The sequence below is a fragment of the Melampsora larici-populina genome, assembly GCF_000204055.1.
Source record: "Melampsora larici-populina 98AG31 unplaced genomic scaffold MELLAscaffold_41, whole genome shotgun sequence".
Lineage (NCBI taxonomy): Eukaryota > Fungi > Basidiomycota > Pucciniomycetes > Pucciniales > Melampsoraceae > Melampsora > Melampsora laricis-populina.
The window spans coordinates 177,610-315,310 of NW_006768805.1; the positions used below are offsets into that span (position 1 = coordinate 177,610).

The 137,701-nt window shown below is 40.6% G+C and overlaps 16 protein-coding genes across 16 annotated transcripts; 8 read left to right on the forward strand and 8 right to left on the reverse strand.

Annotated features, from left to right (window-relative positions):
* Positions 1–14,561: 14,561 nt before the first annotated feature.
* Positions 14,562–14,977, reverse strand: MELLADRAFT_91279 (uncharacterized protein; the record flags this gene model as incomplete). The annotated part of the gene is made up of 3 exons (XM_007414207.1): positions 14,562–14,671; positions 14,725–14,895; positions 14,941–14,977. 3 exons carry the CDS (start codon positions 14,975–14,977, stop codon positions 14,562–14,564), a joined length of 318 nt encoding a protein of 105 aa, XP_007414269.1.
* A 67-nt stretch (positions 14,978–15,044) lies between these two features.
* MELLADRAFT_91280 (uncharacterized protein) lies at positions 15,045–15,792 on the reverse strand (the record flags this gene model as incomplete). Its single annotated transcript, XM_007414206.1, has 3 exons — positions 15,045–15,231; positions 15,274–15,635; positions 15,718–15,792. 3 exons carry the CDS (start codon positions 15,790–15,792, stop codon positions 15,045–15,047), a joined length of 624 nt encoding a protein of 207 aa, XP_007414268.1.
* A 4,876-nt stretch (positions 15,793–20,668) lies between these two features.
* MELLADRAFT_110044 (uncharacterized protein) lies at positions 20,669–21,130 on the forward strand (the record flags this gene model as incomplete). Its single annotated transcript, XM_007414095.1, is given in 3 exon segments — positions 20,669–20,838; positions 20,858–20,913; positions 21,030–21,130. 3 exon segments carry the CDS (start codon positions 20,669–20,671, stop codon positions 21,128–21,130), a joined length of 327 nt encoding a protein of 108 aa, XP_007414157.1.
* A 4,575-nt stretch (positions 21,131–25,705) lies between these two features.
* Positions 25,706–28,053, reverse strand: MELLADRAFT_110045 (uncharacterized protein; the record flags this gene model as incomplete). Its single annotated transcript, XM_007414205.1, has 5 exons — positions 25,706–25,885; positions 26,236–26,274; positions 27,301–27,447; positions 27,509–27,916; positions 27,994–28,053. The coding sequence occupies 5 exons, from the start codon at positions 28,051–28,053 to the stop codon at positions 25,706–25,708; spliced, it is 834 nt and encodes a 277-aa protein (XP_007414267.1).
* Positions 28,054–35,345: 7,292 nt separating this feature from the next.
* Positions 35,346–36,616, forward strand: MELLADRAFT_110046 (uncharacterized protein; the record flags this gene model as incomplete). The annotated part of the gene is made up of 2 exons (XM_007414096.1): positions 35,346–35,739; positions 36,285–36,616. 2 exons carry the CDS (start codon positions 35,346–35,348, stop codon positions 36,614–36,616), a joined length of 726 nt encoding a protein of 241 aa, XP_007414158.1.
* Positions 36,617–36,625: 9 nt separating this feature from the next.
* MELLADRAFT_91283 (uncharacterized protein) lies at positions 36,626–37,561 on the forward strand (the record flags this gene model as incomplete). The annotated part of the gene is made up of 1 exon (XM_007414097.1): positions 36,626–37,561. One exon carries the CDS (start codon positions 36,626–36,628, stop codon positions 37,559–37,561), a length of 936 nt encoding a protein of 311 aa, XP_007414159.1.
* Positions 37,562–52,047: 14,486 nt separating this feature from the next.
* MELLADRAFT_66261 (uncharacterized protein) lies at positions 52,048–52,588 on the reverse strand (the record flags this gene model as incomplete). Its single annotated transcript, XM_007414204.1, has 3 exons — positions 52,048–52,056; positions 52,088–52,234; positions 52,298–52,588. The coding sequence occupies 3 exons, from the start codon at positions 52,586–52,588 to the stop codon at positions 52,048–52,050; spliced, it is 447 nt and encodes a 148-aa protein (XP_007414266.1).
* A 1,170-nt stretch (positions 52,589–53,758) lies between these two features.
* MELLADRAFT_66262 (uncharacterized protein) lies at positions 53,759–54,226 on the forward strand (the record flags this gene model as incomplete). Its single annotated transcript, XM_007414098.1, has 1 exon — positions 53,759–54,226. The coding sequence occupies one exon, from the start codon at positions 53,759–53,761 to the stop codon at positions 54,224–54,226; it is 468 nt and encodes a 155-aa protein (XP_007414160.1).
* Positions 54,227–69,864: 15,638 nt separating this feature from the next.
* On the reverse strand, positions 69,865–70,927 carry MELLADRAFT_91284 (uncharacterized protein; the record flags this gene model as incomplete). The annotated part of the gene is made up of 3 exons (XM_007414203.1): positions 69,865–70,002; positions 70,067–70,556; positions 70,671–70,927. 3 exons carry the CDS (start codon positions 70,925–70,927, stop codon positions 69,865–69,867), a joined length of 885 nt encoding a protein of 294 aa, XP_007414265.1.
* A 2,068-nt stretch (positions 70,928–72,995) lies between these two features.
* MELLADRAFT_117542 (uncharacterized protein) lies at positions 72,996–76,072 on the forward strand (the record flags this gene model as incomplete). The annotated part of the gene is made up of 10 exons (XM_007414099.1): positions 72,996–73,390; positions 73,495–73,672; positions 73,756–73,868; positions 73,994–74,042; positions 74,285–74,332; positions 74,424–74,769; positions 74,835–75,015; positions 75,089–75,185; positions 75,272–75,350; positions 75,416–76,072. 7 exons carry the CDS (start codon positions 74,038–74,040, stop codon positions 75,719–75,721), a joined length of 1,062 nt encoding a protein of 353 aa, XP_007414161.1.
* A 26,893-nt stretch (positions 76,073–102,965) lies between these two features.
* On the reverse strand, positions 102,966–104,071 carry MELLADRAFT_91286 (Hypothetical protein; the record flags this gene model as incomplete). The annotated part of the gene is made up of 4 exons (XM_007414202.1): positions 102,966–102,978; positions 103,030–103,372; positions 103,426–103,640; positions 103,719–104,071. 4 exons carry the CDS (start codon positions 104,069–104,071, stop codon positions 102,966–102,968), a joined length of 924 nt encoding a protein of 307 aa, XP_007414264.1.
* A 1,952-nt stretch (positions 104,072–106,023) lies between these two features.
* On the forward strand, positions 106,024–109,153 carry MELLADRAFT_24356 (uncharacterized protein; the record flags this gene model as incomplete). The annotated part of the gene is made up of 15 exons (XM_007414100.1): positions 106,024–106,108; positions 106,216–106,290; positions 106,360–106,454; positions 106,999–107,035; positions 107,537–107,560; positions 107,628–107,712; positions 107,811–107,884; positions 107,989–108,045; positions 108,126–108,235; positions 108,323–108,434; positions 108,523–108,581; positions 108,672–108,695; positions 108,787–108,888; positions 108,966–109,030; positions 109,105–109,153. Coding segments are annotated over 15 exons (1,053 nt in total), but the record flags the coding sequence as incomplete, so codon positions are not given.
* A 6,081-nt stretch (positions 109,154–115,234) lies between these two features.
* Positions 115,235–117,368, forward strand: MELLADRAFT_110052 (uncharacterized protein; the record flags this gene model as incomplete). Its single annotated transcript, XM_007414101.1, has 7 exons — positions 115,235–115,435; positions 115,492–115,588; positions 115,691–115,834; positions 115,912–115,977; positions 116,078–116,125; positions 116,234–116,725; positions 116,818–117,368. The coding sequence occupies 7 exons, from the start codon at positions 115,235–115,237 to the stop codon at positions 117,366–117,368; spliced, it is 1,599 nt and encodes a 532-aa protein (XP_007414163.1).
* Positions 117,369–118,205: 837 nt separating this feature from the next.
* On the reverse strand, positions 118,206–121,037 carry MELLADRAFT_110053 (family 90 glycosyltransferase; the record flags this gene model as incomplete). Its single annotated transcript, XM_007414201.1, has 8 exons — positions 118,206–118,279; positions 118,366–118,657; positions 118,773–119,290; positions 119,362–119,528; positions 119,626–119,668; positions 119,770–119,894; positions 120,010–120,136; positions 120,236–121,037. The coding sequence occupies 8 exons, from the start codon at positions 121,035–121,037 to the stop codon at positions 118,206–118,208; spliced, it is 2,148 nt and encodes a 715-aa protein (XP_007414263.1).
* Positions 121,038–123,697: 2,660 nt separating this feature from the next.
* Positions 123,698–125,651, reverse strand: MELLADRAFT_110054 (uncharacterized protein; the record flags this gene model as incomplete). The annotated part of the gene is made up of 10 exons (XM_007414200.1): positions 123,698–123,706; positions 123,794–123,883; positions 123,963–124,055; positions 124,126–124,249; positions 124,357–124,442; positions 124,521–124,642; positions 124,845–124,859; positions 125,069–125,199; positions 125,308–125,367; positions 125,446–125,651. The coding sequence occupies 10 exons, from the start codon at positions 125,649–125,651 to the stop codon at positions 123,698–123,700; spliced, it is 936 nt and encodes a 311-aa protein (XP_007414262.1).
* Positions 125,652–127,361: 1,710 nt separating this feature from the next.
* MELLADRAFT_110055 (uncharacterized protein) lies at positions 127,362–128,921 on the forward strand (the record flags this gene model as incomplete). Its single annotated transcript, XM_007414102.1, has 4 exons — positions 127,362–127,398; positions 127,464–128,008; positions 128,422–128,659; positions 128,740–128,921. 4 exons carry the CDS (start codon positions 127,362–127,364, stop codon positions 128,919–128,921), a joined length of 1,002 nt encoding a protein of 333 aa, XP_007414164.1.
* Between the last annotated feature and the right edge of the window lie 8,780 nt (positions 128,922–137,701).

Sequence of the window (137,701 nt, forward strand, 5' to 3'; positions counted from 1 at the left end):
TAGACGCCAAGAAGCTGAAAGAGAGTTGGACCAGATGAAACAAGCTCAGCACAGTACCCCTGCTCCGACCAATCCTGTGTTTCAACAACCACAAATACAGGCAACTCCGAAAACTCCCAAGGTTGCGACCCCTGACAAATACGACGGGTCGAAGGGGTCCAAGTCAGGATGAGCCCCGAGACCCGCCAAATCGGGGATACCCGCGGGACAGCCCGTCGGGTCGGGGGGTCGTTCTGGCCTTCGAAGGGTCGCAGAACCGCGGGGATTATCGGGCCCGGGAGTCGTTCTGAGAGTCAAAAGAAAGTGACTCTCCTCGGGGAACCCGAGGAAAAATCAAGCTGTAAAAAGCGGATAAATACACGCTTGGGAGAGGTTGTGCTCAGCGGTTTCTGCCGGAAATAGCCGGGGACTCGGGGATCCCCGTAATTTCCCGGGGATTTGGTAGTTCGTCGGGGGTCAGGGTACGGGAGCCGGGCTTGACCTATGAGCCAGAAAAAGCTCGGGGAATACCGGGGTCGGTCCTCGTTCTGACTTTTGAAAAAAAGTCGGTGGGCCGGGCAGCCCAGTCCCCGGCATTCGGGGGTCGGGGCTCATCCTGAGGTCCAAGGCTGAAATTTTTCTTAATCAATTGAGCCTGTACATCCAACTGAATTCGCACTTATTCGGCAATAATCAAGCTCGAGTGGCGTTTGCCTTGTCTTACACAACTAGCAAAGCGAACATCTGGGGTGACCGCTTCACTGACCAGTTACTAGATGACGATCGAAGCTCGGAGGTGACTTGGAAAAACTTTATTGATGAATTTAAGGCCACCTTCTTTGACACTGAACGTGTTTCCAATGCGCAAAAGGAGATCAGAGCTCTGAGACAAGTGAAATCGGTGTCGGATTACTGGATTAGATTCTCCGAGTTGTTGTTAGTAGTTAGATGGAATGAGGATATCTTAATGTCATTATTTGAACAGGGCCTGAAGCCTGAGATTTCTCTTTACATGATTATGGAAAAGTTTGAGAAGGTAGAAGAGATGGCTAGGGTAGCGATCAAAATTGACAATCGATTGCACAAAAGAGTCAGTGAGAATCAATCCATGCATCAGTTTTCGTCAACCTCGAATCAAATGGCAACTCCGGATCCTGATGCGATGGATTGCTCGGCGAACAGGATGAACATATCTAATGAGGAGTATAACAGAAGAGGCAATACTGGAGCATGCTATAGTTGTGGTAAGCTTGATCACTTAATAGCTGAATGCCCAATGAAGAGTAGAAGTTCGAGGGGAAGAGGAGGCTTTGGAAGAGGATTCGGTGGTGGCAGAGGATTTTATCGGGGTAATCAACGTTATTCAGGAGGATCATCGTATAGCAAGATTCATGAATTAGAAGCTCGTTTAAGATCAAAGTTAGATGAATTAGACACTCAAACTGGGAAGGTGGATAAAGGAAAACGGGTAGAGGAGGAGAGTAGAGCTGAGAGTTCAAAAAATGGCGGTGCTCGGGCGTGAAGGCTGTGCCTCACCCGAGCGTAATTAACTTAGAATCAAATGAAAGTGAAATGAGCGATATTATTGATAGTCTTGAATTAAATGACACCCGTATAATTGCAACTATTTCTTTATTTGATCCTAAGACCGCCACAACTGAACTAGCGAGAGCATTGATCAATAGCGGTGCTACACACGAGGCAGTAGGGGTTGGGCGAAAAACTGACCAACCAGTTTTGCGCCCTTGAGAAAAGAATCGAAAACGGCCGAAGATGGCCGAAATCAACTGGGTGGAGGTTTCACAGACCCGTCGCTGTGCCGGGTTAGCCAAAGAGACCCAAAGTCAGTCTTTGGGTCTGATTTTTCTCCTCCAGCCCCACCGATAGCTCAGCTTAAAGAACTCGGGCAAGTTTTTGCACCTTTCACGGATCTGTAAAAGGTGCAAAGAGGGCGTTTGCAAGGCTTGTGGCGCCGCAAATTGCTTTCCCTGTAGGAGCTTTTGAACGGTTAAAGCATGGGCGTGATCACGCAACCAAGCATACCGGTCAACAATTTTGCAAAGCAAAAAGTTTGATAAAAATCATTGTTGGTTTTGTGTGGCTTTGATATCGATTTCGAGCCATCTCGCAAACGTTCCCAAAAATTTGAACGGCGATTGAACGGGGTTTGGAAACCTGTTGGTCGGTTTTTCGCCCAACCCCTAGTGAGTAACAAGTTTGTGAATCGATCATGTTTTACGACGAGCCCCTTGCCTGAGAGACGTAGTGTTACCGGCTTCAGCGGACACGAATCCTTAATCACGCACACTGGTGATTCCCATGTTAACAATCAAGAAGAAGAGACGACCTTCATAGTTACTGAGCTGAGAGACAAGTACGATGTGATACTTGGCATGCCCTGGATTAGGCGTAACCACAAGAGCATTGATTGGTCGAATGGCACCCTTTTCGATACGATTAATACTGAAATTGCAACTGCTGAAGCAGTTTCGTCACTGCGGGACCAATCCTCGAAGGACCACGAATTGAGGCCTAAGGGGAAAGCTACGAACAGTGACGAGGGGGTGCAAGTCTTAGACTTATTCACACCCCCGCAATGTGAGTGTGATCATGTTTCTAAACCTTCAAATCTTGAATCAGCTGGCGAGTATTTTCCTCTCCTAGAACAAGAATCGAAAATGAACAAACTCAAAGACAACAGCGAAGAGCAAGAAAAAGACTGCAAGTCTCAACGACCGACAACAGCCTCGATGGACCATGGAAAAAGGCCTGACAGGCAAGCTAGGATCGTTGAGATGGGGGTTGAGTTTGGAAACTCGTCAAAACCCCCGCAGAGTGAGTTTGCTACATCTCCTAGATCTAAATTGCTTGGAAACGTTGGCAAGCTTTATTCTCCCTGTGCAAGATATAGACCCATTGGGACGACATTCAAGAGAACCTTTGGCCAAACCTTAACTCCGATACCGAAGAAGACTATGCTTGAGGCTTGGAATGTTTCCACCAGACTAGCGGTCGAGGCTGCGAAAGGGAAAGTTGAGAAGACGGCCGCGGAGCTAGTACCAGAGGAATACCACGATTACCTGGAGATGTTCGAAAAGTCCAAGTCGAATGTCCTCCCTCCACGCAGGCCTTATGATTTTAGGGTAGACCTGGTACCTGGTGCGACCCCTCAAGCTGGACGGATCATCCCTCTGTCGCCTAAAGAGACTGAAGTGTTGCACGAAATGCTCGAGAAAGGATTAAGCAATGGCACTATACGACGAAATACCTCACCCTGGGCGGCACCTGTTCTTTTCACGGGAAAGAAAGATGGCAATCTGCGCCCTTGTTTTGATTACCGGAAACTGAATTCTCTCACAGTTAAGAACAAATACCCATTACCATTAACTATGGAACTTGTAGACAGTTTACTAGATGCTGATCAATATACAAGTTTGGATATGAGGAATGGTTACAACAACCTGAGAATTAGAGAGGGGGATGAGGCAAAGCTTGCTTTCATCTGTAAGGAAGGGCAATTCGAGCCTCTTACTATGCCCTTTGGACCCACTGGCGCCCCAGGTTTTTTCCAATTTTTTGTTCAGGACATACTCAGATCTCGAATCGGAAAGGATGTGGCTGCCTATCAGGACGATATTTTGATTTATACAAAACCAGGAGTAGACCACAAGAAGGTTGTCAAGGAAGTTCTAGATATCTTAAGAGCTCAAAACGTGTGGCTTAAACCTGAGAAGTGCAAGTTCTCACAACAAGAAATTTCATATCTTGGATTAGTTATCTCTCGTAATCAAATCAAGATGGATGTTACTAAAGTCAACGCGGTAAGGGACTGGCCAGCTCCGAAAAACCTGTCGGAAGTGCAAACGTTTCTCGGTTTCGCCAACTTTTACCGGCGTTTCATAAGTCATTTTTTGAAAATAGCACGACCACTGCATGAGTTGTCACAGGATGATGTTAAGTTTGAATGGACTGATGAACGAAACTTGGCTTTTGAAAGTCTGAAGATGGCTTTCACGACGGCTCCGGTGTTGACGATTGCAGACCCTTACAGGCCTTTTGTTCTGGAGTGTGACTGCAGCGACTTTGCGCTTGGTGCGGTCCTATCTCAAGTCTCAATGAATGATAATCAACTACACCCCGTTGCATTTCTTTCGCGGTCACTAATTAAAGCTGAAAGAAACTATGAGGTGTTTGATAAGGAATTGTTGGCCGTAATATCAGCTTTCAAGGAGTGGAGACAGTATTTGGAGGGTAATCCGAATCGTCTCAGTGTCACTGTTTATACCGATCATAAAAATTTACAGTCGTTAATGACAACCAAAGAACTTACCAGGAGGCAAGCAAGGTGGGCCGAAATCTTAGGCAGCTTCAATTTTGAAATCCGATTTCGTCCAGGAAAACAATCGACAAAGCCAGATGCGTTGTCGAGAAGACCAGATCTCAAACCTAAAGAGGGTGACAAGTTAACGTTCGGAAGATTGCTCAAGCCTGAAAACTTACCTACCGATGCTTTCATTGATTCTCTTGATTGTATGAGTTCATGGGTGGAGGAGGAAGCACAAGTTCAAATCAAATTCAGTGATCTCAATGTCGAGTTAGAAGCCTTGAGTGTGAATGAAGAAATGTGGACAGATGAACATATCCTAAACGAAATACGTAAAGCTTCAAGACATGACCATCGAGTACAACAGCTGATAAACCTATGCCTAGAGATGCCAAACTCAAAACTCATATCCGACTACACGGTTGAAGACGATATACTATACATTAGAGAGAAAGCAGTAGTTCCTGACGATGATAATTTAAAATTACAAATTCTGAAGTCCAGACACAGTAGTATGTTAGCTGGTCATCCGGGACGAATGCGGACTCTAATGCTAGTAAAACGTAACTTCCACTGGCCGTCAATGAAAATGTATATCAACAAATATGTAGATGGATGTCAATCCTGTCAGCGTGTGAAAACTAGAAATTCGAAGCCCTTTGGAGCTCTTCAACCGCTGCCAGTTCCAGGTGGTCCTTGGGTGGATGTGTGTTATGACTTGATTACAGATTTACCAGAGTAAGAAGGATATGATTGTATTTTGACAGTAGTGGATCGGTTCACGAAGATGGCCCATTTCATGGCTTGTAACAAGACAATGAATTCAGAGGATTTAGCAAAGTTAATGATTCATAACGTATGGAAGATTCACGGAACACCTAAGTCAATCACGTCTGATAGAGGAAATATATTTATATCAAAACTTACTCAAGAAATCAATTCAGCATTAGGAATCAAGACACAAGCATCGACAGCTTATCACCCGCAAACAGATGGCCAGTCCGAAATCACGAATAAGGCAGTAGAACATTTTATACGACATTTCACTTCATACAAACAAGATGATTGGAGAAGGTTGTTACCAATAGCTGAATTCTCTTATAACAACAATTTACATATTTCTATAGGCATGTCACCGTTTAGAGCAAACTATGGTCATGATGTTAGCTTTACAGGAACTCAGAATAGTGAACAGAAATTACCGGCTGTGAGTGAATTGATTGATCAAATTAATGATGTTCAAAATGAATTACGTGAAGCTATGAAAATTGCTCAAGACGAAATGAAAATACAATTTGACAAGAAGGTATTGAAAGCGCCAGATTGGGAGGAGGGTGAATTGGTGTGGTTGAATAGCAAACATATTTCAACTACAAGACCCACTGCTAAGTTTTCTCATCGATGGATTGGTCCGTATAAAATAGAGAAACAAGTTAACACTAATGCCTATAAATTGATTCTGCCGAAAGAGATGCAGGACATACATCCAGTTTTTCATGTCAATCTTCTTCGAGAATTCAAGGAAAGCGAAATAGAAGGGCAGCAAGAAAAACCACCTGCACCGATCAAAATTCAAGAAGAAGATGAATATGAAGTGAATGAAATATTAAATAAAAGAAGAATCAGAGGAAGAGTTGAATATTTAGTGAGTTGGAAAGGGTACCCTTCAAATCATGATTCCTGGGAACCTCAAGATAATTTAATGAATGCTCAAGATTTAGTTAAAGAATTTAATGACAAATATCCTGATGCGGAAAAGAAACATTTTAGGACAAGGAGAAGATGAGAGAGGGTGAAGCTTTTTTCCCACTGGTTTTTTAATGCTAACCCGTGGAAAGATAGCTAGCCTGTCAAGAGGGGGCTGAGTTATAAAAGGGGGAGTGGTGTAATGACCTAAAGATCCCAATACTGGGATTATGCTTATACTGTAGTATCTACTTTGTACTATAGTTAGTAGGGAGAGGAGGGACACTTTGTCCTCTCTTCCCTCACGTTGCAATCTCGTTATTAAGGCTATAGTACCCTGTTGCTCCTATCCCTCGAGAGCTAGTCAGACCATTACATGGTTCAGCAAGGTCTCACCAACCAGCAGATCCAATACAAACTGTCAATTTCATAATGTTCACTGTTCCAAGAGTCCCATTACTTGTGCATGCTCTGGGTGTGACTTACAAATAGGACCCAATACTGAGACTCAACAACTTGATAATCATATCATCAAATTCTATAACAGACAAGGTTGTCTTGTGGAGACTTCAATTGCAATCCTTGAAGAGCAGCATGGTTTCAGTATCTCACCAAGCACCCTGGATCAACACTCACCGTGTCCGGGTAGCGTTCGCTCGTCGACGAGCGCGCACGACTTCCCTTTCTGCCTCAAAGGGAGTTGGTGTGCGCTCGTCGACAAGCAAACCCTACATGGACACGGTGACTGCAAGCTTCCTGGCCTACATCACAGAAAATATGATGTGGATCAAGGGAAAGTTACTTTAGAAGATATGGCTAACTCGATTTGACATTCAAAGCAGCATGGGGATGGTAAGTGGGCTGGATATCAATGTGTTCATCATATTCTCCTGAACCTGTACCATGTTTCTGTTAATTGGTCAGGATACTTCATCAGTACTCCAATCAATTCTTATAGGAACATGTGTAATCTGTACTCATAACATACCTTTCCTACCTTTTTGGGCAGAAGAAAATTGTTGGTAGCATGGTCAAAAAGAGAGATGCTGATGGTGTTGAAGCCCATTTGCATGCATCAATCAAATGTCACGCCAATGTCGCGGGTCTGTACCACTTGTGGTCTGAAGATGGACATGATAGAATTTGTATCAGAATCTCTGGCAAACACTCCAACCACCAAACCTTTTCAAACCTTATGCACTTTGAAATGAGATGTTAGAATGTCCCTCAAACTTGTGTGGAGATATCTGCATAAAAAATGTAAAGTTTGGAGTTTTGTTCCTACTAAGGTGGTATTTACAGGACAGTTAACTACACTGTTGAACTTGAAAGCCAAGGTCCAAAAGTTTGCACACAATACTTTAAAAAAGGCATAATTCAGACTCAAGAACTCACAAGCATTGCCATATTCAATGTTGTTTTATGCATATCAGGCCAGTCAAAATTGATCCAAGTGAATATCAGATCAGGGGAAAACATGATGTATCCCACATTTTAAATTTGGACCTGGAATCACAATAAAGATACTAGCATTCTCAGCGGCGGGCGCCGCCTTGGTGAATCCGTGTTCACTATCTCCTTCAACAAACTCTGCACCTGGACTTAATACCATGTCACATTGCTTTTAGAGGCAACCCCACCGGGCGCTGCTCCGGGGTTGTATTTTTGAAATCACCATGTTGACACTGACCCTATAGCCTACTTCTGTTCCATTGTCCTTTGAACTCTCACAAAACCACACTCAATGCAATAATTCAGGCCGTCAAGCCTCTAAAGCCAAACGGCAAACTTTCACTCATAAGCTTGAAACATGATTACTGTGCCAATTACATGAACCACTTCTTCCATGTGAGAACTTGTGCAAGACAAAGCATAAGACCTTTCAAAGTCACAAAAGACAAACCCAAGTGTGACAAGAAAAAGATTACATCCCCAAGACATTACCTATAAGTTACTCGGATAACAGCAGATGTGAGATGAAGCTGCAGACATCGGAAAGGTTTACAGGTATGTGTAATATCAGAGGATATCCAAAAATGTTGACCAACAATTCCATGATGATTAGAGACCATGGTCCAACATTGAACCTAAACTGATTGTATTGATACACCTCAAGGTTGTGATAGTAATGTAAGGCTCAGAAATAATTCCTTTTGATAAACATCTATGGTTCAACGGAGCAGGAACACATCATGTATCAGCCATTGATATTTTGTTTGTGTCTCATTTCCACCACAATAACTACATTGAGATCTGTTTTGAACTTGATCAAACCAAATGCCATCCTCTTTCCACAAGTTATGTCATCACATATGTTTCTAAGTCAGAAATTCCAGGTCCCTTTCTTTTTGAAATCTGAGATCACATGCCATTAACCCAGTATAATCCAAGTGATCCTTGAACTGGCAATGCACGTGATTTTGATGAACAACTGTTGCTAATTCTTTATCCTCTTCCATGTTGGGTTCATCACTCATGGTAAACACAATATGGTCCAATCCAACAGGTTTTTTGAGTAATTCTTCCGTGAGTGCCTTCAACCCTTTGTGCAAATACTTGTTTGAACACCAATGGTTGGTTACATAAATCTGCATGGCCCTTAAAATGCCCAGCTGCAGCCAAGCGAGACTCAGATTCTGAACAGGAAAGCTGATACTCTGTACAACTTTCAATTTAGGAAAATTCAAACCACTTCTCTCCGCTGGGAGGAGGTTTGGGACAGATTCTACAAATGAAATCTCAAGGGAATCTTGCAATGCCAAAATCACTTTGGAAGCTTGGTTGCACCCGGGATGTAGAGGATATTCCAAGCATTTGATATTTTGGCCATGGCTTTTGCAAGACTTTGTAAGAGTGTTGAGATTGTTTGTATTGCATGCAGCTGATAAGTGCTCAAAGTTGGGCAGTGCTTCACAATTCAAGGGTTGTACAGATTTAATGTCAAGCAGCAGTGATTGCAGTCTGGCTCTAATGTTGAGTGAATTTTGTATTGAATCTCAGTGGTTTCTTTTGAGTCCATAGGGAATTGCTACAATAACAACACCTTCAAATCCTTATTTTTTTGATTGAATCAACAATCTTGGGTGTCAATCCAGCAGCTGTTTTAAACCACAGTTTCAAGCTGGTCAAGCCATGACCACAAAACCTGATCACCTCTTCTATGTCCTCCAACAAAGCGGATTGATAATTCAAGCTGAATAGTCAAATTGCATTAGCTTTCTGAGAAGCTTCCTATTTTAGGCAAAACTAACTGACATCTTTGCAGCTGAAGGTGTGCACAAACCCACAATATCTTTGGTAGCAAGTGCGTGCAAATACCTTCAGCAACTAATTCAGGAGAAAATTCATATGATAGTATAAAGTGTATCTAGTTTTCTTTGAAACTGCCAGAATGACTGTACATGATCAGTATAACACATTGTAGCTTCAACTACTCCCCAGCATTTTTAGCAGCATCAGTTTCAAGTTTTGATTTTCTGGATAATTTAATAAATCAAATACTCACAAACAATCTGATCTATCCTCAACTGTTTCTTAGACAACTCATAACACTACACCAAATGTCATCTTTACCGGGCGGTAAAGAAAACTACTGACATAGAAAAGTCCTGAGGCAACAGGAAGAGAGCTAAAAATCTGAAAAAATATGCACCTTGTTCCTAGATGTTGGGGCGTCATGATGAGTATTTTTTTGTATTTTACACGCAGATATTGGTTTATGTACTAACAATAAACGCTGAAAATCATCAAAAACTCACATGTAACAATACCTGAAATTTGGGTCATGAGTATGAAGACAATATTTTGTGGTCTAAAAACTTCAATAACTTTTGCAATTCTGCTCCAAATAACTCGATTTTTGGTTCATTCAAAAGCTGAACTATTCTCCTTCACACTTCATAATATTAGTAAGGTGCTATCTAGTCATTTAAACACTCTACATATGTTCAAACAGTTCTGCATGAATAGCTCTGTAGGATCTTTTTTAGACCAGCTACAGATGTGATGTCTCAATGAAAAATGTAGAGGAAAGGCTCACCTTTTTAATGCACTTCAAATCGAGTGATTTGATTCAGAACTGCAAAAGTTATTGATGTTTGAAGATTCCAAAATCCTGTCTTCAAAGTCAAGGGCCAAATTTCAGGTATTGTTACACGTGAATTTTTGATGATTTTCAGTGTTTATTGTTAGTACATTAACCAGTATCTGTGTGTAAAATACAAAAAAATACTCGTCATGACGCCCCAACATCTAGGAACAAGGTGCATATTTTTTCAGATTTTTAGCTCTCTTCCTGTTGCCTCAGGACTTTTCTATGTCAGTAGTTTTCTTTACCGCCCGGTAAAGATGACATTTTGTGTAGTGTAAATTGTATTATCAGGGTGAGAAGTATAGCCTACTACATAGGCTCTGCCAATTGATTCTTGCAGTGGAATGTTTGGTACTGATTTACAAATCTCTCAGACTCTTTCCCGTTGATCTTTGTGTAGGAATCTCATTGCTACATCCAAGAAGAATTGTTAGCTAAAGTGTGACTGGATTCATAAACAGTGGTGAGAATATTCAATCAAAACATGAGAAGAAAATATGATATTCAAAAACTCAACTGCCGTTTTAATATAATCACAAGCAATACAATCAGGATTAACAGCAATTTTTTTCATTAAATTTAAAAACCAATCCCTAAACCCTAAAACCTTTTCAGCCAATTCTTTTACTTCAACTTCTCTTCTTCTCGATTTCTTCTTCAATTCTTGAAACTTCATTTATAATTTTACTTGAATTTGCACAACTCCACATTAAACCTGACCGTAAAATTAATTGCTACTTCTACCACCTAATTTGCAAGGAAAGAAATAAGCCTTTTGATGATAGTAAAAGAAGACAGAGACTTAGATTAAAGTGACAGCTTTACCTTTGTTTCTTCTGGTTAATTTAATTGAGCACAATTAGCCATTCCAAAAATAATATCAACAGCAACTTGTCTCTTAAAAGACCCATCTACCAGAATTCTATCACCATCTTCATCTTCATCATTATTGATACCAAGTAAGAAATCATAAAGATCTCTAGTTCTAAAAAAGTAAAAAACTTGACACAATTCGAAACTAAATCAATCAATTTCATCCATTTCAAAACCAAAAGTTTCTAAATCAACCATTTAATCTTCTTAATTAAAAGTTAAATTTATGTGATTTGTAAATATTGATATATTCAAAGTTTGATTTTTATTATGTGATAATGATTTAGAGAGATTATTTGTATATGATATTATACTTATTGTTCTTTGATATGCTTGTTTGAGATATTTATTAATTGAACAAAAACCAAAAGATGTCCATCAATAAAAAGAAGAAAATTGGAAGAGAATATCAAAGTCAAAAAAAGTTTCACCATTTACAGATACTATACATAGTTCAAGATAAAGACTCAAAGATAAGAGTTTATGTCTTCTTAAAATTTCAAATAATTCAATTGAATCATGGGAATATTTAGCAAAAAATTGAGGTAACACTTCAATCATCACTCTAATAATTTCAATCTTATCAGAATTTTCAATCAATTCAATTAAATTCAATTCAATTGTTCATCCTCTCCTTCTTCATCTTCTTTGGTCATCATTCCTTCTTTTTGTTTTGCCTTTTGTGTCAATTTTTGTTTTGGCTTCTTCAATTTTTCTTTTTTGATTGAAAGTTCTTCTTCTGTAAGTATTTCACTTGATTCATTGCAGTTGGAACAGGGGTTTTGGGGAATCAGAGCCAGCCTAGGGTAGATCTATAAGCAGAAGTTCAAGAGAGTTTTTCAGCAGTGGTCTTCTTCTAAAACAATCCATTGATCTCAATGGTAAACAGCTAGTTGATGATTTTTGAAGAAATCATTCCCCCTGATCTATGTTCTTTACCTCGTCTAGGTTTTTACCTTTTGTACATGTATTTTGTGATGGTCCAAAATCATTATCAACAAATTAGTTTATACAATTCTTATTGCTCCTGGTTCTTTATACAATTTTTTTGTTTGATTTTTCTCAAAAATGTTTGTACAAGTGGTTGCATTATTGTAGTGTGCCACCCCTTGGATCTCCCCTTTTCCACATGCTGTGATTGCACAAGTCAGACCCTCCAGGGCCGTCTTACGTTAGCTTTGGAAAACAAACCTCTTGCACCCTAGCACAGATCTTCTCAACAGGCTGAACCTACTCCCTTAAAGTAACTAAAGAGATCTCAAGTAGAACATTTTCTTCATTTTCAGTTAATTTACATCCTTCTTCAACTGATTTAAATTCTTCATTTCCTTCCTCTTCTTTGTCAGGTCTCATCAATGATCAATGTCAATTTTTATTTGGAATTAAGGTTTGAACATTGTTTGTTGTATTTGTGATAACAGTAGAACGGTCCAATAACAAGTAATCCAACATCAATTGCCATCCACATATCACATCAATTTCATCCCATGGACTTTCAATTGCTAAAGCAGACCTACTCTTCTCAGGGAATTTCAACAGGGACTCAATACCTATTATCTATTTGTTCCTACCTTCATCATCCGTAGCTTCTTTATCTTCCTCTTTATCTTTGGGTTTGGTTTGTAGACTTGGAACTCAAATAATCTTCTTGATCTTTATGTCCTGTAATTGGAATATCTCTATCCTTTCCAAACTTAATCAACAGAGTGGTCAATGTCAAACTGTTTTCAACCTGTTCATTTTCCGTACTACTATCAACATTTTGGCTTCCTTAGTTTTCTTATTATATTTCAAAGTATTAGTTCCAATTTTAAAACTTATAGAATCATAAACCTCATTTAATTTTTTTTTGAAAAGTTTACTAATTGATTGCCTTACTCAACTTTCCTCATCAAGATCAATTTCATTAATTGGTTTCTTTGTAAACTTTTTAAAATTCCTCTATGCAAATCTAAAATTGTTAAGATTTCTATTGCTGAACATCTTGTATTGATTTCAGGTTCTCCTATTGCAATTTATTAAAATGTTGATTTAAATTGGGTAGTAAAATGTTGCATTGGTCCTAGATTATCTTCTGTTGAGTATAAATTCTTCAGAGCTTTCATGACTTCAAATCTAGCTTCTTTGTTCTGATCCAAACACAAAAACCAGGTTTTAGACTCAAAGAAGATGAAATGATGTGGTAGAGGGATGAGAAAGAATCTTACAGTATCACTCAAGACCAAACCCAAATACCTCAAATAATGATCACTTAAAAGTGATCAGGAATTTGGTTCATCCATTGACCTAAAGCTTGAACGCATTTGATTCAGATCTTGGGATCTGAATCTCGATATTGATGAACAAGAACCCTGTGCAATAAAGTCAACTTTGTCAATCTCATTCTTCTTAAGAGCAAAGAAAATTGACTAACTCAGCAAAGAGATCATGTATACGATTCTCAAGACTCTCTTTCTGATCACTAACTAAACTATTCCTTTTTGCCCATTCATTTAATCTTTCATCACTTCCAGATCAATTATTATGATGATTTTTACTTTCAAAATCTGATACCTTTTTATTCAATTGAATGAATTCCACAACAACTTGAATCAAAATATCAATAAATGAGCTCATCAAACCAAACAAACAAAGAAACGTGGAAGTATGTCTAATAGATCTTAAAGAAGAAGTTGTCATACTAACTAAATATGTTTGTAATAAATTCATCAAATTGGTTTGATATAAAATTAGATTTTGATGTGATAAATTGGTCAATGTTTTAAAGATTGAATAAATTATTTTCAAAGCTTTCCTTCGTGGTGAGTTTCAGTTTGAATGATTTATTATTTTTGAATTAATGAGAGGATATGCATGATTAGGTATCTAGTTTGATCGGATGAGGCGTGTTGTGATTTCTAATGAAAAGAAAAGTTTTAAATCAGGAGAAAAAGAATGACAGACTTCCAAAGTTCAATAGATTGAGCTTTATTTGACATCTGCGCTTCTGTATTTTTTTTCAAAAAAAAGTAATCAATCATTAGTTTACACCAAAACAAGCAAGAGAGAAAATCAACATAAACAAAAAGAAAAGCTCGCGTTTTTTAGATTTGATTTTTTCTTTTACAATCTTATTTATATGTTTTTCAAAAACTTCAATATATGGGTGACACTTATCATGCAAGGTGATCAGATCTGCTCGCATGAACTTCTCTCGGTCACCAAATCGCACCAATGGGCATGCTTGATAGTTAGGAAATCACCACAGGACTCTCAAAGTCCCTGGATCATGATCGCTGTCGGCTATATTCTTCATGGAATTCAATTTGATGAGTGGCTTAGTTGTGTCACAGAACGTTGGCGTTTTGTAAGTGATTATATACGGAATTTCCATTGATATTGAGGAAAAGTCTCAGCATGAAATTGATGACGACAATTTTTGGGCCAACAAACCTATCAAATAGATAGAACGACGTATGTTCAATAAATCACCACTTAAGAGTTCTGCGATGATTGCGCAACAGTCAAACAAAAGTTACATACAAGTTAGGCATGATTGTCGAAGAAGTACACATATAACTGTACCTCGCCCTCTGACATTTCATGGGAGGTCAAGATGAATGAAGGCGTTTAGAAGCTTGCGACTGCTTTCTTCTTAGCCTCGGCACTTGACGCATGATGTGTGCCCGAAATCGCCAGCATGTTCACGGTGAGTGATAAGTATGTAGCTGGCATAAAGGCTAGAAACCCACGGAACAGATCAAGACCAGATGTGTCAAGGACACTTTCAAACCATGTCTTGAGCCCCCACCCCTTAAGATATCAAGAAAGTTAACGATCCCTTTCCTCTGTTCATCGGTTAATTTCAAAGCTTCTCCATCTGATACCCAACAATGAATACCTCTTCTACCAGAACAAACCCATGAGAGATGTTGAAATCCGAAATCTTCTCGTAATGATAAATCTAGAACTTGTACAGTGATGGTAATGAATTTCTAACACTTTAAACAAATTCTTGCTCGAAAAACAGCTTCGAATGTCATCATAATTGGTTATATCGATATCAAAGACTAATTCTCTTAAGATCGGTTTAAAAGCTGCTTTAGAGACCAGTTATCGATCTTTGGGCTGAGCCGTATAAGCAGGTCCAATTTCGAATCTCGTAGGGTTTGATCTGATGACATCCTTCTGTAATTTGACATGACTTGCATAAGAGTTATATCTTCGGTAAGCTTCATTTTGAAGGGTGACAGCAAACTCTTGATGTGTAAAGGCGTAGTTTGGTACTATTGAAGATTGACTCATCTTTTCATGAGTTCATGTTTTTTTGGTCAAAGATCACACTTGTTTTTCATTGAATACATCGTTGAGATACCATGATCTTGATTCAACCATAAGAAGAGTTGCTTCCAAGGAAAAAGTCATCGATAGTTTGACATCACTTGAGGTTTGTAAATTGTTAGATTGGTGATTTGTGTTGTACTGATTAGATCCATAATAAATTGGGGCGGGGTTATGGGTTTGGGGGTAACTGGTGAAGTTTTGGTTCCACGGGACAAAAGGTCTAGAGTGGTAAGTATCACTTCGTGTACCATTAGAGTGACCTCGATTATTGACGTGGACATCAATTGCTATGTCCTCCTCGGTAACGATTTCCACCTCCCCTTCAACCTCTACCGCCTCGTTGGTTTCTCGAAGGCCCGGCTTGTGAAGTTACGTTTTCAAAAGTAGATTGAGAAGAAAAGGAAGGAGTTGCAGCTATCAAGTGAGTGGATGTGCTTTTTACTTGAACCCCATTTGGTATATTAAGACCGTCCCATGAGTTGTTTTCTGGGTGGATCTGACCGTCAACCGGGCTCATGTTTTGGCGTGCTTTGCCTATCGCATATGGATTAGATTAGCCCAAGGATCATTGTAAGCCGTAAGAACACGATGCCTGTGACAAAGAAATCTCATGAATCGAATCGAATGTTTATGTTAGAATAAACAAGTTGGTTTTCGTCTGATGAGTACTTTGAAGGCCAGACAAAGTTTGCGATCGCGTTTCCGGATCCAATGGAGCATTCTCCACATCAATGTCGTCATCGAATAAATGATCCAATGCCGGTCCTTCATCTAATTTTGATTGACTTTCTTCTTTCTTTTCCATCTTTTCATGAAGCCCAACACCACGATCTTTGTGATAATGTTTCGTTATGAATCAAAGCAAATTTTTATGTTAGAATAAACAAGTTTGTTTTTGTCAAATGAGTAGTTGAAGACAAAACAGAAAATGCAATCACGTTTCCGGATCCAATGGAGCATTCTTCATATCAATGTCATCATCAAATAAATGATCCAATGGAGGTCCTTCAGCTACCTTCAATTGACTATCTTCTTTCTTTTCTATCTTTTCATCCAAGCCTGAGTTTCCTATCGGTGGGGCAATTACATCTTCCTTGATTGGCTGTTTGAGAGGATCAGACAAAGAATCTGTTTCGGTTTGTTCCATTTTGTTTGAATGATTGTTGAGTAAGTTATGATGAATGTGAGACATCTTGATCCAATCTTCTAGAGTAGGTTCAATAGCTGCGCTACCATTATGGATGAAATCTAATCAAATGGTTAGATCATCTAGAGCTCACAGTGGTTTGACAGGCCATGAAGAGAGGTGGCGTTGGGACCAGCTGAGCCTAAGGGGGTCGGAGTCTTAGTGTACAGCTTGTCTTAGGGGTTTAATCCAGTTTCGCCGAGAAACTGGGTTGTGCCTTTAGTGTTATGATTTACATTTTTCTGGAGACATACAAGGTATACTACCTTTGCTAAAAAGGTTGACCGGGTCGACCGCGAAGGAGAAGAGAAGAGATGCCAAATTTGGCCGCAGCCTGCTGCGCAGCGCATCCAAATTCAAATTTCGCTCGATCCAAAAAATGATCGAGTTGTCAAAACACTCATTGTGACCGTCTTACGGCAACTAATGAGATTAGTTACAATCAGTATTTAGCTGAATACATTGAGATCGTTCAAACAGCCGACCTGCGACTCATCTTTGATGATCGTAAACTCATCGTTGGACTCCTTATCTAAGCTTTCTTGGTGCAACGGTAAGGTGTGAGAACCTTGTCATCGCGGTGCACAGCTCGGCGCGTGTTCGAGTCGCCTTGATATTTTTGAACTTGTGTGGGTTGACCTCATGATACAAAGAAAGCAGAAGTCTTTAAAAACTTTTTTTTTCCTTACCCACCAAAAGCTCAAAGAGGGTCATTATGGAACAATGATGGCACTGACACATCTCTGAGATGTACTTCTCAATTTTGTTCCAAATTTCAGCAAAAATGCTACACCCTGGGGATTGAACCCACAAGCAACTACAACCATTGTTGATATTGAGCAATGCGCCACCTACTACTGTATACTGCTAGTCCACAGCGCTTTTCATTTCCTCGAATCAGCAAGATATAGATGAAATCGGAACAAGTCGCATAAGCCAGCTGTTGGCGCGACTTTGTCATAATCTAAATCAACTGAATATCGGTCGTGACCAATCTTGGTATCTATCATAACCACCAGGTCACGTTGAGTGTTCTGACAACCCGATTGTTTTTTGGATCGAGCGAAATTTGAATTTGGATGCGCTGCGCAGCAGGCGCTGCGGCCAAATTTGGCATCTCTTCTCTTCTCCTTCGCGGTCGACCCGGTCAACCTTTTTAGCAAAGGTAGTATTCAAAAATTGTTATATAGAGGTAACTTGGAAAATGAAAGATCATTACATTTAACCACAAAGGCACTTCAAATACAAAACTCTGGCAAAAATACACAAGCGAAGTTTTGCAATCAGCCTAATACATACCCATCCGCAGACATCTTATGTTGCCGTGATTCTCAATTAGCGTGCAAATTGTCCTCTCATAGTGAGTTCACCCGTCGGTGATGCCAATCAACTACTACCACAATCACACTTTTGTTTGCAAATCTCATGATCTCCTTCACACAGGTTAACAAGTAGGCAATATGATATCCCATCAACGACTGAATAATGTTTTTCAAGGCAACACCCACCACAGCCCATCATCAACTGCCTATCGTTTCATTCTTGGTTATCAAATCTCCAAACATGTATAATCAACAATCAATCCACCGGACTTATAATTTATTCATAACACCTCACATAAGTCTCCTACCCAGGCGGGCACACCTAATCATGATGAATTTCACCGTGTCCTATGCCACTGAACAAACATCATTCAATGTCCGTAGGAATCATATCATATCATACAATCATACAGGTTGAGAGCAAACTTGGTTTGCCCAAAACCTGATTAAACTCCCTGCTTCTCACGCAAAAGTGGCTTATCAACCAAAACAAATCAATCCAAATGGGATCACACATTAATCCAATCCAACCACTTCATCATCATCATCAACTCCAAACCATCGATCACTCAGAGAACTTTCATTAACATTTCAAACATAAACATCAACTTCAATATGGATAACTCTTCTAGATCTTCTTAAGTGATTTAGATATAGAATTTGATTCAAATAAATATACAAAGGATTTATCACAAAAACTTATAAGTTCATTTGATTCTGGGTTTATGGGATTTTAATGGATACTCAAAGATGATCTATCGGAGAAAAATTTAATAAAAAAGAAGCATGATAATTTAGATGAACCATTTGATGATGATTTGGATTCAGCAGAAGACAATGACGTTGATGATGAAACTGCTCAGTGAGTGATTTCCCAACAAATAATTTTTAATCGGTTTTTTGGTTCGTTTTTTACATATTGTCTTGGCTCATTTTTTCATTTTACTGGGACTTGTATGGCTCCAAGAATCTCATTAGCTTCATCAAATTGCCAATCAATACCCAGTGACAAATTCATCAAAACAACCAAAACCACGACTATTTGATCCAGAAGAAAGATTAAAACCAGAATACATTTCATCTAGATCAGTTTAATAAGGAGTTACCCGTATGCTTAAATAACTCTTTAGATGGTGTGCTGAAGATTTTCTTGCAATTATGGAAAGGACAATCAACTACATTTATAACCGGAACGATGGTCTTTTTTTACAGCCTTCAATTCTTTCAGGTCTTTGTTTATTTCTTTTTTTCATTTGTTATCTATTCCCAATATCCATATCCAAACAAAAACTGATTTTTTCGTTTTCTTTTCTTTTCTTTTGAAAAGATGCTTTAATTCTTGCTTCTGAATCTCAAACAAATTCAATCAATTCCATACTTGAATATAGGAAATCTTCAACTCCTCAAAGCTTATCGGTTTCTACTAATTCTAATACTTCTCATCTTCGAATCAGATTAGAATGTAATAAGTGATAGACAATTAGAAAGAACTGGTAGTTTACGTCGGGCAGTTTCAAATGTATTGATTAGAGTAAGTTTTCTTTCTAACAGAAAGTTGAATCGAACGACTGATGTAAATATTGATGCCAGTTTGGTTTTCTTTTTAGACAGCTTTTGTGATTGTACCTCGCGATTTAGATTTCCAGTCTAATTCAAATGAAACCAAATCGATTTCCATCATTGTGATTCTCAATTTAGTTTAAAATCTATCGATCAAGACGTCACGTTTCAATACTACTCACATCCGATTAGCATTGAAGCACTCTTACACAAGTTCAGTCCTTATTTGACTCATAATACAAGGTTGAACACCAAACGTTATAGTCATTTGACCGGTACATGGCACCCTTCAACCAACCGGAATCTATCTGTTACATGGCCAAGGGCTTTCCATAACGTTCTAACTTTTGTTTTCTCAATTTACTTCGTTTCTAGGCTGTTCGACAGCATTTTTGGGTATTAGCTTTCCGGCAGTCGTTACACACCTCGAGAAAGTCAATACAGCAGTATCAAAGCAATCGATCCAATACATATCTTCGTCCTCAGTGCTCGCGCCGAATCCTGAAATGGTTGAATGAGATGATTGTATTTAATGTGATGTTTACACCTTTTTCATAAAGATTGGATTGTCAACCAGTTGCGATAGATACAAACTTGCAATTGGTGAGGTCTTTAAGGTGTTTGAGTTAAGATTGTGAGATTAAACTGATAAACAGTTCTCTCAAAAAACACCCATCCTTCTTTCTCATCTGTTCAACTTCAAGCACTTGGTCTCAACAAACTCATCAACTCCTTTGGATCACTAATCCTCAAATAGAATGTCTTATGTTACATCACCATCAATCTTGATTATGAAAAAATCATCAAATCATTCAATCATCATCAACACCAGGACCAAAAACTTCCACATGAGTTTTGATCATCACAGCTTCCATCAAGTGAAAACTCACCAAATCAATCAAATTTCAACAATGGAAAACTAAAAATAGACTTAACCACTTCAAACTTAACGGGAACATCTTAATCACATTGAGCAAGACTGTATCATGAAAAACCGGAGTTCAATCTCGAGTATAAAATTCAACTCCAAGAAATCAAATAAACCATTAAAACATCAAAAAGTGAAAAAGAGCTTTTCGAAAGATTAAAACCAAATTTAGAATTAAAAACCGTAGATCACTGTTTGTGTATTGCATTATTTGAATTACTTGATGGACATGGGGGTCTGAATTGTCTGAATATTTGCAATCTGATGTATATGATATGATTCAAAGTTTTAATCCAATAAAAATTCTTTTTTACAAGTAGATCAGCACTTAATCACTTCAACACCAAAAGCAAGATCAGTAGGAACAATAGCTTTACTCAACACATTACCAACCACAATGATTTCAAAAATTCATCTATTTGATCCATCACCATTAATGTTACTTGCAATAGCGCATGTAGGTGATACATTAGCATTACTTTGTCAGACTTTAACAGGAAAAGTCTTACCAATTACTGAAACTCACCATCCTGAATCTAGAGTTGAATTTGCAAGATTAAGAAAGATGTGGTTTAAATGATTCTAGATTTGAAAAACTAGGCGTAACTGGTGAACCTGATATTGTTGAAAAAGTATTAAAAGGTAAAAAACCCTTCAAAATCCAATCTTTTTCATTTGTGTCAAAATCTTGAACCTGATGAATTTTTTTTGGATGACAATGTCTTTTTGATTAAATTTTCAATTTAGGTGATGAATAGGCATTTATAGTAATAGTATCAGATGGTGTTTCAGAATTCATGTCAAATCAAGAAAGTATGATTGGTGTTGTACTGAAATCAACACAAAAGCACAGAATTAATTATATATTTTGCTGAAAAACAGAGGGTAAATATAACAATCCAATCCTCTCATATAGCAAAGGCTGATCCTTTCTCTTTTTTGGTGGGTTTCTTTTATAGTTGTGTTAATATGTCAGCCATTGTTGTTCCATTTGCTGAATGGGGTAAAGTTGGAGGAATTGATTTGGTGGCTAATAGATGTAAGTTTAGATCAAAAAAAACAAATCACAGTGAACATCAGCAAAGGATGTGATTACAAATAGATCAAGATGACATATACTTCAGCTTCAGCATATCAGAATTATGTTGAAAGACCAACAGCTAACTTATAGGAATCATTGAAGTTCACATAATTACATCAATTGCTTCAAGTCAACTGCACAGCATTTTTCAATGAATCAACCAGTTTATTTTCATTTGCATCAAGTATGATGGATCATAAATAACAATTGCATATTAAACTTTTCAATCAAATCTTTATATGTTACTCTTCAACTTGGTTGTTTCACTTTATCTCCATTAGCAGCTTCTAGAAGCAATAATGAACTCACTGATTGTCATTTAAAAATAATACAATGAAACAATCACAGAAGCACATGAGTTTGCAATTCAAATTTGAAGAGAATCTATTATGTCATGACTTGGATTTTGGCCAAGTGACTCTTTGATTGACTTTTGGTTTTTAAGTTGTTCATCAAGAGATTCAAAAAGCCTTTCTAGAAACTCCATAAGTTTCAAAACATCTAAAACAGGTACCAATAAGTTTGAGTCTTCTTCTGACTTGATTTTAGGCTACTCTGCATGGCGTTATCTTTCTTTGCAACTTTTTTCATCTCTTTTGTTCACCTTTGTGATTGCAAACTGATTGATTTATTGATTTGTACATAGGGACATTGGCCTGTAATCAGATGACCAGTGCGGCGCCTGCCGCCCCAAATGGCTAGTGATTTTATAATCCAATGATTTGTGATCAAATCCCAAATTTATGTGATGTCTTGTCCTCATATCTCACCTAAGAGAAGTAGATCAATTGTGTGAGCAGTATGAATATACATACTGTGTTCCTCCATTTTTGACCCCGGAAAAATTTGGCTGGAGTGGTGGCTGGAGTGGTGGCTGGAGTGGATGGTAGATAATTTGAAGTCAGCTGGCACAGACAAAAGTCAGATAAGTGTAAGTTTGCTGACTGGCCACTACCAAAGTGTAAGATTTGGGCCATTTCAGTTTTATTTCTTTCTGAACCATTTTCAACCTTGATTCATTATTCAGGAAACCAGGAGGTTCAAATGTATCTGGGTTCTCAGAGTTCAGGAGCTTACTGTTATGACCTGTCACGTGTGTTACATGTAGTTGTAGAGTCCGCTATTAGTTTTGCTACGAGTGCAGACTTTGCCTTTCCTCACTTAGCAATCTATTATACTTACAAGATCACCTGTGACTCATCTCTTGCATCTCTCTTAGAGCTACAACACTTACTTGATGGCTGCAGGAACAGTTAACAGAGTTTGGCCTGTCTTGATAGTTTGTTAATCTTGCAAAGTATAATCCTGAGAGGTAACACACATATCTGAGGGAGAAATTTCAGTGAGAATCAAGAGCTAACTTAATACTGTTAGATAATTTCTTACTGAAAGAAAAGATAAGATAATATCTCATAGCCATGTCAATAAGGCCCATGTGAGATAAAAATCTTTGTGTTCTTTATCAGATACAAAGCCTGCAAGTCCATTAATTGACATGAGCAGGTCTTGTATCTTATTAAGACAATCAACTTTGGCATGCGGCTTGGCTTGCCACTCTGGATAACTACAACCAAGAAGGAAATGAACCATAGCAGACATGGTTGGAGATGCCACAGATGTTGTGCTTCCACACTAAGAGCATCCACAATCGTCGGGTTAGCTTGCCGGAATAGCTAACTATTTAGCTCACCAATTTTGAAAATTCCACAATGGTCAAATTTTTACCGATTGTTAGTTGGCTTTGCAACAAAAAAACAGTAGGCTGGGACAAAGTTATCCCAGCCTACCGACACTGTAGCTAACTCCATGCCCTTGAAAACACCACACCACACTCGTCCACATCCTTCTACACCACCAACTGCATACTGAAATCTGCTTTGATTCTTCACTCAACACTTGATTGCACCTTATTTTCGTTTCATCTTCAAGTACAATCACCCCTACACAACTTTAACAATGTACCTCAATCCCAACTTGAGTTTTACTAACACCTTGTCAGCCACTCCCACCTTCACCTTCACCTCAATTTCTTTTCTCTTTTTGCATTGATCTCAATCACTTAGTTGCATACTATCTTAGACAATGATGGAGCTGTTCAAAGAAAGAAGAATACACGCTTATGATGGAATTGATCAAGCAATAAATTGAAAGAGAGTAGATCGATCAAAGGTGAAAGATTGAGATCACCTTGATAGATGATACCCAAACAAAGGAGCAACTGTAGATGATGATTATGTGCTAAAAAGTGATCAAAAAGGGCCACTGATGAAAGTGAAACAATTCATTTTATGTTAAAAAATTGTTGAGAATGAATTAAAAACAACAAATCGGGTTGTTGCTTGAAAACTGAGGACAGCTTAGCTCCAGCTAGAGCTGACGACTGTAGGCCCAGTCTTTAACTTGGAGTTTAGACTTCTTTAACTCCAAGTTGAAGACAACAACTGTGGGATTCTGTGGTAGATTACTTAACTCCGGCTAAAAATCTTTAACTTTAGGTTAACTAACTCCAAATTTGACGCAAAAAATTGCGGATGATCTGATATCCACATATGTATCATCTTAGCAGCTCCAAAGTTCCAGTAGATGATTCAAACTGACTGACAAGGACTAAGTTGTTTAGAAACAACAAAAAAGCAAGGTACTTTGGTTTGCACATTTCTGGTCACCAATCTGCACAATATTTAAATCACTATGCTTACTGCTTTGCCTATAGACAGGAACATCAGCATGATCATTTGATAATAAAATCTGCACCACTGAATCATCCAAGGATTCCACACCTTTATTACAAAATTTCTCCACGGTCAATTCAAGGAGCACTTGGTAGCTCTCCAATAGATTTGTCCAAAACCCTGCGGGCTTTGCAGCTGGGGAGTTTGGTACACAGTGCTTAAGGGATTTTGGCTTTTGTCAGTTTCAGCAAAAGTTTCAGTCAAGTACCAAACCTCCAAAGATTGCACAAGTCCTGTACAGGGACTCTTACTCTGTTACATGCAGCAGGACATAACATCCCACTCTCATCATGTCTGCAGAAAGCATCACAGGGCTGATTTTGCATTGAAAGTGGTACCATGTTATGTACAATCCGACAAAGAATAACATAATTGAAGGGCTGATAAATTTAAGAGAATGGGAAGAGCAGAGACCAGAAAAACAAAATAAGGGTACTCAATTTCTGGAGTCACACAGCCAAAAAAACTGTTTGAGTCATAAGACTCCTTCAAGGGTGCAGATGCGGCCCCGCAAGGGGCTTAGTCAAGCTGAGTAAACAGCCTGTATGGTTTACACCCCGTCTACAAAATCCTGAATGGGACAGTAGGGGTTGGGCAAAAAACCAACCAACCAGTTTTGCGCCTTTGAGAAGGGAGTCAAAGCAAGTCAAAGATGGTCGCAAACAACTGTGTGCAGGTTTCACAGACCTGTCGCTCTGCCAGGTCACTCAAAGTCAGTGTTTGGGTGTGAAGACAGGCCTTTTCAACTGAGCTGAGCTCCAAAAGAGCCTAGGTGGTAGGTGGCTCTGCTTTGTGAAAGGTGGAAAGACAATGTTTGGGTGGCTTGAGTGGCGCAAATTGCTCTTGTTTTTTGAATTGTTTGGGCTTTGGAATGATCAAGAACACAGCTCACCAGTTTACTTTTGGTGATTCTTTTGCAAAGCAAAGCAAACAACAAGTTTTTTTGTCGGCTTTGATATTGTTTTAGTGATTTTTCCTGAACAATCCTAAAAAATTGAATCACAACTCAATGGCACTCAGAAACTGTTTGGTCGGTTTTTTGCCCAACGGAATACACCACGGGGGTGTCCTGGCGGCCTTGGGGCTGTCAAGAAGACGAGTCTGAGGGCGGTCTATTTGTCTGCATTGATTGGCGGTCTACAGCTGGCCTGCTGAGCTTTTGCCTGCTGGGCGACTTAGCGCCTGGGCCGCAGGCGGCCAGGCAGGCGCATGCTGGCCGCTGTTAAACCGCCTCGCGACGGTCTAGGTCTAAAAAGTTCCAGAGCCTTCCGGGAATTGTCCAGGCCTGGGATGGGCGAGATCCCCTCGGGTCGCTCATGCGCCCGGTGAGATCCACTTGAGTCGCACTCAGCTGGGTCAATACGGATAGCTAGTCCACGCCAAAACATGGCAATGAATGCAATGGTAATAGGCTCAAGATGGGATTCTTGATGCGGCTCAATGCAGTTCAAGTAGTTATATAATTTCACTAATCAAGAGAAGAGATTTAAGAAGGAAACAACATGATTTTCAGTAAATTTGCGTAGCCATTCCATGGCTTTGTATCATGTGATTTTTTGTCATGACTCGCTATTCGTCAAGCGGTGCAAAGCTTCTTTGGAAAGCTTGTGCGCATCCGTGCCTACACCTGGCCGGTGGGGTTCAATGCGTTTTGAGCCTGAGCTGCGGCTTGAGCGGCGACTAGAGCCACGCAAGCCAATACGGCCTCCTCCAAAGGTAGATTGAAATTGACCTTCCTTGCCTTGAGGGCCGGAAAATAGTTTTTGCCATTAAAATGCTGGCAATCTTCATCAAAGATAATCTGATAGAAACCATCAGACCAAGACAGTCAGTCATGCGAGAGAGTACCTTATTAACAAGGAGTGAATTCACTTACGCAGTAGAGTAGCTTTCATCCTTCCTTGCACGCAAACTGGCTAATTGCTTATTGACGCAGCGCCAAATCAATTTGCTCCCTCTTCCCCCTTTCATTATGATTCGCTCAGCTTCACGGCGCTGCCAATCCACACCCAGAACATGACATAGATTGGGGTCAGCCGGGCATTAAATGTGAAGAACTTTGCTACCACATGAGAGGAAATTGTCATCACTTACAAGATAGGCAATTCATGCGCGCGTTGGTTGAGTGGTTGCCGCCCAGACAGCATCAACGTGACAGTTTGTACCCACAGTACCACATTGGGTAGCCACCTACGACCAAATATTGATCAGAATGGTTACCAAAATGGAAGAACAATGCAAAGAAGACAAACACTGACTATTTGGACCAGCACCTGAAAGATGGTACCGCCTGGTCAACGGCTTCACCAAACTTACACTACACCAAATGTAATCTTTACCGGGCGGTAAAGAAAACTACTGACGTAGAAAAGTCTTGAGGCAACAGGAAGCAAGCTAAAATTCTGAACAAATATGCACCTTGTTCCTAGATGTTGGGGTGTCATAATGAGTATTTTTTTGTATTTTACACGTAGATATTGGTTTATGTACTAACAATAAACGCTGAAAATCATCAAAAACTCACATGTAACAATACCTGAAATTTGGGTCATGAGTATGAAGAAAATATTTTGTGGTCTAAAAACTTCAATAACTTTTGCAATTCTGCTCCAAATATCTTGATTTTTGGTTCATTCAAAAGCTGAACTATTCTCCTTCACACTTCATAATGTTAGTAAGGTGCTATCTAGTCATTTAAACACTCTACATATGTTCAAACAGTTCTGCATGAATAGCTCTGTAGGATCTTTTTTAGACCAGCTACAGATGTGATGTCTCAATGAAAAATGTAGAGGAAAGGCTCACCTTTTTAATGCACTTCAAATCGAGTGATTTGATTCAGAACTGCAAAAGTTATTGATGTTTGAAGATTCCAAAATCCTGTCTTCAAAGTCAAGGGCCAAATTTCAGGTATTGTTACAGGTGGGTTTTTGATGATTCTCAGCCTTTATTGTTAGTACATGAACCAATATCTGCGTGTAAAATACAAAAAAATACTCGTCATGACGCCCCAACATCTAGGAACAAGGTGCATATTTTTTCAGATTTTTAGCTCTCTTCCTGTTGCCTCAGGACTTTTCTATGTCAGTAGTTTTCTTTACCGCCCAGTAAAGATGACATTTTGTGTAGTGTTAGGATTGTGAATACCTGTCAAAAGCGGCAGTAATACATCAGTTTCATCACGTTGGTCAACAAGCACACAACACTAGTACGCACCATGATGTGTAATTTCTCCCTAGCGTGCTTGCCGCAATATTTGATGGCAGAATAGTACTTCCTGGTTGCAAACACGTCATTGACTCCTTCATGCTGGGCAGGAAGATGTTTCGAAGTGAACCCCACACCTCTCTGGGCTACCTTCAACTACAAATTTAGCAAGTTTCAGACACATAATGTTACTTCACCTGACTTGTTGTGAGCTTACCTTAATCCCGTTGAACAACAAATTGGGAAGAACCCCTTCAACTTTGTTCTGGATTGCAGTGTACGCACTCAACGCAGGAGACATAACAACCTCAAGGGCAATGGTATTCATGACGGGCTGAAAGGTATAAAAGGTTTCAGACTTCCACTTAACTGTGACTGAAAGAAACTGGCAACACACCACAAGAGCAGGACTAGCACTCCAACCTGTTTTGTCATTGGAGCTTGGGCTACCAAATCGTTCATTCCTGGCGGATTGTGGGGCATTGGCCAGAGCCTGCACCATTCCAGTCAAGGTAGCAGCAGACTCTGTCAGAGTGGCGATTTGCGACCGTAAGTTGGTGACCTCCTTCTGCATTCGGCCTTGCATGATTGTATGAGCCAAGTAACGGTTAGTTTTGCCAAAAACCTTGACGATGAGGAGGCAAACAAAGATGCTTCAGCACATTTTCACAGTGAGTAGAGTGCGTATGAGAAAGAACTCACCTCAACGTGCATCATTGCAAAACCAAGAGCCACCGCATCCAGCCCAGCGTGCTTAGCCATATCTTCAAAGGTCTTGAGGGTTGGGGCCGATAGGGGATTGTGGTACAAAGCTTTATTGGGATGAACTTGAAAAGGGTCATTGGATCCATTGAAATTGTTGAGTTGTCATGAGGGACCCATCCAACCAGCTTGCGATTCGCCAGAGCCGCGCTGCTCAAAAAGTCCCGGGTCACCATGAGGTGATACCCCTTGTGGGGAAGTGAATTGGTTGCCTTGGCACCTGGTTACATTCGACGCGCGTTGTGGTGATCAATTTATGGGATCAATTAAAAAATTCACAATTACCAGTTTACCAGTTTATTAGCAGGATTCAGCAGGAAAGAAAATTCAAAATGAGGGTTTTTTTAGATCAATTGAAGCTCTTGTAGGCTTATGTATTGGTCATTAGGTTAAAATTACATCATTTTATTTCAAATTATTCATTAAGATCATTATAGTTTACTTACAAACTCATTACAAAAAGAAAGAAAGAAAAACATAAGAAAAATTTGAAATTATAGGTACATAGGTTGGAAAATGGTTTTTAGGTTAATAAAAATAAAGTTATGGGTATTATGAGGTTAGAATATGAAAGAACAGCATTATATTATACTATGACAATATTAATCCTGAAGGTTGATAAGGAGAAACAGCAGTTATTAGGGAAAAGGCACTTTTTCGAAGTTGGTAAACAAGAGGTACACGTGTAGTTTGGTTATGTAATAGTGGTAGTGATGGAATTTAAGGTTGCCAAGAAGATTTTCCGGGGTTTTTAAGGTTATAGAGGATGATGTCATATTACATGAGCAAGAAAAAGAGAGTAGCAGCTGTGAAAAGTGGAGGAAATGGGTGAATTTCGTGGAAAATGGAGGTTTTCAGCTAATTGCATATGTCAAATGACGTCAGAATAGGTTGGTAGATGGCCCATTCAACGCAGAAGAGTGGATTACATAATGTACAAACTTTAAGTCAATAGTAGCGGAGGTGTATGAAAAAAGTTATAAGGCAAATAAAGAATTGGTGTGAATCTCGAATTTACAGTCACAAGTCAACATGTAATGCTCAAAACCTTAACTTCACAACTCAATATCTTACTCATCACTCATCAGAAGTAGGTCATGTAGGTGTCAGAAATGATCAGTAACACGTGGGCTACAAGATGCACTTTAGTAATCAAAAATTGGAGCACATCTGAAAAAATTCGTAATCTCAAAAATTGGTTTTCAGCTAGTTTACAAGGAAAAAATCACCTGTATTCATCATAAGAAGTGCTGTACATCATATCATTGCGTCATTGATCACTTTTAGCTGTGAAAATTACATCATTTATTAGTAACAAAATCATTACATTGCGTCATCATAGGGATTTTAGGGAATTTTGGGCGGATTTGATTGGTTTTGAGGTTGTTGACCATTGTAAAAGTTCTAGTACATTGTTATATATACTTTGAGAGGGTTTTTGGACTGTTGTTACCCTTTTTTCTTTATCATTTACGCTGCCATTATTCTGTTTATCATCATAAACTTATTCTAATAGTACCTGGTCACTTAAATACGCCCTTTATTACAGCTATAAAGAGAAATTTACTTTAGTATTATAGTCATAAAGACTTATTGGGAATAATATCAATCAGATATTGCTTATTTCTTTAGTTATCAATTGGGAATAACACTATAGCAGTGTTGATAGTAATACAAAGTGTGCTTTTGAAGTTAAAATACGTGTGAAGATACATTTCTCTGGTGCCTTATCAGTACTCAATACAACAGAGTCTTTCCTGATTGTGTTGTTTTAGAAGAGCAGTCCTTAGACAACTTCTACTAGTCATTATATTAGTAGATTATCCTCTTCCAGCTCTGTATAACCCTTGTTGGGTTATAAGTTCTACAGTGTTGATCATTACCTGAGTACGCTGTGGTGAGCAAGATCTCTACTTAAGCAAAAAAATTAAAAATTATTGGAAAATTTGTATTTTTAGTCAAAGGCAAAGTTATTGTTGGAGTTATTAGTCATCAAGGGTCTCAAAGTTGATTTGTAATCTTCATTTCATTATCTTTCTAATCATATATTTACATATTCATTTGATAAGAACATTTAAGAGAAAAGAAAAATTCGAAAAGATCAATAAAAATAGTATAAGAGTGAAAATTGAATTAAAAGAATTAGTAAGGAGGGATTGGCAGAAGGAGAACATTTAGTTTGGATCTTAACGGATGGAAACTGTTATGAAAAGAATGAAAGAAGAAGGATAACATTAGAAAAGTTGAAGGAAATTTCAAAAATATGGGTATGGAAGGTTGGAAAATAATTTTTAGGTTATTATTATAAGAGTTATTGGTTCAGGAAGGTTGTATTATAAAAGAGAGGTACAACATTAGTCATCAGCAACTTTAATCACGAGGATTGGTAAGGGAGGTGTGAAATTATTCAAGAAAGGGGTATTTTGAAAAAGGGTACTATGGTATTAATTCCTGTGTAGTGATTTCATTGAAGGATTGATTGCGCCAAGGGTTTTTCAGAAGGATTTTATGGTTGTGTGGTTGATTGGAATGCTGTGGGATGATCTTTTGATAGAAGAAAAATCATTATTAGACGTGAAAATGATCAAAATTCATCAAAAATGGAGATATTTAGTTTATTACATATGTCAAAACTTGTCAGAATTGGGTGTGTAATAGTTCATTCGAAGCAAATTCATTGGTTTAATATTGTACAACCTTTAAATCATTAGTAACGGAGGAGTAGTGAAAAAGTTATAAGGCAACAAAGAAACTGGAGTGAATTTCGAATTTGGTGGTTACATATAACACTAGAGTATAGGCGGGCAAGCCCGCCACAAAGTGTGTAAAAATTCAACATCACAGTTCATGTTCCTGTAAGCAAAAACTTGACAAAGTCCCTTGCCAAAGTATAATGCCCCTGTTGCACAGTCTGCTATATTGGTTACATATATTGCAATGTCAATTACGTTAAAATATCCCACCAAACAAGGTATTACTGCACCTCAAGCGGAACATATGTGCTCAGTCTAGATTACAAGGAATATCAACACACATGATTTGTCAAGAACATGAAGTAAATTTTGAAAAACAGGGGTGTATATGAAATTGATTACCTGTGCCAGTCATCAAACTGATCACCTTCCATTGGTAGTTCCTAACATCCCAGTTTAGTTTTAACTCCAAGTTCTAAATCCTTTTACAAGCACAATTATTTCAAGTCTTATATGGACTCATGGCAGAACTTCAAATGTCACCTCCACTTTGAGTATTTGCAAAATATGTAAATAGAATTTGATTGTATTCTGATCTTTGGTACTTGCACTTGGAATTATACCTGTGCTCTTAGGTCTGGAATGAATCAAAACTATATCAATGATATCAAATTGTCATAGTTCAAAACATTCAGATTCGATAAATTCATCAAATTCCACACAAAACCAACAAAAATCTTCTGTTGAGACAGAGGAAAGTACATTTCAAGACCAATGGGGGAATAATCATCAATTGCTACAAGAGGATAAATGGAGGTCATACTCACGAAGACACTTGTCTATAAATATGGCCATGTTCAGGATCTTGTATATAGATTTATTCTCCATCTCATTATTGTTATGGATACACAGTGAACCTCATCGCTCTAACAGCAATGGCAGACAGATAGAGAGTCAAAAAAGAAAAGAACAAGAATTGTCTATGAAATCTCATGGTCTAGAAGAGAAAATCAAAAAGTCGTAATCAAGATATGTTGCCAAAAATGATACTAATTTGATACATTCAGATGAAAGTGAACTGAGTGTAAAGGCGGCACAGGCGGTGTGATCCCTTGGTGGAAAGCATGCTGACCAGAGAAATTGTATTCCATTCAGCTGATAAATTAAATAATGATCTTGATCGAACTGCAGTGTCTCGATTTTAAGTTTTTCTCTATTGACCCTTTTAAATCAAGTTTCAATCTGTTACGGTTTTTGATATTATTGGAGATGAATAAACTGATGACTCTAATACATGAAACCTTTCTTAAATCAAGCTTGGCTTTGGGAGAGTGATATGAACAATTGCGGTTGACCTTGGGCCTGATCCTTGTTTCTTTTGGATTGAGTGCATTGTTTGACAGTTGGATCAGTTTTAGGTGTAGTTCAAGATGAGCTGGATGCGTAAAATCTAGAAATCAAGAAGCAAGCACAGGTCAAAATATCGACAAATCATCATTTTGTCTGACTGTTGACTTTTGACTGATACAAAGAGATAAATCACTAACCTTCACCAAGGCTCATTGGTGTGTCTTTAGACAACTCAATGAGCCTGAGTACCCATGATAGTCCAATACAGTCCAAAATGTGATACAAAGTTTTCTAAGCCTTCATAGAAGTTCAGAAAAGATGACCAGATCCCTCATCACAAATATATATGGAGAGTTAATTGAAACTTTTCTGAAAGATGCTGATAAAGATGCACCTTCTGATGCTCAAAATTCAAGGGTGCGACGTGGACAAGCTGAAGGGTTACAATGGGTGATAGGATGGAAGCCAATTTCAGATGTGTCATTCACTATAATATAACAAACGTGTTCGTGCTCAGAAGGAGTGTTGTAGGAAGTAGAGGCCCTACAAGCACTCCGCATCGACTTCGTACTCCTACTTTTCTCACAGAAGTCTGATGTCTGAGAGAGCGGCTGAGTGGCTGGCGAGATCTTCGGTAATTCATAGGAAGTTTGGTTTCTCCATGTTGGAGGACCTATATTCACGGTGGTGACCATTGTGAATGTTTTCAAGTGGGGGACCCGTAGGTTCTATTGTCATCGTTTGATAAGAGCATTCATTAGAAGAGATAGATGGGAAAGATAATGAATGGGGAGGAACTCAATGTTGAAATGGAAGTGGTAGGAGGAAAACAAAAAGCATGCTTTTGGAGGCTTTTAGATGATTGATCGAATTATAGATAGTTGTTAGAGAAGAGATGGAAAAGTAAAGATGATTCTTTGTAAGCAGCATTGCTTTTTGGCAAGGTTGCTTTTCCAAAATATGAAGGAGTGTGTGGCGAAATCGGAACAACATATGAATAGAAGATAGCAATAAATTGTGCGTAAATGTTCTGTTGGAACAGCACTACTTTTGAAGGTAGAGCTTTAGAAATTAGGGTGCATTTTGAAGGACAATAGAATGCAAGGAACATTTGAATGAACAGCTTAATTGAAGGGAGCAATCCGATGACGGTAGAAAGCTTAATTGCAGGGAGCAATCCGACGACGGTAGAACTTCTTTTGAAGAAAGAGTGCATTTCAAGAGAGTTGCTTTCAAGTAATACAATCAGGGTATTTCAAAAGCAGAGTCAGTGTTGTTTAAATCGAGGCTTTTAAAAAGCAACAATAATTTTCGCAATCGATCTGTGTAAAAGAGCGGACGGACAAAAATATGCTTTTATTGTTTGCTTTTAGTGATATCCGTTGGGGTTGTGTTTAAAAACAACAGAGAGGCGTATGGAAAGAAGTAGATCACGTTGTGTGTATATGCTTTTAAAAAGCCATAGTGCTTTTATGCTTTCGCAGATATAGTAATTATTTTTGAGATTGCTTTCAAAAATAACGGTTGGGCGTAGGCAAAGTCTGTAGGGAAGGAGAAAGGTATAAATATCTCATGGACTTCAGCACTGAGATTGTCCCTCAACGCATTCTGCGGGTCCCTTTGGTCAAATGACCCTTGGATCACCCTTAAAGCAGATGTGTAACACCCTCATAGCCTCGCGCCCTAAGCCGAATTCATAGCATAAATGCTGGCTGAATTTGTTTAAGGGGGGTGCTTAGGGATTTAAGTTTATGTAATTTAGATGACAAAAGCTTATTTTCTCAATCTTTACAACTCAATAAATTATTCATCACACATCGGAAATAGGTCATATGGGGGTGATAAATGATCAGTATCACGAGGGCTATCAAATGAGCTATAGTAATCCAAAATTGAACAACTTTACAAAAGATTTGTAATTCCAAAACGGATTTCAGCTATGAATATTAGGAAAAGATCACCTGTATTCATCATAAGAAGATCTGTTCATCATTTATTAACATCAATTGATCAAATTCACGCCTTAGCTCATTAAAAACAATAATATTCATGACATCATATGGTCACATTGGAGGAGTTCTGTTGATTTTTGACGGTTTTTGAAGGTTTTTTGGAGGTTGTTGACCATTATTGAGGATTGTTGGAGTGTTATATACTATTGTTAGGGAATTTACGTGGCTTTGTTCCCCTTTTTACTCATCTTATACTTTTGTCAGAGTGTTTTTAATCATCATTAAATTACTTTATCAGTACTAAGTTCACTAAATTGCCCCTTTATATCAAAGGAGAGATTTCGTTACGTGTGATAAGACTACAAGTCTTCTTTGGAATAACAATCTAATTGATTTTTGCTTTGCTAGTAATTAAAAGAGTGTTTTGTTGTGCTCAGATTGGAATAACACTATAGCAGTGTTGAGGTTTCTTTATTTCTAAAAACTCACGGGAATAATACTTGACTTAAGTATTGAAAACAATTTCTCTGGTGCCTTATCCCAAAGAATTCAGCAAAACCCCGTGTTGATTCTTTCAAAGAGGCAGTCTTAGGCAACTTCTACTAGTTGGTTATATTAGTAGATTATCCCTCTTTAAGCTCTGTAAAGCTCTTGTTGAGCTTTAAGTTCTACAACGCTCCAGCCCCCGCCATACTGAAGGATTGACGGGCACCCAGCATGTCAGGACGGCCTCCAGATGGACCTTCAAATCCCAAACCTGTGAAATCAGACATGAGAATGGGTTCTCAGGTGAGTAGGATAAGACAACTTGCACCCATTCCATTTCTGAGGGCTCCGTGGTTTTTCAACCCAAAAAGAGAAAGGCCGCATGGGGTAGAACCGTCACCTTGGCTTTGAGACGTTGGAAATGGGGTCTTGAAGAGATTGCCTGAAAATTGGTAATCATTCAATGGATTGAACAGTGAATAACCCTAAACGAAAGAGAGACGGCAGGTATAAACACTCACTGAAGGATTGACACCGGTGGCCAAAGGCACGACGTCACCGGTGAGTTCCATCAAGACATATGACGCGGTGTATGACCACTACACAGGGCCGGGAAATACCCAGCCACACCACAAAGGAGAGGTGGTACAAACTGTGAAAATTTTCATCTTCACAGTTTCTGTACGCCTCAGAGCTCTCATACACCTCAGACTCGAATTCACAAATCTAAAGATTTCCGACTTCTATAAAAGAGATAACATCATTTCATTTTCAAAATATATCAATATTTAAAAGAGACAACAGAGAAATCATGTCAAAAGAACAAAGCTCAACAGAAATTTTCAATAAAGACGTAGAAATGATTTTATCAAAACATGAAAAAGAAAAAGAAAATCAAGAAGTAGGAAGTTCGACCAGAGGAAGAGGAAGAGGTAAATCAAACAGAAGTAGAGGAAGAGGTGGGAAAAGAGGAAAAGGCGGAGCAACAACGACACGACAAACGAGAAGCACGGTGAAAGGAAAAATCAGGGAACCTATAGAAGAACCTGAGGAAGAAGAAAATGAAGAAGATAGTGCGTTAACGGACATAGACAAAGAAGAGACGAATAAAGAAGAGGTCAACGAAGGAGAAGAAGAGAGAAAGAAGGGAAAGGGTGAGAAGCTTACTGAGGATGAGGATGAAGAAGAGGACATCATCTCGTTAGGTAAGCCCAACAAGAATTCACTTGTCAAATTCAATTTTTCTTCTAGCTTGGTGGATGGTGGAATAACAACCACAGTTGAGTTCAGAAAAATGTAGCCACACGGGTGGAACATAATCGTGTGTTAAAAAGTGTCGTGTAAAGATCAAAAGAAGTCCTGAAGTCCTGAAGTCTTAAAGTCCTGTAAAATTATAAAAGAGTCGTATCTCAAAGCTTCACTGCCAGCATAGATGCCTCGGGTTGAAAAATCCGAGGCGTCATCGTAGGCAAATCCTCGGACAGACCTTGTCCGAGGTTTTTGCCCGAGGGATGTTTTTGCACTGAGAATCACCTCGGATCAAGACCTCGGGAAGCTTCTGTCCGAGGTTTTGCATCCGAGGATACCTCGGATTACAAAATCCGAGGTAAATATGTTGGCGGTGCTTGTGTAGGAAATGTCCAGAAGAAGTCCAGAAAAGTCCAGAAGTCCAGAAGTCCAGAGATTGTGGAAAGAAAAGGCATAGATAGAATGACTGACTGAAATTGTGATCTGGTGTGGTTGTGTTTAGTGGATGAAGCAAAATTCGTAGCAGAAGATGCGCATATCGACAGAGAACATGAAAGATATGTTGCAGAATTGACGAGACACTTCAGGAAAGGAAACACCGGTTGCTTTGAAATGCTAGAAAAGACTTATTGGAGATGGTGTGAGAGGATTGGTACCGAACCACGAGGAGTCCAAATGTTAGACTGTTCAAGCGAAAAAGAAGAAGAGTTAGAAATAAGCACCTCTAAAAGAAAAGCAAAAACTCAAGTGACGGAGAAAGCAACTAAGGTTGGAAAGAAGATGAATCATGGTCAAGTGTTGACTCACAGATTGATAGACCTATCGTCCTATTGAAATAATAGAATGTCGGCTTGCTTCGGTTATGTTCCTCTCACTATATTCGTACCGGCTTGGCTATTGGCAGATAAAAATCATATGTCAAATAGAAGGAAACAAAGCTCTTCCTGTTTGGATGTGGTGGCTTACGTAGGATTAAGAGTCCCGAGCGAATGGAGACAGAGTTTTTTGATGTGGTCGACCTCGTTCCATCTATGCATACAATACTGGAGGTTGAAATACGAAAGAGAAGACATTGCAACACGGCTTGAAGAACATTATAAGATAGTCCTGGAAATCAAGGCAAAGTATCATGATGCTTTTGCCCCAGCGTTGAGGTACGACATAATTCATAGAACAAATGTATTCAGTCACACGTTAGCAGATGGATTACTATCAGATGTAGGAATGAGAAACGAAGAGTTAGTAGAGCAAGCAATTACGGACTCGAAAGCCAATAAGGACCATTGGTATTTCGACAACCCGTACATCATAGGTGGAGCAATGGAGAATGTCAACCCAATGACGGGAAGGTACCAAGTGGGATGGGACATGATCTCAAATGCCTACGAGCAGATCACGGCTGTAACAGGAGGTCAAATGTTATCGCACCTAGCTCAACAAGGTCGAAATTATACGCAACCACCCAACGGCCAATTCTTTCTCGAGAATAACACAGGTCATAGTCACGGGAATCATGGCCAGAGTGATTATGTCAAAGCAAGTGGAAGTGGATTCTATAATCAAAATCAAGGAGTGAGAGGAAAAGGTAGAAGAGGGAGAGGTGTTAGTAGGGGAGTAGGAGGAAGAGGAGGAAGTGCGAGAGGAAGCTTCAATTCAGGACCTACTTCTACGGTGAATGGAGTCGTAGTTCCGAAGTTTGGACCCGGAGCCTTTGAGGCGATGAAGGCAGCGAAGCAGGCAGGTGGAAGTGGAAGTGGGAACGGAGCAGGGACTCAGTGAGTAGAACATGTTGTACTTTCCTTCTTGAGAAGTCGATTAGGTGTGGTGAGGAAAGAAGTAATGAGACACCTAATGTCATAAATGACAGGAATTCCAGAGAAACATGAAACCACACCAAAAAGACAAAGATTGATGTGACACTGTGAGAAAAGAGAGATACTGAGAACTGTGAATTTGCCATTTCGTTACCCCAGATTCATAAGCCTGAGTGAGAGAAATGAACAAGAGCCTCAGACGCCAATCCGAGAGACTGAGTCACCGAGAGACGATCCGTTGAGACCACCAAGGCTCCATACGAAGTGGCCTCTGAGACCGAAATGTGATATGAATATCCAAAAATGGAAAGAGCAAGCAAGGAAATGCGGAGTCGAAGCAGAGGTGAAAGACGTTATTGCGGGACTAGTGGATGGATCTACCCAAGGAATTCCAGAACACTATCTAGGAAGTAAAAAATGGTGGACACCAGATAATCATAGTTCGGCGTTAGCGGTGAAGGATAAGATTATGAGAAACTTACAAAAGGAAAAAGGAGCAGGAAGAGTTTTCGGCCCGTTCACACACAAAGAAGTTTATGCGAAGTGGGGATTCTTCCGGACAAACCCAATGGGGAGCGTCGTAAATAACGACGGATCTTTACGAATGATCAACAATCTTTCATATCCAGTGGCAGACGAGAACATACCATCAGTGAATTCAATGGTGGATAAACACGAGTTCGACACATCGTGGGACGACTTTCATGTAGTGGCGAGATATTTCAGAGAACACTTCGAAGAGGTAATTTTACTTGCGATATACGATTGGGAGAAACCCTATCGTCAAGCTTGCACGAAAGAGGAAGAGTGGAGGTATTTGATGATCAAGGATTTCTACAATAGGATCTGGATGGATATCGCGGTCCCCTTTGGAGGAGTAGCGGGGTGCGGTACGTTTGGAAAGGTGGCGGATGCCTGGAGGCTGATAATCCAAAGATGTTTGGGAATCAAGAGAGTTTTTAGATGGGTTGATGATAATATGATAGTGAAGATGGAAGGAGAAGACTTACAGATTGAAGATGTGGTACAGCTGAGCACGGAAATGGGTGTGAAGACCAATCGTGATAAACTTAGAGCATTTGCAGACAAGCAGAAATATTTAGGGTTCATCTTCAATGGAAGGGACAAGACGGTAAGATTGCCGGAGGAAAAATTGGAAGAAAGATTGGCAGCGGTGATCCATATGGTAGAAGAAGACGGCCCGTGGAGTTTGAAAGAAGCGGATTCGACAATTGGAAAGATAGCGCACTTAATGTACATCTTGCCTCACATGAAACCGTATATGAGGGGTTTGTACGCATGGCTCCATCCTTGGTTGAAAACAAATGCAAAGAGGTTTTTATCGAGAGCAGCTAGGAAGGACTTGGAAAGTTGGCGTGAAGCGCTGGCGAATTTCGAACCAAGGAGGATCATACCAGCAGTGGAACCAGAACGAGTCGGCTGGGTAGGTGACGCCAGCGGTTTTGGGATGGGCGTCATAACCGTATATGGTTGGGTGAGATTCAGGCTGAAGGAAGGGTGGCAGACAATCGGCCTATTAGAGGATGAAACACGTCGCGACATAGCATGGGCCGAAACGGCGGCGATAAGGTTGGGAGTCTTAATGCTGGAAGTTTCGACAAAGGTTGGCGGCAGGAACTTTTGGGTCAAGACGGACAACACGACTACCGAATCGACTATAAACAAAAGGCAATCAAAAAGTGAGCCTGTGAACGAAGAGTGGAAAAAGATACAGGACTTACTTCTAAGACTCCAGTGCGACATAACAGAAGAGAGAGTGGAATCAGGTGACAACAACGCAGACGGTTTATCGAGAGGAATAGACGAAGGAGAAGAGCTAGGAAATCGGATACATATAAATTTACCAGAAGACCTGCAACTATTACTAGAGGAAGCATGATATCACCGAAAGTCGAGCATAAGATCAGATTGTTCTTGCAGAACGTGGTAGGAGAATCGAATTGGAGAAGTAGTAGTGTGCAAACTCATATGTTATCAGGAGGCTGGGCAGAGACAACTTTGGTGAACTACAATAGTGGAGTGGCGAAGTTGCTGAAGTTTTTGGAGGAGAAAGGTTACAAAAGGGAGATGTTATTGCCTTTGTCATTAAACACGTTATACAAATTCGTGGTATGGGCAGGAAAGAAATTGGAAGAAGATGGGAAAACAGAGAAAATCAATCAGAAAACGGCAACAATCGAAGTAGAGACCCTGAAGAAATATCTTACTGGTATAAAAAGTTGGCATTTATTCCATGACGAGGAGTATCCCAAATACGATCCCATAAAGCTATCAGTCTTGCTCAAGTCTTCGAAGATCGCGGAGACGGTGATAAGACAGTCAGAAAAGGAGCAAAAGAAACCGGTAATGATAAAACACCTAGTACAGTTGTTGAAGAAGTTGGCGAATGGGAGCAAGAGAGATCAGGTGGCATTGACGATAGCCTTGGTAGCATTCTGGGGAATGGCGAGGCTCGGAGAGTTGGTATCGGATGATAAGAAGAAGAAGCTGATTCGGTTAAAAGATTTACAAGTGATGGGTAATGGTGAAAGAGTGACAATAGCTTTATTCAACGCGAAGACGGCAAAACCAGGCCAAATACAATATATCAAATTGAAAGCACAGCGGTCGTATCTTGATGCAACTGAGGCACTCGAAAGAATGGTCAGAGACAATCAAACGGGCCCGAAGGACCCGTTATTCTCATACCTAGAAAAGAATGGAGAACGAAGCACGATTTCGAAATCGAAGTTGATGGGTATCTTTAAACAAGTCTGGAGATCTAATGATGAGACAACACAACTGTCTGGTCACTCCTTCAGAGTGGGAGGAGCCACCTTCAGGTGGAATGAAAAACGGCCAATAGAGGAAATAACGACAATCGGGAGATGGCACTCGAAGGCATACCAATTATACCTTCGGAAGTATAGTGCAGACGAAAAGAGGGAAACCAAAGAATTGTGGGATCTTCTCACGTTCAAAGATTGGCAGGCTTCAGACAGAGTGAGTGAAAGGCAGTAACGGAGATAGACGAGAATGCAGCTGACAAAATCTTCGGACATGTGTAGACCGTATTGACCGAGAAGAGAGAGGGCAAAGAAGTTAAAAGGGGGAAGTGAAGAAGGGGGATAAGGGGAGATGGAAAGAACGTACAACTGTAAAGGAGTCACGAGAAATCGAATTACCTGATAGATTTTAGAATTTGAGTTAGCCCAATTGAGTTGCAGAAATTTGAGTTTACCCCAATTGAATTGCAGATCCCGTTTGTACAGATCAACTGAATTTAGCGAACAGTCTGGACTGCTGTCGTAGACAGGTTTCCGATGAGCTCAGGACGCCATCCGTCCAGAGATAGGGTGGTAGAAAACCCTTTCTTGGAAAGGCCGTCCCCGGGCCTATGGCCCCCCCCCACACCAGGTAAGAACCTGTATAAGGTGAAGACCTACATAAAGATTGCCCGAATTAGAAAGGAATAGAAAGTAGAAAAATCAGAATGAAATAAAACAGATAGAAAGAAACTAAGAGTTAGATGAGAGCATATGAGTGAACAAGTCTAACCTTTTAGAAAATATAATGAGAGCTGAGCAAGGCACAGTCAAAAGATGGATTGACACCGGTGGCCAAAGGCACGACGTCACCGGTGAGTTCCATCAAGACGTATGACACAGTGTATGAGCCACTACACAGGGCCGGGAAATACCCAGCCACACCACAAAGGAGAGGTGGTACAAACTGTGAAAATTTTCATCTTCACAGTTTCTGTACGCCTCAGAGCTCTCATACACCTCAGACTTGAATTCACAAATCTAAAGATTTCCGACTTCTATAAAAGAGATAACATCATTTCATTTTCAAAAACCATCCCACCCACCCTACAGCCAACGCGGCCACTGTACTATCCTATACCAGTATCAGCCGATACTAGTATAGTACTGTAGGCACCGGTACTTTTTTTACCCTGGGTATAGTATAGTATCGACCTCTGGAATTCTATACTTCCGGTACTTATCTTGCTCTCTGTGTTTGACTCCATGGCAACATCAGGGATGCACAAATGAGATGCTCTCTATTGATATTCATTGAATGCAACTTGAAATTGAAAGAAAATACCATAAAAACCTCGCTTCACTCTGTTGATTTCTTTTTATCTTTGGCTTTGGATCGCACATCAATTATTGTTTGATCTATCGCATGGCTTGCCTTATCATTTCAACACAATTACTATCAATTTTTCACTTGTTATACACCATTCATTAAATACATTTTGTGAAGAGAAAAGTCCATAAGCTTGAAATGAGAACAATGAACAGAGCAATGAACAGAACGAACTCAATCGCCAGCAAAATGTGGAGGCTGGTTCATAGTCTTGTGTAAAACCTGAGCAGCTTTATCATCCTCGATGCACTCCTCCATAATCCGGTAGGCCTCCTCAAATCCTGAATTTAGTGGGACTCCATTTGAAATCCATAGCCGACTACTCACACAACGTTCAATTGTCCTTGGAACTAATGTTCCACGGTCTGTGGTGCAGACATCCGCAGCTGATGAAAACGTTTGCTCAACAGCGGCCGAGCTCCCACTGACAGCAAGATATTGGCGAGCTAGACTTGAAAGAATAGGGTACTTTCCTTCGTGGCTCTGTCAATGAAAGAATTCAATTTCAGACTCTTGACCTAATTTACAAGAAAAAAAGAAGATGAAGAGAACTCACCTGCCACCACTTCAATGCCAGGTTAGGGTCCATTGCAACATCCTGTGAAGGCGCATCACGTGCAAGCTGATATTCAGTTAGTTCATCAATTGTAGAGTTCCCCTTTTGTGCATCATGGAGATGTAACATTGGGTCGTATGCATCGTTGTTGCATTCGGCACTTGTGAGTGTTGCTTCTGGTTGAGATGCTGGAGCTTGTGATGAAGGGTTTTGTTCAAGTTGATGCTTGCGAGAATAGTATGCATCGGCCAACAGTTTGTTGGCTTTTGCAGTTACAGGAGATCAAGGTCCAAATCCTGCATTGAAAAAGCTGGCTCTCCAGCTTGGATGACGGATCGTGGCCATCAAGAGAGCATGTGAGGATGTTGCTTTGGCAAGGTACCTCTTCACTCGCGTGAGCATAGCATAATGCATCGGATACATCGGCGAGGTGGTTAATTCTTGGAGAAGTTTGGACTCCAAGCGAGTCTTGAGCTTGAGGTATTCTTGGATTACCATTGAGCCAGTTGGGCCATCGCCTTCCATTCGTTTGGTAAGCTGTGCAAAATGCTAAAGAACATAGATTGATCAGCACAAAGCCATGTTTAATGAAAAAATGTAGTAACCTCGAGCTCAAGGTTAACTGTCTTGATCAGCTTCCAATCATCCGGGGTGAAGCTGATCTTGAGGAAGCATCCTTTAGTGTAGTTGATGGTGGGGTGTAAGGTGTTACATAGGGACGTACAGCAGTCATGGCTGAAGACAGGTTCTGATCAATAGTTGTCAACGGCCCTAGCTCCACGAAGATCTCTTTCTTCACCGAAATCTTCGGCTGGAGCTAGGTGAGCTATCATTTCTCTTTTCATCTCTTTTCTCTCTAGTTTGTTTCTCTTCCATTTGTTATCAGTAGAGCGTAGGAACTGACTTCACCGAAATCTTCGGCTGGAGCTAGAATTGTGCTAGGAATTTATAGAAGGGTTTTAGTTTAGATTTAGAGCCTTGCTCTCGTGCCTCGTCATCAGTGAAGACTCCGCTTTGGAGTCTTACACTTTTTTAAACTATCACCGAAACTAAAAATTCAAACTTTAAATCGACCTCTGAGCACTCTGAAAACTTAATTCATCTGACATCCGTGAGATAATCGAATCCTTGACAAGTCATCAAGTCTTTTTGATGGGATTCGCATTACCTACAAATTTCACCAACGACCCAGAATCTTTCCTACGCCGACAAAGACAGCTCCGACAACGCCAACAAGACACTGACACCTCGCCAGCAGCGCCACCTCCTCCTAGATTTAACTGGAAACCGGAAGCCCCTCTCGATACACCTGACAGCAACTTTACCTTACAAGCCAGCATTACTCCAAGACCAATAACCACATCCACACCTGCCGGATTTCCTGATCCTTTCGAACCATTGATTACGCCCGATAGTAGAATTGTAAGAGAGTTTTTTAACTCGAGACTTTCCGATCCGACCCCCAGACCCCCCGGTAGTTTCATTTTTACCCCTTACAACGCGATGGAGAGCTCATCGGGTTCGAAAGGCAAGACGGTTGAAGTTCAAGATGACTCAGACAAAGATGCTCTCATAGAACGCCTCCAAGCAGAGATCTCGTCACTCAAATCCGATCGAGACCGAATTCATGCCTTGGAGGCTTCAATGTCTCGTATGATGTCAATGCAACAGCCTACAATCACAACGGGAGGCGGCAGCACCGGCTCAAACACAACAACCCAGCCTACCAACTGGTTCTCACGATTTCGAAGCCCTGGTACTCCGACTCCTGCAGGACCTAAAACACCACCCACCACCGCGGGAACACCTGCTCAAGCCATGAGAACTGAAGCCGTCCCATTAACTTCAATTGTCGAGGAGCATGTCGATCGCAACGAGGAACGTACCAGAGAAGACGCAGCCGAGTACTCCCTGCCGCGAGCATCTTACGCAGCAGCCCCATGGAGTCACCTAGGAGCTGAAGCCGTCGACGACACACCTCGACGGGTTTCTTTTGCTCAGGCTTCCACCGTACCAACCGCCTATCGTCATAATGCAGCACACGATGAACCAGACAACCGCGTGGTCCGAGCTTGTGACATTAAGTTATCAGATGCACCTAAATTCACAGGCCCAGTCGAAGATCCTGCAGCACTCTTCAACTGGCGACGACTTATCGAACAATTCTTCAAATTGAAACGATTAGATAGCACTGAAGAACGTCTGATAATCCTAGGTACCATCGTAGTGGAACCTCGAGCAGGGAACTGGCTAAGGCGAATGGAGAGTGAACTCGTACACTTACCATGGACTGAGATTATGCACGCACTGGCAACAGAAACGCTACCCACCGGATGGCTTTACGACACCGAAAAGGCAATTCGACAGATCAAAATGAGACCAAACGAAGACTTTAAAGTTTATGCCAATCGAGGACGAGATTTGTATGCCTTAGTCGAAGTCGAAAGCTCAATCTCGATCAAGAACTTAGCCGAGTACGTTGTTTGGGGGGCACCAGAAGTGTTTCAGCGTTGGGTGGCGGATCGAGCATTACTGAAGGTGGCAAACTTCAAATGGTTCGAATTCATCGCAGCGGCTTCGGACATCTGGTTACTTCTTCAATCTAGTAATTTGTTACCTCGTGGAGGATTCAACACCAACACTGCGCCTCGTCAAACCGGTTTTCAACCGAGACCGACTCAATATGCTCAAGCTGCGACGATGAATGACCGACGAACTCCTGATCAAAGGGCTGATTACGCGTGGCACTACCATGAATACCTTCGACACAAGGGTATTTGTTCAGCCTGTCGAACCGAGTGTGGGAACCCGAATTGCCAGGGACCAATCAAGGGACCTTATATCCAATTGCCACCTTTAAGTGTATTCGACCCTGGTCCAAGACCGATACGTCGAGCAACAACTCTCGCAGCACCAGCACCCAGTCGACAAAATCCACCAGCGGGAGCGCCAACGAGTAAACCAGCTGGTCGTCCGGCACAATCTGTAGCAATCCGAGCGGTATCTGAATCACCTTCACTCAGTTATGCACCAGATCTATCAGACAAAGAAATTGAACGCTATGAAGAGGCCGACAAGATCTTGGTAGCGCACATGGAGGAAGAGCTATCCGGGTGCGTAGACGAAACTAAGCGTACAAGATCCATCATCCTTCAGCTGATGATAAATGGAACTCCTATGCGCGCCTTGATAGACTCAGCAGCCGAGGCCAATCTCATATCGGAACCTTCAGCAATGAAGGCAAAAATACCACGCCGACGACTCGTTAAGCCTGTTGAGGTGAGTCTAGCCATCTCTTCCGACGCCACTCCCTTCGTAATCAATGAGTTTTGCTTTGCGAATGTTAGCTCAGCTGACCCGAAGTTGCGATTTGGATCAACTTTCTTCAAGGTCGCGCCGTTAGGGAACAATTATGACGTAATTTTAGGGACGCCGTTTTTGGAAAAGTACCACCTTGATGTTTCACTTCATAACCGCACGGTAACACATGTACCTACTCATACAGTCCTGTTAGAAGAATCCGCAAAGAAAGAAATTGAAAATTCAATGAAAAATTCAATGATTGCTTGTGTAATTCAAAACTTGGAACGAGTCAAAACCACCCGTGACTTATCAAAACGAGAGGAGCGCGTGCTAGAAGAATTCTCTAGCTTGTTTCCTGACGAATTACCTGCAGTAGCAGAGGATGAAGGAGATGATTTCATTCCGCCTGAAGGGCAGAATGCGTCTTCGCGAGTGACCCATAAAATTGTCCTCACAGACCCTAACGTGGTGATTAATGAGAAGCAATACAACTATCCACATAAGTACTTGAACGCATGGTCAAAGCTTGTGACACAACACTTGAAAGCGGGACGCATTCGACGATCAACTAGCCAGTATGCGTCACCGTCCATGATTATACCAAAGAAAGATCCCAACGCTTTACCACACTGGGTTTGTGATTATCGAACGTTGAACAAATACACGGTGAAAGACAGGGCGCCCTTACCTAATGTGGATGAAGCAGTCAGGCTGGTAAGCACAGGGAAGATATTCTCTATTATTGATCAAATTAATTCCTTCTTTCAGACTAGGATGAGAGAAGAAGACATTCCCTTGACCGCGGTGAAAACACCGTTTGGATTGTTCGAGTGGACAGTAATGGCAATGGGACTAACAAATGGTCCAGCCACGCATCAAGGCCGTGTAGAAGAAGCGAAATTATTGTGTAGTGTTTATTGATGATGTTGTAGTATTTTCAAATTCAGTGGAGGAACACAAGATTCATGTCAGAGAAGTTTTACGCCGACTACAAGCAGCCAAACTGTATTGTTCTCCAGCAAAAAGCAAATTATTCAGAACAAGCATCAACTTTTTGGGGCATGAAATCAGCGGCGAGGGAGTTTGTCCGGACGATGCCAAAGTGGAGAAAATTGCTAAGTGGAAAACACCAAGTACACAAAAGCAACTTTTGAAATTTCTAGGCACGGTACAATTCTTGAAAAAGTTTATTGACGGATTGTCACACTACGTAGGAACGTTATCACCCTTGACAAGCTCCAAACGAAAAAATCAACCTTTTCAGTGGGGCAGGAAAGAAGACGAAGCTTTTGAAAACATCAAGAGGATCATCACGACATTACCGGTTCTGAAACAGATTGATTACGACTCGGAAGATCCTGTCTGGTTGTTCACGGACGCAAGCGGGCATGGACTAGGAGCAGCTTTATTTCAAGGAGCAAAATGGGACATGGCATCACCAATTGCATATGAGAGCAGAACGATGTCACCGGCTGAGCGTAATTACCCAGTCCATGAACAGGAACTGTTGGCAGTAGTAAATGCACTTCAAAAATGGAAATTGATGCTCCTAGGGTTGAAAATTAATGTAATGTCAGATCATCACTCATTGACGCACTTACTAACTCAGAGGAATCTCAGCCGCCGCCAAGCCCGCTGGTTGGAAACATTATCACAGTTTGACCTTGATTTCAACTACATCAAGGGTGAACACAACACAGTCGCGGACGCATTGTCACGAGTCGAAGAAATAGCCGCCATTGAGATCACTGCGATGCTTGACGATCAAACCGTTCAGGACATCAAAGCAGGCTACAAGAACGACCCCTTCTGCTTAAGAGTTAAGAAGACATTACCGCTGCGCGAAGGCACTGAAGAACGAGACGAGATGATCTACGTCGACGGAAGACTCTTAATTCCTCATATTGACAAGCTACGGGATCGACTGATCGACAAAACCCACAACGCCTTAGGTCACCTTGGAAGTCTGAAAACCTTGGCGCAACTACGACATCAATTCTTCTGGCCTGAGATGACAAAAGACGTCACGAACTTTGTATCATCATGCGACAGTTGTCAGCGATCAAAGGCAAGAACGACGCTTCCGTCAGGTCGACTTCAAGCGACAGAAGTCCCAAGACGACCAATGGAGGATATCTCGTCAGATTTTATTGGTCCCTTCCCCAAATTCAGGGGCTATGACATGATACTTTCTTGCACTTGTAGATTGACAGGGTTCGTACGCGCCATTCCAACTTCCCAGACGGACACCGCCGAACGAACAGCTCAACGACTATTCGGTGCCTGGCTTGCAATCTTTGGCGCCCCCAAGAGCATGATCGGAGACCGCGACAAAACGTGGACTTCGCGATTTTGGCAAGAACTCAACGGCCTGTTGCACATTGACGTCAAACTGACCACAGCGTATCACCCCCAAGCTGACGGGCGAAGTGAAATCTCAAACAAGACAATCGTGCAAATTCTACGACACCTCGTCGAAAACCGACACGGAAAGTGGCTAGAAGCCTTACCCGCCGTTGAATACGCAATTAATAGTGCAGTAAACGTGGCAACGGGCATTTCACCATTCGAATTTGTGTTCGGACGTCGACCTCGACTTTTTCCTGTGACTGGTAAATTAACAGACAAGGGAAGTGACACTACGAAGTGGATAGAAGAACGTCAAGGAGCCTGGGCGCAATACCGTGATAAATTATGGACTAGCAGGATAACGCAAGCATTACATTACAACAATCGAAGAAGCGCGGGCGAGGTCCTCAAGTGTAATGATTGGGTACTGATTGACAGTAAGGATCGCCAACAGATCGTCGGAGGCCAAGGGAAACCAACTTCGAAGCTGCGACCCCGATACGATGGCCCATACCAAGTCAGCGAGTGTTTGAATGATGGACGCAACTTTCGTCTGCGACTCAATGACGACGACAAGTCACATCCAATTTTTCACATTTCGAAGCTGAAACGCTACCGGTGGAGGGAGGACGAGCAAGGAACTGGGGCCCAAAAGTAAGTTCCTCCCAAATTGTATGCACCGCCGGACGTACTACGTCAAGTTTCAAAAACATTACCTCGGCCACTTGTGTGAGCACCCCCTTGGACGTCTGCTTCCTTCACAGGATCATCAACAAGGTTGCAAGCATAGTGGTGTTCACGATAGATATTAGATGCATTACAAGACTCAAGATCACGACTTTACTTACTGACTTAAATGATAATGACGAATGAAGATCAAGAATTCAAGATGCAAGACTCACGGACTCACTCAATTTTTTATTCTTTTTTTAGTTCTCTTTTTTTTTCTTTCTCTGTTTCTGTTTCTTTTTTTTTTTCTCAATTACTCAACTCAAATATTGAATTTCTTTTCTTAAGGACGTGTTATGGTCACTATTTAAGGGCGAGTTATGCCACTTGGTTTTTTTTGTTTGTTGTTTTGTTGCTTGGTTCAGTTTTTTTTTTTAGAAGGGGAGGGATGTAAGGTGTTACATAGGGACGTACAGCAATCATGGCTGAAGACAGGTTCTGATCAATAGTTGTCAACGGCCCTAGCTCCACGAAGATCTCTTTCTTCACCGAAATCTTCGGCTGGAGCTAGGTGAGCTATCATTTCTCTTTTCATCTCTTTTCTCTCTAGTTTGTTTCTCTTCCATTTGTTATCAGTAGAGCGTAGGAACTGACTTCACCGAAATCTTCGGCTGGAGCTAGAATTGTGCTAGGAATTTATAGAAGGGTTTTAGTTTAGATTTAGAGCCTTGCTCTCGTGCCTCGTCATCAGTGAAGACTCCGCTTTGGAGTCTTACATGGGGTTGCACGTATTTGTAGCTCGACAATCGGCATCGTCTTGCTGATCATTTTTGAGAATCTCATCAATAATCTTCATATAGATACAAGGATTAGTACATGCTTAGAATTCAAGAACATAGGAGCTGAGTGGGATAGTTCGATGAAAGAAACTTACATCGCAAGCTTTCCATGCGCAATGACGGCTATCCCATTTAATATTCCACCTTATACCATAACCAGCAATCAATGCATCAAATTGGAGTCCCAAAGTAGCTGCAGTCGCAGTTACAAGCGCTCGCATAGAAGCTGAGCTGGTGAGTTTACGAATTACAAAATCAAGCTGCAATGACCGGCGGTTTTATCAGCTACATAAGAACAAGCGTTATTTTAGACAAAGGATCTTACCCGCTTCAATAGTCCATCCAGATGAGACGCATTGTGTTGATCTGCTGTAGAGGGCGGAACAATGAAAACCGGTTTGTGTGTATTTGCATAAGGATTAGCAATTGGAATCGAACCGGTGTGGTTTTCATTGCTGTACCAGTCTTCGCCAACGGTTTGGGCGGGATTGTCAAGAAGATTATGTGATTCATTGCCTTGAAGAGGGTCTTGAGTGTTGGATACGGGTAGGTGAGTACTCTGGTTGGCTGTGGCGGGGATCTCTTCTTCTTCTTCTTCTTCAAGACCTTCTTCAACGGCGGATAGGAGATCATTCACTGGAAAGCTTCCAAGTACTGATTTTCGAACTACTTGAGCAGGTGGTGGTGTGACTCCAAGAGCCTCAAGACCCCCATTCACTATTAGCGACATCTGGTGACAAAAACACTTGACCACGTTATCCTCAGGATGCCAATTGTAATCTTCACCGGCGTCTTCTGCAATCTTAGAGAGTCGCTTGTGCATTGCAGTTGCCATTGTATAGTTGTTTGAGCCCGAGTCAGTTGTCTGGGCTAAAAGGTAAATGGAATGAAGAATCAAATGAAATATCAGCTCTTGGTAATTACAAGTAACATCAAGGATAGTTTATAAAGATTCAAAGAATCTTCCCTCGAATCAGTTCGAACCGGATAGGTCCAAAATCTAAGAAGCTCTAGTGAAGCTGAGATACACCTGAGGGCACAAGTGACGCGTTAGACTAGAGCTGCAAAGCCTTGTCTACGACGAACAAAACTGAACTGACCTGAGGGCACAAGTGACGCGTTAGACTAGAGCTGCAAAGCCTTGTCTACGACGAACATAACTGAACTGACCTGCGAGCTCGAAAAAGATTCGTAGCACGCGAAGAAGGACTGTTTAGTTTTGATAACAGACAATAGAATGAAATTGATTCTTTTCGATGTAACACACCTGAGGGCACAACTGACGTGTTAGACTAGAGCTGCAAAGCCTTGTCTACGACGAACAAAACTGAACTGACCTGAGAGAGGTTCAGACAAAAGAAATAAGTAAGAGAAAAGAATAATACGAGAAAAAGAAATAGATCTACCTGCGAGCTCGAAAAAGATTTGTAGCACGCGAAGAAGGACTGTTTAGTTTTGATAACAGACAATAGAATGAAATCTTTGAAAAACATAAACAGAAAAGATAAATATTAAAATAGAGAAGATGATTAGTGAGATTGTAAAACAATACGCTCTTTTGAGAAATAAGGCTGACTTACTGATTCTTTTCGATAAGGAAAAGAAATCAGAAGACGGGACAAAGATAGAGAAGTATATAAGATAAAGAAACCAGAAAAAATAATCCACCCCTTGATTCCATACACATTCACCCCTTGATTAAACATATCTCAACATTCACCACTCTACACACCTCATCCATATAAGGTAATTGGATTTGACTACTACCAAGATACTTAGTATCTTAACATAGTTGACAAAAGTACTGATCTTTTGATACAGATTATTCTTCTCAAGGATACCTACTAATGTCTCTGCGAGCCATTCTCCTTTATGATACCATGCCACAAGCTTGAGTGCCAGGTGTTGTGTTTGATAGGTCCAATTTTTATCGATGTAAGTGACCGAAACACCCAGAAATGCGTAACGATTTCCAGGAGTTGTCCAGACATCTTGAGAGAGACAAAACGTTGTATCAAGGTCCTAGGAAGAACAGCGGATGTGATTGGTTTTGAGAATGCAATTACTGTGACGGAATTGAAAACAACAAACCTTAAGCCTTTTCATTACACATTGACTGAGTGAAAGATAAGCTCTATGAGCTTCATGAGCAGTCCAAGTCCGTCCATACACATGGGCTTCAGGGTTCGAGTACCTAAATGCAGCACGTAGCATATTGTCCTCCATCCTGCGCCAAGGTAGAGCCTGACGAAGGATCCAAAACATCAAGATTTGATTTAATATTTTATTGTTGAAAGTCCATGTTGATCGGACCACAGCTTGACCCTTTGTCTTCAGCCTCCTCTCATATGCAGTCTCGGGTAAGTCAATTCCTGATTCTATTGCTTGAGATCGTGCTTTACATCCAGGATTACCCGACTTTGAGTGTTGCATTGATCCATCTTGATGAACCTTTAGGTTCTTGTCTGTACCAGCACCGCCTCGAACATACGATTTGCACCATAAGCAAGGAAAAGAGAGGTATGGACCTTCAATGGGCTTTGACACAAGATTTTCAAGACAAAGTTAAAAAATAGTCTCTTAAAAATACTTCCTCACAGTCAAGAAAACTTAAACTTACATCATTTCCACCTCTTATGGGTGTACCATAGTATTCAATTGGTTTCGTGTGCTTGCATACCTCCTTTCGAGGCTTAATCTTTTGATTCTCCTTATCAGAGTCCTGTACAAGATCGACATGTGTTTGGAGGATATTTGATGAAGTAGTCTATTTTTTTGCAAAAGGAAAAAGGTCAGATTGTATTTCAGAAAGAAAAAACAAGGAACTTACTGCAGAAGTTGATATCACTGCTTCGGCGAGCAAATCTTTCTTGGTTTTACGCTTTTTCTTAACCTTGGGATTCAAGTTGTTCTTACGCTTTTTTGGGGTGTGTTTTGAAGTTTGAGATGAATCAGAATTGGCAGCCGATGTACCTTTTGACGGTTGCCGAGAGCGGGTCGATCGGCGTAGAGAGTTTGTTGTTGAGAAGTTGGATTTTGCAGAGGATTCATCTGAAGTCTCTCCCGATTCATCAGTGTTTTCATTGGATGATCGTGGTGGTGGGTTCTTTTTGGATGGCATGGTGGTTTTATGAGTGTGATGATTTATTCAATAAGATGAAGATGTTGATGTGAGTTGATTCGATTTCGTGTTGGTTTGATCAGACTGATGATCGGTCTCACTCCAGTTGAGACCAATCAAAAGTCACAAGGAGTTGGTTTCTTGACCAGTCAAGTTTCCAAAACCTTGTTCTATGATCCTGATCGATATATAGTTGATTTAATCGGTCGATGGGTTGATGAAGCGATAAAGCAGGTGATTGTATGGGATTTGTTTTGTGGTGAGGTATCGTATAGTACCACCGATCTCAAACGCAATACTCACAATACCAAGTATGAAATTTCGATTTCTGGTACTAGTACCGGGCAGTATAGTACTGCAATCCCGGTACTATACTGGTACTGTACCGTAATATTATAGTACAGTGGCCGTGTTGCTACAGCGGTATAAAGATGTTGGAAAGTAACAAGGTAACCAAAAGGAGTAGGAGTAGATAGGTCAAAAAGGCGTCTACACGAACGGGAATATAAGTAGAGGAACTCTCGGGAACTCTCTTGAAGGTTTACTTGGGCCGCCCGCCCGCCCCCGCCCACGAAAACCCTTTCTCGGACAGGCAGTCCCCGGGCCTATGGCCCCCCCCCACACCAGGTAAGAACCTGTATAAAGTGAAGACCTACATAACGATTGCCCGAATTAGAAAGGAATAGAAAGTAGAAAAATCAGAATGAAATAAAACAGATAGAAAGAAACTAAGAGTTAGACGAGAGCATATGAGTGAACAAGTCTAACCTTTTAGAAAATATAATGAGAGCTGAGCAAGGCACAGTCAAAAGATGGAAATATCGGACTGCATTTTGAAAACGATGTATCTTAGAAACAAAGCAGAGCGGGGATATTAGAATAATCGCTTGGACCGGAATCAAAGGCAGACAAGAAGAGGAATGTTTGCTGACCTCTTCACTTTTGGTTTTGCAATATCGGTTGAAGTTGAGATCTGTTGATGCAAACGCAGGCAAACATTGTGATCGAAAATTTTGGGCGCGTCAATCTGAAACAGCCCTAGCTCACAGCCGCGTGGTCATGGTGTTAGGGCTGTTTCAGACTGAAATGTTGTTTCATTTTTTGTTAGGCATGAAAAGCAAAGCGCGTCAGACATGTTACCCAAACTTCGCGGCCTGTCACTTATCAAATATGCCACCCAAAATTCGAAAGCCTCCACAATTGCTCGACGAACACATCGCCAATGCTAGGAAACACTTTCTTGAAGCGGACAACTCCCCAAAGGTTGGAAACAGAAAGTCAGTTCGTTCCCTATATCCTCTACATATTCTTTGCTGGTTGACCCACAAATGGTGTCTTGATGTTAGGTTGAGGCAAACTTGTGATGATGGATCCATCGACAAGCTTGCTAGCAAACACACACCCGCTCCCGGCCAGACTGCGACCAATGAGACCAGGCAATTGGTGAAGCTTGAGGTGGAAGAGGTCAAACGTAGCCCGGTCCCTACGTATCAATCCTTAGGTATATCAGATCTCCATCAGAACGAGTTTGCACCGCCTGCAGACGCTGAGGCTTTGATGAGCACAAATAGCATATACTTTCCCGGTCGAAGAGAGTCCCAGTCCAATCAATTATTGGACCCTGCGCACCCTGATTAGGAAGGCCTCCTTGTAGGACTATCTGGTGTTTGCTGGTCTAGATGAGGATCAATTTGACGCGGTGATTCCAATCTTGCGAGCTAAGGAAGTCACGAATTGGGATCTATTCTTGTTCCGTGATTACATCAGTGCGGCTCGCTTTGAGAAATGGGGAATACCTGAAGGGATATTGTAAGGAGGTGTATGGGTATAGATTACAGGATGGTATGGGATTACAGTAGTAGTAGTATAGATATTATCTAGGAGCGTGTCTTTTCTTCTCTTTTCTCTTTTTCCTCTTGAGGACCTCTTTTCCTCCTTACTCTTTCTCTTAGACTTTATATTGATAGTACGGTGTCTTAGGTATGACTTCTCTCAGGAGGACCTCTTTTCCTCCTTACTCTTTCTCTTAGACTTTATATTGATAGTACGGTGTCTTAGATTTTCATTTCTAGAAATAGATACACGGGTGTTAGTTCTGTCTGGCTTCGGCCGTGAGAGATCAGAGAGTCAGTGAAGGTCGATTACCTGTCGACCTTACAGATATGTGTGCGGATTTTTGTACACACCGACATGTTTTATCATTATGTGTTGATGAGAAACCCTGAAGTCAAAGGGTGATCATGCGAGTCCTAAAGTCAAAGCCTTGTGTCCAAAGTCCCAAGCTATTGCCATGTTTTTTGATTGAGTAAATGAAAATGGACGTACACACTCTGATGTAGTCAAATTTTTGCATTCAAAACTATCACAACATACATGGTCATGTAGCGAACACAAACAGAATACTATATTGACATCCCCTGGTTTGCCAACCACCACATATGATGTGTGATCTACCAACATCCTAGCCGTCCTGAGTGTCATCTCCAGCTTCACCTCCGTTGCCTCCGCCTTGCGCTTCATCGTGCCAGACTTGCAGACCCTCCTTGATTGCCAGAGTCCACACTGGGGGATCCACTGGGTAGAACGCGCAATCAGTTGTGCATCCGTGTTTTTTGCTGGAGTATTGTGCAGCACAATTGAGCACAAATGAGTTAGTGTCCAGGTGCTGAACACCGGACATCAATACAAAAGAAGTTTGCTGTTCAATTCTTTTGCGATGATTCTTGGCGACCAGGCATTGGGCTTCATGGCAGTTGTGCTGTATGTTAAGGATACAATCCACTTGGTGCAAAAAGTGGTGAGGAGGAATCCATTATTCATTGGCCCAAGACCTGTGTCCTTCCAGGGAATAAAACACTTCCTTGGATGTTTCTGCAGAACGTCTCATGAGTCACAACCACTTCACGCATCCCATAAAACTCCAGAACTCTTCCCAATTGACATGATTGGAGCACCACCACAGTATGCCGATCCCCTTTCCCTGAAGGTTTCCAGATGCTTTGCACTCTGGCAATATGAGCAGTGGTCTTGAGCTAAAATCATTCAAAGTGTTATCAATGTGGTTGAATGTACCTTTCAGCGCATTTCACTCACCAACACAAAATCATTCACTTCCACCTTTTTTCCGCAGGCCAAGTTGATGCTTTGATATTCCTTCAAAGTTTTGAAGTGCTGTGTACAGTTGTTATCATCAAGACCCAACCACGCGCATCCCCGCAAAAGTCGAAATTTACCGACCCAAGCCATCTCACTCGCCCGGAGGGGTTAGTAAGGCCTGAAAAGTCATTTTTGGCATAAGAGAAGGTGGTTTGGGCAGCAAATGACTTTTTGAGCCGATGTGGCCAGCGGATTTTTTTTAATTTTTTTTTTGTGTACACCCATACATTTCGGACTTATGGGTTGAAGCTATGGGTTTAGAGTGTACTTATGGGTTGGAAATATGGCTTTAGATGGTACTTATGGGTCTAAGGGGGCTCAATTTGGCTCATCTTGAGCGATCAAGGTTGGGGATAAAGACATTCAAAAAAACCTTTATTTCTTTTGAGGCTGTCTGTATAGTAAGTAACAAATTCAGAAGAACAAGAGAGCATAAACAAAACCTCTTTATTTTGTGTATTTTGTGTATGATATCATTTGGGTAGATTTGCTTGCATGTATACTAAATAACAAAATAAGAAGAATAAGACTTTCAATCAATATAAAATGGATCAGCTTTGTTCATTTGGTTGACAGATGAAGGCGAGATCCATTGCAGCCTTTCAAGGAATGCATCGATGAGAACGATATCGCTTTTCGTTGGCCAATGTGTTAGCTTGAGTGCATGTGAAGCCTTGATTATAATGAGAATAAGTTGTCAGTATTGGATCAAACAGTGTATCAAAAAAACTCTTACCAATACACATCCATTTGGCAATCTATCTTTTGAAAATACTTTCGAATAGTTGTGATTGGACAAGATTGGCAAACCTTTTCGAATAGATCCTTTGAGTCCTTGAAAGATGTACAAAGATGGCTACTTTTTCAATACTCTGATAGAAAGAATATTTATGTAGTCAGTTGATGGACTGAGATAAGAGCTTGAAGGAGGAACTTACTTTGTTTTATGTATGACCAATATATTTCGATTGGGTTAAGCTTGCAATGGGATTTGGGAAGAAAGAGACAAACATGGCCAGCATCTTCTATGACAGTCTGAAGCAAGGACTTCTCATTTGCAAAGTCAGATTGTAAGCTTAGGATCTTGGAAGCACAGCATGCTGGATTGTTGTCTTCAAAAGTAAATTGTATCACTTCTTCTCCATTTTGATAAGCTTCCTGTGCTTCTTTCTCGCGCCTCAATCAACCCTCGCGAGCGATTTGATTGCGCTTTGATCCTGACATTTGACAGTTGGCACACTGGAAGACTGGTTTTCGTTTTTGTTCCTTTGACCAAGTTACATACCAATCCCACAAGCCTCGCTCCACAAGAACACACCACACACCCTTAACCTTTCCAGCCATTGTTGCATGATCTTGAGGGTAGACCATTGATTGGGGCAGGCCTCGAATCTCAGCTGGAATCCTAGGATTGTTGGTTGGTATGAATGTATTGCATAAAGGACGTTTCTACCCCCCAGGAGCAAAGTTCATGTGTGAGACACAAAGCGCTGAAGGACCATAAGATGCATGCGCAGATGAGCAGTCAAAAACAAAGACTCCCTGTGATTTGGGAAAGAGGTAGTTGAAGATTGGAAGGGCTTGTGATTTGACCTGTTTGATGAGTTGAGCACAGTCCCACCATTTATCGCCATTGGCCCCAGGATAAGTTACCACGGCGGCATTGCTAAACGTTGGTCAAAGGCGAAATCCAGCAGCTTGTTCATCTTTGGGTGTGATGACCAACCGGCCAGTGCTACTGGCTTCAACAATCCAGTCAGAGTCGTGAATGTGGCGTCCTTGGGACTTCTTTCGCAGCTCTGTTGTGTTATCGGTAAGCCAGGCAAGTCAGCAAACCTTTCAAGGTATTGCTGACGGTATTGAACAACACCAGGACATTCATGCCTGTCATGATATAAGCCCTTGCTGTACTTGCGAGCTTGGAATCCTAAATGACGAAGCCATCGATAAGAGGTAACCACAGATATCTTCTTGGTATAACTGAGTTCAGGTAGAATTTGCATGGTCACATAGTTGGGGTGGTGAGAGCTGTTGATCGAAATTGGTTATTGTATCAGTCTCAAAGGAAAAAAGCAACCATTGGATTCAAAGGAACCACTTACCTTGCCAGGCTTGTTAGCAATCGCCCAAGATTTAAGAGCATCAAAAACTCGCTTGTCCTGGAGAAGTGAGGCATGGGAATCATGAATGCCACGTTGGCTGATTTTGATCTCTTTGAACTTGATGAGGTGAAAGGCTTGATCGTGGATTGTCTTTGCTTGACTAACTCCAGTAGTGGCTTTAGGAAGTTTTGAATTCGAAAGATCGCGGCAAATAGATGAAGATGCCGTGAAAAACGAAGCGGTGACAGCAGGAGAAGGTGAACCATTCATTGTAAGCTCAAGTTGTCTGTTGTTGTATTCATGAAGATCACTGATGATTTGATTGATCTTTGGATCTTTCTGTATGTTTTTTGAAACATAATTGATGGCTGATTTTAACTCTTTGAAATATTCTTGAGCGCTGTTCTTGAATTTTGCAGGTTCTGAGAAAAAAGTCCGTGAATTGCAATATTGATCAACACATTGGTCAATCCAAAGGTCCTGTGCTGCAGCGAGATCGGGGTCAAAAAGTCTTGGTGGATTGATCGAATCAGAAGGAGTGTCATCATTGGTAGAGATCTCAATTAAAGTCTCGTCATCTTCAAGGTCGTCAATAGTATCAGAATGAGTTGAGGCCGGTGGGGTAGGGGCTTTGGCTTTTGCTTGTTTCATCCAGTTGGACATGCAGAAGTTATTCTTTCCAAGTGCTGCTTCTCTTTTTTTCTTGCAGATGAATCTGGTTTGTTTTGACTCTAGAGCAGGTTTACCCTTGGCGCTTCCAGGTTGAAATCAAGGCTTCTTGTATCCTTTCAAGAGCACTCCTCATTTTGTTTTTTGCTTTCCGAGACTGAGAGTAGATTCTGGTGGACACTTTTGAGTAAAGACAGGGTAAAAGATGTGTTTGACAAGTTCTTGATCAAGTTGTTCTTTGTCAGATGAGTCAGCATCTTTGTTTTGAGCATACAGATGCATCTCTAAAGGATCTAAGTCGTCCCCCTTGGTTTCATAATTGATATCAATTGGAAGCCAATAAGCACAGCCCCCAATCACAAGTCACTGGCAGGCCAGTGCCTCCAACCGACCCTAGCAAGTTATGAGAAAGTTATGAGAAAGTTATGAAATGGATATCTGTTATGATCTCAGGATGCATGTAACAGTGATCTCAGGATGCATGTAACAGGATGTGAAAGATCTGTAGGAGATGTCACAGGATTGGACTCCAACCTCTGTTGTACACGTCACGCTTGTATATCTTTTCCTTTCCTTCTCAACCGACAATCTACATACAATACTAGAGAAGCCACTCCTCAATCCCCGTCGAGAGATCCGTGCCGTGGCCTTAACATATTGTCGGTTCTAATCCTAACGGGCATCGAGGATATCAGAAGATTAGAAACGAATTAAATTGATCAAAGTTAAAATTAGAAGATATCAGATTGAACCTTATCGATTCCCAAAGTCTCGATTTAGAAACGAAGAGAAATAAAATTGAGACTCAAACTTAAAAGAAGACCAGATTTATTAAGATTAAAATTAGAATCAGAATCAGAATACTTTTGAATTGGATTGATTAGATTAAGTTAAACTGAGAAATTAGAAGACCGAACTCAACCTTAGAAGATTACCGAATCTTGACGATCACCACCAAATTCAACCAGCCACGTCTCCCACTTACAGAACCCCAGACGGTGACGATCAGGATACTGATTCCGAGGCTGAAACACCTTTCGTCGACGTTAACGCCGGTCTACCCGTCACAGAACTCACGGATATCGAGATGGAAGACATTCAACATCAGTTGAACGAACTCCAAGCGTCGTTAGCGAGTGAACGCGCCTTGCGTGAACAAGCCGAAGCTCGAGGTCGACAAGCGGAGGAGCGTTTAGCCGCTATTGAGGCTAATCGTCAGAACCCAAACCCCACTCCTTCGCCTACCATGGCTACTCCTCAACCAGCTACAATCCCAGCTGCCAAGGGTCCGAAAGTCTCCACCCCGGATAAGTTTAATGGTACCCCCGGTAGCCCAGCGGAGGTCTTTGCCAGTCAAGTCCAGCTGTATATGCTGGCACACCCGTCTTTATTCCCAGACGACAGAACTAAAGTCGTATTTGCTTTGTCATATCTTACTGGCACTGCGAGCGCGTGGTCCCAGCCCTTAATGACTGAATTACTCGACGAATCCACTGCTCATCTGGTCACGTTCGAGCGATTCGTGCGTAATTTCAAAGCCATGTATTTGGCACGGAAAAGAAAGCGAAGGCCGAGAAAGCTCTACGATCTCTGTCTCAGAAGACTACAGTAGCCGCGTATACTCATGAGTTCAACTTGTATGCTACGAATACCGGCTGGGAAGTGCCGACGTTGATCAGCCAGTACGAACAAGGTCTAAAGCGTGATATTAGAGTCGCTATGGTTCTAGTCCAGGACGAATTTACCACCATCGAGCAGATCTCTAACTTGGCTATTAAGTTGGACAACAAGCTACACGGTGTTGCCGACACTTCTACTTCATCATCAACTCCAGCTCGCAACCCAAACGCCATGGATATATCTTCATCCTATACTCGATTGACTGAAGAAGAACGTACTCGCCGTTTACGCACGGGTTCTTGTTTTAAATGCAATGGGCAGGGTCATATTGCCAATGCTTGTCCTAATAATAGAGGTGGTGATCGTCGAGGAAGAGGTAGAGGGGGTTATCAAGGAGGCTATCGTGCTAGAGTGGCTGAGTTAGAGATGAAAGTAGCTGAATTAAGTGGAAAGGAGAATGAGGCGAGAGATTTAGGAGAAAGTGCTAGTCGTAGTGATGCGTCAAAAAATGGAGGCGCTCAAGCCTGAAGGTAGCACTGCCAGCATAGATGCCTCGGGTTGAGAAATCCGAGGCATCATCGGAGGCAAATCCTCGGACAGACCTTGTCCGAGGTTTTTGCCCGAGGTATTTTTTTGCCCTGAGAATTACCTCGGATCAAAACCTCGGGAAGCTTCTGTCCGAGGTTTTGCATCCGAGGATACCTCGGATTTTGTAATCCGAGGATAAATATGTTGGCGGTGTAGTGCCTAGCTTGAGCTTAGGGGGAATGGGAGATTCAATTAGTTTAGGTGCTAGTAATGTTGTAACTTGCAATAACAATGACCCAAGACTATTTTTATGAGTTTCACTTTCTTTGACCCATAAACCCCGCGCCACACCATTCTTTAGACCATCAGCCCGACTCCTGATTGATTCAGGAGCCACTCACAATGTCCTGGGAGACACTTTTGCTCGAGAAGCGGACCTTCTACGCCACGGAGTAAGCACAACGAGGGAAATCACAGGTTTCAACGGCTCGAAGACTACTTCATCTCATGAAATCGACTTACTTATTGACTTTGACAAATCACCGACGCATTTCATTATCACGAACCTCAAAAATACTTATGATGGCATACTCGGTATCCCATGGATCCGCGACAATAGCCACCGAATTGACTGGACAAGTGGTATCGTAACCACCACTGATATTTCTGCTGCCTCTACTTATGTAGAGTCGTTAAAACCGCCAACACCCTCTGTGGACCCCGCGATGGACCCTAGGAGGGAAGCTAGGAATTTTAGCGAGGGGATGTGCGCTTCAACGAGTGCATTAACATCCCCGCAGAGTGAGTCCTTTTTGTTAACCCATTCAAAATCACATTTAGAAAAGGATGGCAAGCTTGTTTCTTCCGGAATGATACAGCCCAATCGTACGACGCTTCCTGCCACACGCCACGACTTTGATTCTCACCTGGAAGGACAAGACCAAGCCACAGAGGATTGTTTACACACTCAAGACCTTATTGTAGAAGCCTCTGTTCCACACGATACGACTGAAGGCATTGCGGCTGATACAGCCTCGTCGAGTCCGAAGAACAACCCTGGAAGCCCAAGAGAGGAGCCCACAGGGCACGCTAGGAACTGCGACGAGGGGGCGTGTACTTTTTTAAGCACACATATGCCCCCGCAATGTGAGTTCGATCCCCATTCATTGAATTCCGCGCCCGAGACAGCTGGCAAGCCCTTTTGCCATTTGAATAACAGTGACCATTACAACATCGACGCAGCGAATGCATCATGGTCAACATCAGCTAGATTCGCGGCTGACGAGAAGTCGAAGTTGGCCAAGCGGACAGTTGAGTAGATGGTCCCTACTGCCTACCATCGTTACCTTAACATGTTTAAGAAGTCGAAGGCGCAGTGTTTACCTCCTCGACGTAAATACGATTTTAAGATTGAGCTGATTGAAGGTGCACAACCGCAAGCCAGTCGGATTATTCCATTATCCCCAGCAGAGAATGCTGCGCTGGATGAAATGATCAATACTGGACTGGCTAATGGAACAATCCGTAGGACTACATCGCCTTGGGCCGCGCCGGTCTTATTCACTGGAAAGAAAGACGGGAATTTGAGGCCTTGTTTTGATTATCGAAAGCTCAATGCGGTAACTGTCAAGAACCGCTACCCTCTTCCATTGACGATGGACCTCATTGACAGTCTACTGGATGCCGACGAGTTTACCAAATTAGACATGCGGAACGCTTACGGTAATCTACGAGTGTTTGAAGGCTGCGAAGACATACTTGCTTTCATATGCCGAGCGGGTCAATTTGCTCCCTTAACCATGCCCTTTGGACCAACTGGCGCCCCGGGTTTTTTCCAATACTTCATGCAAGATATCCTGCTGAAACACATTGGTAAAGATGCTGCAGCCTTCTTAGATGATATCATGATCTACACCAAGAAGGGTATTCAGCACAAAACAGCGGTACTGGAGATATTATACATTCTAGAAAAGCATCAATTGTGGCTGAAACCAGAGAAATGTGAATTCTCTAAGTCTGAAGTTGAATATTTGGGACTTGTCATTTCTCACAACAAGGTTAGAATGGATCCTACCAAGGTTAAAGCTGTGACTGAATGGCCAGCCCCTAGAACCGTGAACGAACTTCAGAGATTCATTGGATTCGCTAATTTCTATCAACGCTTCATCAGTCATTTTTTGCAAACTACTCGACCTTTACATAATCTGACAAAGAACAACACACCGTATATATGGGATGAACAATGTAATGAAGCGTTTGAGGGATTGAAGGCGGCGTTCACATCAGCGCCAATCCTGAAAATTGCCGACCCTTACAAACAGTTCATGTTAGAATGTGATTGCTCAGATTTCGCCTTGGGGGCAGTCTTGTCGCAATACTCCGAGGACGACGGGCAAATTCATCCGGTGGCCTATCTATCTCGATCATTAGTGCAAGCAGAGCGCAACTATGAAATTTTCGATAAAGAGCTACTTGCCATCGTCGCGGCTTTCAAGGAATGGCGTCATTACTTGGAGGGGAACCCCCATCGACTAGAAGTGATTGTTTACACTGACCACCGCAACCTGGAAACTTTCATGACGACGAAACAATTGACTAGACGTCAGGCACGGTGGGCGGAAACTTTGGGGTGTTTTGATTTTCAAATCAAGTTCAGGCCTGGGAGACATGCAGCCAAACCGGATGCACTCTCTAGACGACCTGATTTAGAACCTAGTCAAAATGACAAGCTCACTTTCGGCCAATTATTGAAACCTGACAACATTAGACCAGACACATTCACGGAGATTTCAACATTAGAATCATTTTTCAAGAATGAAGATGTAAACCTTGAAAACTCTGATTACTGGTTTGAAGTCGACGTTTTAGGGGTGTCTGAAGCTGAATTGGGGGAGTGTGATTCATCAATCGACAGCAGTGATACCATCGAGCCACAGGTTAGCATATTGAATGACAATGACCTAATATCAATGATCCGCACAGCCACGCACAACGACGAACAACTACGCGAGATTATGACGGCAACAGAGCATCCAATCTCTTCGAAGATGCGACAAGCGGTGTCAGGATACGCTATCAAGGACGGTATACTGTATAATCATGGTTGAATCGAGGTCCCAGACGTAGACGACATAAAATTTCAAATTCTAAGGAGTAGACATGATAGCTTACTAGCAGGTCATCCCGGTAGGAATAAGACACTCAACTTAGTGCGAAGAAGTTTCATTTGGCCATCTCAGAAGGCGTATGTCAATAGATATGTTGACGGTTGTTTGTCATGCTTACGAAGCAAAACAAGTAACCAGAAGCCGTTCGGATCACTGGAACCTCTTCCGATACCGACTGGACCTTGGGTAGATATTAGCTACGATCTCATTACGAAATTACCGAAATCAAACGGCAAAGATAGTATACTGACCGTAGTAGACAGACTGACGAAGATGGGGCATTTTATACCATGCAACGAGTCAATGTCAGCGGAGGATCTGGCCGATTTAATGGTAAAATTCGTGTGGAGATTACATGGAACTCCAAAGACGATCACGTCGGACCGGGGGAGTATTTTTATATCTCAAATCACCAAAGAACTCGATAAGAGATTGGGTATTCGCTTACATCCATCCACAGCTTATCATCCTCGCACAGATGGCCAATCGGAAATCGTCAATAAGGCAGTGGAACAGTACCTACGCCATTTTATCAACTATCGTCAAGACAACTGGGAGGAGTTGCTGCCAATTGCCGAATTCTCATATAACAACAAGGACCATGCTTCAACTGGGGTATCGCCATTTAAGGCTAATTACGGGTATATTCCGAATTTCGGTGGAGTACCACTTGGGGAGCAATGTGTCCCTAGTGTAGAAGAGAGGCTGAAGCTATTAGCTGAAGTGCAGACAGAACTAACCGAAAGTTTACATTTAGCACAGGAGGAAATGAAGATACAATTCGACAAGGGAGTTAGATCAACACCAGATTGGAAAGTGGGTGATCAGGTGTGGCTCAACAGCAAGAATTTATCAACGACAAGACCCAGCCACCAAATGGATTTCAAATGGATGGGTCCTTTCAACATTATTGAAAAAATTTCACAATCTGCGTATAAACTGACTTTGCCTGCTTCTATGAGGGGTGTTCACCCGGTGTTTCATGTATCTTTACTTAGGAAACACGAACCTGACACAATCCAGCAACGTCAACAGGAGGAACCAAAAGCTATCATCATTGATCACGAGGATGAATGGGAGGTATCAGAAATTTTAGACTGTCGAAAGAAATTTAATAAAAAGGAATACTTAGTCAGCTGGAAAGGATTTGGCATGGAACATAACTCATGGGAACCGGAAGTCAACCTCAAGAATAGTAATGATTTATTAAATGAATTTAAGATGAAATTTCCAAATGCGGTCAAGAATTATAAAAGGACACAGAGTAAGTGAGAGGGCAAGCTTTTTCCCACAGGGTTTTTTAATGCTGCCCGTGGAAAGAATGCAGAACTCGCAAGAGGGGGTTTGGGCATAAAAAGGGGGATAATGTTATGATCTCAGGATGCATGTAACAGTGATCTCAGGATGCATGTAACAGGATGTGAAAGATCTGTAGGAGATGTCACAGGATTGGACTCCAACCTCTGTTGTACACGTCACGCTTGTATATCTTTTCCTTTCCTTCTCAACCGACAATCTACATACAATATTAGAGAAGCCACTCCTCAATCCCCGTCGAGAGATCCGTGCCGTGGCCTTAACAATATCAAATGGATAACATCCATCAATTGAGAATTTTTTGAGGAGTGGTTGGGATACCACCAAAATTGAGATGATGTCATACAGCATCATAAACCTGTACAGACCTGCTCCTGTATCTCCCCATCAAGAATATATAGTTTATTAACCTTTCTGACATCAATTGACTGAGTTATTGAGGTTTGAAAAAAAAATCACGGACAAAAAATACTATTTTTGTACTATACCTAAGAATTGATTCTGGAATATCTTCCGGATTTATGAATATACATACAAAAGAAAATTGATAATCCTTTTGAAAATATGTTTCTCCACATTTTTGTCCCCTAAAGCCTTCCTGTATGGGCAGTATTTCTACATGTAATTCCTGAATGTGTCTGCAAGTTTGGTTTTCTGAAGTTCTTTGCCCCAAGACAAAATTTTGAGAGAACATATAGCCAAAATCATTCTGAATTTGATTGATATACATGTAGATGGTATTCGACAAAAATTTCTGCCATAAACTTTGCCATATTCTGTCTAGAATCAAAGAATCAATGAAATTGTTGACTGCGCATGTACACACCACAATTACATATAGAAATACTGCCCATACAGGAAGGCTTTAGGGGACGAAAATGTGGAGAAACATATTTTCAAGAGGAATGTCAAATTTTTTGTGTATGTGTATTGATGAAGCTGGAAGATATTCCAGAATCAATTCTTAGGTATAGTACAAAAATAGTATTTTTTGTCCGTGATTTTTTTTTCAAACCTCAATAACTCAGTCACTTTACGTGACAAAGGTTAATAAACTATATATTCTTGGTGGGGAAATACAGGAGCAGGTTTGTACAGGTTTATGATGCTGTATGACATCATCTCAATTTTGGTGGTATGTCATATTTTGCTGGTAACTGACCCAAAACATCTTGATAGCAGATGGATGTTATGTTGAAAACAAATTGAAGTTTTGTTGAAAACATTTTGGAGACATCGGATGTACTGGCCTGCCAGTGACCAGTAGTTGGGGGCTGTGAAGGTTCTGGTGGATGATTAGAAAAGGACGGAGGTGGAGTCGGTGAAGAGCGATCATTTTCTGATTGTAACTTATCAATGGTAAGAGTCTGAGATGAATCAAGAACGGAATCGATCATAAAAATCTGAGATGAATCAAGAACGGAATGAATTGTAAGAGTCGGAGATGAATCAAGAACGGAATTGAGCGTCAGAGTCTGAGACGAATCAAGAACGGAATTGAGCGTAAGAGTTGGAGATGAATCAAGAACCGAATTGAGCGTAAGAGTCTGATATGAATCAAGAACGGAATTGATAAGAGTCTGAGATGAATCAAAAACAGAACTGATAAGAGTCTGAGATGAATCAAAAACAGAACTCATAAGAGTCTGAGATGAAGAATCAAAAACGGAACTCATAAGAGTCTGAGATGAAGAATCAAAAACGGAACTCATAAGAGTCTGAGATGAAGGATCAAGAACGGAACTGATAAGAGTCTGAGATGAAGAATCAGGAATCCTTGGTAAGAGTCGATGAATCAAAAACGGAAGAAGATTGTGATTCAATTATAAGTTTGATTTCAGCACCGTTTTGCGTTAAATCAAGTGAGAAAGGGCTTTCTGATTGGTTTCCGGAAGAGGTTGGAGGGATTGCTGTAAGTTTGGTCATGCTTTGGGCGATCCTGTGGGCTTTCCACCGTTTTTTTGAGCACGTGATGCGTTGCTTTTCTCCGGCATCTTCAAGCTTGAGTTAAGGCCAATTTGGTGGGTTTTGAGCCTGTGAAGTGACATGATTTGAGGTGGGGAAGGTCTTGAGCGGAAATCTTGGGTACAAAAAATACACCAGATATTGCTGGTCACAACTTTCCAAAATTTTGGACCAGGGCCGGCTCCGGGGCTGTTGCGGGTATTTCTGTGGTTGGGTCTTGATGATAACAACTGTAGTCGACAACACAATAGGTTGAGCTGATTGTGGCTCACACAAACCTGCAGATACAATGTCAGTTACGCCGATTGATAATGTAGGGTTATATGAAATAGCTCACGTCCAATGACCCAGTTTGAAGATTTGCCTACAGATGGGTCCAACCCCAAGGCCTGGTACAGTTCGGGCACTGTCAATAATAACTGGCGCAACCTACGGCGGCCAAACACCCGCGTTCCTAGCTCTTCATCCAAAAAAGATGAGCTGGAAATTAAGAGTCTCATCATGAGTCGGGTCTTAAACGTGTTGGTGATGTCTTGAACGGGACTGTGATGATTGGAGTGCACCCATGCGTGTCAAACCACACCATTGAAAGACTCAAATTGTTTGGTGGCGAAAAGGGAGGCTGGCCCAAATCTTTGTATAGAATCTTGAAGGTGCACCAGCATATGAAACTTTGGTTTATTCACCCAATGTGTGTTGAGCGCTATCAGGATGTTGAGGAACCTGCTGATGTGATTGTCCAATTTGGCAAGGTACGTCTTCATGTTGCTGATCTTGGTCTGAAATATGTATGAGCTCAACACACATAGAGAGGACCACATTGCCCTCAACCTGTCGGATAGGTATTCAAAAAGAACAAAAGGGACGGTCTGCAACACAGTTTGAAATTCCTTACCAACCAGCCTTTGATAATATGTCACAAATACATTGGGTTGAATTGGTGGCACCTTCAATCCTTTTGTGTTTACAGATCACCATCTGCCCGAGATATTGTTGTACACCTTTGAACCAGGCTTGATGTTGTCCAATTCTTTCATTGAATCTCGAAATAAATATTTTGTGATACCTAGTAACACCACGTGCAGCACCTGCACCGGGGTATCTGCATGCTCATTGAAACCTGAACGGTTGTGGAAAAATGTCAGTGCTGATGTATTTCCGGAAAGAGATAATGGAATACTCACCTTTGAGCCTCAAGAACGGATTGAATAGATGTTCTCTGTATTTATCATTCAACTCTTGACAGAGCTTGTCAACTTCGGCCGGTGGTAGAGAATCATGAGCCACATTCACACTTTTGCAAAAATGTTCCATGATTGTGTCTTTGACACCAAATTCACAAATTAATTTTTCCACTCGTGTCTTGTTGTGACGCTTTTGGGCTACCTCCCAGATATACTTTGTCCGCTCTCTTGTGAGATCCCATTCGCGTGCGGGAGGCAGCAACTACAGTGCTAGGTTAGTTGGAGTGTAGTTAGTCAGCATGATGAAGACATACTTACCTTATGGCCGTTGTCGTCCACACCCAAAAAGTCCCTGACATATCTTTCCGTGGGTTTGTCAGCCATTTTTGAGGCAGACAATTCACACATTTGACATGGTGTCAAAGTGTTCGAGGGATTGAGTGTGTTAGTGACTTTGGCATGCATTGGCGAGTCTCTGAGGTGGCACAGAGGTACGGGTATGACCCACACCTCTGCCTTGAGGCTGTGATCATATGCGGCAAAGCCGCTTTCACTGTGGACACTGCTGAACCGCAAACCTGTGTCAATAACAAAGATGGGCAATGTGAAAAAGGTGGTTTAGTACTTACTTTAAATTGTCTACAACCTGGTCAAATAACTCCAGTGCACTAGCGCAGTTTGAGGTTGCAAGGAAATGTACGTTGTATTCTTGATTCGACAACGCTGGTGGCAATCCTGCGAGAGTGAAATAAAGACACATATGTTTATTCCATTTTTTTGACACAATGCCCAATGTGTCATCAGAGTATAAAGATATTGGGACATGTTGGATAATTTTTCCTCCGGCCTTGGCTCGCCAACTATTGCGCACAGGATGTGATGGACAAGCAAGATTGTTTAGATCTGAGGGAACAAACACAAGAGGTCAGTGCAAGGGAACGAAGTGTTGTATAAGCAGGTGAAGTAGAGACTGACAATACAGATGATCACCACAAACGTCTTTCAACAAGACATTGTCGTCAAGCTTAATTTTGGGAAGGCTTCTCCAGAAGTCTTCACACTTGATTGTGAACATGTCATCGGAGTCAAAAGCGGGTTCCTCGGGTATCAAGATCTTCAAATTACGCTCTGGGTGATCTGGATCAGGGATCACCAAAGCGGGCAGACATCTGGCCATCGGGTGTTCTTCTTGTTGGAAGAAGAACACCGGTACCACCAGCTGCTGTGTTTGAAGTTGAACCGGCTTGTAGATGTAGTAGTGACGTTTGTTTTTGCTGATCATTGGGACACAAAGTTGAGGTGAATATCCCTTGCGCCACCTTTGAGACTGTGACAGCCGGTTTATAGGGCCATTTTCCGTGAGCTCTGGGAGATAAACTAGATGAGGGCTGACCAAAGGGTTGGCCAACTCCTGCAAACAGATGGTGAGATTTATGGATCAACAATTGGGGTTAATTATCGTGAATTTTACTTACATTCATGATGATATTCTTGATATTCAAACCAAATAGGGGATTCCCGCAGGGGCTTATCCGTTCACAAACCTGCAATCCCAAGTTTTTCTTCATTCACTTGACAATAGCTCTCAAGGTGCCCCATTCCGGAAGGTTGACGTTGAGGATTCGCAATATAGAACAAATCCGCTGGTATTGGGTGCGGGAAAGAAGATTCCTTGTTGAGCCCATTATCAACAACACCACTACATGCTGCCAGAGTTCAGAAAGTAAGTTCCTTGGTACATAGTGTGAGAAAAGTTGTTGTCAAACACACCTTGACTTTTTTGAAAGGATACCACTCCTCGGCGTCTTCAACTTGAACTTTGGCAATATCTTCTTCAAGACATTCTTCATCCAAGCGCTCATCTTCCTCTTCATCGTTGCAATCATTCGCTAGGGCTTCAAAAGCTGCACACAGCTTTTCAAAGTTCAATCCACCATCCGAATCATCAGCGTTGGTTCCGCTCTCACCCCAGCCAAGGTCAAACGGGTCGGCTGGATCAAAATCGAGTGCACGGAGGTGTGACAGGGGCGACAGAGGGGGAGAATGAGGATCAGAAAGTGCGATGTCACCGGTTGAGTCAAAAGCATGGTTGACATTGTTCATCTGAGGTGATGGAGATTGAGGTCTAGGTTGTGCAAATTGCTGGCGTTGAGCATAATCGGCCTGCCGTTGGTCATCGAAAGACTTGACTAAGTCCAAATGGGCCTTGGAGGACACATGAGGGTATAACGTCCTCATGCTGTGGCCGCCTTGGCACACACTGCCTCAGTATCTGGTTGCCCCGTGACATTGAGGGTGTGAGGTCATGCCTGCTGAACAATGGCGTCAGTATTATTCTTGAGGTCGTAAGGAGGTTTGTAAAGTGTTCACTGACATTGAGGGAGTTCTGGTGCCATTTGAGACGTGGTGGTGGTATCTGGTGGTATCCCTCAAGTGAGTTTGGTGAATCGGTGACTTGTGCAAAATAAAAATTTGGGGGCTCAGGACTCCCCACGGGTAATATCGGCCCATTTGACCCGGGGCAGCCACTGGCGGTCTACCGGCGGGCCTGCATGAGCAGATCGTCAAGCTGGTCTGACAGACGGTCAAGCTGGGCAGCCAATGGGCCGCCTGATTGATTCTGAGCCACATGCCGCCAAATTTTGGTCTCATTGTCGGTCCTCAGCCCTTTTGCGGGCCTGACCATCCTCAGGCCATGGCTGGCCAATTTCAGACAAGAAGTGCTCCCGTGGTGTACACTCTGTGCAAATTGCAAAATAGTAGTACTAAAAGGGGGACAAATTCGTGTTACTCCTGTTGGACCCTTTGAACTAATTGATGGTCCCCTCAATCACATATCACAATCTAAACATTCATTGATTGAGTAAATTGTGTTTGGTTGTGGCTTTTGGCAACCTCCAGGGAAATCTGTGACGCAGGATACAACGTGTTGAACTGCTGTACGGTTGAAAAACTCCCCAGGCACAAGTTTCTTGCTCAGACACCAAATTTTGTGGAGTCTCTCTTGCAGGCTTGCTCGCCGAGAGGGACTGTGTTAACTGCACGCGTTTTTGTTTTCGAGAGGTACCCAAGAAGAATTTGTTTGGACACTGCAAAACCAAATTGTTTAAAAACCATAACACCGGCCTGGCCAACTGTGCCAGTATGGTCGCGTGCAGGAGCATCAGGGTGATTTAGGGTGATTTTTGGGAAATTGCCGTATGTAAAGTTTTCGTACGGTTCTGTCAGTAGACGTCTTCAGTGGCGCAGTGGTGATGCTCTTTGGTTTTATTTAGCTACAGTCTAACCCGCGCTGTTGTATACCCGCGCATATGCATATCCAGCCAAAATGCATAGGTTTTGGTCTCCACCACGCTGGTGCGGGCCAAAACAAGATTTTAGTTGCATATTGCATGATGCATAGGGTCAAAGCAAAAAAAATTATATCTTGGAAGCGGTATTGCATAGGTCAAACCCAGTGATGTGGTGGTGATACTGACAAAAAGCAACAGCAGTTGTGCTTTGGAATGATCAGCAAAGTGATATCACCCACCTCACACGATCTTCGGCTCCCTTAGATCAATTTGCATCTTTTTTCATCATGTCTGCTACTGAAAACAAGGAATTAGCTCACATAGAGGGCACTGGTACAGCTTCTGGTCTCAAATTGGACAACTCTTTGCAGAAGTATGCCGAGATGCTTGAGTCCGAGCTGTTTTTTGGTAACAAAAAACAAGTGGCAATAACTGATTTCTTCCAACGTGTGACTATATCTAACACTTGATTATCGATAGCCTTCAAAAATACTTCAATTTCTTTCTTTTTGTACATGTCGTACCAAATAAGCACAAGTCCTCAAAAGTTATTGTTTGTTGACTGTTTTTTGTAACACATTGTACTTGATAAAGCATGTTCTTGAAAACAATTGTTTTTGTTTCTTTCTGTACATATCGTACTAAATAGACAACAAATGTCCTCAAAATTAAACACTTTCTTACTGAAGTTTTCCCACCTTCACCCTCTCTTGTCCCATATGGGTGGGGTAATACAATAACCGTACTAATGCATAATTCTATGCAATACACCCCAAAATCTAAATGCATATTTTTATGCATTTTGGGGGTGTAGGTCAAAAAGCATAACCCGTCTAATTGCATAGGAAAGTGAGTCTCCCCAAATTATGCATTAGCGCGGGTTAGACTGTATAAAGTGATCGAAGTCAATCTCATTTTGTTTTAAGTTTTCAAAACGATCTTCGTTCCTCAGATTTGTCTCTTTCATTCGATCAGTGTATGTACATATCAGCCTTGTTAAAAGCTTTGTTTCTCACAGACCTTTCATTCGATTCCCATTTGTCACGAGAAATGGAGCTTCCACCTTCAAGTATCCCATCAAGGACGAAGCAGCATATGTGACATCTACGATCACTTGGCTTAACATCAGCCCCAACAACCCCGCAGACGGCTGCGGAGGCCTCAGAATGGTTGGCGAGATTCACGAGATGGGGGGATGGTCTTGAAGCTCAATAAAGAATACAGTGTGCTGTACGATTTGAGCACGCGGTTTTGCGAATCGGGCGCATTGATTGAAAATGCTTGCAATTCATGATTGCAATTAAACTCACGTGGAGAGCCTTCAGATTTTGAATTCGATCTCCCACAATATCTGTCTGGATTGGATCTATTGGATGTAAAGCTCGGCTTGAATGATATGAATGATTTGATGAATGACTTTCAGATAGCTGTCTTGTGCGTATGTAACATATCAAATCATTCGCATTCGTCACAATCCCAGTCTGATATTGGATGTGATTCAGACTCTCAAATCGACCTCGCCGAATGAAGAGACAAGGGTCAAGAGTCAAGAGTCAAGAGTCAAGAGTCAAGACTGGTGAATAAATTGTTCTGATCAATACTCAAAAGGTCCACCATTGATCAACCAAGACGCCCGTCATATCGATTCCTTCAAGCCGTAACACCTCTCGCCACCTAGGCTCAGCCTCACCTTCATTCTTTCACGTCCAGCTATACGACTTTCATCATGTCGTGCCAAGCACCCAAATTACCGGTCTTCAAGCCTGATGTCAACCCCTACCCAGTGTATCAAGAATCAGCGGTGCGCTTGTCTTGCTAGATGAGGGATCCTTTTACTTTCTTTTGAGAACATCATATCTGATATCAACAATTCACATATTCACATATTCACATATTCATTTTTAGTCGCGAATTGTTTTCCCGGAAATTCCATCCTGGAGCCTACCCGTTCTAGCGTTGCTCGCAGTGTGGAGAGCCTTGATGATGATGGCCTGTGTGTCAATCGTAGTAATACCTATTTGGCGCGGAAAGGCCAGTCGAAAGAAACATCTTTGGCTATTCCGGACACACTATCCTTCCATGGGTGATTTCATGACTTTTTTTTATTTTTTATGGGATTAAAGATTCTGAGAGATTATCATGACTGATCAAGATTACATATTACAGCTTCAAGAAGAAATCGAGTACCGTACATTGTTCCTAATCGAGGGTTAGTTGTGGCGATTTGCGAGTTTTTCTCTTCAGGTCTCTATTGCATATTAGCGTGTTTCAACTATAAAGTACGTAAGAGATCAAAAGTTTCTCTCGTCTCTAGTTTCGATATAGTCAATCGGACTATCAAGGCCAACTTCTACATCCATAGCTGATCCTGTTTGGAAATAATCATCATTGCTTACGGCTTTAGTCATTCACAACCCCTTCTTTCACCGAGAAGATTCAATTGACGTTATGGTCAGTCTTGCGCCCCATGTTTTATACCTTGAGCAGCTTATATTTATGCTAAGAATTCATGTAGGTACGGTATTGCGTGAGTCTTCATTTGGAATGCGGCCGTCTCAGCAATCTGAAGACTGCTGACTCTACATAAATCGGCTCTCATATCATCTTGACGTCATCAGATGGCTTCCGTGAGCACATCAATTCCAATCCTTACATCTTCCCTAAGCGTCTGACAACTCTGCATTAACATTATCAGTTCGTACATTGGTATATGGCTCTCGGGCTGGGGCCTGTGTCACGCCTGGTAAGTTGAAGTCTAATCACAAAGAGTTGATTGATGCTCTGAATATACGGTAACGCAAATCATCTGATCCGATTGCCGGATATACCATCAGTTTATGCAACGGAGATTCTGCCCGCAAAAGGGTTCCCAGTTTCTTGACACCGACCATCTTCAATCTATTGTGGGCCTCATGGTTGCTCATAGTACTTGTAGCACACTCAGTCTGCGCAACATTGCTCACACAAGCTACGATCACAACCTATCATCACTTTGATAAACTACAAGCCGTATTGGAGCAGGCAGAAGCAGAATGGACGCCTAATAGCCGTCCAGATGTTCGAGCCATGACAGCGCTTTTGAAAGAGTTGGAGAGTTTACTGACTAACTGTAAAGTGGTGGAGTTCCGGATGAGTGTATGGTACATATTTTGGATTGTATTCGGTTTGGTTCTTGCTTGCGTAAGTCATCTGGAGTTTTTTGATTTGATGTGTGATCGATCTGACACCTTTTGGTCGAGATTTAGTTTTACGTCTTCACAGCACAATATCTTGTGAGGTTGGTTAGAAACCTTTTACAAAAGTGTCAAACTCAAGCTTTAGCCTGTCGTGAAAATGTTGGACCAAATCGAAGAGGTGAAGTACCTGCAAAGGAATTAGTTAGCAAAAATACTACTCATGCCATCACTGAATTACAAAGAGAATTTCGTTAGCTTCAACACTTTTTTTTTCACCACCGTTGAATTCTTTGCCTATCTGACTTCTGTTTGATCCGAGACAGGCTTCCTCGCTGCTCATAGTATTTTGATCACGTTGGTCTTAATATGTGAAATAGCAGTCCCGGCTTACCAGGTTGGACTCAGTCATCATATCGCATCGTGAGTCTTCGATACCAACCTTTCATCTTCTAAGCAAGTCATACGTCATATTTAAATACTAGTCGATCCTGTTGTTAAAATTTCAGAGGGGCTTGGCGAACAGGTAGTGCCTTCATAGTAATGGCACCGAGCACCTTTATCTCGCCTGCACTGATATTCCAATCGGTTAGTTCATTCACCTTGGTTTGATGATTTTCAAAGCTGACACCTCATCCTATATCTTCATTTAGTGGAGACTGTTATCAGAACATAGCAACGCTGCAGAGTCAGATCTGAACCAAGCTCTTTCTGAAACAGATGATATCCAGTTACCAATCTTTGCTACCCAATTTCTCAATGGACGCTTTAGCGCAGAGCCGCAAGGACCCGACGCGTTTTCGGCACTACCTAGTACTACCTCTACTAAGCAGTCTAGTCTTGATGTTAGAATCGTAAGATCTGTTTCGGTATTTGATTCTAATGTGACGGCGGACAACACGAGAGAGTTTCCTGGTGACTCAAAACTGTTTAGCTTTAGTGACTCTGACTCGAAATGAGATCAAATTATTTTTCTTACTCTCATACAGCTGAGGTGACTACGTCTTCTTATCATAAAGTAACATTGTAGCTCGGTGTTTATGAAATGTTGATCGCTTGATATATCATTTCAAAACATAATCTGTTATATTGTGAAGATTAACCAATTTTTTAAGATGTTCATATTTTGATTGTTTCACTCCTTGGCATCATTCAGATTATCTTTTAGTTCGTCAAATATGCAATTCTTAATTTTGATTCTCTCATGGTGATAGTTCATGTTGCAATTCGATCGCTGTACTTTAGCTGTCTACCAAGAAAGCAAGGCTGAGACCTCCTGAAATCGAGCTGCTGGTGTCATGTTGCAACGTATCGATCAAGCAAGCAAAACTCGTTTTGTTACTCATGATAACATTTTAAAACCTGATGTGAATGTTCTGAATCACTGCTGGGATTGCTACTTACATCATTGTCAGAGTCATCCTGGTCAACTTCATCAGCCTCCTCTACTACTTCCTCGTCAATGATAGCCATCACACTGATTGTGGGAAATCGACCTAAAGTGTTGTGTCGAACTCGTCTTGGCTTCATCCCAAGCGCATCAATTACCCACCTTGGAGATAAGCCCCATCTTGTGGCAAAAACACCGCATTGACATTGTTGATGGTTCCCATTCAATATCATGGCCAGAGATTGAACCCTCTTCCTTGAGCTGTCAATGCAACTCTCGTCTCATAGTGAAGTTGTTACTTCCAGAGTCAGACACACTAGCAAGCATGTAAAAAAATCACAGTTAATATCAGCATCAAAAAAGCAAGAAAAGTAAAATAAAGAAAAAGAAGTGAAAGAACGACCAAAGTATAATTAATTTGAAACCAAACTCATCTTTTGATAAAGATCATTCTTTGTCAGAATGGCGACCATTGGCTCGGCGAGTAAATGACCTTGGTAATGCCATGCCACCACCTTCAAACTGAGATGCCAAACAACATATGTCCAGTCTTGCTTGATGTAGGAGACTGATGCTCCGGTGAAAGCATGTAAGTTACCTCTAACTGTCCAGACATCTTGAATCAAACAAAATTTGGTATTTAATTCCTGTAAAAAAATGAAGTACAAAGTGTCAGTCAAAGAGAGCGTAAAGCATAGTAGAGATTCAAAAAAGAGATAGATATAGATATTGAAAGTGAATGCCTTGGGCTTGATTTCTATAACAAGATCTCTGAGTGAGAGATAGAGATGCTTGGCCTCATCTGCTGACCATGGCTCATAACACTTGATTTTGAGTGCATCGGAAAGCTGGTATTTGCCTGAAGATAGTTCATAAATGAAGCAAATACGTGGCGGGCCTGCAAAGACAATACCAGAACCGCTCTGATACACTACAGATTTTCACCTGTTTTTGTATCGGAGCGGCTTTGCCGCTATATTAAACCTCGATGTGAACCTATATTTACTTTAAAAGAAATCTTACAAAGTATTGGAGCGGTAAAATCGCTCCAATACCGCTCCAATATCGCGTTATAGCGCATTGACATCAGAAACAGTAAATTTTTATTATAAAGCCTATTTGTACGCTTACCCAGCCTATAGGGCTGGGTCAGGTAGGAGAGTAGGTTGGGGGGGGTTGAGAGAAACAAAAAAACATATAACAAGAAACAAAATTGAGTCAAGAGAGTAAACATAAGCATTACAACAATCCCACTAGCGTTTCTTTTTCGCCAATTCATTTAAGAATGCTTGCAAGACCTTTGCTGCTGACTCAAACGCTCCATCAAGCAGGATGCCTTCCTTCAACCATGCCTGAGAACCCACTAGGTGTTCCATTGTCCTAGGGAGCAGGCTACCTTGCAAGGGTGTACAAACATCCGCAGCTGCTGGGAAAGTGCGCTTGCACGCGCAAGACGTCGCGGATATAGCTAAGTACTCTGGAGCCAGCTTGGCAAGGATTGGAAAGCGACCTTGGTGTTCCTGTCAGTCAGAGGAATGTATGTTAGCAAGTCGAGATTAAAAAGAGAGTTAGTTATGAAATTACTTGCCTTCCACCACTCAAGAGGCGTTTGATCCTTTTTGATAGGGAAGTTACCTTGCAAGTACTCATCCAATTCCAAAGTAGATGACAAGTTAGCAGCACCTCCACCAATTCCAAATACATCGAACGCATTGGATTCAGAAGGTTCGTGAGTCTCTTCCGGTAAGTGACATTGTCCACAACTTTCCTCCACAAGCCAACTATACGCTGCTTCAATCACCAATTTAGATGAGAATTCCTGCTCAGGATAATGAACCTGAAAGGATTTCGTTTGAAAGCAGGGGTTTAGTATGGTTGCTAGAACCAAGGCTTCACATTCAACGGCCTTGTCTTGGTACTTTTGAAGCCAATCTATCATTACATCGATTGCATTCTTGAGGCTGGGATAGGCAAAAGTGTTGGCTTGATGATTCTTAAGCTCGGTTATTACCCGTTTGTACTCAGCGAGTACAATGCAGCCCGTAGGGCCATTGCCCTCAACCCAAGCTGTTGCTTCCACAAAGGTCTATGAAAGTTGGTCAGCAAGTAAACCAAAGAAAGAACAAACATTCACTAAGATGAAAAAAATTACTAACCTTCAACACCTTATTCACCAACTCCACCACTTGCCATTCAGATGCTGAGATGGTTACTCCTTTAAAAAATTGGGCCTTGCGATTGGCTGATATCATTGAGCCGATTACCTACAAAGACAAAATAAGACAAAGAGAAAATATCAGATGACTGTAAAGAATAAGGAGATAGACAAAAGATAACTACCTCTTGAGCCTCTCAGGCTATCTTACAGCTTTCATAATGGCTGTTCCATCTGGTCTTGCACGGCCTTTTGAGCATTCGGCCTCCGTATCCAATACAAGCGGCTTGTGTCTTGAAGTTGCTTTGGCGGGCCGCACTGCTAGCAATCTGCCCGCTGATTGTGTCAACCTAAGGGATAGAACAATATCAGAATAATGATATCAGAAGTTAAAAACAAATAAAGAAAGGAAATCTTACCTTCCCAAGTGAGATTGCAACTAAATCATCTTTGTTGCCAGCTATATCCTCCTCCTCATCAAGTTCAGATACAGATTCATCATCAACTCCATCAGGCTCCACAGGAAATTATTGTTGTATTCATCTGATTCAGCGTCATCATCTTGAATATCGTACTCGTTTCCATTGACCTCCAAAGCTGGAGCTGGGAGTGCCACACCGTGCAGAATACTTGGCTTTGTTAAGATATTATCTTCGTGTGTGGTCAAAGATCATTACCATCTTAGGTAGTGTGCTGTTGGTGTAAGCGGTTAATGTTGGTGTACAGTGTTTGTTCGGTAGCGGTTGGTGGTGTGATTGGATGCAAGGGGTTGAACTGTTGATTTCAATCAAGGGGTATTGAAAAATTCTGGGTTTCTCTCTATTTGATGTGTCGCGTCTGTTTTCCCCCCTCTCTTTCTGATTCTTTTCCTCGTCGAAAAGAATTAGTAAGTCCTTTTTCTCAATTGTTATTCTCAACTTTTATCAATAACTAATCTTATTATTATTACTTTTAAATCTTCATTCGGTTCTGTTTTAAGTTTTGTTTATTTTCCTGTTCTTAAAACTGAACCTCACCGCGCGCTCTTCAATTCTATTCGAGCTCGCAGGTAGTTACACTGTTTCTCTTTTACATTTTTAGTTTTGTTCTTTTCTGATTCTTTCTCTGTTGTTGGACCTGCTTAGGTCAGTATCTTGATCTCGTCGTAGACTAGCAGAATAGCTTGTGTCTTACGCGGAATCCTGTGCCCTCAGGTGTGTGGTCAAAAAGAATTATTTTGTTTATTTTCCTGTTCTTAAAACTGAACCTCACCGCGCGCTCTTCAATTCTATTCGCGCTCGCAGGTCAGTATCTTGATCTCGTCGTAGACTAGCAGAATAGCTTGTGTCTTACGCGGAATCCTGTGCCCTCAGGTCAGTATCTTGATCTCGTCGTAGACTAGCAGAATAGCTTGTGTCTTACGCGGAATCCTGTGCCCTCAGGTATTCAATTTTCTTCCACAAAGCTTTCTCTCAATCTAGTCATTTTCACCAGACAAGTTCTGGGTACGGGACAAACGGTTCTTTGAAAATTTATAGGCTTTGCAGGTCCTACCTTCTGGCCTAGAACCTTGAGTCCATGCCCGACCACAAGATTGAGCTTGTGGGCGTAGCATTGGATGTGGTGGGGTGATCCATCCCACGCGAATGGGTCTTCAGCACTGGAGAACATCGATTGGAGCTTGGACGCCATGGTCACATTGTTACCACCGCTGTCTGTGGTCTGAGCTAACATGTGAGCAGGCATAAAATAAACAATTAGTTCAGAAAATAAAAACAAAAAGATAAAAATTATAAAGAGCTCATTTTTTTGTGAAGGCCATGTCGCACTAAGAACCTTCCAATTGGGTGTGCTAAAAGGACCCCAAAATGACGCCATCACAGCCAGCATATTTGGCTCGGAGCCAAAAATCAGAGGATTCCTCAGACTCTGACTCTGAGTTAACCCCCATCCGAGGATCCAATCCGAGGCAACGGCCAGGGCCAACATTTGCTTCGGAATTAGCCCTCGGGTGCCCTTTTCCTCGGGGGCGCCGTCCGAGGACTCCTCGGACGTTTGTCTCCGAGCCAAATATGCCGGCAGTGCATCCCACCATCTTGAGGGTGAGATGGGTCGACTTGTAGTTCCAATCTGAATCAATGTAGTTTGCGGTTGCTCCTACAAACGTGTACCTATTTCCTTTAGTTGTCCAGACGTCGTGGTTGCGGCAGAATTTCCCTTTGTTTTCCTACATATATATTATATACAAAGTCTCATGTCAGTATTGGAAATACTATGTGAAGTGGATAACAAGTAGGAAAACTTACGATTAAATTTCGAATGGCTTTGTTGTGCAGTGCTGAAAAGAGGACCACAGACTGCTTGGCTGCCCATGTGGACAATCACACAACAGCGCTTTGATTGACATGTTGAAAAGGCGCGCAAAGAGTGGGGTCTTCAAATCGAGCCCATGGCAAGGCGTGTCGAACAACCCACATGACCAATATCATGTTGAGAAGATCAACAGTGAATGCGGGTCTACTGACATATGAAGTTAGACTAGAGTGTTTACTCTTGAAATTAGCAGCCTGAGTTTTGAGGTAGCTGGGTGGCAGTTGGACACCTCGCGCGATAGCTCAAGCCCTTTGGGGGCACGAAGGTCGTTTCGAGTTACCGTCTTGATGGCCCCATAGGTTCCAATAAGTATCTTCACCTTTAGTGTATACGTTTAAACACCATCGGCATTTGTAGTCTTGACCCTACATAGATGATAAGAAACGGTGAAGACAGAACTTATGATCAGATCGTGGATGTCATATTTCAATGCAATAAGAGTGAAATATTAAATACAAAAAAACTTAGGGCCCTTTCGGTACGAGTCGATATACGTATATCGCAATATATTACACCAAAGTAATATACAGTATATTAGCATATACGTATATCGATTTTTCAAAAAACTGCAGGTGTTTGGTAAATTTATTTGGACAAAAATCCAAATTGTATAACACGATATACTGGTCGATTTCAATATACAGCCTTTTGGCCGTATATCAGACCAAAAAAGACTTTTCGCCCCTCTCCCTTTTCCATACCCCTCTCTTCAACTCTCTCCTTCACCCTTCCTTTTCAAACACCCTCGTTCACCATACACGATGATCTCTTCAAGTTCAACCGTCACCCTTTCAACTTCGTAAGCTCATGTTCACCGATGCAAAAAGAACAAGAGAAAGATGTTTGTAAACTCGTCGATTTGCTTTTGAATGGTCACTATGTATGAATTCACATCTAAAACTTAAACATAAGAACAACACTCCATGGCCTTCAAAATTGTGCGATGTGAGAGCGTTACATGGTTTGAGTTGTGAATCAAAAGCAGATGGACTGTTTAGGTCGTTGATGACCGTGATGGATGAGTATCGATTTTCAAATTTCATTCAATGTACATTTATCAGTTACCGAACACTCGAATGGTCATCAAAAGGTCAACAATGATCATTTTGATCTTTTGATGACCATTTTGATCGGGTTTTTGGTAAATTAAACAAACCAAAAAACAGTTTTTCAATCTGCCCCTTGTTGTAGGGGCAGATCGATATACTGTTTTTCGGTAACAGTATATCGGTTTCCTACCGAACGGGCCCTTACCTTTGGGGGGTGGAAATATTTGAGAAGGTCCTTCACACGGTCACCTTGAGTCTGGGTATATCCAGGTTCATTTGTTCCAACGTACTCAATATCGGAGGCTTGTGATAAATCCATATCTTCAGGAACCTCGTAGTCCTAGATGGAAACTTATAGGTTAGGTGATGCGAAAGAAGTGAAATGCAAGGTGAAAGAATGGTACTACATACCTTTAACTTGTATCACTTGGATGGTGGGGGTGTGCCACCATTCGAGCTTCCAGAAGGCAAACAAGCGTGTTTGGTTGCCAAAGAAGCAACTTTCATTGGGGATCGGACACATTTGCTGGTCAACAAAGTTTTCTACAAGACATCAAAGACACATTAGTGAGTAGAAGTTGTATAATCTGCATCAAAACAACTGATAGCTCACCTTTCCTTTGTCATTCACCTTGGTCTTTGATTGACAAGCGGCAAGTCCTTTAGTCACAGCCCCCATCTACTAGGCTTGGGCAGGCCAGAGCCTACCACTAACTCCATGAAAGATTCATGAAAGATTCATGAGAGATTCAGGAAGATTTCAAAATGACTTCAACACAATATCATATGGGGCCATTTGTCTGTCCAACCACCAAAATTCTGATGTCATCATATGATGTCATAAATCTGTACACACATGCTTCTGTATTCACAGATCAAGAATATATAGTCTATTAAACTTTATCATGTAAATTGACTGAGTTATTGAGGTTTGAAAAAAAAAATAACAGATAAAAAGCACTATTTTTGTACTATACACAAGACTGGGATCTTGAATATCTTCAATCTTTGTCAATATACATATACATTAAATTTGATAATATTTTCCGCACTATGTTTCTCCACATTTCTGTTCCCTACAGCCTTTGTCTATGGGTAGTATTTTTATATGTGATTGTGGATTATATACAGAAGTTGGATTTTCTGAAGTTCTTTGACCTTGAGGCAAATTGTGATGAATTGTAGGGCCCAAATTAGGCACAAATAGACTGATATGCATGTAAATAATCATTTCCAACAGTTTCTGCCATCAATTTGGTCATCCCCTTCCTAGAATCAACAAATCAGGGAAAGATTGGACTGCTCATGTAGAATTCACAATTACATATAGAACTATGCCTCTTGGACAAAGGCTGCAAAAATAAAAAATGTAGAAACATGTATTGTACAGTGGAATATACAATTTATTTTATACGTATATTGATAAAGATTTGAGATATCCAAGATCCCAGTCTTATGTATAGTACAAAAATAGTATTTTTTATCTGTGATTTTTTTTCAAACCTCAATAACTCAGTCAATTTACATGATAATGTTTAATAGACTATATATTCTTGATCTGTGAATACAGGAGCAGGTGTGTACAGATTTATGACATCATATGATGACATTGGAATTTTGGGGGTTGGACAGGTGCCCCATATGATATTATGTTGAAGTCAGTTTGAAATCTTTTTGAATCTTTCATGAATCTTTCATGAAGCCGAGGTAATCTCTGGCCTGCCAGAGCCTAGTAGCTGGGGGCTGTGAGTCTTGTTGTTGTTGAGAGTGGGCGGTCGAGGAGAAGTAGACCAATTAGCAAGAGGACCAGAAGATCCTAATGCATCATCGGGCATCAAAAGCCTAGTAGTAAGAGCGGACCGGGAGTCTTCTGGAGGTACCACGTAACCGGGCTGAGAACATGATGGGCTAGCTGGACAAAGGACTCTAGAGCTAGACCAAGAGTTGACAGATACCTGAAGGGGACCTGGAGTGAGCTTGATTGACTGGAAGATATGGCAATGGTCATGGTGATATCAATTAAAAAGGATGGGCTGGGGAGATTGTTAGTATTTGGTCAACCTGGGTACTGAGATACAAGACCGACTCACTTATGAAAAATCAAAAAGTGGTGAAAACCACAGGTCAGCCAGGGTAAAAAGAAAGCCCATGCGTTCTTGGGCATTGTTTGATGTTCTGTAATGGTGGCGTGGTTCATGGATGAGGTGTATTGAGTGGTTCGTCGTCCTGGTTGATGGGATGAGTGGCTGTGAGTTTGATTTTTGGGAGAGCCTGTACGTGGGTCCAGGGTTTTGCTCTTTACCCAATATATATCGAGACACCCGAGGCCCTGGCCCGTATCGGAGTGGTGACTCTAATATGGGTTTTCCGTCTTGTGAATGGCGGAGCGGAGCCACCACTACACATATTGGTAAAAATGGCGGTGGCATAACCGCTCTGATACCGCTCCGCCACCGATAAAAAGTGCGGAGCGGTTCTGGTATTGGCAAAGAAAGATATCCCTGATGAAATTGAATTTCACATATCATCAAATACACTACAAGAAAGACAATATTTTCTGGGCAGAAAATTAAATTATTGATACACAAAAATATTGAGAGGCCAGGAGGAGAGCAAAAAATGAATAAAAATATGCATCTTGTTCCCTGCATTGAGAACTTCACTCTGCATATTTTTCCGTATTTTTACAGCCCATATTGATAAGTGTACTAACAATAAACCTTCACAATCATCCAATTACAACCTGTAACAAGCACTGAAATTTGGCTCATTAGTGTTTAGAGAAACTTTTGATTTCTGAAAATACTCATACCTTTTTCAATTCCGGTCCAAAACGCTCGATTTTGGGTGCATTGGTAAGCTGGAATTGTCCTCCACATAGTTCATAATAGGACCACACAGCATGCTGGTCTGCTAAAAAAGATATCATTGTTTTTATACATTTGTACATACAGATCCATAGAATGATTGTCATACTAGCTACATAGTTCTTGATCTTATGAAAGTTTGAGAGGAAGAGTTCAGCTTTCTAATGCACTTAAAATCGAGTGTTTCGAGGCAGATTTGACAAAGTTATAGGTGTTTTCAGAAATCAAAAGTTTCTCTAAACACTAATGAGCCAAATTTCAGTGCTTGTTACAGGTTGTAATTGGATGATTATGAAGGTTTATTGTTAGTACACTTATCAATACGGACTGTAAAAATATGGAAAAATATGGAGAGTGAAGCTCTCACCGCAGGGAACAAGATACATATTTTTATTTATTTTTTGCCCTTCTCCTGGCCTCTCAAGATTTTTGTGTATCAATAATTTAATTTTCTGCCCAGAAAATATTATATTTTGTGTAGTGATAAAGTGTCATTCATTGGGATTACACATTTTGTGTCACAATGAAAGTTTTAGTTCAGGAATTCAGCCTTCTAATGCACCTAAAATCAAGTGTTTTGAGCCGGAATTGACAAAGTTATGGGGTTTTGTAGTAATCAAAACTTTCTCTCAGCACTGATCAACCAAATTTCATCATCTGTTACAGGTGGTAATCTGATGATTATGAGGGTTAATTGTTAGTACACTCACCAATATGAACCCTAAAAATACAGAAAAATATGCAGATTGGAGATGTCAAACCAAGGAACAGGATGCATATTTTTTCATATTTTTAGTTCTGACCTTTCCAGATTTTTGTATACAAAGAATTTAATTTTCTGCCAAGAAAATGTTATGTTTCTTGTAGTGTCATCATTGTTCCACTTTTTCATATTTTACCTGCAGTTTTGAAGATGCCCCAAAGAAAAATCATTTTGGGGTGTACTTGGTCAGAAACTCAGATTTAGTCCAAAAATACCAAGGCTTGGGCAGAAAATTTTGAGCATTCACAAATACAACAATTTTTCTCCAATCAATCTGGCAGTTCCAAATTGGGAAAGCCACATACTGTGTCTACAGTTTTCATGTGGATGCTAAAACCATTACAGCAAAGATGTATAAGATTCTCTAACTTTGCTGAGGGGACCGTGATTGCTGTGCCTTATGTGTTTTTGGACACACACCACTCATTACAATGTGTATGTGGTAGAGTAGACATTTAGCATTCAAAATGTGGAGACATTGCAGATTTTGATGCCAAATTTACAATCTTATTGCTCTCACAAGCTTAACATCTCAATGACCGAGTGTTTTGGACATGAGCCAAGTTTCTGACATGATATACACTGCTTCCATAAAAATCCAAAAAAATATGCAAAATGATGGGCACACATAGAGGGATGCATCCCTTATTTTTCCATATTTTTCTGATCCCTTCCACCTTGTGTATAATTTTCTATGTTTTCTTCATTCTCTAAACTCAGACGTACATTTGCAATCTGGCTGAGTGTTACAAACTATGGCATCATAGACCTTTTGATTACTCTTGAATTCACCCTGTGGGTTGTCAATGTTTTGTTTCAATTCCCAAACATCTTTGTGATGGAAAGTTTGGTGATACCTCACTGCAAAAGGTCTTCTTATTGGTTTTCAAATTGGGATGCTCAATTTTTGTGTACAACTCAAGAAAAATTACCGGTCTTCAAGCCTGATGTCAACCCCTACCCAGTGTATCAAGAATCAGTGGTGCGCTTGTCTTGCTAGATGAGGGATCCTTTTACTTTCTTTTGAGAACATCATATCTGATATCAACAATTCACATATTCACATATTCACATATTCATTTTTAGTCGCGAATTGTTTTCCCGGAAATTCCATCCTGGAGCCTACCCGTTCTAGCGTTGCTCGCAGTGTGGAGAGCCTTGATGATGATGGCCTGTGTGTCAATCGTAGTAATACCTATTTGGCGCGGAAAGGCCAGTCAAAAGAAACATCTTTGGCTATTCCGGAAAATTGTACTTTTGTCTTTGGGTGGTGCCTCTCACTATTTTAAACTCACCAATGCTTCACAGCCCCCAATCACAAGTCACTGGCAGGCCAGTGCCTCCCACCAACCCTAGCAAGTTATGAGCAAGTTAGGAGCAAGTTATGAAGTGGATATCAAGTGGATAACATCCATTGATTGAGAATTTGTTGAGAAGTGGTTGGGATACCACCAAAATTGAGATGATGTCATACAGCATCATAAACCTCCACCCAGAATATATAGTTTATTAACCTTTGTGACATAAATTGACCGCGTTATTGAGGTTTCAAAAAAAATATGGACAGAAAATACTATTTTTGTACTATACCTAAGAATTGATACTGGAATATTCTCTAGCTTTATGAATATACATACAAAAAAAATTGATAATCCTTTTGAAAATATGTTTCTCCACATTTTTGTCCCCTACAGCCTTCATGTATGGGCAGTATTTCTACATGTAATTCCTGAATGTGTCTGCAAGTTTGATTTTCTGAAGTTCTTTGCCCCAAGACAAATTTTGAGGGAACATATTGCCAAAATCATTCTGAATTTGATTGATATACATGTAGATGGTATTTGACAATAATTTCTGCCATATTCTGCCTAGAATCAAAGAATCAAAGAATCAATCAAATTGTTGACTGCTCATGTACACACCACAATTCACTACACAAAATATAATATTTTCTGGGCAGAAAATTAAATTATTGATACACAAAAATATTGAGAGGCCAGGAGAAGGGCAAAAAATAAATAAAAATATGCATCTTGTTTCCTGCGGTGAGAGCTTCACTCTCCATATTTTTCCATATTTTTACAGTCCGTATTGATAAGTGTACTAACAATAAACCTTCATAATCATCCAATTACAACCTGTAACAAGCACTGAAATTTGGCTCATTAGTGTTTAGAGAAACTTTTGATTTCTGAAAACACCTATAACTTTGTCAAATCTGCATCAAAACACTCGATTTTAAGTGCATTAGAAAGCTGAACTCTTCCTCTCAAACTTTCATAAGATCAAGAACTATGTAGCTAGTATGCCAATCATTCTATGGATCTGTATGTACAAATGTATAAAAATGATGATATCTTTTTTAGCAGACCAGCATGCTGTGTGGTCCTATTACGAGCTATTTGGAGGACAATTCCAGCTTACCAATGCACCCAAAATCGAGCGTTTTGGACAGGAATTGAAAAAGTTATGAGTATTTTCAGAAATCAAAAGTTTCTCTAAACACTAATGACCCAAATTTCAGTGCTTGTTACAGGTTGTAATTGGTTGTGAAGGTTTATTGTTAGTACACTTATCAATATGGACTGTAAAAATTTGGAAAAATATGCAGAGTGAAGTTCTCAACGCAGGGAACAAGATGCATATTTTCATTCATTTTTTGCTCTCCTCCTGGCCTCTCAATATTTTTGTGTATCAATAATTTAATTTTCTGCCCAGAAAATATTATCTTTCTTGTAGTGATTACATATAGAAATACTGCCCATACAGAAAGGCTTTAGGGGACCAAAATGTGGAGAAACATATTTTCAAAAAGAATATCAATTTTTTTGTATAAGTATATTGATGAAGCTGGAAGATATTCCAGAATCAATTCTTAGGTATAGTACAGAAATAGTATTTTTTGTCCGTGATTTTTTTTCCAAACCTTGATAACTCAGTCAATTTATGTCACACAGGTTAATAAACTATATATTCTGGGTGGGGAGATACAGGAGCAGGTTTGTATAGGTTTATGATGCTGTATGACATCATCTCAATTTTGGTGGTATGACATATTTTGCTGGTAAATGACCCAAAACATCTTGGTGTACACAAGGACCACCAGATCCCCCCTTGACGTTGAGGGGGGTTGACACCCTCGCAGTTGTGTCCAAAAAGTGTCCAATCCTATCCGCCTTTGTGTGTACTATCCCTAGCCGGTGCTTAGTCAAACATCTCATCAGTGAGCTGGACCATGTTTGAGCTCTCAGCTTGAGCTGAACTCCTCACAACAGCAATTCCGCTCAGGAAACTATAGATATGTAAGTCAGGAGCCTATTTGAAGAATCTGACTTTGGTATTTCACACAGGGAAATGTCAACATAACTCTTTGAAATCATATGTAGTATCATGTGCAGGGCATTTTGTCTATTGATTAATCCTTCAAATGACCCTCTGTATGACAATCGTTTGTAGTAGCTCAAAGTATGCTGTTGTGGACCCCTCTTTCTTTTTAACAACTACAATGCATAAACTTTGTAGCCTCATAACTTGCCTACTGTTACCTTTCATTGACAAATTGACAGCAACAGCAACATCGTCATCATCATCAACAAGGAAATCATCAAAATTTTGCAATCATCTTCATCTTGAAGTGACTCTGATCCATCAATCGAGTTTGATCCAATCTCATTACCTTCAGTCTCACCAACTAACAATGATCTAACAATAACAATGGATCATACCAATACTTCTCAAGCTTGACTTTCAACTCTTCCTACTACACAACCAGTAGTCACCCAACCAATCCTACATATTCAATCTGATTCAACGGATCCAGCTCCAACTAAGCCTTCAAACCAACCTGTCTCAACACTTGCAAATCTAATTTGAGAACTACTACCTGTATCAGCAGCAAACGGAACTTCAATCTCCTTAACCCTAACCCTAACACTGCAAACATTATTCAACTTCCCCAAGTGGGCAGGAAAAAATGATTGGGAGTATGATTTTTCATAAAATGACCTATCACTCCACACCTGAGCCATAAGACTCACACTACATATGTGTAGCAGGCTCAGTGAATAGGTGGTTATCATGTACATACAGTTCTGCTGAGTTATCTGCTCATCAGGATAAGTTATTCATATGTGATACATGCTGTAAGTTTTTTTAGATTGACAAAAGCATTCAAAAGATTGGCTACATACACTGACTCAATGTTTTGGTGTAATCTCATCAACTTGACTGCATGTAACACCCTCTCTGTTACTAAGAAAGAGCTTCAACAATATTGCCTGAGCAGCTACAGAATTATATGTAGTGTATTTTTGGGTCAATTTTTTCAGAGTCAAAAAAGTTACATGTGGTATAACATGTGATTTATTTACTCTGATGGGCCAAAAACTGAGCAGACATGTATGTACATGATAGACAAATATTGACGTAGCTTGCTGCACATATGTAGTGTGGGTGTTATCGCTCAGGTGTGCAGTATTGGATCCTTTTATGACAAACTGTACTAACAATCATGTTCCTCTTTTAACTTGGGGAAGTTGAATGATGTTCACAGTGCTAAGTGCTTCTTTTGAGCTTCAGACTTGGGCGGCTTCATCCAGTAGGCACAGCCCCCAGATACTAGGCTCTGGCAGGCCAGAGATTACCACGGCTTCATGAAAGATTCATGAAAGATTCAGAAAGATTTCAAAATGACTTCAACATAATATCATATGGAGCCATTTGCCTGTCTGGCCACCAAAATTCCGATGTCATCATATGACGTCATAAATATGTACACGCCTGCTCCTGTATTCACAGATCAAGGATATATAGTCTATTAAACTTTATCATGCAAATTGACTGAATTATTAAGGTTTGAAAAAAAAACATGGATAAAAAATACTATTTTTGTACTATACATAAGACTTGGATCTTGAATATCTTCAATCTTTGTCAATATACACATACATTAAATTTGATAATGTTTTCCGCCCTATGTTTCTCCACATTTCTGTTCCCTACAGCCTTTGTCTATGGGTAGTATTTTTATATGTAATTGTGGATTATACACAGAAGTTGAATTTTCTGAAATTCTTTGACCTTGAGGCAAATTATGATAAAATGTAGGGCACAAATTAGGCACAAGTAAACTGATATTCATGTAAATAATAATTTGCAAAGGTTTCTCCCATCAATTTATTCATATCCTTCCTAGAATCAACAAATCAGGAAAAGATTGGACTACTCATGTAGAATTCACAATTACATATGGAAATATGCCTTTTGGACAAACACGGCAAAAATAAAAAATGTAGAAAAATGTACTGTACAGGAGAATATGTGTCAAAACCTGGTACCTGGTTGTGGAATTCATTTTTACACTGCAATTTCTACCCCGGATAATGTGGTGTGAAAAAATTCGGTGTAAAAGTCGTGTGCCCCGACATGGTTCCATTTTTACACCGGATAGTTTACACCAAACAATTTTGGTGCAAAAACCTCCTGTGCAAAATTCCAAGTGATCCCTCTCAAAATTGAATTTTACACTGAGCAACAAAATGATTTACACCAAATGTGCTCGATGTTAATGGACCCACCGGCAAATATATCTAACTTGATTAGGCCAGCAAACTGATTAACAACAGAACTGACATACCAAGATGACCAATCCATCAATCTGTTAACATGCATCAAACACCAGCAAACATCACCTTTGACCCACTTGATACCTGATGCAATCAACCAAGAGGCCTTTATCCACATCTCCAGCATCTATGCTTACCTCACCTTGAACTACCACTTCCATTGATCATTCCTCAAGAGTAAAACCTTCAAACACCGTAAGCAACTCTTGAACCTCATCTTTATTTCTCTTGTGATGGCCATCAACACTTCAGTTAATACCTTCTTAAACAGGGTATGTGTTTTCCATATATTTTATTTAACTTCTTTGTCTTTGAGCAACTGACTTCTTTGAATTGGTTGAGGATGATTTAGAACAGAACAACCAGAGAGTCGAGTCGCCTTGGCCTCAATCTGTCTGTGAGTGACCAAGTTGAGATTATAGTGACACTTGGTGATTTTGAACAGTGCATGTCTCCAAAATCCCGAGTCAATTGTCATTTGTTTCAAGTCAATTTTGATCCTTTGTCAAGAGCAGGATTATTCAAACCTTGACTTATGATAAGATCCACTCTGATGTTGAACTCGATTTTGACACTTTGTCAAGAGCTGGATTATTAGGAACTTTGATATTAATGCCCTCACGTATAATTGTTTGTTTATTTGCAAAGCATGCTGACTGAGAAATCTATTTCTTTTCCCTTGTTGGATTTAGTTCACATAATGAAAAAGTGAGATTCATAAGCAACATGACACAACCAGAAATCTGAATTGATGTGCAGTGAAAAGTTTCTTCTGCACTACAATCTGAACCTCAGTGAATGATTGATGTTGGTCAAGGAAGATTGAATGCTGGGGTAATCGAGTGCTGTATGTACTGGTAGCTTTGGATGGTGCGGCGTTGACTGCGCAAAAAATTGGTGTAAAGTTTTTTTTCTGGTCAAGACATCAAGGTGTAAAATTCAATTTTGAGAGAGATCACTTGGAATTTTGCACAGGAGGTTTTTGCACCAAAATTGTTTGGTGTAAACTATCCGGTGTAAAGATGGATACCATGTTGGGGCACAAGAATTTTACACCAAATTTTTTCACACCACATTATCCGGTGTAGAAATTGCAGTGTAAAAATCAATTCCACAACCAGGTACCAGATTTTTACACTGAAAATCTTACACTGTTTTTTTACACCGCTCAAAAAAAATCAAAACAAGTGTAAAATTCAAAAAACAGGGGGGGACTTTCGAATTTTACACCAAAGATGTTTTACACCAAACAAGTTTGTGTAAATGACACGGTGTAAAATTTTCCCACCCCATAATCAATTTAAGCCAAAGTCTCTGATTTTTGCTCTCTTTTGACACTTCTCAATTCAAGATGTGATCGATTGATCATTTGTGAGTTCGATTCAATCAATCATTTTTGATTTCAATTCAATTGATCATTTTTGATTTTGATGCAATCTATCATTTTGGATTTCTATCCAATCGATCATCTTTGAGTTATATCCAATGAATCATTTTTGAGTTTTGTATGTATTTCAAACTTCAAGACATCACTCATAATCAGATTGACATGAATATTTAAGAGAAATGAAGATGAAATAGGTTGAAACAAATAAAAGGATACAAAGTTTGTTCACAAATGAATGGAAATGGTTCAAGCTTGTCCATTTGCAACCTCATCAGAAAGCCAAGCCCATTTCAACTCATCAGGTAATTCAATGAAGAAGGAGCAGTTCTCTTTGGTTTGAAATACTTTTGAGGCTTTGAGACAAGCAGACAAGTCTTTAAAATACACTTCAGCATCCTTGGCAAATACCTTCAATGCCTTGTGTTGTGAAGGAAGCTTGGTGTTCTTGAGAGAGATTGATTGTTGTTCTAAACGGGCCTGATTTTGAATCAGGGCTACTTTTCAAGCATTGTGTCCCTCAAGAGTTTTTGCACGCAAAGTCTCGCAAGTGATTGATTGGGCTGCACTCATTTTCTGATGAGCCACAGCTTCATTCAACAATGAGGCATGTTTTGCTTTGATGTTTGGCCTTACCCGAGTTTGAACACTGATTCGAGAAGACACAGGCTTGGAGCTGGCAGGTGCTGAAGATGCGGTTGTAACGGAAGGGTTGTTTTGAGTAATCTTGGTCTCAGAAGGTGTGTCAACACTCTTTTTGATGCGAGCTGAATTTCATTTCATCCAGTGAACAACGCAGTTCCAGTAAGCTTACCCAAAGAAACAGGATTGTATACGTACTTTGAGTAAGCTCTTGCACAGATGGTAGGTCTTGGTCAGGATCAGCCTCAGGATCGTTGTCCAATGCGAGCTCCTCAGCTGTTAACAAGGCCTCACCGCAATCCCAAGTGCTTGTCTGAGTGCCTCAAATACCTTCAGCTGCAGCATTTGTGTCTCCACAGAGCTCGTTCATCAAAGAGTAAAGGGGGAACAACTTCTTCTCATAAACTGCCGCCCCTTTGTGGAACTGAGAAATGAATGTTAGTGATCATCAGAATCCCTTCATCTTAGTCAAGACATACCTTTGAGTAGTTTGCCCAGACATCCAGATCAGCAATAAGCATTCCTGTAGCTTCATCCCAGCCAACCCCGGATGTACCCCTCAATTGATGAACAATTCCATACTGCTTCTTCACCTGTAAGCTCAGACATAATGGAATGAGTGCCAAGAAAAGAAAGATTGACATAGATGAATGAACTGACTGATTCAAAGTGATTCTCAAGCTGTTCCTTTGTCAGTTTGGTCTTGTAGGTCTCATTGTACTGATCTGTTACTGCAGTCCATGCCTCAGGCTTGAAGCCCAAGTCCGACTTCTTCCCGGCAAGCTTTTGAAGGATCAAGGCATTGATGATGGTTTGAGATTTGGCATGCGTAAAGTTAGGAGGTGTCTTACCTTGCTCATTATTAGAGACCTTTGGCATCTTGCTGGATTAGTTTGACTGAGATTGATCGGATAGGTAATTGAGTCAAAAGAAGTAATGATTTGGATGAAGACAAGGGTGTGATCAACAAGAGTGTACACAAGATGAAAAGGAAAGAAGGATTTTATTGCATGAATCAAGTGGAAAGCTTACACTGCACCGCCACCATAGATGCCTCGGATTGAAAAATCCGAGGCATCATCGGATGGAAACCCTCGGACAGGTCTTGTCCGAGGATTTGATCCGAGGTATTTTTTGACGCAAAATAATACCTCGGATCAAAACCTCGGAAAGATTTTGGCCGAGGATTTGAGTCCGATGATACCTCGGATTTTTCAATCCGAGGAATCTTTGTTGGCTGTGCTGCAAATATAATGTATTTTTCCGAGGTGAGAAATGATTACATTTATTTCACAAAATGATTAAAAATGCATGAATTCTGCATTAATTCTGCATTGTTCTGCATTAATTCTGCATTATTAATCATTTTGTGCATTAATGTCAATCATTTTTCGCCTTGGAAAAATACATTATCTTCACAGTGTTACATAGAGCGTAAACAAGATGAAATTGACATGATGAGGAAAACAAACCCTTCCAGAGTGTAGCTCCGCTTATATACAAAAGATAATGAAAAAGGTAGGGTACCAACCAACACATCCAAATACGGAGCTTATGATCTGTTGTACACCATATGATCTTATGATGGGTTGTTGATCTAATGGGATCTTATGCTCCGTTGTTTGTCTAATAGGATCTTATGATCTGTTGTTTATCTATCAGGATCTCATGTTATCAACATTGGTTGAAAAGCATACAGCATAGTGACTCCCACAGACAAGATGGGGACGAGCCGGAAAGAGAGGGCAAGCTACACCACGGGAGGGTTGTGACGGCCTACAGACCATCAAGCGTGGCAGTCTGAAGGTGGTCTGCTCATCTGCAAGGGCAGGTGGCCTGGTAGACAACATGTGAGCACCTTGTGTCCGCCCTCAGATGTCTGAAGATGGAGCGCCCAGACCAAATTTCCACTCAGACAGATTGGGTTGGACAGAATTTATGGCCCGGGTTGGTTGCTTGGGAGCAGGCGCATTTTGGGTCGCTTGGGTAAGCCCCAATAGGCACCTGCAATCTGTGCAGGCAATTTGACACAGCGGCAACAACAATGCAGCTCAATGCACAGGGGCAAAAATTGATGCTCACAACTATGTAAGCGTTGAAATTTTCCTGTTTTGTTCCCATTTGTTTCCCATTTGTTTCCCATTTGTTTCCCATTTGTTTCCCATCTGTTTCCCATTTGTTTCCCATTTGTTTCCCTTTTCTTTCTGTTTGTCAGCTGATTACGTGATCATCAGGAACTGAGCAGACAAACTAAGCCTTCCTCAGCATTTATTCCTGAGCAAAGAAGTCTGAGGAAGGCCTGATCCATCTGCTCAGCTGATCCTGAGCGGCATTCCCTGGTTCAGTAAGCTCCAAGGGATGCCACCAATGTATAGCTTAGGGGCTGAGCTGAACTGAGTATTCCCTCAGCTAAGTCTCTGAAGTATCCCCCAGATGGATCACAGAGCGCCAAGCTTGCCTCAAGCTTCATGGCTCCGGAATGAAGCCTGAGGCCTGTCTGCTCGTTCAACTGAGCTGCTCAGTTATTCCTCAGGGGCATCCCTGAGATCAGGAGGATCCGGAGGATTTCACTGCTCATTGGATGAGGGGCTGCTCAGTTATTCCTCAGGGGCATCCCTGAGATCAGGAGGATCCGGAGGATTTCACTGCTCATTGGATGAGGGGCTGCTCAGTTATTCCTCGGGGGCATCCCTGAGATCAGGAGGATCCGGAGGATTTCACTGCTCATTGGATGAGGGGCTGCTCAGTTATTCCTCAGGGGCATCCCTGAGATCAGGAGGATCAGGAGGATTTCACTGCTCATTGGATGAGGGCCTGCTCAGCTAGTCCTCAAGGGCATTCCTGGCCGGATCAGAAGGATCCAAAGGATTTCACTGAGTATTGGCTGAGGGGCTGCTCAGTTGATCTCAGCCCCTCAGTGTGAAAAACTTTATCCGGGGATATCACTGAGGATTAGCTGAGCAATGAGCAGATGGGATGACGCTTTTATCAGGCTTCATTCCTTAGCAAGGAAGTCTGAGAAAAGTCCGGCCCATCAGTGATCCAATCAGGGGATGCTACTGAGTATTTGCTGAGCAGCTCAAATGGGACGCCCCTGGGCAGGCTTCTTCACTGAAAAATGAAGCCTCAGGAAGGTATAGTTCATGTGCTCATCTTCATTTTGAACAAATTGCTGAGTATTCAGTGCCTCATGAGCTGATCCTGAGTACTCATCGGGAATCAGTTATTGCTCATCCAAGATGGAAATGAGCCTTCTCAATAAATGTCAAGTAAAATATGAGAACCACAGGATGATCACCTGAACACAAACAAGATTGTGAATTGAATCAATCTGAAAGAAAATGAATCTTTTTTGGAGAATTCCAAAAAGTCTACAACGCTCACATGTATGTGAGTATCTATTTTGGCCCCTGTGATGACAGTTCAAGCAGGGATCAAATTCCATCCAAACATGAGGAAGAGGGGTGTTATACGTAGGAAACAATCATCCAATTGTGCATCTGCGTCCTTGTTGTTGAACACATTGCCAACCACTTTGAAGGCTGAGTGTAGCTTTCCAAATTCCATTTTGCCATTTGAATGGTCAGAGTCTGCACCGGCGTCACCCCAGCCGAGGTCAAAGGGATCTCGTTTGTCTAAGTTCCGTAGCAGTGTTAGAGGGGACGGTGGGGGAGAAGGTGGTTCTGAACGGTCTATGTGGTCTTCAAGTGAGTCAAAAGGGTTGTTGCAATCATTGACTGGAGGTGTTGTTTAGTTTGGCGACCTGGCCGTTTGAAATCGCAGGCGATCAGCATGATTGGCCTCTTGTTGAGCTATGAAGTCTTGTACGGCTCGCAGGTGAGCTCGCCCGACGCATGGGGGTACAGATGTTTCATGCTGTGTCCTCCTGGGCAGAAACTGCATTGATATCTTGTTGGCCCTCGGTGTTGTGGGTGAGAGGTCATATCTGCAGACAAACTGAGTCAATAACCACTGGAACACTTTCACAATGTAAGACGTGCTGACTTACATGGTGGAAGTTCTGGTGCCATTGGAGGTGTGGGGGTCTTCCGCATGTGTGTTGTATGACTTGGGCCAATCAGAGGTGTGGTGGTCTTCAGCACGTGTTTTGCGACAGTGTGACTTGTGCAAACAAAAACTTTGGCCATTTGGAACTGGGGACGGGTCCAAATCACCGTTTTCCGGGGCAATGTCAGACGGTCTGTACACGAGTCAAAACCGTCTGATCGTCGGCCTAGTCGGTCTGCTTGTCCAGCTTGGCAATCAGAAATCCGCCTTGTTGAGACTTGACCATCAATCGCCTGCTGTAAGTCCAGCTGTTGGTTGTCAGCCCTTCTGCGGACCAGACCATTCTCTGGCCACGCCAGTCCAAGTCTACTCAAAAGCCTCCCGGGGTGTAGGGCAATGAGAGGAAGGCCCCAGAAGGAGGGATGCAAGGGGTAAAAGCAAATTTGGCTAAGTCACCTTTCACCGTGCGGATTTATATTTCATAAACAGCTTTTTGTCAATTTTTGGAATACCACAGTATGGTGAGATTACTGGCCAAATACTGTGGTACATTACCGTAGAAATTAAGGTACCAAACATAGTGAGACTGTATCACTGTGGTATTGATGCGATTACAAAAATACCATGGTAAAATAACCGCTCCCAAACGGGTCCTTAAGCTTACATAGGACTTTGCTAAGTTCAATTGATTTTAGTGATCTTGGGAAATGTTGAACTAAGATTGAATTCAGCAATGTCTCAATATACTTACACTGAATTCCGAAAGGGTGTGCTTGCACGAAGGTGTTTATGGAGGATCACTGCTTCCTTCGGGTGGGCTCAAAGCCCAAAGGTGATTAACATGAAGGTGAACAAATTTTATTGTTCAAAAAAAAACTCTCTCTCAAATGATCCGAAATCATGAAGAATGGATTTTTGAAAAAAAAACATATAGGTTTCAAAAAAAAAAAAGAAGGGAACAAATCACTGGACGTCTAAAATTTCAACAAAATCTCTTGCTTCGACTAGCTGGCCGATTCTTCAAGGTAGACTAGTCCTTTTTCTGATTTAACTTGTTCAGCTACATAGTGTTGTATGCAATTAATGCCAAAAGCACTTTTTAAAAAAAAAAAAAGTGGTTCGCCTAACATTATTTTCAGATCTCTTGAAGATTTATGTAGCTTCCGATCGATCGGCTTGAATTGAAACGATTCCTGATTCACGTCCATGAGAAATATCTCCCTGGGAAGAAAAGTGAAACAACGTCCTCCAAACTTTTCACTTTGCGATGTGTATGTATTGAATTTCAGAATTTTCTCTGTATCTCTAACCTGGAACGTGAAAAGAGAACTTCAGTTTGATGAAGTGATCAAGACCATCAACAATGTGTAAAACTCGCTTCTTGTTGTCTCGAGCGTCTTGAGAATCGATGTTCTCTTGATTCTGCTAAAAAAAATCTTCCTTTTGTTCTCTTTCCTCTTGACAATTTGAAACAAGTTCTTCACTTCTGGTCAAGTGCTGATTACTTATTCTAAATCTCTCATTGAGCATTTTGATTTGGAGTTCTTATTTTATTTTATTCTTCATCACGAGGACATTCGGTTTCACTGAATCTGCTGTTATTTTCAAAACAAAAGTTAACATAGACCGATATGTGTCGTGTATAATCACGTGTGTTAAGGACATTTCTCATTTTTGTGATCCGTGTGAAGAAAGAAATGGTTTATTATTTAATCTTACTCAAATTGTCAAGAACTTCAGGTTATTGTGATGGATCAAGATATTTAATTAATAAGAGTTATGGAAGGAGTACGGTTTTGGTAAATGAGTTCTAGTTATGTTTTTCTGTTTCTGGAATAGGCCGTGTGTGGCCTGCGTAGTTATGATGTATGTCCGCGTCAATATGTGTGTTTGATTTCCCTATATATAGACACTCACTGTAGCTCTCAGTTTCTTTCCTCATCGGAAAGAAACTGTAAGTCTTTTTACTTTCAATTATCTTTTATCAATACTAGTTCTCAAATCTAACTTCTGGCTATTTAGTTTTACATTCTTACTTACTTTTCCGAACTCGACTCTGTTCCATCTACCCTGTTGCTTTACGCACAGGTTTGTCTTATTATTTCTCTTTTCTCTTTCATTTCATTATACTAATCTGTAGCGTGTGTTAGGTGTGTTTTATCGTTTTGATAGCTGTTCGAAGCTGTTTGTTTAGGCTTGTGCCGTACTCATCTTGCACCTGTTACCCCAGGTTAGTTAGTATCTATGCTTATGATCGGTGTGAGGGTCAACCCCCCTGAGGGAGTAAGAAAACGCCTAGCGCTTTTCCTGTCCTGAGGCTTGAGATAAGGAGATCCAGCCTGAGGACGCAAAAACTCTTCTGAGAGTAAGTAGGGGAATCGGAGCCCTTTTGAACCTAGGGCGGGAGGGGTCGCAAGACAAGTGGGTTCAAAAAGAGGGCGTTGGAAGAGACGAGAGAGAGACGAGATGAGGCTAAGAGATGACTAGGAGAGAAGCAGCGATGGATTCGAATCAACTCAGAGAAGGGAGACGGATTCGAGGTGTAGGTTGATTAGGCATCACCAAACCTGGTCACCTGCCCTGAATGCTTACACATCCAGGGCGGGACTGCCTCTCGAGAACCTCGTGACCTAGATTCACCCGGTTGGTAGGTCATCTCCATGAGCTATCTGCGACATGGACCAGCGTCGATCCTAGTGCCGGCGTCACAACGCATACATCCACTTTCTAGACATCTCGTCTAGGAGAAAAGTGATCACAGTCAGGAACTGTTAGTTCTTTACAATCCCTATCTTTAAGGGAAATACGCTAAGTATTTTAGATGAGGGATTGACCCTCTTGTGAGGGTCAACCCCCCTGAGGGAGTAAGAAAACGCCTAGCACTTTTCCTGTCCTGAGGCTTGAGATAAGGAGATCCAGCCTGAGGACGCAAAAACTCTTCTGAGAGTAAGTAGGGGAATCGGAGCCCTTTTGAACCCGCTTCAGGGAGCAAAGATTCAAAGAGCTGAGACCTGCTAAAGGGTCTCGAAACCCCATACTCACGGAAGTTTTGGTCCCAGAAGGACATTTTCTTACTTTCCACGCAAAATTGCTCATAGCGTGAATTACAAATCTAACGAACGCGACGGCAACGCAGCCGCCTCGCTAAAACCTCTGTCTCACGCGCCGTTACAACATCATATCGGCGCACATACAGTTTGAAACAAGACGAAGACCATCTTCCAGATTTCTTCAGGGACTTTTCTGACATCCCTAAATGTGATTTCAGGGAAGCGCCACCTATCCTCAAGCTATGGCCGGACCAGTTACCACCTGAACGACCAGGAAAACTCCGTAAAAAGGTGATCACCGTTTGACGTCAAATTGGACCGCTGTAACACGCTGATGGAAATAAAGGGTCTGTCGGTCCCCCCTTCACAAGGTCCAAGACGTCCAGAAGGGCTGATACAGGGTCGAGCATGTTAGGTTGACGTGATAGTCGCAGTAACTGGACCTCGCCTGGTGCAGCCGTTTTCGCCATTCTGGCTCGAATCACTGCGTGTGAGTTATCCGAATTGAAAGAAACGTCCTTTCTTCGGATATATACGTTGGGGTGGTCAGATGCCAGCACAAGTTCCCCCAAACGGGCTAGACCCCAAAATCCAGTTAGGAGTAGTGCTTTCATCACGAGACCGGAGGCCGTATCGTTGCTCAGCCGAGAAACAAGGAAATGAACATCCATTAACGTTAACCCGGTACGTATGCGTGGAGGTTTCTTTTCAGTGGCCAATGCCGCTTTGAGCAACAGTCGAACTTTGTCAGGGTTCACTTGCGGAAAGACGGCATCGTGAAGTGTATGCCACATCCGTAGACCTGTTAAGTAACGTTTGATGGTGTTGCTTAATACAACGTCGTCTAGCTGGTTTCCTCGACACCAGTAAATGAAACGATATATTGCTGTGCTCGTAGTTGGGAATGGGTATAATTTAGTAGCCTTCATGAATTTGAAGTACCTGTTCACTGCGGCGGCGTAGTGTCGCACCGTAGAAGGTGCCCAACCGTGTGTCAAGATAAACTCGTTGGCATCGTCCATCTTCATTACGGTATCTGGGGTGGAATGTCGTAAGACCTGAGATGCAGTTGCCTACAGGGGTGCAAAGACTATTAGCGACCGGTTCAAGAAGGAAAAAGGCTAAGAAAGGTCGAAGGCTCGCCATGATTCAATCGTGAGTAATATCTTAACAATCAAAGTCGTGTCTGTCGTAAGAGGGGAACTAAATCGTTTGGCAATGTCAAACGAACCATCTTATCTATGCTTCGCGAAATGTCTAACCGACGAGACAGCTTGTCAGCGTCGTTATCCTCAGAGACTACCCGGACTAGGTTGACATCGCAGTCGTTGTCGATCAAGATATCCTGGATTAGTTTCCATTCGTTGTTGACCCACGGGTCGCGTGACTTCTTGTTTCTTGCGGCTCCTTCCGTGGTTGTGTTGTCGGTTAAGCAGGAAAAACTGTTGCCTGCAGTTTGTCCGGTTTTGACCAGCATCAGTAGACCTAGCCTTACGGCTACCGTCTCAGCCCAGGCGATGGTACGCCTTGGCATCTTGTAAGGGCGGTCCCAGCCCTCTAGCCATTCGAATTGAGCCCACTGATCTTTAATTATAATACCTATTCCATAGCTGGACGAGGCATCGCCTACCCAACCAACGTCTTTGATGGCGTAGTCCGAAACAATTCGTGTTGGCTGTAAGTGGGCCAGGGTCTTCTTCCAATATTGTAAATCTTCTTTCACCGCAGGAGGCATCTTTCTCAGACCTGGTGAACGCCAGATTGCTACCCACTTGAAGTTTTCAGTAAGGTAGGCCTTTAGTTGTGGAAGAATAAGTGTTAAATGAGATAATTTCCCGTTAAATTTTTGTACCTCACTTTTCTTGAAGAGATTTTTCGCCAAAAAGTCGTCTACTTCCTTAATTCGTTTCTTCAACTTCTTTTCAGGTAGAGTAACTGTTTTACATTTTGCGTTCCACACGAACCCTATGAATTTTTGTTCGTAGGAAAACTCAGCGTATTTCGTCGCATTCGTCTTCACACCAAGTTCTTCACTGGCTTTAACTATATCTTCCATTGACAGGGGGTCTGATTCATCTTTTATCATAAGATTATCGTCAACCCACCTGAAAGCTTCTACTAACTTGAATCTCTTCTTCATAAGCGTTTTCCATCCATCTGCAGGACCACCAAAAGATCCGCATCCAGCTACTCCACCAAAAGCTATCCGTAAATCGATATAAATAAGACCTCTGAAATCTCTTACAGCTAAGAATGGCCATTGCGATGGATGAGTTGGAATTTGCCTATAGGCGCCTTCCCAATCGAATAAGCCTAACTTAACCTTTCTTGAAAGTGTCTTGAAAAATCTCGCTACGATTTTAAAATCGTCCCAAGTAGTCCTAAAGTCTTCTTTGTTTACGAAAGAGTTTACTGATCTTATTTCAGTATCCCATTTAGGGAATGACATGTCGTTTATTGGTCTAAAGGTACTGTCTCCATTTTCCACTGCCCCTAATGGGCTTGTTCGAAAGAACCCGATGTTCTTATAAACATCTTCAGGTGTAAATGGTCCAAACATACGACCAGCCAGAACCTCTTTTTCTATACTCTTTTCGATTTTATTTCGTGCGTCTAAAGCCGATTTGTGATTCGGTGGTGAAAACCACTTAACACCTTCTACCACATGTTTAGGAATTCCTTGATGGAAACCTTCGATGAATCCTTCTAAAACATACATGTAATCCGTTAACAATTCGAATTTATCCAGCTCTCTTTCCCATGCCGCCACGTTCATTTCGCACCGAACTTTGGAAGGCCACAACTTCGTTTTATCGTATACGAATTCAGGAGTCATATTTCCAGAACCGCATGAATCACTTAATACTCTTTTACAAGGTATACTTAGCGCATCAACATTCAACATAATTATATCATCAATCAACGACCAAAGCTTCTGACAACTCTACATACATAAAAATATATCAAACATAATCTAGCTTACATTTTATCTTTAGAAGATGATTGGACAGGTAAGTTTTTCTCTTTATTCGCCTGATAATTCTCATCATAATTCTTTCCCTTGTAATTTGAATTTGGATGTTGAAAACCTTTTCCTTTCTCTTCCTTTGAATAAGGTGAAGGAGATCTTCTAACGGGCTTATTATAACCTTGTCTTCTTCCTTTGTTCTTTAATTTATTATCTCGTTGAACATTTGGTACTTTCAAATACGCAACCTCTTCGACTTCTACTTCTAAGTCAGTCGAATTATGATTCTTCCCTTGAGGGTATCTATTACCTGTTATCGGACTAAACTTCTCCTTTTCGTGGCCTTTCGCATAGGCTACTCGTTCAACAATCAGTTTATTTAACAAATTCCTCATATGTTAATGAACTTACGATTATCATATTTCATGATTCTACCGTCTCTTAACAAATTCGTTCTTGCTAGAGCGTCTTCCAAGAACTCCACTCTTTTAACTGATGGGTCTCCTGGAGCACCATTCACATGGTTGCATAAAACATCCGTTCGTACTGCTATGTCGTATCTAAACGCAGTTACCCATCCATGTCTAACGCTAAGTTGTTGAACATACTCAAAGTGTTCTTCTAAGCTACAGACGACACGTTAAGGACGACACGTGAATCAGTTGTCATTATTTTCTTTTTGAATCATAAGTTTCAATTCTTACTCATTTCCAAAGTCTTCATGTTTATAATGGGATTTGATGTATTTCACCATCAATTGCCGTGCTCTTGTCCATTCCACAAACGATAACCACCATTCGCTCTTCGGTATTTGACCGGTGATTCGGTCTTTCTTTTTCGAAGTTGTATTACCGCCTGCTACCATCGTGTCAAGTTCAATCCATTCTTTGTTGAAGATAGTTAATGGTAAGTGATAGTCTAACTTCTTAAGGTGAGTATCCCAGAATTCCGTGAATCCTCTCAATCCTGAGCGAGATGTTTCTCCTTTCTTATAATTCTTTAATGGATTTATTTCATCGTTGGACGAATTCTTAGCTTTCTTGTTGTCTTTACCCATTGAATTAAGAATTATTTCCAACAGTTTATCGTCTTCATTAGCCAAAGCTTTCTTAGCTTGTTCTATCAAGAACGCTATATAAATTCAAAGCCAAAAGATTTCATATCAGCTAATCGTTTTATTTTTACAATCAGAACGAGAAGGATATTCTAATGACACAAATTCCTTCTAATTGGATTCTTAACCATGTCGTAATTAATTACTTGACAATATATATGTCGCAAACTTTCGTTTACTTGACAATAATTCATAATTTTGTTGCAAGGCCTCTTGCTTGACAAATGACTGATAACATTATCGTAAGATATTCTCACTTGACTATCGTTGATCGTCGTAAGAATATCTTACTTGATAATTTCCGAAATTAACTCACCATTCTTGTTCTCTCCTTTCTTTTCTACTAATGTAGATAAATTTGATGATCCTCTCGATGACTCATCTGAATCGTCCGATGATAAAACTACATCTTGATTCTTTTTCGTTTTGTTCTTGCTTTCTTTCAACATAGTAAGTTCTTCTTCATCTGAGCTGTTTACCATTTGTTGTCTTTCTTGTTCATCTTCTCTTTCAATTCTTTCATTTTCTTCTAAAGTTGTTTCAATTTGAAAATCTTGATGAAATTCTAATTCGTCTGAATTTGGAGGAGTCGGTTCCGGCTCAAATTCTGGTGTTAAACCCTTGTTTCTTCTACTCGTTCTCATGGTTCAAAAAGAGGGCATTGGAAGAGACGAGAGAGAGACGAGATGAGGCTAAGAGATGCACTGCCAACATATTTACCTCGGATTTTGTAATCCGAGGTATCCTCGGATGCAAAACCTCGGACAGAAGCTTCCCGAGGTTTTGATCCAAGGTTATTTCCAGGGCAAAAAAATACCTCGGGCGAAAACCTCGGACAAGGTCTGTCCGAGGATTTGCCTCCGATGATGCCTCGGGTTGAGAAATCCGAGGCATCTATGCTGGCAGTGATGACTAGGAGAGAAGCAGCGATGGATTCGAATCAACTCAGAGAAGGGAGATGGATTCGAGGTGTAGGTTGATTAGGCATCACCAAACCTGGTCACCTGCCCTGAATGCTTACACATCCAGGGCGGGACTGCCTCTCGAGAACCTCGTGACCTAGATTCACCCGGTTGGTAGGTCATCTCCATGAGCTATCTGCGACATGGACCAGCGTCGATCCTAGTGCCGGCGTCACAACGCATACAAAACTTTTTACATTCTTACTTACTTTTCCGAACTCGACTCTGTTCCATCTACCCTGTTGCTTTACGCACAGGTGTGTTTTATCTTTTTGATAGCTGTTCGAAGCTGTTTGTTTAGGCTTGTGCCGTACTCATCTTGCACCTGTTACCCCAGCTTTACGCACAGGTGTGTTTTATCTTTTTGATAGCTGTTCGAAGCTGTTTGTTTAGGCTTGTGCCGTACTCATCTTGCACCTGTTACCCCAGCTTTACGCACAGGTGTGTTTTATCTTTTTGATAGCTGTTCGAAGCTGTTTGTTTAGGCTTGTGCCGTACTCATCTTGCACCTGTTACCCCAGGTACCTTTTTCATACGGCAAAGCCAACGACCTTCGAGCGCTCTCTACTAAACCTTTGAGTTCCGAACTTCTCAATATGATTTTAAATCTCATCAGATTTTTAATCATCACATCAAGTTTATTTAATTTATTCATCATTTCTGAAGCTGCTTCGATCCCAGAAAATGAAGCTATTCCATCAACACAAAGAGTTTTACAAGATTTCTCTCTACCTTTATCAATCCAATTAAAATCATCCAAAATCCCTAGTGGAAAATTACGTTTTACTGCTTCAAATGGTGCTCCATACTTGACACAAAAGGGATCTGATAGTAAGTTTAAAGAATCCTTTTGTTTTCCCAGTATGACTAAAGTATTTAATCACTTTCATGAACCTTTTAATCTTACTTTCTTTTAAATTACTAGCTAGATTTTTATTTGAACAAGAACAAATGAATGATTTGCTAGCTCATTTTGTACGTGAACGTATACCTGATAGAATAGTACATGCAAAAGGAAGTAAGTCAATGGCTTTTCCATAATATGGTTTAATTTTTAGAATGTTTGATATGTTTGATTTGGATTTGACTTCTTTGTCTTGATTTGGTTTATTCCAAAACTCGTAGGTGGTGCACATGGTACATTTACCTGTACAACAGATTATGCAAAACAATTTACAACTATGGATGTGTTTTCTCAAAGTGAGCCATTTGTTTCGGTTCTGATAAAGTTATCAATTTATTGATTTCGAATTCTTTTTTTGTTTTTAGTCGGTAAAAAGACTCCAATTAGTGCTAGATTTAGTACTGTAGGTGGTGAGAGTGGTTCTTCTGATCAAGCAAGAGATCCAAGGTTTGTTAATATTGTTCGACCTAAGTTTCTTGAGAAATACTTTATGAACTGATTTGTCTTTTTTTGCGATTCCTTTGAATGTTAGGGGTTTTTCTTTGAAGTAAACACTTTTTATTTTGTTCTTTCCTCGTCTACGTTTAAGCTGATTCTTTTATCCTTAGATTTCGTACTGCGAGCGGAATTTGGGATTTAGTTACACTACACAAAATATAATATTTTCTGGGCAGAAAATTAAATTATTGATACACAAAAATATTGAGAGGCCAGGAGAAGGGCAAAAAATAAATAAAAATATGCATCTTGTTTCCTGCGGTGAGAGCTTCACTCTCCATATTTTTCCATATTTTTACAGTCCGTATTGATAAGTGTACTAACAATATACCTTCATAATCATCCAATTACAACCTGTAACAAGCAGTGAAATTTGGCTCATTAGTGTTTAGAGAAACTTTTGATTTCTGAAAACACCTATAACTTTGTCAAATCTGCATCAAAACACTCGATTTTAAGTGCATTAGAAAGCTGAACTCTTCCTCTCAAACTTTCATAAGATCAAGAACTATGTAGCTAGTATGCCAATCATTCTATGGATCTGTATGTACAAATGTATAAAAATGATGATATCTTTTTTAGCAGACCAGCATGCTGTGTGGTCCTATTACGAGCTATTTGGAGGACAATTCCAGCTTACCAATGCACCCAAAATCGAGCGTTTTGGACAGGAATTGAAAAAGTTATGAGTATTTTCAGAAATCAAAAGTTTCTCTAAACACTAATGACCCAAATTTCAGTGCTTGTTACAGGTTGTAATTGGATGATTGTGAAGGTTTATTGTTAGTACACTTATCAATATGGACTGTAAAAATTTGGAAAAATATGCAGAGTGAAGTTCTCAACGCAGGGAACAAGATGCATATTTTCATTCATTTTTTGCTCTCCTCCTGGCCTCTCAATATTTTTGTGTATCAATAATTTAATTTTCTGCCCAGAAAATATTATCTTTCTTGTAGTGTTAGTAAGTGAAATCGATTGATAAACTTCGTGAAAAAGTCGAATCGGAATCCCAATCCTTTCTTGTGATTTCCATCATCAAAGTGAATAATACACCTATCTTCTTCAGTGAGTTTTTTTTGACAAAATTACTCCCTTGTAAAAATGAATTTCCTAAGAAATCGTTTTTTTTCAGTAAGAGATCCAGTAAAGTTTCCAATTTTTTTACATACTCAAAAACGGAACCCACAAACCAATTTAAAAGATCCAAATCTGTTTTGGTAATTATTTGATTTTACGTGACTCTATGAACTTGTAAAAAAGAAAAATCGAGTGCTGAAGTCTGTTTTGCTTTGGTGTTGGGGAAAATTGGAAATAGGGATTATCTAGGAGCTAATCATGAAGCTGTGGGTCAATTCTTGAGACTTTTTTCCGATCTTGGGACTCCAAAAGGTATTTCAGTTTTTTTCATCTAGATCTTCTTCTGTTTGAAGATCAAAGAAATCTGTTTCTCAAGAATTAATGGTGATCATACCTATGGATTTCTTATCAATCAGGGTTTACACAAATGGATGCTTGGTCTGGACATTCATATAGATGGATTAACCAAGATGGTAAATCAAATTCAAATAATTGATTTTGGTTTTGAAAAAAGATTCTAGAACTTATGATTTGAAACTGATTGATAAAATAGGTTCATTTGTTTATGTTAAGATTTATGCTAAATCAAATCAAGGAATTCATAACTTTACTTCTGCTGAAGCAGAAAATCTTACAACTCAAAACCCAGATTGGGCTACTGAAGTAATTAGGATCCTTCTTTCAATGATTTTTTGTTTCTTTTTTTTACAATGTTCAGATTTAAATTGACGTTTGGATATTTATTTACAGGATTTGTTCAAAAGAATTGAAACTGGGAATTTTCCTAGTTGGACGATGTATGCTCAAGTTTTAACACCTGAAGAAGCAGAGAGTTTTAAATACAACGTTTTAGATTTAACAAGTTAGCTTGTATTTCCCTGTTTCTCTTGCTCGATGATTTGCATTTTCCTTCATAATTTTTTGACCAATGTTTTTTCGATTTCATATAGAGGATTGGCCGTTTGATCTGGTGGAACCTAAAGAAATTGGGAAATTCGAATTGAATCAAGTATGTTAAATTCTGCTTTTTCATGCGGGAATGTTCGTATGTGCAAAATTCATTCAGATGTTGTATTGACATCTTCTATTGGATTGAAAGAATCCATTGAATTACTTTGCAGAAGTGAGCTTTCAACCATATGTTCTTTTGACCTCTTCAACTATCCAACGTAATACAAGGATTAACGGAATCAAACTAATCTCTCATGGATTAGGTTGAACAAGCTGCTTATTCTCCTTCAAATACTGTGGAAGGTTGGAGAGCAAGTGCAGATCCAGTTTTACAACAAAGATTAATAAGTTATCCAGATGCATCTGTAAGTTATTGTTTCAAAGATTCAACTTCCTTGGAGACATAATTGATTGACGTTGTCCTAAATAACTGTGAATAAAGAGGTACCGTTTGGGACCCAATTTCGAACAAATCCCAGTAAATTGCCCTATGAATCCGATTTGTAAGTTGATTTCTGAGTAAATTTCAATTCAGGAAGTCATGAAATCTAATGGTTTCTTTATTCAGCTAATTTTGATAGGAGTGGACCCATGAGCGTTTTAGGAAACCAAGGGAATCGTGTGAACTATTATCCACATCTTCGAAGTTTAGGAGTAAGTGATTTGGGGTATGATCAAACACATCTAGATTTCATCAAGAAATCCATCTTATCAATGAATGATGTAAGTTTATGTTTAAATAAGGATTCCATTATAAATGTTTTCAAATTAATTTCACTGATTTATATCTCTCACAGATTAGTGATCTTGATTTTGATCAACCTAGGATATTCTATAATGGACTATCCACGCAAGACAAAGCTAACTTAATCAAGTAAGATTTGAACCTCTTCGTAAACAAGACTTGATAACTTGAGCTCATCCAGTTTCTTTTGTTGATTTTGTTTTAATGAAAAAAGTAATATAATCTCGAGTCTTTCTAAAGTGACCGAAGAATTAGTGATTAAAAACGTTTTGAATGTATTTTCAAAAGTCTCATTTAACCTTTCAAGTTCAATCAATTCAGGTCTCAAAAAATAAACTCTTATTGTTGATCCTTACTGTTTCTTTCATTCTCTTATCTTGAAAACTTCAATTTTCTTTTCTTTCTTTTCTTTCTTTTCTTTCTTTCTCTTTGTTTTGGATTTTATGCTATCTTTATTCATCTTCTTATCGATAACTTTGTATTTCGTATATGAAAGGTTGGCCTGTATGAATGTAATCTCAAACATCTCAAAGGGAGGTTTTGGAATCAAAATTGGAACACCGGACTCAAAAACCCCGACTTTGGATAAGGTGCGAGCCCCTTGTATCACATTTACACCATTGGCGGGTGAAGGTTTATGGAGGGATGGAACAGGATATGAGGCAAAAGAGAGTGGTTTTGACCTCCTCAGATTTCTTTGTCAGCCTTAACAAAGGAACGACTTAATGGCATAGTTCCATGATACAGTTTTGGGATGAGAGTAAAACCCATAAAACAATAAACAAAAAATTTTACAGAGATTTGGAGTGGTAATACACACTCCAAATACTCCGCTTTTACTCTCCTCTCGATAGAAACTTAATCACAAATCCATTCTCAGAGGTGTAAAGAGTAGTCTTTCAATTTAAAAATTTATTCTCTCATCTTAGAAGTTTAAAGTAAACAAATGACAACTTTCGACAGCGACCTGAAAGAAACGCAAGAGAAGATAAAGCAAGCAGGTCTTAAGATGAAGAAAGGAAAAGACAATGCCAACACGACACAAGGTACAAGTACAACCACGAGGAGCCAGTCAAAGAACAGAGAAGCAGCCGGACAAGCGGCAGGAAACGAACAGAATGGTGGAAGCGGACAACCTAGTGGTAGCGGAGAAAGACAGGGAGCGGAACATGAACCTCGAGAACAAGACGAAGTGGTAGGAGTAGAAAGAGAAGGCGGTGAAGAAAGTGGAAACGAAGAACAAGAAGGAGGCAGGCGAGGAGAGATCGAAGAGAACGGAGAAAGAGGAGGTAAGTAGAAAGACGAACCCCACACACCACCTAGAAATTTCAACATCCCCATCCCATATCCATCTCTTCCTATACACCAGCCACCAGTAGACCTTCCTTGGGAGTAGGCCATGAGGAGTAAGGGCCAGGAAGCAGGTCACATGAGGAGTGATGGAAAACACAGAGGTGTAGAGGGGGGCACAGAGAGGTGCAAGGAATTGATGGCATAGAGAGGAAGCCTAGTGAGAGGAGAGAGGCCAGACGGGGCTAGAGACAGAACAAAGAACTAATGTTGGGAAAAATTATGTTTGAAACACTTGCAGGAGTAGATGAGCAGTCGAGTAAAGCGAAGTGGTGGTCAGCAATAGAGTTCGTGTTCGACACGGAGCAATTAGACTTGGGAATGACGATGCTACAAGGTTTCAACTTGATGTACGGCAAGTCAGATCGAGGCGAAGAGATCATGAGAGGTCGCGATAAACGAGCCAGATCACCGCTCCAATATCGTGACGAAAGACCGAGGACAGAATCGCTAATAGTAGGAGGAGATGACGAAGAGGAGGAGATAGAGGTTGTAGAGAGAGGAGCTGAAATAGATGAAGAACGAGGAAGGAGTAAGACAAGAGACAGAGCAACGAAGAGAAGAAGAGAGGAACCTGCAGAGAAAGGGGAGGAGGACATCGAGGAAGCGGAAACAGGAGAGGAGAGCGAAGGTGAAAACGCAGATCGTAAGTGAGGTTGATGCAGAGAAGAGAGACAGTGGACCTGAAAAACCTGAAATGTGTTGGTAGAAACCGAAGGGGGCATAACCTACAGAATAGGCAAACCACTAGGTAGCTCTTCGATGCTGGTACCTCTAACGCCGTACTGGGAAAATCGGATGAAGACGTTGAAGGCGTACGTGCCACTAACAATTTTTGATGTGAACTGGATAGAGAAGGATCAAAGAGCAGCAGGCAAGAAGAAAGTGAAAACACTAAAAGAATTACAAGAGGACGACTCGTCAGCGACCTACTCAGGGCTAGCACCAAACGAAGAGTTGATGATGATGTACGGATTTTGGATAGACGCGTTTGACCTGTTCATAAGGTACCTGAAGGAGGAGTACGAGAGGCCGATGGCGGCAAAGATGTTCGAACGACACAGGCTGAACGTAGTGAAGGTAAAGCGTATGACGAAGTGTTGGATGGTGGCACTGAGGTATGATATGAAGGTCAGACTAGTAACGATGAAGATAAAGAAAGCGTCAGGAGGAGGAAGAGTAATGGAGGATGCGGGTTACTTACATGAAGACCTCTTGAGGGAGGCGAAAGAAGACTCGGAAGCAATGGGGGAAAGGAAGTTCCCAGACAACCCGTATGTGACAGGAGGAGGATTGGAAAACGTAGACCCGTCGACTGGAGTGTCGAAAGCGGCGAACACGTGGGGAGGATACGCAGAAGCCAGTAGCAGCAGAGGTAAGAGACCCGAGAAGTTGAGATATAAGTAGAAAATAGAACTGATGAAGTTGAAACGGACACCACAGGTAGCGGAAGAAGCAGAGGGAGAGGTTGGCCAAGTAGCGGCAGAGGAAGCACCCAAAGCACGAGAGGAGTGAGCAACGGTAGTAGGGGAGCAAGAGGGAACGGCTGGTTCCAAGGAAGAGGAGCAGGCTGGTGGGCGAAAGCGAGAGGAGGATCAGGAGGAGGCAGTGCGAACAAAGAGTAAGTTTCCACTAGAGATAGAAGAACTCCTGTTTCTACAATTTAGTAGCACAAGAGCGTAACAATGAGATGAAATGAAATAACATGAGACTGTTCCAAAACTAGCCCCGTACAAGTAGCGTCCAACCCGTTGGCGAGAACCACTGCGAGAATGAGAGAGAAGAACGCGGGAGTTGAAGCAAGAGATGAACCAGGAAATCCAAGAGCGGGAGAGAACCAAGAGAGAGACACAAGAGACGCGCAAGAAGAAACAGAGACAGAAGAGGCGGAGTCGACAGAACCAGTGGTGGAAGGCGCAAACGAAGAGGGAGACGAATCGGAGGACGAGCAGGTGAAAGAAGTATTTATCCTAGATTACGAAGAACAAGAGACAAACAAAGATGGTCAGGAGGAGTTGACAGTGAGAGACAAGACAGCACCGACTCACGATTACCCGGTGAGAAGAGAATGGCCAACAGAAGTTAAGTGTGAGATGGAAATAGACGAATGGGAGAAGGAGTTAAAGGTGCTAGGACTGTGGGAGGAGCACAGCTACGTAGTGGTAGGATTTAGAGAGGGTTTCACGCAAGGGGTACCGGAACACGAACTACAAGGAATGCGGTTTTACTCACCTGATAACCACAAGGTATCGGAAAAAGATAAAGAAGAAATCCGAGAAAAACTCAAGAAAGAGCTAAGAGCAGGGAGGATGCTAGGCCCGTTCACGGAAGAAGAGGTATTCTCAAAGGTTGACTTCTTTCGAACGAGTCCGATGGGAATGGTGGTGAATGGTGATGGTACGACGAGGATAATAAACGACCTGTCATACCCGAAACGAGATGAAAAGATCATGTCAGTAAATTCCCTGGTAGACAAAACAGAGTTCGAAACGAGCTGGGATGACTTCAAGAAGGTAGCAAAGTTTTTCAGCGAACTTACAGAGGAGGTCGAAGTAGGTATTTTTGACTGGGAGAAGGCCTACAGGCAGATCCCAACAAAACCGAGTCAGTGGCGGTTCTTGATGATAAGGACACCTGAAGGATGGATTTTGGTAGACTTACGTGTGACCTTTGGAGGGGTAGCGGGCTGTGGAAGTTTCGGAGGACCGGCAGATGCCTGGAGGGCGATAATGAAACTGAAGTTCGATTTCCTGGAAGTTTTTTGCTGGGTAGACGATAACTTGTTCGTACGAAAGAAAGAACAGGAGAACAAGGTATCGATGGTGGAGGTAGTAGAGGCAAGCGCGAAACTAGGCGTTAGGACGAATGAAGGAAAGTATTCGGAGTTTGGCGAAGAGCAGAAGTACATAGGTTTTATCTGGAATGGGAAAGACAGGTCAGTAAGATTGCCGGAAGCAAAAAGGCAAGAGAGACTAAGCCAGGTAATCGAAACGTTAGAGAAGAAAGAAGCGCCGTGATAACAGGCCAAGGTCGAATAAACAAATACAAACTTGTAGAAAACAAGTTATAAAGATAGAATAAGCGAGGTTAAGCAACTTATCACAAAGAAGATAAGATATTAAACTTAACCTCCTTTATAAGGTTCTTACCTAGAATGTAAGAAACTGAGAGAATGGAATCGTGAGAAGGCTTTGAAGAAAAACTATCACTAAGTATTTGAATTCAGTAATCTGATGAGGGGCAATCTGGCTAAATGGAATCTCTTGCTGCTCAAAAGTGACTCCTTCTCTTGGCCCTGTCATATCAAGAACCAGCCAAGTCAGCTTGTAGGCCAATTGATCTGATATCAAAAGCAGTCGTCTTCCGCTTTGAACATTGAGATACTTCACCAACACCCCTCCGGGACCGAGAGACAACCAATAAAAAATGAAAATTCAAATGAGAACCACAATTCAAGTAATAGGAGACATAGGTGTGCATAAACACAAGGACAATGTAGGCAAATGAAACAAAGACACAACAGCCAAAAGATGGAAAATGGATATGGCAAATTTCTTCGGATTGTAGACTGTGCATGGGCGTGGAGAGTTATGTAGCATGTTGCTTTCTCGGGTTTGTATAGGATTGAATGCAGTTTCTATGTGTTGCTATGCAAACGTCATTTAGAGTCTGATAGGTGCTCTAACAAAGGACTCTCAAAGAGTTTCCTCATTGAAGATGTGATGGATTTCTCAGAAAGGTTGACATTGGTAAGGAATGAGGTGGGTAAAGCTGGGTAAAGCACTGCCACTGCGTGTCAGGTGTTTTAGAAACAACTTATGGTGGTCGGATTCTACACTTTGCATTATCCAACAGTGGACTTCATGCGTGTTCATGCACTGAATAGATTCGCAAATTGGCTACCACACGACGCAAGATCAGATTTAGCGCTCGGGACCGCATGAATTCCGATGAAACCTGATGAAATACACTCAACATAGTGGATGCTCCTATGTAAGTATGTGGGAATCAGTTCCCGAAAAGGATGATAGCAAGATTGAGAAGAATGATTGCGAGACAATGGCATAGTGATAGTCACCAGTTATGTCGGAAAAGCACCGCTCACGAGATCCCGCAAGGGGCGACGAGATTCGGTGTGTTTCAGGCTGGGATTCGGCATCTTTCTTGAGGATTTTGTGAGATTTCTCTGCGGCATGCTAGAGGCTAACAGCTCATGCGATGGTCAAGATTACTCATATGAACATACAGAGTCGATTGGATCTTGAAAGCTACGTGTTTTGAAAGTATACGACTTTACCCAGACTGGTAAGCAGTGCTCAGAGGTCGAATTGCGTTGATGAAGGATCCATTTCTTAGTTTTATGCTTCTTCCACCTTGCATTTGACAGATTCCCGTTTTCCATGTACAAAGCGAACTAACCAACTGACCACTATCAAAGATCCCTTCATTTTCATCATATTCCTGTACCATACGTATTTCTTTTCACATTACCTTTTTCTTCATCCTCGATTTCAAGTAAAGCAGAACGTCCCGAGAACATTTAACATTAGAAAGTACACATTTTTCAATCTTCTTGTCTACTTGAGGTGGCCTGTCAAGATTGGCGGTTATTCGAAATGCTTCAAAGAACAATATACAACATATCACTCATCGCCATCGCACTCAGCTTATCATCGACCACTTTTGCAATAAGCTTTAAAAAAGACATAGTGGTTCAACCTGACAAGATCAACACGAAATGGAGAGCAGATAGCTCTGTATCATCAGATGTCAATAGCTGGCAGATCTTCAAGTTATCTTCATTTTCTAATGATCAGGTAAGGCTTAAGAAAATGATCAAGGAGGGCATATTACTAATGTTTTTTGCTTATAGGTTTCCAATTCGAAACATCGAATTTCATCTTCAGAAATCGAATCTCATTTCACTTATCAAGATGAACGCATATTGAACGCCCATCTTTTCGAGCAAGGTACATTTCAATTACCATCTGATTCTATAGATTTTCAGAATCACAACATTTGAACTTATGTTTTCTTTTTTCCTCACCATATCATTTCTGATAAATCTGAAGAAGAACCGTATCAGTCTCGACGAATGAGAAAAAAATTAATCAAAAGATCACCTGCACTTGAGGGTCTTTTGAATGGAGGAAGAGAAATTGGAGAAGCAGCAGAGGGGTCAAAAGCAGCAGAAACTATAGCTGATATTAACAAAGGTTCGAAACCATTCATCATCAGTGTTTGTGTATATAGGATACCGATTATTAATCTTTGTGATGATGAACGCGTTTAGCTAGGGAACTTTCGACTCCTCCGAGTGACCGATTGATTAACACGGATTTTGCAAAGTATGGAAAAGGTAAGAAAGACTGATCGTTTATCAAGGGGAAATCAATCTTTCTATACCACAGTTTAAATTTCTGATATCATTACTGTTTACTTTTTGATGTGTCTTCAAGCCGATTCTTTTCGAGGCCCAACATCCAAATTAAACACGATTCCAGCTGGTAAGTAAAGTTCTCATTAATATCGTAGCATCAAAACGCAAAAAAAAGTCTTTCCCGATCATGTGATCGCTAACAGAAACCGTGATGATTCTTTCTTTGAACTTAAAGTCACCAGATCAAAATCACTCCCTAGCACCTTATCAGGAGTAAATGACCAAAAAGCAGCTCTGAAAGCCATGGACGCTCGTTTCGACACATCCTTATATCAAATCACAGATGATATCTTTAAGACTGAGCCAAAGCCAGTAGAAGCAGAAGATTTTGAATATGATGAATTTGAGGAAAAATATCAGCAAAACCAAAAACGTCCGGTCGCTTTTGAAGCCTTCCTTTCACTTTATGCAGAAAAAGAATTATTTCAAACTATCATTGATGGTAAGGAAGATATTCAAACCGTTAATGCTTTAGCCAACTTAGTAGAGATCAGAAGAGAAGCATTTGCCGATGCACTCAAAACGGCCATCAAAGCGGGTGTGGAAGACAAAGGGTTTTTGAATTATAGAACTACTGAAAAAACTCATGCTCAAGTGGTTGCTTTGAGGAAATTAATCTCGACACCTGAGATAGATCTAAGCCAGCTTAAGAATGCCAATGATCTAGGTGAGTCAACTCAAATCACATTGATCTGTCTCTGATTCTGATGGTGAAACTGAAACTGATGGTGAAAAATGAAATTTATAAACCTGCTTTAGGAAAAGGCACACGCATTTCATTTCCAGAAACCTTGACGGAAGATGAGTTAAGAGGAAAGAACTCTGACCTCCTTTTCCAAAAACCACTAATGGACATCACAGCAGATGAATACTTTGATGCACTCTACAGACCAAAATCAAGTATTGATATCCCACCCGCAGAAGAAGTAAACGTAGAGAAAGTCAAAAGTTTAGCAAACGAAGCCATGGAAGCGGATTATCTTTATGATAAAGAGCATACAGAAGCTACTTATTTAGCATCAAGAGAAGCACGAAAACATTATCAGTATTACCTTTATTCATATATTGCGAAAAATTCAAAGATTAATTATAGTCTATTCACTGATTTACAAGAAATCATTAATGCAAAAGGTATTCCACTTGGACTTCAAACTCCATCAAAAAGTAAGGTCTTAGTTTGGTATAATCAATTTAAATCTCAGTATCAAGCAGTCATAGCTAGACTTTCATCAATATTCAAAGGAGGTCCAAACAGTAGGATAGTACCAATCTTCCCTGCTGAGGAGATTGATGCATTATCAGTCGTCTGAATGTACCTATCTTTGTTTTCATTTGAATAAGTCTTCCAAATGTATCGTAAAGAAAAAACGCAGTGCGTTGTCCATCAATTCTACAAACATTAAAGTTGTATATATCACCCATCAGTTTGAGTGTAGATCTTCCAAATTCATCTCCAGTCTTCTTTTCATCATGTACCTATCATGAATGATGATCTTAACTACATTCAATCTTTCAGAATCATTACAATCCCAATCTAATTCTTGATGATGAGGAACAATAAAAAATATAGTACGTCCATTTCTACGGAGTTGATTTGGATCACATTATGCAAATCCTCAATCATTTTGAAAAAAGAAACCGCGAGTCTGAGATGATTGAAAGAAATTCACCTTTTCTTCTTTCTTTGTTTACCTTGGAGACTTGAAGACTTCTTTCTTTCAATATTCTTTTTCTGCAAAAAAAATAATCGATTTCTAATAATTTCATCAAATCTTTATTATTTACACACCTAAAATTTGAAAAAAACAATAAAATAGATCCAGAACGATTAAAATGCAAGTTGATACACTGGAAAGAGAAAATGATGCGTAATAAATAAACTATAACTTTAAGAACCCAATCCCAAAAGAAAAAAACCTTCATGATGTTTACCCAACCACACGTCATTAATTTTGTTCAATTCAATCAATCTACTTCTTTCTATTCTACTCTGTAACTTTCAAACTGATTAATGCAAAAAAAGCCGTTTTCTCTTCAAAAAAAACTCATTATATGACTCAAAGTTGACCCTACAAATTTCACAAATTAGTTCAGTTCTATTAATTATTTTCTGTTTTTTTTTTAAAAAAAAATATCGAGTGGATCTTTTAATTATTATAATTCATTTCTAATCTATCATCAGAAGAAACCCTAGCATACTCCAAATAAGTTCTCCACATATCTAAAGAAAAGAAAACCATCATCATCATCATCGTGAAAAAAAATCTTTTCCAAAAACCTCTCATGAACCCCCAGAAAAAGACTCACAAGCCTGAACATCTTCAAACCTAAAATGATCATCCACCCAAGCTTTACCATTCCCAGCAATCTGTTCAGCCAAGCCATCAAACCCACCTTTCCCATCCAAATCACCAGTAAAGAAACTCATCAAATCTAACAAATCTGAATAATCAATCTTAATGGGAACATAATGAAACCAAGCTTGAATTCGATCTTGATACCATTCTGGCCAAATTGTGGATTTGAAAACTAATGAGTTTGATCCTAATAATCTTCTAAACCTACCTGACCATGCGTTTCCGTCTATATCTAAGACGTACTATAAAAATATGATCAAGAAAATCAGATTGGATCAAAGATGTTATTATTAAAGACCGATTTTAAAAAAATTTATAGACTGATTGTAAGATAATGATGGCTGATCTAAAACTTACTTTATGATTATTTTGATATTCCCAATCAACATAATCTCCAAACTCAATCTCTTGCCCCACTTTTTCACAACTCCCATCTTCGACTGAACACTGACCCAATTTTCCCACAAACCCAACATTCAAATACCTTTTGACCAATTCATTAAACCTAACTTTCCGATTCACTACTCTAATAACCTCTTCTTTTCCAGTATCTGAAGCTCGACTAACATTCAAAACCTTAATCGAACCCATCAAATCAGTTTGATTAAACTGGCCAAGCGAATGTAATCTAAACCGATGTGAATTTCTCCATTGACTAAGTCGATCAAACCAAACGCCTGTGGCCGTTCCTTTCCACATCAATCTTTTCGATTCGGTTTTCTTCGCCCATGGTTTGAAATCTTTCGAATTGATTAAAACGTCTTCAAATTGTTCTAATGGACTGATCAATAGATCAGATGTGAAACTAGGTTGTTGTGCAAAACTAAAGATCGGTCTTAACACTCCTGGTCTAGGTCCTGACCATGATGTGAAACCTAAAGAAATGAAATCATCATCATCAAAACAATCATTTAGAAAGAAGAGATGATTTTTGGTTGATCTGTACCATGTAAACTTTGCCATTCTGGATGTAAACACATATTCATCGTTGCAGAATGGTTTAATCCGATATAACCTTTAGACCCAAACTCGGGTGAAAAACTTTTTAAGATTCCATTGGAATACATTCTCATTGGTGAATCAGGTGAACAAGCTCCAAGAAATCCAGTTAAACTGATCATTGAAAAACGAAAAAAAAGCCCCCGGTTGTAGGATTCTTGAGTGGTTTGATTTGACTTGGTCAGGATTGTGAAGATGAGAAAAGACTTACGCTGCATTATCTTCAACTAAATCGACTTCTTCTTCAGGAATCACTTTATTCATTCGAAAGATTTCAAAACAAAACGAAAAATCAAAATTAATTCAAGTTCCAATTTCTGAGGACTTTTTTTTTGTTTTGGATGGAAACCTTTACCTTTTCCTTCTCTAGCATAATTTATATGTTTTTGTTTAGTTTGATAATCCATAAAGACTGAAGGACCATCATGATGACTCATAGTGATATTCACATCAGGTAAGAATTGAATAAATTTCTTTAACCTTGAAGTTTTCAATGAAAATTAAAAATTAAAAATTTCAAGTTTAAATTCCAAGAAGGATTCGAAAACCGATCCGAAGCAAAAAAACACATACACATATATATACTTGAACTTACAAATTTAATTGATCTTTTGTTCTTCCTGCGTCTTTCTTTTTTCCTGTGACGGTGACTTTTCCATCTTTGACTCTCATGATGGTAAATGCATCATCCAAACCGACGATTTCACTTCGATTCCTTATAACTAAAAAAACCAAAAAACCGGGCAAAAGAAACATCCCAAGCTTCAATATAAAGTTCTCAGAACCAAGGCTCTGATCAAATAAGAAATTCAAAACTAAACCATGAGGAGGTAAAGCCCAAAAAGGTTCGATAACTTGATGAATCCGATCAAATTCATCAATCAAAACCACCTTGTTCTTTAAACACCATTCAAACCAGTCCTTAAACCCTTTCGGAGGTAAACGTTTATACCTCTTCGCGTATTCTGTAACAGCTTGCTGGAACGTTTTGGATTGAGAATCGAGTTTAGATTGCCATGCTTCTTGTGCTAATTTGATTAAGTTTAGGATCGGATAGTTGGAGGTGTTGTAGTTGATGGATTCGTAGTTGTTCGGTAAGTAAACATAATCTTGGTCTAGAATTGAATAAGTTTGGTTTGTTGAATTTGGAGTTGGAGTGGATGAAACAGTTTGGATGTATTCATGGTTTGATGGTTTGATCCAGTTTGGTAATAAGGCAGAAGGACTTGAAAGACTCGAAATTGATGAATTTATAAATGGATTCAAGCTATAGGTGAGCAAGATTCCTAATCCAAAACTAAGTAACAAGCTCATCAAATACACATTACAATTCCTAATAGTTGGTTTGGATGGAGAAGGTGTATCAAAGGCGGTAGATTGGATGAACGAGTGGGTTGGGATGCTGATTTGCATTCGATGGTGATGGTCTGGACTGTTTCCGCATCCGCCTCCTGTGGTGGGTGGTGATGGATAAAGTGTTTGGAGTTCTAGGTTTGGGGTGCTGGGTTGATCGACGTATGGTAGTCTTCGGTTTAAGATTGTGGGTTGACTGATTTCGATGGATGGTAATAAGTTAGATTCGTTCAAAAAGTAATCTTCTTCTTGTTGTTTTAAAGAATTCATCTTGACTTTGAAGTACAATATCTTTTGGTCGTCTATTCTTCTGAAGGATGTGTTTGGTTTGGTGGATGATGATGTTTGGTTTTTGATTATCATGCATGGTTGGTTTTGAATTGGATTTGCTCATGGTTTTTTGTAATTTGTAGTTCGATTAGTATGATTAAGATTTTTAATAAGCTGAACTTCATTTTGATTAATTTGATTTTATAAATTAATTTGAAGTTGATTGGATATCTTTCTTGATATATTCCTGATTTCCCTGGAATCTGTTGGCTTGTGGTGTGACAAATGCTTCGATTCAAGTTGGGTAGCTCGAGCCTCATTATAAGTGTCAAGTGTCACCATCACACTTGTAAATCAGATTCACTGAGCCCTAAGCTTAAACTTGCCAATACTTTTTCTTTTCATTTTCATTCCAATAAGATTCATCACTTTTTTGAAAACAAGGGGAAAACATTTTTATCTCTAGAATTATACTGATCTCGAAAGGCATTTGATTAGTTTGAGGTCTTTGTGTTGCACAAAGAGCAGTCAAATCTGGGTGGCTCAAAAGTCCCAAGGGCTGCAAGCGCTTTATGGTGTCAATGGGCACAAGCTTTTCACACGACAGCCATGTATGAAGCTTGACCTGATTTGAAATCTCATGAATAATCTACATAGAATAATCTGTGCACTTCTTCACTTCTGAATTTTGGCCACAACCACCTACCTAGCGCCATGAGTGTTGATAGGACCCTGGAGAGCCCCTATATACCCGGCTTATTGGGTATGTAGGAATTGGCCTTTTTGGGCAAAAAGCGTCCTAATCTTCTGGGTAGGAATTTGAGAAAATTTCAAAAAAATCTAGTAAATGTGCCTTATTGAAGAGGTAGGAATATGTCAAAAAGTCAAGGGAAAAAAATTATGTTGCTTACACCTGAGGTAGGAATCCAGCCTCTGCAGGCCATAACCACCATCAGCATCCAACTGCACATTAGGGGGGTTCAGGTCAAAAAATTTTACTACTTTTATCGCAAAAAACTTTTCCCAATTGCATAAAATTTACACAAAATTTTATGCAATTGGGAAAAGTTATACGACATCCCAATTTTGTTTTACACAAATTTGTGTAAATTTATTGCTGAGAAGGAGATCCAAAACAAAAATTTTACCGTCCTTTTTTACAAATTGGGAAACGTTTTTACAGCACGGTACCATAAGAAACTTTCCCCAATTTTTTAAGAAAAGGTCGCAAATATTTTGACTTGAGCCCCCTTATTACTAAGGGCCCAAGCAGTGATATGGTGGCACCCAGGTCCATTGTTGCTTATGAATACCAAGCCTGGTGATATCAAGTTCAAAGCTGAGATAGGACACCTTTTTCTACAGTACAACAAAGCCTCCATTGATAGATGTGATCAAAAAAGGCCCTTTAGATGACTCAAAACAGATTGAGATCAACTTGACCAACGATCTAGCAAATCATCCAAATGCAATTGTACCAACATATTGTGGTTTTGAAGAAAACTGTCCAAATTGCCTCATATTTTCTCATCTTGATATAGCACTGCAGAAATTCACTATGTGTTTCCCCCTACCACATCAATGGATAGTAGTGAACCCAAGGCTAACACCATATGGATTCCTCAAGCTTGTTGTGCTATGGTGAAAGCTATGAGCCAAGAACAGTAAATTCAGGCAGTTCTTGATCAACTTGCTGTTGAACATGCTCAAGCTCAAAAAAAATAAGCTACCCTCCAATTTTATTCTGTAAATTTTTTGTACTGTTTGTGATCAAATCCTCTCCACCTTGTCTAGAGATTCAATTGGATGTTCTTGCTTCAACTTTTTCATCTTCATCTCTACCAAATTCAAGAAAGAAAAATATTTTTTTCCTACTTGTGATCAAATTCTCTGATATCCACTATGTGTAGAGTTTTGATTTGATGTTCCCACTTTAGCTCTTCCAATTTTTTTCCACCAAATTCTAGAAAAAGTTACAAGTTTTTCAACAAAAATTGTGATGTTTAATTCCTCTGAAACAGCCAAAAACACAATTTTGAGGGTCCTTATTCAAATGGAAGGAATTTTGATTTTTTTTCCCAAAAAACAATGGTCCTTTTTCTGCTGGTAGGAATCCCAGATTTTTTTTGAAAACCGGCGAAAATCATGTAGGTAGGAGGGCAAAATTTGGGGATTTTTGTCACTAGGGTATATTGGGGCTCTCCAGGGTCCTGTGTTGATACAAGAATAAAAGGTTAGATAACATATTCCCATGAAGTTGATCAAGTTGATAATCTGAAAAGATTAATGTAAGTTTGGTAGTGCATATCATATGCTATACTAAAGACAAAAAAAGGTTGAAAAGAGAGGCAACCCAGTTGTTTGTGTTTGTTTGTTTTAAAAAAATCTCATGGTAAGTTTTATAACAACAGATAAGCTTTTCTTTTTTCTTCAAAAAAAAATCTATCGTCCAGGAAAATAGAAAAGGAATTTCCAAGAAGCAGAAGCAAAAAAAAAATTTCTTCAAAAACAGATTTATAAAGAATCAAAGAAGAAAAAAATCATCCAGAAATTAAAAATTTAAAGAAAAGATGAAGATTTTGGGTTTCACTTTTTGATTACTTGAATTATTTGTTTTAATACTTTTTTTTCATGATTATTAAGATTTTCTTCTTCTTATATTAAAATCCCTAAGAATTCAAAAAAAATGGTAATTAGTTTAAAGTTTTTTCAATTTCCATAAAATTGAAAGAATGAATTTATGTGGATTACTTTACCTTGTTAGCACTACCACATTGACCTAAAGGAGTGAAATAATATTTATGATCTACTTGACTACTACCGTCCCCTAAACAAGTTGGATCCTCCTAGACATTTCAAAAAAATAACAAAAATGTAAGAAGAGATGATGAATTTTAGATTTAAAAATTATAAAAGTTCACCAACATTATCACCAAAACAGTTTTGTAACCATTGAGTTCGATCACCAGTGATATGAGCTTTTGAACCTACATGAACTAAAGCACCAAGTGGTACGATCTATAAAAACACCCAAATCAAACCCTAAGTCATCAATTGTGAAAAAATCGGTGTGAATGGTTTTACTTACATGAACTGAGAAATCATTACGAGCTACTACACTTTGACCAGCCAAGACTTGAAACAGGTTATCGTATTTCATCACAGCTGCCATGTTGAAAGTTCTAGGCATACCAAAGTTATGAGAGTAATGTCTAGCAAAAAAAACAAATTCGAATTCAACATCAGTTTCAATCAGATCATTCTATCACATCCAAAGTTTTCGAAAAGTGATTTTTCTCTTTCTAATCAAAACTCTTACACATAATTACGAGCTCCTAAATCCATACCAGCAAGTGCAGCAATCGATCCACCAATCCCATGACCCGTAACAGAAAAAAGTAATCCCTATTGATCCAATCCCCAAGATTAACTCAAGTATCATTAAATTTCGTACGGTTTGATTTGAAAGATGATCAAACTGACAGTTTGAGCAACAGCTTGTTTAGCTATTGAAAAATCATTGGTGGATGATCTGATGCTTAAATATAATTCTTTGATTCCTTTTGCAACTTGACAACCTGAACAACCTGATACGATATCTTCGACTAATGTTTTCAACAAAAAACGAATTAGGTTAATATGTTTGGGTTTCGAAAGATTGAGGGTAGTAAGATGAAAGGTAAGTTTAGGGAATCAAAACTAACGTGTTGTGGGAGTCCAATCACTTTTTTTGGTTTGTGGTTGATCAAATCCAACTATGATCAATTAACATTTCTAGTTCGTTTATGGATCACCAATATCACTTACATTTGATCGTATCCCCTAAATTCAAATTAGAAAATGTTATAAAATTAGTAAACTCAATCAGGATTCGTTTTTTGAAGATTCAAGACCACACCAAGAAAAGAAAAGAAAAGGTACTAACCCATTACCTTTAAAGACAATTACAATCTTCACCTAAACCAATCCAATCCAAAAGAAAAACCAAAAATTTAGAAAAGAAAATGCATCAAATTGATAGAGTAAGAGACTCGCCATTTCTGGAATATGTGCAATATAACCTCCTTCAAAAGTTTGTAAGACTGTAAACCCTTTAAGAAAGGTTTGTGAACAAGTACTCATGAAATCACCATAAACTGACATGGCTAAATAAGCATGAAACCTAAAAGTTAAAAAAACAAAATTTTGTGAACCATTAGTGCTTTTATTTCCTTAGCTGGGTGTAGGCAAAGGGAAAAATGAGAATAGATTGGTCATGGGGGTTTCTTACCGCATGTGGTCTTGTTGAGTTGGATCGATTTTATACCATTCTTGATCATTAAGATAAAACCTAAATGAAGTTTTTTCCATCCAAATCCAATCAGCTTTAAATCCTTTTGTCTTAATAATTGCAAAAAAACAAATGTACCAATCTGGATGATCAGCATATGGAGTATGTCTATGAACTTGACTTTGACTTTCGATTTGATCTTCTTGTCTTTTTCTTAATTCATCACGATAATGATCACGAATAGAAATCAATCGTCGAATAGGTGTTGTGGTTTTAGTTTCTAATGCAATCAAAACTTTTACGTAAGAAAAGATTAGTAAGATTGAAAGAGTGAAAAGTTTCATTTTGATTTTTTTCTATTAAATTTTTGAAGAAAGCGAAAAAGGTAAAAGGTAGAAAAAGAATTGCGTTGTGCTAAGGGTTTTTTTAAATGGTTCAGCGTTTTTGATGTTCGTTTTGATGGTTCGGACTTTGGCAAGTGAAAATGAAAGTGTTGTTGAACCAAGTTGATGTAAAAAGTGATGATGAGAATAGTTAAAGATGTTCAAGAATTCATGACTTGTTTGATGAAAGAAGTTTTAAACGATCGTTGGAAGCAGAAGATTGCAAAAGACGAATGGTGGTTGTACATATAACTGAAACATCATGAATCGAATTGTATACAACATTTCAGAAGGTTTAGGAAGAAAGCAATTAAGAGAAACAAACGGGTTGATTTGAACAGAGAGAGAGAGAGGCTTTTTTCAATAAACAAAAAAAGCCTCCCTCTTTTACCCCTTGAATCTCAGATTGAACATAAGAAAGTGGACTTGTTGATCCTGATTCCTGAGTGGATGGATTTTTTCTTACAATTTCCTATTCATAAATGCGGTGGTTAGTTAGGTCACAAAGAAATGCATAAATGATCTTTGTCCAATTCGACTGCACAAGGCGCGTTCTTCGAAGGATTGGATAATTGATCAAACTGTTTCAAAACTTCAAAGCTTGAAACTCGTTGAGATACCCTTTTAGAAAATACAAGTTTGATGGAATGAAGTCTACCCCAGCTACGGCTTCGTTGCAAAAGGTACGAGGATACGAGGAATCAGGATACAAGCGACTTTGTAGCCTTTTGACGGTGAGTGATGCTCTAGTTTGATCGTTCCGGGGCTTGTCTTATGAGCCACGCGCACTTCAAGCAGCCAAGACCCAAGAAGAGACCTTTAACCAAGAGGTTCGTTTTTTTCCGACTTGCGGAATGTGATTGTTTGATAAAGTCAGCTCAGCTCAGCATGGAGTAAGTCACACCTTGAATGCCAGCCTTGATTTTTAATCATCATGAGGAATTTATACGGAAGGATCTATGGACTGTGGAGAACCACATGAGGCCACTCTTGACGTGGACAACTCACATGGGCCATCCAGTCGCGCCCGGGATCCATGCCCGCTGAGGTCTATGTACCGTCAATCTTTCCAGTGCATATTTGATTCAAATTACAGCCGTTTCATGAAAGGTTGCAATTTTTTTTTGAGAAAAGTGATCCCCGCAGCAGAAAAATTTGATAAAAGTGGCACAACCCAGCTTAAAGACTTTACATGCACTTAAGCTTAAGTAAGCATATTTTGCGCGTTCGCCGCGCCCGTTACAATCTTAACGGGCACTAGTGGATTTGCAGCTATTTGCAGGCCTTCTTCCGGTCGTTCGACTGTCACACCACACCCACTATCTGCCATAAGGCAAGCTCTCGTCAAGCTCATGCATGGAAGAGAACCCCAAATCAACCCTTGGGGATGGAATGTCTGATTCCATCCCCCTTTTCACTCTTGCTCGAAGTGTCTGGGAGGACGTACCTGCCTCAAGCTCTGGTGATCAATATCCCTCTTCAAGAGACATCGAATCACCTTTCCCATCCGCCTCTGGACGTGATTTCTCTCTCCGCACCTTCCAAGTGATCACTGTTTGTTGACTCTTTTCTCAATTGACCTCTCAAAAACATTTCAATCATCATCCTTCGTGTCTGACTCAACTCCTCTATTTGTAGCTATTTGGAATACTTTCCATCAACGTGATCATTATGTCTTTGAATCAAGAACAAGGTTGGATGAATTCACGTGAGCATATTTCTATCTTTCAGCCACTATCTCCCTTGCCTTCCACTAACATACCTCTTCACTAGTCTTTGAGGACCCTCCACTTATTCACGATGGACCAGATGCCCCAGCTCGCCAAGCTGGAGGGAATTTGCTTCCCAAACCCGGTTCTCCAGCACGAGTGCAATTTGATAAAACCCATGAGGTCAAAATCAATGTTGAGTTCAAGATTGCTTTTGAGGACGAGCCGGACGAGCCACAAGTCCGCATTGGAGGATCCACAAAGTCTAAACCAAAGAAGACCTTTACAGTCATCAATTCTAACAACCTTCCGACCGGAAAAGGCAAATTTGTACGTGCCTGTCTTATAGGTAAGAGTCTGAATGAATTCAAGGTTTTGTGTGGCAACGTGATTGGGGAAATGCGAGAGGGGATGAACGAGGTCATTCTGACTGGGGAGATGGCCAAGGAGTTGATATGGAAAGTCAAGGTTGGAAAGACCCCATTCACCCTCAGTTCGTACACAGAGTGGCAGGAACTTGTGGACACAATCGATAGGTCCAAAACCAAAATTGGAGACCTTACCATCAGTACCCCTAGTGATGCTCAAAAGAAGCGTGAATTGGCCGCGGTTAGTTTTGTTTTTCTATGTTGATTAAGAAGCGCTCCCAAGTTGATTGTTTCAATTTCATCAGGTTTCAGCCACTGATTGACTTTTAAACAAGAAGACTTTAACGCCTTTGGAGATCAAGGTGTGCCTAGCTTCAAAATCTTCTCTTGGCAGAGCTGATCGAAAGACCTTGTTTGTATTTCCAGGAACATCAAGATGAACGGAACTCTTGGGAGCTCGTGGACAAGCTCATCCACCGTCATAGCCAGATTGGTCCGGGTGGCGATGGTGGCGAAATTTTGAGAGCCCCCTGGGACCCAACCTTCCGTTATAATTTTTCACTGCAAGGCGCACATATCTGGGCAAAAGCAATTGTCAGTATTCCTAAATTTCTCTATATGTTCAATTTTAGCTCATTTATCTGTGTCGGCTAGATCGATGGAACTGCGACTTTGGATATGCCTCCTAATTCTCAAGCTTACCGCGAGATAATGAAGAAATCCAAATGTCGTGGTGACAAATCGACTTCCAAAGATGCGGACACTTCCAATCTGAAACGCAGGATTAGTGGTCCTTCTTTGGCCAACAAAAAATCAAAGGCAATCCATTCTGGCAGACCGAGTCTTCCAGACAATTCAGGTGTTGCACAATCCACTTCCACCTCCAACCAAGGTGAGTTTGGTATCCACGGCAATCGAATCACCTCAACTTACCGTGAATAACATATTGTTTGTCTTCATTTCCATTTCTAGCGGGTGCAGGACAACACGCTCACATCGATCCATCCCTTCAAGATCCGAAGATCATTGATATGACCCGCTCAGGTTCTGAAGGAGATTTCAAAGAGGATTTTGAAGAAGAGTTGGAAGATGGTTTGGAAGATGATTTTGTAGACAGAACGTTGACCTCAGACAACATCGAAATCATGTCTTGAGATGACAAACCCTCAGAGTGCTGCTTTATTTACAAAAATACAATTGTCATTGTCGGTTTCACACCTCATTCTGATCCCATTTGTCATGGTTTCCATGTCTTCGCTCCCACTGAAGCGACCTCTATTATGGTTATCGATCTTGTTACTTTTTCAAAAGAAATTCTATTGTTTCCTATCTTTTACAACCTGGTGTCTTTAATTGTCTGAATACTTTTGGTGTGGTTTGTGCTTATTCAATGATTGACTAATACGATGTTTCCCAAATTTAATTGGTGTCTTAAAGCGAAGATCCTACCTTGATTCCATTTGTTGATTAGATCAGGATTGAGTACTGATGATCGATACGGACTGAGACAATGTCTGTGACTTGTCCGATATGATGACACTGAGGACATCATCTCTGATGCATCTCTGATGTTGTTTCTTTTCTACCATTTTCTTCATCCCGTCAAAAAATCAGATGTATCTGTCAAACACACTCTGAACGATGAAGATATAATGGTCTTTTATTGGGTTAGTTTGACCCAATATCCTTAAGCCCCAACTACCTTGAAACACACGCATGCCTCATCTCATATTGTTGTGAACGCTTTTTGTCTCCATAACAATGCTTTTGAGACAAAGAACTTGATCAAAGGTCACAAACTTTGTATCAAAGTTCATTACTCATCTTCCAACAAATTTGATTACACATTTGTTAGCAATGGAAAGTTGCTTGTTCAAGCTTTCCTTTTCTCACTCGTTCATTTTGCTCATTGTCATAAAACAAAGGAATCAATCATATGTTAAATTCAAAGTCAGACTCACTCCACTCTCTTGCACTACACATGTTAATCATAGTAGAAGTGTGAATACCACATTGTTGGCATTCATAGCCGAAAGAAAAAAGAGATTGAATTCAAGTCCAGTGACCACAATTTAGGAAAGTTTACAAGCCATCTATAAGTCACAGCAAGAATGGATGGGTGTCCTTCAACTTTAACAGTCAATTTCATACTAAAAATAACCAGAGCCTCTAAATAGAGAAGTAGTCAGCTCCTCGGTGAATATGTCCATACAAGCAACCCAAATCGCTTCTTTCTCCTGATCTTTAGTGAGATCCCAATGTAGAATTCCTGATCGGCGAAGATCGGCCTTCAATGGCGAGAACCCCTTTTCAATTGGATTGAAGTCGGGGCTGTACGCTGGGAGGTAGATAAGTCGAATCCCGCGAGCGGCACAGAGGTCAGGAATTCGACCACCGTGATGGATTCTGGCATTATCCATCACGAGAACCAAGTTCCTAGCTGGCCATGGTTGCATGAATGGCAACTACAGTCGTAGGAAGTCACTCAGCTGACCAATCAACATGAACCAAAAAGATGAAAGCTTACCAGATGAAATTCTAGATAATCCTCAAATCTCACTCGGTTGTAACCCCCCTCAATCACTTGAAGACCAACAATTCCACTCATGGAGATCGCTGGTAGGATCGTCCATCAATTCGCAGTAGTTGCACGTTGCAGGCGACGGGTTCGCTGTCCGCGGCGAGACCTGGCGTAATCTCGATACAAGCGCCGCTTGGTTAGGCTGCTCTCATCTGGAATCAATTGTCAGCAAATGATATCATTAAAAGAAAGAAAAATGTGGGACAACCTACCAGCAAAAACCAGACATCGCACATCAATGCCAAAAATTCTTGCGACATATTGGCCTCGAGCGATTGGACTTTGGTTTGGATAGACCGTTCGCGCTTTTTTTTGAGTAAGGTTTAGTCAAGACTTGATTTCATTGAATAGAGTTCCAGTTGATATGTTGATATTGAATGTTTCAAGAAGTTTTGATTTCAGCTTGTCCAAATAAAGGGTGGGATCGCCGTCGAGGGAATCCATGAGGAAACGCCGCTGTTCATCGTCCAGCCGAGTCGGAGCTCCTTGATCCATCCAAAGATTAGGATCGGTAACCACCGAGCGTGTAGTGCGGTAGAGGTTATACCAACGTCGAACCGAAGCGATTGAAACCTGGAGTCCTAATGTACGGACAATATCCGGGTAGCTCATCCCTCGCAAGACCAATCGCACAATTGCAACCTTGAGGTCTGGGCTGTAAGTATTGAAAGGCATTTTTGACGGAACTCGGCATGTGATGGGAGACGGTGAGAAGGGCAGAGAGGGATGAAAAACAAGGTTAGAGATAAGTGCTAGTCACGTACCAGATCAGAAAAGGGGCCCTTCGCCAAGCACGCACCCCATCGACTGAGTGAGAATCGAATATGATCTGCATTGAGATAGGGGTGACAGATGACCGGAGGGGATATTGGGAATCCTCTCGCGAGGATTCTTCTAGTGATCAAAACTGTACAAAGCAGGGCAATAAAACAAAACTCGGTTTTGTCACCGCGACGACTTTTTGAAAAAAAAATCAATCATTCATGAAACGGCTGTATTTCTTTCATCCTGCATCTTCCTACATGTTAAATCTCATCTAATTTTTCAGAATTTTTCACATTCATCTGTACAAAACGTTCCACTTGGGTCGACTCATAGGGGATTGGGTGATTTCTCGGTCAACCGGTCACCCTCGCTGCAGTTTTGAATACGCAGAAGGCTGTTGAAGCCGCCAAAATGAAAGGATAGGTTTCGCGTACTTGTCCTTTCACCAGTTTACACGAGGCCTTCTCTTGATCAGTCATGTTTAGGTCTGATTCCTTCATGATGATGTACTCCAGTATACTCGGGCTCAATTGACAGGAATTGCCTCCCACCTCCAAATTCAGACACACACACAGTCCATGATTGGGTCTTTATTTGTAAGTCTATTCAACCTATGGATCTTTGAATGGAACTGATGTTTTACTGTTACATGATTTGGTACTTCAAAATACTACACCAGCTTTAGGAACCACCATTATTTGATGTAAGTATTTGTCTTCAATTTTATCAGTGTCTTGAGCTACAATTTTTGCAGGATTTCTCATCATGCCAATTCAAAGGCTTATTTTCAGAGGCCTTTATCACATAGTTGCTGGTATTGTTGAGGCTCTGAACATGGCCTGGTTTGTTCTGTCCTTAGCATCTCAGGCACATTGATAGGAGACCCGTAGCCCATGATGGGTCCAGGGCCATGTACAGTTCCCTACCAAAATTATACGTAATTTGAAATTTGAGACCCCTCCACGTCACTACCACCATACACAAAAATCAGCAAAAGTTCAAACCACCCAAGCCGACTGGCTAAATCAAGCAAGGACAGGTTGTATGTGAGCAGGTATATAGCTTTTATTGAATGAAATGCATGGACTTACTTGGTGTGAAAGAAAGGTTTCACCAACGGGTTGGTCCACCTTTATTTTTTATGACTTTGTTAAGTTGCTCAGGCATAGATGCCACCAACAATTGTAGCTTATTGTTCGGAATAGCCCACCACTCACTGATGATGGCTGAGATCATCTCTTGACGTGATTGAGGCTTGTCCTTCTTAGAAATTTTGTCTTTGAGGAGCTTCCAGAGATTCTCAATTGGGTTGAGATTGGGACTATTGGCGGGCCAGTCAAGTTTGATTCACAGTGTCATTTTACTAGTCACTGGCAGGCCAGTGAGTTCCATTCACCTCAATCCAATCTCAATTCAATGTCAGTTCAATATCAGTTTGCCCTCCAATGATGTTTGAGTGGGGGATATGCATGGGCTGCATAATCACACAAACCTTCCAGACATTCTGACACCTTCATGTGTGGACATGCAACCAAACTTTATTCCAGTTCATTCTGGAAGGTTGTTTGTCTGTTACTCTAGGCCAAACATTGAGATTGGATTGATATTGAACTGACATGGATTTGAGATTGGATTGAGATTGGATTGAGCTGAACGTACTCACTGGCCTGCCAGTGAGTAGTAAAATGACACTGTGATTAGGGAATGTTGTTCCCGCCAGGTGCTTGCTTTCTTGCTTTGGTGGACTGGAGCTCCATCCTCCATGAGTATCAGATTGGGTGGAAAATGAGGACTGCGAAGTAATTCAGCAAGACACTTCTCATAGACTAACTCCACGTAGTCGGATGAAAGAGTACGGCCTGGAGGCATTACAACAATTGGGAGTCGAAAATTTGCTGTGAATGCACTCCGTATCATCACTGATGTTCAACCACTTCGAAAAGTAGGAACTAGACAGTCAACAAGGTACTTTTCATAAGGCATTCTCCAGACTAAAACCTGTCTGGAGTTTTTGCCAATTTCAAAGTAGCACTCATCTGTCCAGATTACCCTGTTCCAGTCTTCAACAGTAAAGTGTTGGTACTTTTTAGCAAACTCTAGCCGTCTTTTTTTGTGTGTGTCATTGAGGGCTGGCTTCTTGGCCGCTACACATGAACGTATCCCAAGTTTGTGGATTTCTCGCCAGACAGTTGTTGAGCTGACTTTTGTGGGAAGGAGCTTGGTGATTTCAGATAATGTTGCCCTTCTGTTTTTCTTGAGGATTTGCTTCAAGGTTTGTTCATCATGTTTTGTGATTTTTTTTGGTCGTCCAGCATGATTTTGGGTAGTTATTGTACTGGTTTTCTTGAACTTTGAAATCACAGTATATACCGTTGTTGGTGGGTAGCCTAATTCAATTGCAATCTGCATGCCCCGCAGGCCTCCTTCATGCATCCCAACAATCCTAGCCTTCTCCTCTGGTGTCAAAGATTGAGTTTTCATGATTTTCAGGATGAATGTGATGTGTGAGTTGTGAGGAACCAGGTTTCAAGAACAACAGTTCTCTGGGCTGAGGTCAAAATACATTAATATTTACGTAAAATTTTGGTAGGGGACTGTAGAGCCAAACACATCCTGTGATCTGATGGTGTTACTAAGGCAAGTAAATAGCACTGTGGGGTGGATTAGGGACCAGTCCAAGGAGGAACCTGTGAAAGGTAGGCCAGTGCATAGCAGTGCATCCAACAAGTTTTTGAGGCTTGCTTTTTGGACAGCTATGGATTTTATAGAGAAATGACCCCCAACAACATCAGATCGTGCCAGTGAGCAATACACCTCCCAACAGCTTTTAGCTCATTTTAAAAATAATAGATAATCCATGGATTTTTTGGTCTTTTGAAAGGGGGATCTGTGGGGCTCAAATAGTGGTTCAAATTGAATGAATTGGAACTGTTGTTTTTTTGGGGATGCACTAGGATGCAATTTGCCCAAACCCTAAGTGTTCATGTAGTCTAATTTCTATCAATCCTATAATAAATTTTGGACACTGTTTATAAGAATGTGTCACATCCAGATTGTGTGGTTACCTTCATGTCCAAAATTGGGTTGAACCCTCTCTTTGATGCTACTGTGGGTTTTGAATGAGGACCTCCTCAGAAAAACTATGATTTTGGCTAAACTCAACAAAGTCCCATTTTGTTGCTTGCAATTGAAGGCTCCAGTGAGGGACTTGCACCAGGAGATCAACTTCCTTGGCCTTAGATGGTGCTGGAGACATTCCCACATGAGAGTGGAGAACACAGACAAGACAGTCTCCACTTCAAATATCAAACAACTTCCCTTCAATTGAGCATGGGAAAATGACTGGAAGTATAATTGGTCATAAAGCATTGATCACTACACACTTGAGCCATAGCACCCACACTACATATGTGCAGCAGGATGGTTAAATTGGGAGCCATTGGGTACATACAGTGATGCTCAGATATAGTCTCATCTGGATGAGTGAACCATATGTAATACCTTCTGTAATCTTTTTTGGTTTGACAAAAGCATTCCAAAAATTGACTACATACAGTCTAACCCGCGCAAATGCATAACTTGGGTGGAAGGCTTTTGCTATGCATTTTGACGGGTTATGCAATTCCATTGTCAAATTTGGCAGTAAAAAGTATCAAAATTTAGGATTTTTTCTATGCATTATCACGGGTTATGCAGGTGCGCGGGTATGCATTTGCGCAAGTCAGACTGTATACCTCCATAGCCACTGAGGCAATTCTCTGGAAGCCATTTGATACACTGCAAACATCATTCATCTTCCCCAAGTGGGCAGGAAAAAATAATTTGGAGTATGATTTGTCATAAAATGATCTGTCACTTCACACCTGAGCCATAACACCCGCACTACATATGTGTAGCAGGCTCAGTGAATAGGTGGTTGTCATGTACATACAGTTTTGCTTGGCTATCTGCTCATCAGGATACAGTATTCATATGTAATACATGCTGTAACTTTTTCAGATTGACAAATGCATTCAAAAGATTGACTACATACACTGGCTTGACGTTTTGGTGTAATCTCATCAACTCAGCTGCATGTAACACCCTTGCTGTTACTAAGAAATAGCTTCAACAATATTGCCCGAGCAGCTCCAGAAAGATATGCAGTGAATTTTTGGGACAATTTTTTCAAAGTCAAAAAAGCTACATGTGGTGTAACATGTGATTTATTTATTCTGGTGGGCAGAAAACTGAGCAGACCTGTATGTACATGATAGACAACTATTTACCTAGCTTGCCGCACATTTGTAGGGTGGGTGTCATGGCTCAGCCTCAGGTGTGCTGTATTGGATCCTGTTATGACAAACTGTACTATTGATCATTTTCCTCTTCCAACTTGGGGAAGTTGAATGATGTTCACAGTGATAGTAACAGAAAGGGTGTTACATGAAGTTTAGTTCATGTAATCACACCAAAGCTATGAGTCAGTGTATGTAATCAATTTTTGAAAAGCTTTTGTTAAACTGAAAAAAATTATAGAAGGTAATACATAAGGTTTACTCATCCAGATGAGCCAATATCTGAGCATCTCTGTATATACATGATAGATTCCAATTTACCCATGCTACTGCATGTATATAGTGTGGGTGCCATGGCTCAGGTGTCCAATGATCAATGCTTTATCATCAATTTGACTTCTAATGATTTTCTCATGCCAAACTGAAGGGAAATTGTTTGATGTTTGCAGTGCTCAGTCACAGAATGTATGTTAACTGTGAGACAACTAGTCTGTTTCATCACTTTTACCAGGTTGAAAAAAAATTGAAAACATGGTCAAAGAGGGTATGAAGGGTGAGGAAGACCTGGGTGATATCATATGTTAAGCCAAGTGCAAGCATCCTATTGGAATGCAATCAATTCATCCTCCTCAGTCTTTGCCTGGCTGAGCTGTTGATTGAAGGGCAGATACAGTCTGACACAGTCTGATTTCCTGTGACTGTCACATTCAGGGAGCAAGTTTTGCCTGGAACTATGTGGGAATGTCTCAGACATGTTTAAACTTGTTGTGGTATTCAGTACCACATGAGGATGTGTGTATGTAAGGAAGTCCTGAAGGTATCAAATCGTACGTTATGGTCAAGGACTTCTGGTAGTGTTGTGAAATTATGTACAAGTCAATGCGTGGTCAGTATGTTAAGAAAGAAGGTGTTATGAAGATGAGTCTGGTCAATGCTTGTGCAGTTTTGTTTCTTTTAGTGTTAAATTGGGAATAGGTCGCATGTGACCTGAGATATCATGACCATCAATTGTTTTCAAATGTTTTCACCTATGTTCTACTTTTCTATATACTCACCTGAGAATCTTCAGTTTCTTTCCTCATCGGAAAGAAATTGTAAGTGCTTTACTACAAAGTTTGTGATTATATACATTTTTCTAACTATTCATCTTATCTTCATTATAAGTTACATTTACTTTTTACTTACCTTCCGTTTGACATTGTTTTGATCACGTACCCGTTGCTACACGCACAGGTGTGTTTTATTTAGCTTGCTGAAGCTTTGAGAGCCTTGTGCCGCTGTACTCACGTCTCACCTGTTACCCCAGGTGTGTTTTATTTAGCTCGCTGAAGCTTTGAGAGGCTTGTGCCACGGTACTCACGTCTCACCTGTTACCCCAGGTGTTTCCTTTCTATCTCTGGTCTCTGGCACAGCTCCTGTTTTTCTGCGAGCTCTACTTGGTTTCAAGAACTTCTCAAAACTGAATTGAAAACAAGACATTTCTATACCAACTTGCTTCCAGTTTGTGCCACATCACACTTACCATGTGGTGTACTGTTGCAACAAATTGCAGTTATGTTTCTTTCAAAACCAATAAGACTCAAAAAGAAATATTTGAGAACAGATCAGCAAGTGTTTTAGTGATTGGATGAATTGGGATATATATGTCATATGATGAACCAATTGGGACAAAATTGAATCATTGAGATCCATGATCAAGTTGTGGAAGTGTTAGAAGGAGCTACCAGATTGGGATTCATAATGAGTTAAGTGAACTGGGGTATGGGTTTCTGTTTTGTGTATGATAAAGTCCTGTGGCACAAATTTCTTTTATAATCCTGTATCTCCTCACATTTGTAATCTTTTTCCCCATTGAGGAAAAAGATTCTCAACATGAGTTATTACCATTTTGCTACTGCCTTTCGTAAAATCTTTACTGAGAGCTCTACTAAATTAGACTTGTTACATGTTACTTTTCCTCATTACCCCTTACCTTTTCTTCTTATCTGATTTCTCTCCAAGTAGTTCATCTATAATCTACCTTGTCTTCCTCAGGTTTGTCAAGTTTAGCACTTGTCCATTCTTGTTGCCTTGTTGTGTCTAGTCAACATGGGCTAATTGTATCTCAACCCTTTCAAAAGTTTTAATTATTTTTCATTTAGGGTATTCAAATATGGTTCTGGAAATTTCCAGAAGTGTTTCCCCAGAACGCCAGAAGTTTTTTTTTGGGTGTGTTCTGAACTTATGGTAATCTGAAGCTTAGAATAAGCAACACTGCATGTTTGCCAGAAGAGCAGGAGGCTTCTGGTGTTCTGGGGAAACACTTCTGGAA